The 114448-nt window shown below is 39.3% G+C and overlaps 4 protein-coding genes and 1 long non-coding RNA gene across 14 annotated transcripts; 4 read left to right on the forward strand and 1 right to left on the reverse strand.

Moving 5' to 3' along the window:
* The first annotated feature begins 5457 nt into the window (after nucleotides 1–5457).
* On the forward strand, nucleotides 5458–27922 carry LOC146314514 (sine oculis-binding protein homolog). 2 transcript variants are annotated; one of them, XM_084737917.1, is made up of 7 exons: nucleotides 5458–5797; nucleotides 11460–11589; nucleotides 12618–12812; nucleotides 14982–15133; nucleotides 17270–17365; nucleotides 18065–19999; nucleotides 26487–27922. In XM_084737917.1, exons 1-6 carry the CDS (start codon nucleotides 5705–5707, stop codon nucleotides 19988–19990), a joined length of 2592 nt encoding a protein of 863 aa, XP_084594043.1. In that variant the 5' UTR covers nucleotides 5458–5704; the 3' UTR covers nucleotides 19991–19999; nucleotides 26487–27922. The 2 variants fall into 2 exon arrangements, with proteins under 2 accessions (XP_084594043.1, XP_084594044.1); XM_084737918.1 differs by having other exon boundaries at nucleotides 18086–19999.
* A 4914-nt stretch (nucleotides 27923–32836) lies between these two features.
* LOC146314515 (rho-associated protein kinase 2-like) lies at nucleotides 32837–92575 on the forward strand. 7 transcript variants are annotated; one of them, XR_014771952.1, is made up of 34 exons: nucleotides 32837–33315; nucleotides 44561–44642; nucleotides 45848–45948; nucleotides 48056–48193; nucleotides 50113–50373; nucleotides 53291–53435; nucleotides 53696–53834; nucleotides 57349–57440; nucleotides 63352–63511; nucleotides 65329–65428; nucleotides 65573–65652; nucleotides 66759–66807; nucleotides 66902–67037; nucleotides 68491–68582; nucleotides 68807–69053; nucleotides 71904–72010; nucleotides 72233–72392; nucleotides 72844–73004; nucleotides 74828–75012; nucleotides 75221–75290; nucleotides 76939–77042; nucleotides 78680–78866; nucleotides 80202–80295; nucleotides 81734–81828; nucleotides 82133–82321; nucleotides 84195–84363; nucleotides 84605–84820; nucleotides 86915–86982; nucleotides 87099–87187; nucleotides 87365–87443; nucleotides 87559–87826; nucleotides 88150–88429; nucleotides 90083–90173; nucleotides 91831–92575. XR_014771952.1 is itself a non-coding variant. In XM_084738060.1 (34 exons), the coding sequence occupies exons 1-33, from the start codon at nucleotides 33220–33222 to the stop codon at nucleotides 90447–90449; spliced, it is 4521 nt and encodes a 1506-aa protein (XP_084594186.1). In that variant the 5' UTR covers nucleotides 32837–33219; the 3' UTR covers nucleotides 90450–90475; nucleotides 91831–92575. The 7 variants fall into 7 exon arrangements, 4 of the variants coding, with proteins under 4 accessions (XP_084594186.1, XP_084594188.1, XP_084594187.1 ...); XR_014771953.1 differs by lacking the exon at nucleotides 91831–92575 and adding an exon at nucleotides 90368–90391; XM_084738060.1 differs by lacking the exon at nucleotides 90083–90173 and adding an exon at nucleotides 90368–90475.
* On the reverse strand, nucleotides 78632–84309 carry LOC146314516 (uncharacterized). 3 transcript variants are annotated; one of them, XR_014771957.1, is made up of 4 exons: nucleotides 84173–84309; nucleotides 83666–83937; nucleotides 80180–80276; nucleotides 78632–78770 (listed from the first exon to the last, which is right to left on the reverse strand). It is a non-coding gene; the product is annotated as an uncharacterized LOC146314516 (long non-coding RNA). The 3 variants fall into 3 exon arrangements; XR_014771956.1 differs by having other exon boundaries at nucleotides 84161–84292; XR_014771955.1 differs by having other exon boundaries at nucleotides 83666–84188.
* A 5925-nt stretch (nucleotides 92576–98500) lies between the features above and the next one.
* LOC146314517 (uncharacterized) lies at nucleotides 98501–99904 on the forward strand. Its single transcript, XM_084738102.1, has 2 exons — nucleotides 98501–98619; nucleotides 98767–99904. The coding sequence occupies exon 2, from the start codon at nucleotides 98769–98771 to the stop codon at nucleotides 99765–99767; it is 999 nt and encodes a 332-aa protein (XP_084594228.1). The 5' UTR covers nucleotides 98501–98619; nucleotides 98767–98768; the 3' UTR covers nucleotides 99768–99904.
* Nucleotides 99905–101665: 1761 nt separating this feature from the next.
* Nucleotides 101666–103221, forward strand: LOC146314518 (uncharacterized). Its single transcript, XM_084737513.1, has 2 exons — nucleotides 101666–101796; nucleotides 101888–103221. Exon 2 carries the CDS (start codon nucleotides 101898–101900, stop codon nucleotides 102891–102893), a length of 996 nt encoding a protein of 331 aa, XP_084593639.1. The 5' UTR covers nucleotides 101666–101796; nucleotides 101888–101897; the 3' UTR covers nucleotides 102894–103221.
* Nucleotides 103222–114448: the final 11227 nt, after the last annotated feature.

The following is a 114448-nucleotide window of genomic DNA, read 5'->3' on the forward strand; positions in this document are numbered from 1 at the left end:
CTTGTCCTCTTTTGTTTGTCGGTTCATTGTCACTTTGACTCTCACCCTCTCGTCTCGGTCAGTGTTTCCCAGTGTCTTCGGATTTATGGATTTTTGGTTTTGTTCCTCCCTACCTGTTTTTTGGATTCACCCCCGTCATTCATGTAAGCTTTTGTTTGGTTTTTTGTTCATTAAATATCCTTTTGAACTGCTCTCCTCTGCCTCCTGCATTGCCTGCGTTTGGGTCCAACCCTGCCTTTCCTGAGCCCACCACAACACTATCTGTGGTCAGTGAGAGTTAGTTTGAACCAACTGTCTGACAGGTTTTAAAATATGCATTTTTGTTTGTTTGTGGTATGTTGCCTTTATTTAATTCTTTACCAGGTTAATTTATTCATGGATCATTTTACAACACAGGCCTGTATGATGAGATGTTAGTTGTTCTTCCCTGTTGTTATCATTATTACATACTACTGTTTTTATGCTGCTCATAAAAGCAAAAGCCATACACAGTACACTATATACTGCAAATAGATGATAAAATAATAAATCATATTTTTCCATGGGGGAATGCTGATTTTTGTTTTTGTTTTTTTGTTTTTGGCCTTTTTTTAAATTTAGCTTTATGTCATATTGGTATAGTGCCACTCTGTTGTGTTGTGATTGGTTGGACTACGAGGCATTTATTTTTTTTTTTAACACAGGAATGTAAGAAACTTCAAGATATTATAGTCTTAGTAATTAAAGTAGATAGGAGAAATGGTAAATTAATACTATTCCAATACGTGTGTGATGTTACCCCTGCATAACTTGGGGCTCCACCTGGGCCACCCCAGTCAATAAAGTCTGGATACGCCCCTGTTATGGTTTGCTAATTAAAGGCCATTTACTGGTTTACAGACGAAGTTGTGTTTAAACTAAGATTTCGTTTATGTTAAAACATGACATGTAAATCCTCTTCTTTCAAGTTCAGTTTTTTTTATTGTATACCTAGAGCTAAATTCAGTTTCACTGGGCTATAGTGCACTAAAATGCTTGTGTGTGTACAAGATGTGCTAATTGCACTAATTGCACATCTTGTACAGCTATTAAATATTACTTCATTGCACATTTGTATGTATATAAAGTGTTATCCTTTTGCATTTTTTATATTTGTTGTACTGCATCCTTGTATATTACTCTTGGATATTTTTACATTTTAGTCTAGTTTGTTCTTGTATATAATTCCTTAAATATTGGGGTTTACTCTTCTATCTATTTTCCTCTTTGGTTGTCTGCACGTATATTTACTGTATACTTACTATCCATCTACCTATCTATCCAGCTATCTAAATCCTGAAAGCATATTGCTTCAATGCGTCACACCATGAACTTTCCTTATAAATAAGTTTATAAATAAGTTGATAATCATTAACTTTAGTTGTCATTAATTCGTATCAGTGCTTGAAAAACACTGTCACATTTTGATTTGATTATGTATTATCAGCTGTCAAAGACAATGAAGTCATAGTCAGATGTAAATGCAAACTGCAGTTAAAGACTACAGCTCAAAGAAACACAGATGGCCTCATCATGACTGTATTTGCATGTAATTTGATGCAGGGAAAACACCGAGCTATATTCATTGGCACAACTATTCAAAACCACTGGGTAGACATCGCCCCCTAATGGTGAAAACACATCACTGTAAACCACAGGGGATCACACTGTAAGACCAAACTACAACATTTTCAATCATCTCCTAAACTGACAGTGTGTTCACTGTAATCATGTACAGCCCACATGGACACTAATACAAATAATGACACACAAAGTGGCCAATTTTTATGATTCCGTCCAGATGTTGGGGATTGTAACTTTAGACCTATAAATACTGCCTATCATTTGTGTAAGTGGCTTTCTGAGGGAATAGTGAGACGGTCTTATCCCCACTTTCACCCCCCAGAGGAACCTGAGGGGACAACGCTCCCTGCAGAGGCACCAGATGTGCGCTGTTATGGAGAGCCGGAGAGAGGGGCCTTTTGTGAGGCATCAGATAAGCCCTGTTCCCAAAGCCGGGCCGGATCGGGTGTCATCAGCGGGTGTACGCGGGGGCGAAACCCAAGCCCTGCGCACTGGATCGGGTTTCTGTTTACACGAGCGTGGTCCCTGGATTCCTCCAACCAGAGCAGGCCGAGGACGGCTGGAGACAGACAGGGAGGTTCAGAAACAGCCTGTCTGTCTGCCTGTCTGCCTGTCTGTCTCTCTGCGTGGGGTTTAATGACCAAGTGAAAGTGCTGCAAGAGAAAGATAATTAAGGAGCCATCTAGTCCAGTTTTACTGCCTATTGGGTAATGGCACGACCGATTTTATGACTTAAATTCACCACAAGTGGAATTATTAAACTGGTAATAATAAATGTAAAAATTCAATAAATAAAATAAGAACAAATAAATGAATATTTTGAAAGGAACTGTCTTCAATAAACCTTTGAGTTTTGAGCGTTTTAAGACCTGACCTGACATGGACAACTGTGTCACCTGAATTTTTAATTTAGGTGACACATGGTTATTAAGATGGTGCAAAAAAAAAAGTTTTATTGGAAGAATATCTGTCTAGTTTGTCTGCCTATTTAGAAATTACATTGCCAGTTTATTACCTAAATTCAACACAGTAAGTAGGATTAAGATAGCTGAAGTTCTGAAATAAGCTAAAATAAGTTTTGGCAACTTATAATGTCTTGTTCATATAATTTACGTTTTTCTTTAGAAAAACCTGAATCTTTGAGTTTCAGTAACCCAAAAAGTTCTGTATTTAAAAAATGTCTTTGAACCAGATTTGTCTTTATTTTGGGTGTTTGGAAATTAAATTGTTGCAAATACCTCTACTCAATATTTTTTTTAAATACATTTTTGTTGTTGTTGTTTCTCAGACTCAACGATTCTAATGCATCTAATCTTTATCTAAAGAAGAAAAGCAAATTATGTCAAGAAAAGATTGTAGGTGGGCAAAACTTTTCTATTTATTTGATTTAAAGCTTTGAGTTTGATTTAAAGCTCAAAAGTGTAGTGAAGACAGTTGCTGTGAAATTGAATTTTTCTGGGTTACTTAAACTCATAGATTCAAGTTTAACTAATAAGAAAGGTAAATTATCTCAACAAAAGATTATAAGTGGAGAAAACTTTTTAAAAACTTTTTTTATAGTGCACCAGTTTAATAATCCTACTTATAAAATTGGTCATGTCATTACCCAAAGGGCAGCAAAACTGAATTTAGATGGCTCTGGGCATCTGTGCTTGTCATCTCTTGCAGAACTTTCACTTGGCCACTAGTGGTGACTAGTGTTGTTTTGTTGTTGTTGTTGTTGTTGTTGTCTTTGCTGCTGTTTTGTTTTGTTTTTTTTCTTAAAATTCTGAGTAAAGAATAAAACTTAAATAAAATATAGCAGTAAAAAGTAAAATAGTGGTAAAATAAAGTTGTCCAACTTGTTTGAAGTAACACTGATGTTTGTTTATGTGTCTGGATGCAACTTGATCATCCCCATCTTTCCATCACACGCCTGGAAACATGATATTGTAATAAATCCAGTGGCCTTTACCATCAAGAATAACCATGGGACAAATGTTTATGTTCAAAGCTCTTGTTTGCGCACAGCCACACACACACATACACACACACACACACACACACACACACACACACACACACACACACACACACACACACACACACACACACACCTCCCTCATATCTGGATGTAAATCCTCCCCTCAGGCATGCGGTACTTTTCCTAAGGCAAGGGTAGCTCAAGGGCCAAATGTGGACATTTCAGGTGTTTTTTGAGCAGTACTCACACACACACACACACACACACACACACACACACACACACACACACACACACACACTCTGATCAAACAGATGCCATTTGAAAAAGCCCCATACATTCTGCCATGGTATCATCTAACTCACCGCGCTCTTTTCATCTCTTTATTTTAAGACAAGAGCATTTGTACAGTGTTTGTACTGTGTCCCCGCAGATAAAACACAGTCTTTGCATTCCTTATGAAATGTATCTGTTGAGATTTGGGAGGGGTGGGCGCCAGGTGTTGGGTTACATTAACTCAGAAGAGGGCCCTCCCTTCCCGATCCGGCGAGGACACAGTGAAGCTGCACGGAAAGAGCGCGAGTTAGACCGGAAGCGAGGGGACATTACTTTAATAATAAAAGCGGTAAATGTGACGCGTCAAAAAGGATATTGCGGTAAAACAGCAACAGTTACTTGATTACTTGAGCTGTCTAATATTAGATTAATCGCCAACTATTTTCATAATCTATTAATCATTTTGAGTCTTTTTAAGGGGAAAAAAGTCTAAATTCTTTGATTCCAATTTCTCAAATGTGAATATTTTCTGGAGGATTTGTTTGTTTGTTTGTTTGTTTGTTTGTTTTGTTTTGTTTTGTTTTGTTTTTTCACTTCCTTTGAGATAGTAAACTGAATATCTTTGGGTTATGGACAAAACAAGACAGAGGACGTGATCCTGGGCTTTGTGAAACAGTAATTAACATTTTTCTAAAAACATTTTCTGATATTCTACAAACAAAAAACTGTTCAATCAAGAAAATTATCAACAGGTTAATCCATAATGAAAATAACCCACAATAGTTACAGCCCTAATTATCAAGTATTTCATTTCATTTTGTTTTATCATGTGTTTTATTCTCTGTACCCAAGTCTGAAATATAACATTTGAGACCATAATTCTTTGTGGATTTGTCTCCCGAAGGACTGCTGATGATGATCATTGTCCCTATTAAATAAAAGTAAGGAAATAAATTAATAAACAAATAAATGTACCCCTTTATTTTCAGTAATAATCCTATTTAATTCAAAAACAAAAAGCAAACATACAGCATTTGTTCTCTGGCAAGTTTCAAAACTGAAGATTCAAGATGTTTATATTGTCCCGCTAATTACACAAGCACAGTCTCATGTATATATATATATATATATATAATAAATGGTGCATTTATAAAATAGAGTATACAGCATGTTGTAGCCTAGAACAGCTTTGTAATCTTGCTGAACTTTCAAGCAATTAAAAAAATTTGTAGCCTAAATTCAAGTGTATTTTGATCAGAGAAGAGGTCTACCAGGTTTGTGGCTATAGAGAATGCTGTTGATATTTAATTTGTATTAAATTGAGAGACTCAGATTACAAAAATAATCCCTCTCAGTCATCACTTATGACCCACTAAAAGTTTTGTTGCGGTGTCTGCCTTTGCAGAGACCCTGCTCTCTTCCTGTATTTTCTTATTTTCTCATTATCTCAACTATTAACTATCCTTCTGGTGCGTTTACAAACAGCAACTGACAAATCCTGCATATTCTACCTTTAATCGTGGCTGCCCTTAATCGGCGTCTTTAAAACACGCTGTTAGACTTATACTTTGAAACTCCCAGCCGGAAGTCGTGTCTCTGTTACCTGCGGATGTTTGACGGTGTCGGAGCAGAAGAAGAGAGCGGTGATTGTTCGGCGGCGGAGCCTCCAGCCCGGAGCGCACGCATGTTCAGTGGACTCAGATGGTGTGAAGCCCCAGATGAGGGACTCAGACGTCCGGGAATGACAGCCGCTGTCACCGGGAGTGACAGCTCTCACTGTAAGCTCTAACTCCGCGAAAATAAAACTTCTCCAGCCGACAACTCTGCAACTGATCCGGACCGGATCCAGACAGAACCAGGAATATGCCAGAGATGGAGAAAGGGAGACCACCGGAAAATAAACGCAGCAGGAAACCTGCGCACCCCGTAAAGAGGGAGATCAACCAGGAGATGAAGGTGAGAGTCAGTCAGAGGAGTTTTTATTCTCTGAGACGTTTTATTGACTGTCATAACTTCTGTACGCGCACAACTGTAACTGCGCACGAATCACTGCTGGAAATAATCACACACATACTGTATTTGTTGTTAGTGAATGCTCCCATTGTGTCGTTTTATGTAAATAATCCTTCATAAACACACTTTTCTTGCAGATTTTAAAAATTCACTTAAAGTTTGCACCCCTTAAAAGACAATGATCTAACCATAATATTTTTAAAAAATCACAAATATGAGCACGAAATGTCACATACAGAGACGCAGGACGTTTTAATTATAGATGTTCGCAGTGAAGACGAGTAGGTTGGCCTTCGCCTTCTAGTGACGCCATGTCAGGCCAGCTGTGGCCGGACGCTAATGTCCAGCGGAGATCCAGATGTGCGTCACTTCTTCCCCGCTCTTGCGGTGCGCACACTTGCTGTACCAAAGAAAGAGAGGATATTTATATCCCCTAAATAGCCAACCTCAGCCTTACACTGGGGGAAAAAAACACTATAACAATTTTAAAGGATGCAAATATCAAACTAAAGTTTCTGTGTCCTTTCAGAGTCTCTTCTCTGTTTCTTGGTTTGAAGGCAGTAATAAGTTAAATCACAGTAACAGGCATGATTCCCTCCCACCACTATGAGCCTATTACTGCATGGAAACTAATCCCTGGATTGTCTGCTTTGTTTGGGTTTGGACACTGGCTATCTGAGAGTGTTGACTGTGGTGGTTAAAGGACAAGCAGGAGCTCAGAAATCCAAAAAGACAAGCAGTTTTTTAGGGGGAAGGAGGAGATTTTGGCCTTTTCGTGAGAGAGAGGAAATGTGGTCTTTTTGTGTAAGTGGTTTGGATTGTAGCGCTTGATATCCAGGGGAGGTGTAGAGTTACAACTTAACTAATTTTAATCAAAACATGTGAAACGCTATCCCCCGCTTGATGTGAGCCCTGCCTGGGCTGAATCTCAGGGTCGGCCCCGGTTTGTTGCCTTTGGCTGCAACTCTCTCTGTGGTTTGGGATATGGCTTGTCACTCTCACAAAGCAGATGTTTGTCTGAACTGCCAAAAAGAAACAAAAACAACATTGTGGGAAGTTGAGGGTTGGGTGAAAAAGGAGAAAAAAAAATTGCCCGTCTTTCGTTAACAATAAAGCAGAAAGACTAAACGAGACTAGGAGAGCTGTCCTCCCGCAGACAATGTCCAAGTTTGATATGAAACATATATGAGCAGGGGCGGATTTAGTCATTTTGGGGCCTAAGGCAAACACAGGCATGGGGCCTCCAAATCCTCTGTTCTTCCCCTTTTCAATTCTTATTTATCCAAAGCCCCCTTTACACTGGACAAACAACCCACTAACACCCACTAACATCTGGCTTTTGTCTTCACTCTGCAGTCATTCCCGGGTCAAATGACTCTGCGGGAGTCACGAGAGTATTTATCAGCCCCAGCTCTGATTGGCAGTGATGGAAACATGACACCCAGGTGGACATGCTAATTTTCCATCCCTTTTCAGCGGATACAAACAGTAATTTCCTATAAAGTCTGCCTTTATTTTGTTATTTAAAAGCTTTTATTATGAACATACACACACATTGAAACTCAGCTTTTTGGCACACGTCAGGAAAAGAAAAAGACAGACAGGCAAACTCGTCTACTGAAAACGGGAGCAGACTATTTTCAGCAGGTGCATAAATGTGCTAATTTTAGTGGGAAAACAGTATAAGACAGCCCCACTTATAGCGTTTTCTTTTTACCTGTCTTAAACAGCACTGATGCCCAGACATCTGTAATTGCATACATGAATGAATGAATGAAAATAAGTTGTAAGATTGGTTGAGTGTAGAGGATGAGTTGAGGAGTCTCACAGCCTGTGGAAAGAAGCTGCTCTGAGGTCTGGTGGTACAACAGCAGATACTTCTGTATCTCTTGCCAGACAGTAGCAGTGTGAACAGGCTGTGGCTGTGGTGGATATCGTCTTTTAGTGTCTTCCAGCTTCCTCCTTTTTCCAGTGTTGCCGGGGAAGCTTCACTTCATTTTTTTTTTTTAAATCGTACACCATGCCGAGCTGTTTGTTTACAGTTGGCTTTTGTCTTCCTGAATCATTTCTGCAGTAAGATCATGGAATAGTCCAGTGTTTCCCAAACTGGGGAACGGGCCCCCTGTGCAGTGCAGAGCCAATGCCCATACCAGGAAAACTTTGGGAACCACACTGGAATAGTCCAATATAGTAGAGGCTGGGGGGGGGCATACTGATGCCATTTTAGGGCATGGATTTTTAGAAAGACAGTTTATTAGCAAAAAATAAAAGAAAAACTTTCTTAACCATAAGTTTAGGAGGTGTTTTATGGAGCCCTTAGTAGCTTGAGGCCTAAGACAATTGCTGACCTTTCCCTAATGGTAAATCCGCCTGTGCACATGACATAAAGTTCCCATGAAATCAAAACTGATGAACTGATGATTGATGTGTTTTTATCACATATTGTGCTATATGTCACCTATGAGTCACGAGAGTATTTATCAGCCCCAGCTCTGATTGGCAGTGATGGAAACATGACACCCAGGTGGACATGCTAATTTTCCATCCCTTTTCAGCGGATACAAACAGTAATTTCCTATAAAGTCTGCCTTTATTTTGTTATTTAAAAGCTTTTATTATGAACATACACACACATTGAAACTCAGCTTTTTGGCACACGTCAGGAAAAGAAAAAGACAGACAGGCAAACTCGTCTACTGAAAACGGGAGCAGACTATTTTCAGCAGGTGCATAAATGTGCTAATTTTAGTGGGAAAACAGTATAAGACAGCCCCACTTATAGCGTTTTCTTTTTACCTGTCTTAAACAGCACTGATGCCCAGACATCTGTAATTGCATACATGAATGAATGAATGAAAATAAGTTGTAAGATTGGTTGAGTGTAGAGGATGAGTTGAGGAGTCTCACAGCCTGTGGAAAGAAGCTGCTCTGAGGTCTGGTGGTACAACAGCAGATACTTCTGTATCTCTTGCCAGACAGTAGCAGTGTGAACAGGCTGTGGCTGTGGTGGATATCGTCTTTTAGTGTCTTCCAGCTTCCTCCTTTTTCCAGTGTTGCCGGGGAAGCTTCACTTCATTTTTTTTTTTTAAATCGTACACCATGCCGAGCTGTTTGTTTACAGTTGGCTTTTGTCTTCCTGAATCATTTCTGCAGTAAGATCATGGAATAGTCCAGTATTTCCCAAACTGGGGAACGGGCCCCCTGTGCGGTGCAGAGCCAATGCCCATACCAGGAAAACTTTGGGAACCACACTGGAATAGTCCAATATAGTAGAGGCTGGGGGGGGGCATACTGATGCCATTTTAGGGCATGGATTTTTAGAAAGACAGTTTATTAGCAAAAAATAAAAGAAAAACTTTCTTAACCATAAGTTTAGGAGGTGTTTTATGGAGCCCTTAGTAGCTTGAGGCCTAAGACAATTGCTGACCTTTCCCTAATGGTAAATCCGCCTGTGCACATGACATAAAGTTCCCATGAAATCAAAACTGATGAACTGATGATTGATGTGTTTTTATCACATATTGTGCTATATGTCACCTATGGGCTATTCCAGTATCTGCCCCAACAATGACAAAAAAAAAGAAGACTTTAATGGTGTTTCAGTTTGTCTTTTCCAGGAAAATGATTAAAAACGGTTGATGACTCATCCCACTTTCACACATATGACGCTGCTGGAGCATGGAAGGAGAACATTCACATTCACTGTCGTGTCTGGGGGCCAGGCCTCACTTGGTGAAAATATGTTCTGATTCCCCTTCTGATGTTCTCCAGCTGCTCAGCTTCAACTCTCTGTGATTTCATTTTCCTGATGAACAAATAGCTTTAGCGCTGTTAACTGTTAGCTGTTGTTAGCGGGCAACAGAACTAGTCTCAAAGTGAACACGACTGGTCACAGGGTCAAACACAGCCTCTGAGACCGACAGGGAATACAGTTCTGAGGTCTTTTTTCAGAGGGTTTCCTGATGGACAGATAGCTTTACTTGTTGCTAAAGGGGCTAACTACAACTGTTAGCTGCTGTTAGCAGGTAATAGAGTGGGGCTCAGAAGCTTCCAAGTAAACATAGCCAGTCACCAGTAGGAACACAGCATCTGAATCCAACAGGGAATACAGTACTGAGGTCATTTGCAGAATTTCCTGATGGATAGACAGCTTTACTAGTTGCTAAAGTAGTTAACTGTAACTGCTAGCTAGCAATAGAACTGGGCTCAGCAGCCTCTGAGACCATCAGGGAATACAGTACCAAAGTCATTTGCAAAGTTTCCCTGGTTAAAGTAATTTAGCGAACCGCTAACTGCGTTAGCTAGTCCCTCCATAGCTGTTTTACAGGATACATAATCTTTCCAAATCTTAATCTTAGAGATGTGCACCTTTAAACTGAGTCAAATTATGAAAGGATAAAGGACAGTGAGGGAAAAAAGATAGACAGGAAGGCAAGAAAACTGATTTCTAGCTCAGCTGAGGTCCAGGCGAGTGTTGTCTCTGTAATACATCTGTTTCAACACCACATTCGGACCTACTCCCTCCACGTCAGCCTCGAGCGCAGCACCAGACACCGGATACTTAACTTTAATCATCGTTAGGCATATTTAGCTGGATATGATACCACTGCTTGCACTCACCCACACACTCTCCCAGACACACACACACACACACAGCAGAAAGTGAGCAAGCGAGGGAGAGATCTATTTCTCTGAGGCCCTATAGTGCAGAGCAGAGGTCGGAGTGAGGAAAGCAGGGGAAAGAATGTGCAGTCAGTACTACAGCACTACAACACCACCACAGCAGGCTGGCTGTGCTGGAAAAGGGTGAAACCTGAGAGGCAGAGCTGTGTCGGGTGTCAGGGCTGGAAGGTGCTGGGGTGGAGGGGAGGATGGGGAAGATGGGAGGTGAGGGAGCCGGGGGGGGGGCAGAGAGGAGAGGAAGAGAGACAAGGGGAGGGACAGGGAAAGCTGGGGAAAGAAGAGAGACAGAGAGAGTGGTGGTGGACATTGGAGAGAGGAGCGGGGCATTTCCGAGAACCGTGGGACCTCGCTGTGGTGTAGGGTGTCCCGCTCTGATTTCTGCCCGTTCCGGATCGGGTTTCTCCTCCAATCCGGTTCTCCCAAAAGCCACAGAGAGAGGTGGGTGGATAAAGAGAGAGACCTTTGTGTCTTTTTTTTTCATCTGGTCGTAATAAAAAAAAAAAAAAAGGGACCACACATCCCATCTGTGGAGAACAGTTTTCTTTTCTCCCTCTTTTTTCCAATTAAAAGAGATAAACAAAGCATGATTCATAGATTTCACACTGGTGTTAGGTTTTAAACCTTTCCGTCTCAGATTTAGCAAGAGTAAACAACTTGAATACATCATGGAAAAAGCGTCATACTGTACTCCACTGTGCCCGTATTCATTTCTCCAACTGGGCCGGGGCTGAGAAAGAATCCCTTGCATTGATTCAGAGTAGGAAGGTCTGATTATGTTTAACATAGGATAAAAAGTTCCACTAACAACCCTAAGATGTACGGTCACAATTTCCCATTTGCAGGCAGGGCTATGGCTCAGTTACCCTATCCCTTTACATAGAGGGTTAATCAGTGATTTCTTCTCCTCTTTTTTCTCATGCAGACGTTTGCAGAAAGCACCATGAACGAGCTGCTGGGGTGGTACGGCTACGACAAGGTAGATCTCAGAGACTCGGAGGCCAACGAGATCAGAAACTACAGAGAAAGACGTCAGCATGTGTCTGTGCTAAAAGGTGAGGGCAGGTTCACTGTTAGAAGAGAGTCTTTTTGAATTTACACTAACAGGTTCTGCAGGTTTCAGTGCAGACATTGAGTCACTGTTCAAATTTGCGAGACATATACTCTCCCGTAGTTGCAACTTCTCACATTTCATTCATTCAGATACATCTATTGTTTCGCAACATGTTTGGACCAAAAATCAGTGGAGGGCATTGTTACAGGTGCAAAGGCTGTTACAGTATCATGTAAGCCATACTGTAGTGGACTTATGCTATTGTTAGAGGTTTATACGAACTAAGTACAAATTTTTACTTTTACTCTCTAAATGTGTACATACTTTCTTCTATTTACATTTTGAAAACAGGCTTGTTACTTTAATTTTAATGCATTTTGTGGAATTATTGCTTACTTTTATTTTGCATCGTTGTGCACAGCCTTCCCGAAATAATGGAGGACAGTAACACAGAAGAGACGATTCCTTGGTGTATCCATCAGTGCGTATCATGCATGACAGACGTAACCAGACGAAAAAGATGTAACAAGATGGAAATCAACGTAAAAAGACGTAACAAGACGAAAATGACATAAGACAAAAAAAAGACGCAACAAAACAAAAAATAATGTGACATTAAGATGTAGAAAGACGAAAAAGACGTACATAACGAAATTAGTGGGGGGGAATAAGTGGGAAAGACAACATGAAAGAGGCAGCAAGACATAAGACAAAAAAGCTAACAAAATGAAAAAGATGTAACAACACTAAAAACTATGTAAAAGATGTAACAAGATGAACCAGACAAGTGAAGGAGACTGGACCACAGAGGAAAGATGAGGTTCAGTTAGCTTTGCTCATTAACAGCTGGTGGAAATGTCCTTCAGAGGACAACTTTTTACTTTTATACATTTCAGAGCCTGTACTTTTTCACTTTTACTGCAGCAAACAAGTTCAATTTGTACTTTTTGTAATTTTTGCCTCCTCTGCTTATTGTATTACATGCAAGCTCTGAGTCATTTTGCATCATATTACTTTTATGTCTTTCAGAAAACTCATTGCCAAAACCCAAGAGCCTGGACACCAAAGTCAGTCACTCTGTCCTCACCATGAAGAGTGGAGAGAGGGAGTCCTCCAGTGTCCCCTCCTCTTCGCCCTCCTCTTCCTCAACAAGTTCATCCCTGACCACCCCCAAAGAGCACAAGAGTGCCCCTGTCATTGTGCCCCTTATAAAGCCATCAGCAGGTAGTGGGCTACACATTAAGAGATACCACTTAAGCCATAGCACTTTAGTTGAAGGGTTGTGCATAAGACTGCATAAGACTGTCATTACACACTCATAACCATGTTGTGACACCTGTCATAAACTCTAGTTATGTCACTTTTAATGCAAAGCTGACATTGTTTGAGATGTATTTATTATAACAACATGACATTAATCAAGCCAGTGATGTCTTTGACATTATCAAACTGCACTGTTCAAAACAATTATAATGTAAATATATAGTCTAAGAACTGTGGGCCTTTTTATTAGGAATGCACAATATGGATTTATTTTCATACGGTTAACTGATAACTACCTGCATCTTATAACTGAGATCAATAAGATAAGTGCATTTTAATTAACATTTTTTAAATTAGATAACATTTTTTTAATTTAAAAAAGAAATTCATATAATCTGTAGTTTATGCACACTTGAGGGAAAGAAAGGCTGAGATGTGGTAAGCAAAGATGGATGATTCAATATTCAAAATCCACCTGACATCAATGTTACAACAAAAACAAAGAACAGTTCATTACTGATATTTTTTCTTGTATATTCCATACAAAAACTTGAGAAATATAGTTTGACTTTTATAGAGCATTTTAGAATTCTAATTAAATGCTTTGACATAATCTGTCAGATCAAGAGTCACTATAGCTGATATCTATCTGCTATAATTTTATTATTGGAATAATAAATGATAATATAAATTTCCCATCATTGGCCGATAATCTATCATCCATGATACGTCATAACACTCAAAAGTTGAACTTTTATTCCTAGGAGCTACTGTTAACAGAATTAAAAAGTTCCTTCAGTCTGTTGTTGTCTACATTTCCACTGCAGTCTAAAGACCCATGAAGATTAGGCAAATTAATCCACTGAAGTATAAATAAGTGATGGCTGTATTTCTGCGCACAACTATACAAGAACAATAACACATACACCTTATCACTGCGGGTCATTGTTTCCATTTCCCACTTGATTTCATCATCAACCAGTCCTGTCTTCTAGAGATTAACTTTATATACAACTCATTTGCAACAGCAACAACATTTTTAGGGAAACGTGATGGTGACTAAGTGCATTTTCATGTTGATACTGAATGTATCAGTTAAATGTTCACTGACAATGTTTTTCATTTGTTTTTCACCAAATAGGCAAAGACAGTATCCAGTCATAGTGACTGCAGCACTATTCAAAAGTCATATTTTAATGATCTTTTCCTAACCCTAACTAATGTGGTTTTTAATTTCCTAATCATAGTATTTCCTTACCCTAACCAATGCACTTTTGTGGCAGGGGTCTGGACACAAATCCCAGACTGTGATGTTAAATCCTGTACTGTACTTTGTTTGCCCACCATCCATCCAACCACCTCCAAATCCAGCGTGTTACACAAATGTTTTATTTTAAAGAAACATTAAAACATAACAATATAATCTAGGCAAGAATTACATAGTCAGTTATATACTAATGTAATTTCTAGGTCACAGAGTTACATCAGGATAAATGTTTAGTAAGACCTGGACTTTGAAGTCGGTCCATCTGCTTTCCTCTGTAACTCTGTAACCCCAAAGTTACTGTACTTTTGGAAAGTATTAACCCCTAAGCAGGAATTTTATAAGGGGTAAAATAATGTCCCCATTAACTAACAGGGACACAGGAGTTCTTCCAAAGGTTCCTGGTCCCTGGGGAAAGTTCCTGCGGTGGAAATGTGGCTAATATTGATGTTAATACCTTCAAATGTAAGATAAAACTCAACTCTGGAGTCCAGAGTCAAAAAAAATCCACAGTGTGTCACTTAAAGTCCACAAAGCAGTTGTGCATATAACAAAAAGAAGCAGGATCACTAGGCTCCCTGAAAGAATATTGCACCAAGATTTCTTTATTTAATTCATTGTAGGGTAGAGAGATTAAATAATTATACAGATCGTCCACTGAAAAGCACTTACCTTAAGCTGTTCACAGATACTGAGAAGTAAAGCTCTTGAAACCCTCGATAATCAACACCAATCTCACCATTAAAACATCATCTAACTGACAGCCACACACACCTCTTTTGTGACCAAGTTGTTTTAGTCAGACTGGGTTGTAATACTTGCACTCATTAATTGCCCTCATATTTTTGTCTGGTTTTCTCCTGCAGTGGAAGACGTGCAGAATGTGCAGATCGTGTGTGTTTGGTGCCAGAAGGAAGGAGTCAAACGCTACTCTCTCTGTATGGGTTCAGAGCTGAAGAGCTTCTGCAGCGAGAAGTGTTTTGCCGCCTGCAGACGGGCCTACTTCAAACGCAATAAGGTAAGTGGTAAAGAAAATTATGTCAGCATCACTGTGGCAGAGATGGGAGTAAGTCACACATGTGCAAGTCTCAAGCAAGTCACAAGTCAGTGTGCTGAGAATCAGGGAAGTCAAGTCGAGTCCCCGCTGTAAGTCAAGCTAGGTTAATAGCACTAAATGGTTCTAACATAGTTTTAACTTATAAAGTCTGACCAGACACTGTGCTATGTTAGCTAAGCTCTCTTTATATGTTTTGTATTGAAGGACAAAGCTGGATGTTATGGTGGTCATGTCATTGATTTTTGGGCTGCAGACTGCATACTCACTACTGTCGTCAACAATGTAATCCAAATGCTATGATTTTTGGACTAGCCCCGTCCATGATAGCTGCCTGCACGTCTTAGTAGGTTGCCAGCACATAAAACGTAGCGTCTCAAGATACAGAAAAATTAGTCCCTCCAGGAAGTTGCGATGTTGCAATCACAACAATTGATGCTAATTCAACCAATCTCTGTGAATTTTGCACAAGCTTGCAATTTTGTCTAATCACCGCAACTTCTCAGCAAATTTGACCAATCATAGCAGTCCCCCACACAAACATCATACATCTATGTCTCAGTGAACCAATTCATTTTATTTTATTTGTTATCACGGGTACTGAAAAGAAGAGTTTTACCTCCACAGACATTTTGCTTCTTTGTTGAATGCCCCCCGGTGCACTTCTTCATTTATAAATAAAGCATATTTTGTTAGAATTTTTGTAATCCTGAGTCTTTTTGGTAAAGCCTTAAGACATGAATACCAAGTCAAAGTCAAGTCTTTTATTGGTGTTATTCAATAAGTCTTCAAATTCAAGTCTGAATTGAGTCAAGTCAAGTGACTCGAGTCCTCTAGCTCAGGACTGTGGGGGGTCATAGACATTTAGCTTGTCTCTTTGCTGGTGAGATGTTGGAAATCCTCATATCTACATGGTGATGAATGGTCTGTAGATGTAGATGTGATTGATTTCAGTGTATTGCACATGCATGTAGTATATAGGGTAGTATATATGGGCAGTTTGTGCCAGCTGTGTCACTCTCTGTACACAGAGACCCAAGCATCAAGTGGTTTCTTGCAGGTAAAGAGACCTCTAGAAGCAGATACTCCTGATCCTGTGAGGTCATAACTGATGGATTAATTTAGAGAAATTTAGGAAGGGGGGATCTTTGAGAACCCACTTTCTAGTTGTTATGGAGGAGCCCGTATAGGAATGGTGGGAGAGAGGTCAAAGTTTGTAGAGGACACTTAGTATCAGTTTCGTGTTAATGGAGGAGGGGTCGGCCATTAAGTGCCTTTGGTCTGGAGGACAGGAAAGCTACAACTATGTTGAACCGCTCTGATGCACATTGCCATGATTTTTCACCTTCCATTACGACATGGATATACCCTCTTTAGAGGCGCGGTGTGACAGACGGCTATATCCGCTTTCACCCTGGCTGTTGTTTATACTGTGGAAGGTTTATTCACAAGACAACGGAGACAAAAAGGAGGGCTGAACTGACTGCGCGCAACAAGCCCTCTAGTTTTTCGTAGGCGGGGAGGAAAGCATTGCCGTTGGCTTGTCGCTGCTTGTCTGAGAGGAAAGCCAGGAGGCCTGGGGCGAGGTGTCCACTTTCAGTGCATACCTTACCTTCAGCTGCCTCATGTTTCGTAATTCAACACGACTCAATGGGTCACAGAGATGGGGGAGCACTCAGATCCACAGCAGATCAGCTTACATGAATCAAGAGGAATTTCCTATATTAATACTGGCAAGGCCATTAATAATATGACAATACATCACCTGCATTATCTCTCCACTCGGTTGTAGAGTTGTATCTGTTTCACAACACAGTGATTTCCCTTTGTTGTATTGACCTTTGGGGTTTGGTGCCATGCATAAAGTTCAGGCTGCCTCTAACCTTGATGACAAGGCAATTCATTTGAAGCTATTTTCTGCGCTTGTTATGTGAGAAGCTCAAATTTGGTTTAATGACCACAGAGTGATTCCAGTATAGCGTTTTGATCCAAAGCAAGTGCAGCTACATCATCACAAATTGGAGAATGAATCCATCAAAAGTGGTGTGAACTCAGGTCAGACCAACTGCTTCATGTGTGTCTGTGGGTTTCCCCTGTCAGGCCAGAGATGAAGACCTCCACGGTGAGAGATCCCCTCAGCACCCTCACACAGAGGACTCGCCCAGACTGGTGCTGAAGATTAACAGCAATGTCAGAGTAAGAGGACACTATCAATGTATCTTTTGTTTTCCTTTGTAAAGTATTACTATGAATATGCTATAAAATTACAGGATTAAAACGGCTTTAGACACATGTGGTCTTCTTTCCTTAAAGGGATAGTTTGGATTATTTGAAGTGGGGTATAAGTTACTTATTGATAGTCAGTGTATTACCTACAAAAGATGGTGATCGCCACACCCCCAGTTTGGAGAAGCAGCAGGAGTGCCGTTGTAGGAAGCTAAGCAGTAGGGTCAGCAACAAAACATCATCAAAAATCAGTTTAAGTCTATGCTATATTTAGAATATTTTTCACTACTTTACTGTGCCATCAGACAGCCTTTTCCAATGGGAAACCACTGTTATATAATCCAAATATCACTCTCTCCAAACTAAACCAGCTCCACTGGCAAAATCAGTGATTTTACCGCAGAACACAGGAGTTGCTGATCTACCACTGTGTCAGTTGGTTACTTTGTTTGTATTATTGCATGATTTTGTGTTTTCTTCTTCGTGTCCACCCCCATCTACTGTAGACATTACACTATTTTGATAAGTACCACACACACTTCCACTGCAAGTAATCCGAACTATCCCTTTCACAAGCTGGGAAAGTCAGCCCATCTCCCATTACTGTATATTTGTACAAAGTTCTTAAAGTTTTCAGCTGGGATCCATCACTTCAATAACCCCCCACAGTCTCTGTCCCCTGTGCCGCAGGTATGTGATTGGTGCAAGCATGTCCGTCACACTAAAGAATACCTGGACTTTGGATCTGGCGAGGAGCGACTCCAGTTCTGCAGCACCAAGTGTCTGAATCAGTATAAGATGGATGTGTTCTACCGAGAAGCCCGTGCAGCTCTCACCAGCTCCAGCCCAAGCAGACCCAGCCAGGAGGGGAGGGTGGACAGCATCGTGGCCGGACAGAAGCTCCTCACTCCTGAGTCTTGGAACAGCAGCAGCAGTGCAGGAGAAGCCCGCCACAGAAACCTTTCCCCTAAAGGTCTCACGCCGATCCACGGATCAGCAGAATCCACCTCCATCTCCCCCTCAGAGGCGTCCTCTTCTAATTCCAAGGTCCCTGTCTCTGGGCTGAGGACACTAGAGAGACCCATCCAGCCTCCTCCGCATCCCCCTTCAGTGGAGGTGTCACCCCACCCTGCACCACTGCATCCTCCACCCCCTCCTCGCCCCACTCTGGAACATCCGCCAGTACCTCAAATCCCCATCCCCTTCATCAGACCTCCTCTCCATGCTCAGGGCCTGAAAAGTCCACTTGCCAACCCCCCCAGACACCCAGCCCCCTCTTCCAGCCCTATCCACAGACCTCCTCACTCACCGCACTTGCAGCCCCCGACCTCCTCTTCCATGAATCCCCCTGGACTCATGCACCCCTTCCCAGGAGCCTATTTCCCTGGCTTGCACTCCCCTCCTCTGAATATGATGCCAAGAGGTCCTGTCCCGATGCCCCCCATAATGAACTTTGGAATCCCTTCCTTTAGCCCTCTCCTGCCCCAGCCCACCGTCCTGGTGCCTTACCCGATCATTGTTCCACTTCCTGTCCCCATACCCATCCCTATCCCCATTCCAGTCCCTTCTAAGACAACCCTAAAAACTCCAAGTCACAGCGGTGTTATCCAGCCGGTGCCAGAGGGGGCAGACAGGGGTAGATCCAAGGCTACTAGGCCATCATCTCCAGGGGTCGGTGAAGGGGACAGCAGATTGGTTGCCAACAAACTGACCTTGATCCAAGGTCTCCCCTCACCAAGTGACCCCAGCATGAGGGACACAGATTGGGTTAAATCAGAAAGGTCATTCCCTTCCCCAACAACCACCCCCCACAGTGGAGCGTCCTCCCCCAGAGCACAACACAATGGATCCCCCTGCTCAGCCCCAGAGTCAGACGGGCCTACAGACTATAAGCAGCAGCAGCAACAGTCGGAGCGACAAGTCATCCAACGGGTTCTTCAAAGGACCCAAGTGAAGCTGGGGCCCAGTGCCAACGGAGTGGTGGACCTATCAGGGCTGGGGGAGTCAGGTACCAGATCAGGGCTCCATGACATCATTAGACCTCCTCTACCACAGTCCCCCACACATGACACTGTCTACCACCACCAGGACTCCCACACTCCACCCTCACACACGCCACCCAGCCCTACAGGGAGCAGCCATCTGTACGATGCCACACCCTCCGCCCTGACATCTCAGGATCACAGTCCAAACGGGATGTCCTCCTCATCCACACCCGCCAGTCCGGACTCCTCCCTACCCCAGAGAATACCAGCACCACCACCACCAGCTGACCCTGCACTCAGCGAGCTGGAGGCAATCAAAGAGAATAAGTGCTCCGTGGTTGGCCCAGTGCGAGTCGAGGGCCCGGTTGGTCAGTCAGAAGAGCCCCTAGCAGTAGTCGGGGAGGTAGGAGAGGACCCCCATGTTCCTGATGAGGACCATGCCTACGCCCTGCCCACAGCACCAAAGACAGGCGGGACCACCACCCCACTGCTCTTGCCCAAACTCAGGGACAAGGGCAGCCTGCGGAGTCCTGCTAACCTGCCCAGTGCTGGAGACATGGAGCCAGCTCTGAAGAGGCGGTGCCTACGAATCCGTGATCAGAATAAATAGAGGATGGAGGTGAGAGATTCTATTACAATGCGAGGCAAAGTATAGATAGCATTGCTTTCACTAGCTGTTCTATTTGATATTACTGACCACCACATTGGAAGAGGGGAGAAAACTACTTATCTTATTTAAACATCCAGAAGACATGCCACAATCAGCCAATGGGTGGAATTTACTGCATCAGACATTTAAAAATACCGTATAGCACCTTTCATATAAAAAATGCAGGCCGAATTACATGCACCAAGTTCTTCACATAAAAAAGACATAGAATGAACATAAAACTGGGAAATTATGCCATAATTAATGTAAAACAAGGTGGAAAATAAAACCCACTTGATAATAATGGTAAAAAGTAACATAATAAGATCATAATAATATGAGAATAGAATACATAGAATGCATCTTCATGTGGAAACAGACATATATTATACATATAACAGGAATATAATTACATAATTAATGAAACATAAAGTGGAAAACACAACCTACTTAATAATAATAGTAAAAATAACACAATAATATAATAATAAGATGAGAATAAAATATATAGAATGCATCTCCACATGAAAATAGTATATAAAATATTGTGCTAGTAGCGAGGCCGCTAGCTTTTTTAGTCTAAGAAATAAACAAAATAAACTCACAAAATGTCAAGAAAGGAAATATTCTTACACACACTATTGTCCTTAATAAACTGTACACCTTCTGAATTCAAGTTTATCTCTGTTACTGAACCACAATAAGTTTGCTCGAAAAAGGCACAAAACGTTATCGGTTTGTTTTTCCACCGTTCAGCTATCACCAGCTCTGGTTTGATTGAGAGTAAATCCTTAATCCACCGCATTAGATGTGAAATATATTGTGGCTCCAACCTCTCACCCCTCTCCACTTCACGACTCTCCTGTCCTCGCCTGCTGTCCCCATCGCTCCCAGAGCCAGAGTCCTGGTCGGAGCCATTGTAAATCACCTCCACTAAATACTCCACTGGTGCTCCAAGCATCAGACTCGAGTCACAACAGCGCCTTTAGCTGCACTGCTAACAGCAACTAGCAGGCTAGCTACAGATAAGACAGTGGCAGCAAAAGGCAAATTAAGCAGCACTTAGCAGTATATCTAGCGATGTGCCTATCCCTATGTGTTTGGAGTTACCTTTGACAGAAGGTCATATTTTACACTTTTCTCCTAGAGAAGATATTTGGAGAGCTGGCTTCCCTGATATCTATAGATATTGTGTTCCATAGCTTTGGGGCTTAACAGACGAAGGCTGCATCCCCGATTTTCTTTTGGCTGTTTCTTTGAACCACCACTAAACAAATCAGATTCAGTTTAATTTAAATTTAAGAGTGTACCAAGTTGACTTAAACCGTAATTGCGTAACCTTTCTAAATCACTGAATAACCATTGCATTGTTCTGTGTGGCAAACCCACCCATCTGGTTTTCTGTTGGTTAAATTAAAAATAAAATATAAAAACGAGCAATTATTTTTAAATGCCATTTGCCTGGGGATTGGAAAATGTGCACAAACGCACATTCACACATACACAGGGCGAGTTTAATCACAGGTCTCACAGTATACGCGTGGTCACTAAACAGCATGGCGCCAAAGAGAGAGAATCCCAGTAACCTGGCACTCCTCGGGGCTCTAAGGTTACACCAGGGGAAGGAGGTGGAGGGCACAGGCAGTGAGAGTCACTTTGAAAGGCGATCACTTCACCACAACCTGACAGTCACAATGCTTTGTTTGCATGGCAGCCTGTTTTGTAGGCTCCGTTTTGCCAAGATCCATGACTGCATGTCTGTTTAAGAGAGAGGAAGAGATTTCTACATCTTAACTAAGTAGCTCATACTTTTATCCAGAGCAGTTGCAGTTTAGTAGAAGGTAGCAGAGGTGGCAAAAGTACACACATTTTTTTGACTTAAGTAGAAGTACAGACACTTGCGTTAAAAAAAAAGACTCCACTGATTCAACTTCTTTATTCAAGTAAAAGTCAAAAAGTACAGGCTCTGAAATATATTAAAAGTACAGAAGTAAAAAGTAGCCATCTTTTAAGTTTTTTTTTGTCTTATGTCTTTTCTATCTTGTTACATCTTTTGTTGTTTTTCATCTTTTATAGTTTTTTGTCTCGTTACATTTTTTACATTATTTCTCATCTTGCTATGTCTTTTTCATCTTGTTGTCTTTTACGTTTTCTGTCTTGCTCCATCTTTTACGTAGTTTCTCTTCTTGTTACGTCTTTTGTCTTGTTACGTCTTTAACATCGTTTTTTTTGTGTGTGTTGTTACATTGTTTTTTGTTTCCTTATGTGTTTTGTCTCACTCTGTCTTTTTAGTTTTCATCTTAAGTCTTTTTTTTTTGTCCTATTACACCTTTTTTGTGTCATTATGTATTTTGTCTTTGTCTTTACATCCTTTATTTCTCAATAATTCCACTCAAATGCATTTAAACTAAAGTAATAAGCCTATTTTGAAACATGAGGAGCAGAAAATATAAATATTTGTATTATAATTTAGGGAGTAAAAGTAAAAAGCTGCCAAGAAAAATACTCAAGTAAAGTACAGATACCTGAAAAATCCAAGTGCAATAACAAAGTATTTGTACTTCTCACTCGGACAGATGGTTGCTGCTAAGTCAAAACAGTGACCTTTAGTTTATAGGCTGGTCTGTCCAACCTGATGCCCACGCACAGAGACAGATAAAGCGAGGTTGACTGAGTGACCTCAAAGTCAAACTCTTGCAGCTTCTTGCAGTATGAACAAGGCTGCAGTGCAGACATCTTTCTGAGGTCGCTGCAGAGACAGAGGTGATTGTCAGGCAGACTGCAAGGCGCTGTGAATATGAGATCCAGCCCTCAGCTGTGATAGAGCTCTGGGGCTTCACGAGAAAACACAGGGGCAGAACCCGAGCGCTCCGATTACACATGTCATAATGACACCCTGTTCTGGCTTGGGCTCGTCTGTCTCTCCCATGTATGACTTTAGCACTCTCCTCTCCCCTTTCAATCCTTTTCCTTCTCTTCACTCACCACCACTGTCCGCTGCCAACCAGATGTTGTTGTTAGAGTGCAGCAGAAAATCCCTCCTCACTTTGGACCAATCAAAGGGCCTATTGATTTCATTTTCCTGATTGGTAGTCCAAATGGCTGTAACACCACCCGTCGCCTTCACCCGCTGGTATCTCGCCATAACGAGATCGTGTTACCATTTTACTGTATGCCCTCAGATTAATCCGCTGATATTACAGAGATGGGTTAGATTTCAGCTGGCCTGCTTTGCTCTCCATTTTCCTCTCCAAAGGCCATGGGTCAGCTTTATAATTATATTTAAAAACGATGACTATTGATAAAGTAAGCATAACACAAACCATATAACTCCGTATTCCATAAACCTGCAGATCCTAGTTGTTTAGTTAACTGTTTAGTAACCATAGTAATTAGGGTAAGGACTTAATGTAGGGAAAAGGCCAGTGCAGATGAACAGTTCTCACTTCTTAAGTAAACTCCCCATGACTACCATAATGGTAGTGTTATCAAACAGAAGCTAACTGTATTGGTAGCTAAGTTGTTTAAGATATATGGCTGCTTTTTTGTTGTTTTTACACAATGCGTGACAAATATGGCTGAGACAACAGATGAGGAAGAAATGTATATCAAACAAATTTCAGCAAATCATAAACTCTCCCAACTTTAGGATTATTGTCAAGCTATCCTAAATTTCACTTTTCCACCTAGCTAACTTACTAACTAGCTTAGCTAACAGTACTATTAGCTAGCGGTAGCTAATGGCAGTGTTGGCTAATAGTAGCTAACTGTAGTATTAGTTCAGTGTTATAACTTGTAAAAAAAGCACATCTTTGTATTTCTCTACAAAACCTCTAACTCATTGTAATATAGATTATAGATAGATATTAGGGTAACTTAAGATAGGAAATGTGTATTATACATATAAAGCATCTGAACTTCTCAAAATTTCTTCTAATTTTAGGATTATCATTATAGCCATATATCTTAAACAACTGTCCTAACTGTCAGTTTTCCACCAAGCTAACGTACTAACTAGCCAATGGTGGCTAACGGTAATGTTAGCTAACCATAGCTAATGGTAGTGTTACCTAACAGCAGCTAACAATATTATTAGCTAGCTTGATACATATGGCTGCTTTTTTATTACAAATACACAATGGATGCAGGATATGGTAGAGACTGTTTGCTACCTTAGCCCACTCTCTTTTTTTAATCTCCCAATTTAGCGTTGTTGCAAATTTGACTTTTCCACCTAGCTAACTTGCTTAGCTTAGCTAACAGTAGCTCATGGTAGTGTCAGTTAACCATAACTTACAAAAGTGTTGTTTAATCTGTATGGCTGCTTTTTTTTATTGTTTTTAGACAATGTCTGTTATCATTACCCACCATCTTAATTTTATTTCCCAAGTTAGCATTTTTGTAATTTTCCCAAAAATCTGCCTAACTTTAGCTTTTACACCTAGCTAATTTACTAAATAGCTAATGGTAGTGTTAGCCAACTTGTTTAGTCCGTATGCCTTCTTTTTTATTGCATTTGGCAGAGATGTTGTCTGCTATCTTAGCCCACTCTTTCCTTTATCTCCTGAGTTAGCGTTGTTGTAAATCTGATGTTAACAAATCTGTACCTCTGTCACACCATCTGTCTTAAAGTTAAGTGCCCATTGCTGTTTTTACTCCATTTTTGTTTCAGTTAAATAAGTTCTATAGCTCTGCAAAATGACAGATTGAGTATAGAAAGATATGATTCCTAAAGTTAGTTAGGATTTGCTTCTGTAATACCAAATTTGTAAAAATCCTTTCTTAAGACTTGAGACAGGAAGTTTCTGTAATATGGCCCCAGATGTTTTGTATCTAAGTGAAACAGTTCCCACTTTACTCTTTGTCTTTTGTTGTGGTTTCATGCGTTCCCTTAGTAACCAATACATATGAAATCACAGCATGCTGCTTGTGTCGTGCAGACGGATTTATGGCCCTGCGTTGTGTGTAATGGGAGCTGGCTGCCGTATGTGAGTGACTTTAGCTTGCCACCTCTGTGCTCCGAGCCCAACATTGCTGTCCTCTTCTATTGTCTCCCACTGCTAAAAGTCTTTAAAAAAAAATCTGACAGAATCAGCAGCCAACTGGAGGATTTCACCTCAGGAAACAGTCCGTTTTTTCGTCTCAGTTTTCCTTGCCTTTATTTGGGATATTTTATAGCCCCGTGTAATCCGATCCCACCACATGGGTATTCGCTGAGCGTTTGAAACTAAAACGCAACGGGACAGAGGGAGTACAGAACCCTGGTTTGGCCCTTACATGCGTGTATGTGTGTGTGTGTGTGTGTGTGTGTGTGTGTGTGTGTGTTTATATGTGTGTTTGAATGAAAGCTGTGTTAGTGTGTGAGAGAGAAAGAGGCCAGATGTTCTTGGTTTGATTGTGCCCTCTGCGACAGTTATCTGAGTGTTGACATGACTAAAAGCCTCATTCTTAGTGTTTATGTAGAATGGGCGGATTAGGGAATGAGTGTCCAGAGCAGGAGGGGTTGATATAAGATATGCAGAGGTGGAAGAAACTAAGTACAAATATTTTGATACTGTATTTAAATAGAGTTTTCAGGTATCTGCATTTTACTTTGTATTTATTTTTTGACAACTTTACTCCCAATATAATGCATATCTGTATTTTCTACTACTTACATTTTCAAAACACACTTGTTACTTTAGTTTTAATACATCTGAGGGGAATTATTGACAACTTTTATTTGATCTAAATGGATGAGACAATAACACATAGAAAAGATGATTCCTTGTGTATTCATTAGTGCATATTACAACAGATGTAATAAGATGTAAACAACGTTAAAGACGTTACAAGACAAAAAAAGATGTAGCAGGACAAAATAGATGTCACAAGCCAAAAAAGACTTAAGATAAAAACAATATAAAAGATGTAACAAGACAAAAAAAGTACCAAGACAAACTAACTAAAAGATGTAACAAGACAAACTAAGTAAAAGAACTAAAGAGACAAAAACGATGTAACAAGGCAAAAAAGACATGATTAAAACAACATAACGAACCTAGCAAGACAAAAAAGACATAACAGCACAAACTAAATTAAAGCCATAACAAGACAAAAAAAGATGTAATACGATTAAAAAGATGACAAGACATAAAAGTAAAAGGTGTAACAAGACAAAAAAAAGACAAAGAGGCCCAACTAACTGGTTCAGTTAGCTTTGCAAAGTAACAACTGGAAGAAATGTCCATCAGAAGGACATTTCTTCACTTTTTCTTTTACACTTACCTAATTTCTGAGGCTGCACTTTTTCACTTTTACTTGAGTAAAGAAGTTGAATCAGAACTTCTGCTGAAAGTGCGTACTTTTGCCACCTCTGAAGATATGCTAGAAATGAAAATTAAACTGAATCTGAATCTATAACATCTCCCTTCTCTTTCTATTTTTTCCTCTCCCTCTCTCTCCACTTAATGAACAGACTCCCTGTTTAACACTGTATGGCGGTGCCAGATTCAGTGCCACGCCCTCTTGTGGACAACGCCAGTGCTAACACCCTCCAGCCAGTCCCTCGATCAGCCTGTCAGCCCACCAGAGTGCTGCTCTGCCTGTAGACCAGCAGGGTGCCAACCCAGGAAGCGGTCCAGATGGTCATATTATCACAAGTCAATGCAACACAGTCACACATTTTGTCTTGGACCAAAGAGTATCAATGCTGGCTAGTGTGTTGTGTTGTGTTCGGCGAGTGCTTGATATGGAGCATCTCAGATCTTCTTCCTGTCTGACATTGCCCTAAAGTGTGTCTCTGTGTGTGTATGTGTCGCTGCCCAGATGCGCTCCTCCTCCTCCTCCTCCTCCTCCTCCTCCTCCTCCTCCTCTGCTTGCTGTACACAGCAGACAGGGCTCTGATCAGCCTTGTGTGGTCTTCTCAGATGGAGCCTGAACATGATCTCTTTCCAGGGGAAACGGTTTGTTTTCTCTGCCCGGCTTGCACAAAGAGCCACATTGTTCCTCTCCCCATATCCCACGCTGACTCCCCACTCCAGGTTTTGGGTTACCTGGCCGACGGGGGCTCAGACTTCAGGAGCTTTTTTTATTTTTTTGACCGACAGCCAGGAATATAGTATACCCCTCCTTTCCCCTCCACCTCGTGCCCAATCTAAATACGGTACACAGTAACGTACTAGTTCTGAGGTTCGATTCCTCACAACTGATTGCCTTTGATTCCCCGCTCACTTCCTTCAAGGGAGGAGAGAAATTCTGCTGAGATTGAGACTTCATATCCTCGGGCAGTTTTGTACACTGTGTGGAGAGAGCCTGGCTGAGCTGTTAAGACAGATGACTGAGCTGTAAAACACAATCTCTAAGGAGAAAGGATGCGCCCTCTGCCTCCTCTAAAACTATGTAGAACATATGAGGGGACACCTCCTGGTATACAGTAGCTGATACGGTCTGTGGACACTAAAGTCGTCCTGATGACGCTGGTCCATAAAGGTGTGATTTACAGACCCTCCCTCACCTTTCACCTGATCTGCCAAAGCTTTGACAGCAAGGTAACACTTTCCTGACACCCATGATGCATTATAAACATACTTATAATGCGTTACACTGTGCTAGCCATGTATAATAATAGTTAGAAGCACTCAAAGATATTCATAATGGTTTACAAGAATAATCATTAAAGCATTTTATACAGACTTATAAGTTCAAGTATTATAATACCTCATTATATACATTTGGTTATACATTGTATTGGTAACATTATAACCATTTTATAATGCATAACAATCACTGTTATAATGCATTATAATGTGATTATAGGTAGCCACTGGGTGTTTCAAATGAAGTAATGAAATTCCTGAGGTACAGACAGATTTTATTGCGCCTTGGAAGGTCAAGTGTCATAATACTTAATAACTGCTGGTCACTCATTGACATTATTTTGGCGGAGTTTATAGTGTAGTATAACCATTACATAATGCATTACAATCACTGTTGTAATACATTATACTGTGCTTATAGCAATATATAATTATAGTTATAAGCAGTCAGAAATATTCATGATGCTTTATAACAACAATCATAACACATTATAAAGCATTTTATAATGCCTTATAAAGTCAAGCACCAAAACACTTCATAACTGTTGGTCAGTCACTGACATTTTTTGGCAAGGTTCGGTGTGTAGTATTATAATTCTCATAGTTGGAATACATTATAACCATTTTATAATGCATTACAATCACTGTTATAATGCATTATAATATGATTAATATAAAATGATTATAATGTATTATAACTATGTTTTTAGGGGAAAACAGGGGGAATACTATATTAGTATTACATCAGTGAAATGTAAATATCCAGCATTCAGTTCTTCATCAAAAGGTTCTGTTAATTAATTGTAAATTTTACAACACTGTGTATGTTGTTCTTGCATAGATTTGATATTTTTCACTTTACTTAAAGCAAAAAAATGATCAATTATAGTGACTTATAACCAGCTTGTAATATGTTATATCTGTCTATACCTCAGAAATTCCATTACCTCACTTTAAAACACCTAATGTATCCTTAGGGTAACCTATAATTAAATTATGTTGCATTATAAAATGGTTATAATGTATTAGTTCAATGATGGCCAGCAATTATGAGTTATTATGACACTCAAGTTTTTTTAAAGTGCTTTATAATGTAGTTTGATTAATGTTACAAAGCATTATGAATATTTAATTATGTATAATTGCAATTATACAAGCACAGTATAACGCATTGTAAGTATGTTTATAATGCATTATAGACATGGACATCAGAGAAAGTGTTACCCAAATCAGAATTTGGATCACTTTTAGCAGCATGTTTGTTTTAAACTCATGGCACATGACAGTTAAACTGATCCTGATTCAGATTTTTTTTGTTAATGTCACTGGTTTTGATCAGACGATTCTTAAAATCAGGCTTGTAATATTACCAAATGTGGTATTATACTCAACCGTCAAATGCTGTAGTATGCAGCGATCAGTATTACAGATCCCACTATCGGGGATACCTGATGAGATTTGATCCAGCTCGATCACTTAGGCTACGTTCACACTACAGGAAATAGTGGCCCAAACCAGTTTTTTTTTTAACTTGTATGTTACTTTGAACTTTTTTTCTTTCATGACACGTTTTGTCCACTCTGACATGTGGTCCTAAGTCAGATACAGATCTGTTTTGTTTTGTTTAGTTTGTTTTTGCAGTGCGACCTCAATCTGAACAGTCACATCAGAGTTCACGCGACTTTTACGTCACTCTGGAGGACTTTACAGTGTCAAACAGGTTAGACAGCATGCAGTAACCCACCCCTGTCGCCAGCCAATACAACCTAACTCCTACACACTCTCTCAGGGAGATGGGTCACCTGAACTGAGTAGATAAAAAGAACTCTTGACATCCTGAAATTTTGAATGAAATCTGATTCTGTGAGGCCATTCACGTCACAGTGCCACCACTCCTGGCTCCACCAAAAAGCCAAACAAACAAACAAAACAATAACAGATCTGGTAAATGAATCTGAACTGAGCGCTAAGGCTTGCAGTGTGAACGTCGCCTTTGAGGTCTTGTCAACACTTTTGTCCTATTGTAAGATTTCTTTCTTTTTTTTTCATGTTGAACTCTACACAGATACTATTTGATGTTATATTAACTTATGGATGATGCATCTGTAGATTTTCACAAAAAGTGCTTTATTTCTTCACGTGTTTTTTTCTTTGATGATTATATTTTGTGAGTGCTGAAGCTCTTAAATGCCCCCTGTCTTTATGTTTGTATACTGTATGCCCACTAGAGAGCAGTGTTTGCCTTTGTAACTTTGCACCTGCCCTTTTCTGACAAGAAAGCACCAGGAGGCCCACAGGCTGTCTGATGAAACCTGTACGATTACACAGAACACTGCACTCAGTGCCAGCTGACTGATACCCAACGCCAAGAAGTAGATAGCTTTTTCTTCACATCTTGCTGCCATTATTTTCTCATGACATCTTAATATTGATACGGTCACAGCCGTGTCATAACAAGAAGACCCAGGGTGCCCTTCAGAGCCTCTTCTTAATGAAGAGTTCAACAGGGATAAGTAGTCATCATGACCTACTCCTAGAATAACTCCAAATGTGACCCACCCCTGCCATCATTCCAAATCTACATGCCTGTGTGTGTGTGTGTGTGTGTGTGTGTGTGTGTGTGTGTGTGTGTGTGTGTGTGTGTGTGTGTGTGTGTGTGTGCCCGCCCACAGCAGCGACACATCTATCCCCACTCATTCCAGCCTACATCTTCACCACAGGTCATGCCATCACGTTAGTGTCATCCTCGGCTGGCCAGGGGACTTTGTCAACAGCTTGTGTGACTCAGTGATGACATCACGGCATGCATATAGCTGCGGTGTGTCAACCCGCGGCTCCTCGACTCTGACGCCAGAGGCCAAAAAAGACGTTGTTGAGACTGCCATCGTTGGTTTTATTGCACATTTTAATCATTGCCATTTCTGACCTGATGCAGGACGTGTGTTAATCCAAATGTTTGTTTGGACAAAAAAAAAACAAAAACTTTTGTGTCAGATATTTTGTTGCTGTTGTTGCCTGAAATTCATTGGTACTTTCTGACCTCCCCTGTCAAACATTTAGCCCACCGTCTGAATAGACTACACACAGATTGTTTGTATTTGAATATAGATTCAGTAACCAAGAGCTTTGGTGGAAACCTCTTTGTAAAGTTAAATAAATAAAAGTTATTCTAAGAGCAAAGAAGTGTCTGGTGTGTTTTCACAGATCTTAAATTCCTGTAGTACAACTATAAGGCTGAAGATTAATTTAACCTCAGATTTGTACTTATCAGAGTTTAGCAAAACCAAATTTAAGTTCTGTTGCACAAAGACTAATCTCGGTTTAGTAAATCCAAGTTTAGTGATTTAAACAGATTTAAATAAAGGTTTAATCAATGTGGAGATGTTTGTCTACCCAAATTCAAATTTAACTGAGTGTGGTTGGGACCCAGTAATTCTAAAACTCTCTTTTTTTTATAAACTTTAAATCGTATTAACAAAATTAGAGTCCAATTTTAAAAAGATAGTGATGCAGATGGTCAACAATGTGTTTCACAGCTGGAGTAAAATACACATAAAATAGGACAATTAACAGCAAAACAGGAAAAGCTTTTTACATAAATGAATACAAATACAGTACAAAAATATTTGTTAGTTATAAATATTTACAAAACATATTTTTTACTATCTGCAATTTTAAAAATGTCACTATATGAAAATGATTTTTTCTTGAATCTAAAGTTCTTTTATTTATTCACAAAATTTACAATTTAAATATAGGTATTTATAATTTTTATAAGAATAAACACCTGAATATGTAACAAAACAAAAAAAAACAAACATGTTTAATCGTTTGCTAGTTAGCCAAAACGTAAACAAACAAACAAACAAAAACGTTATATTGTGTGGTAGCTAGTGATAAGATTATTTTAGCCTAGTTAGCCTACTATGTGGGAAAACATCACAAATTATGATCTTGAGAGAAATAAAGGAGACACTTCATAAAACACAACTGGGTTGGGTTCGTCCTTTCTGGGAAACTGATTGTCTGTAGTATGATTTCACAATTTTGTTTTTCTAATTTTTATCCGAGAAATGATATTTCGTTGTGTTTTAGCTTCTAAATCTGAATGTAGGTCTATATTAGTGTATTTAATTAACATTCAGAAAACAATCGTGCAGATTTGGAGCTGTAGATGAGGACTGCTAACTCACTGCTGTCCCTGTAAATTTCTATTTTTAGTGCCAGCGTGTCTGCAAGCAGCGCATCAGCATTCCTAAAATACTGAAAGTTGGTCCAGGCCCTGAGCAGTGACGGTAAAACAGATGAATGAGATAAGAGAGCAGGAATTCCGGCCTGGTGAGGCCTTACTGGGAACAGTGACTGCGGGAATATGAGGGGGCAGGGATTTCTCGACATGGGGCAACTTTCCAGGGAAAAATACACATCAAAACTTTTGGACAGGAGTCTTCAAAACAATTATCACCGCGCAGGAAAAGAGATAAGAGATATGAGATTAATATTGTCAAGTCACCTACAGTTAGGCAGTTTCAAACCGGATACAGGACTATCCCTTCAAAATAAACGCATCGATCAATGCGATTATGGTGTATTATGGTAGCTGTGTTTTGTTATTGTTTTATTGGAGTGACTTTTTAAAGACAACAAATACAAGAGAAATATATTAACATATATGTTTTCATTTTTTCATTTTTTCAAATGAAAGTGATTTTTCAAATGGAAAGTTATTTAAATTTATTTGCAAAAATATTATTGAATAGATCTTTATTATTTATTAATATGTATATGTTATACTTTCTCATATCACATATATTATTTATTGTTTATATTTTTAGTATTTGGAATTTTGACCTGCTGACCAGCAACAGCAACAGCAACTAATTATTTATTTAATCAACAATACAACTAATACTATAGTAGTATAAATAATTAATATTATTATAACATAGCACTTTTCAACACAAAGTTACAGAGTGTTTTACATGTTGGAACTTTTCAAGGGTGGAACAAATAATATTGGGCAATTAAAATAATAAAAAATAAATATAAACTTAAAAAAAAAAATCATAAACTGGCTATAGCCTACATCATTTCTTTTGGACTTTTGTGCTTTTGTGGGTGTCTCTCCAAAAAAAAAAAAGTTCTAGGGTTCTATGAGAGTTTTACTTTGATAAAACTACTAGTTGTAACCGGAAGCTGTGTTGGTTCTCTGTCCTACAGGTTGGACACGTTGTGGTCGGATCAGATTTTGTTGTAGCTACCTGGGAGCAGACGGAGCTCACCTGAGAGTGAAGTGCCGCTCCGCTCGCTCGGGTTTCACTTTTCTGTGAGAGTTTAATGAAAAAGCAGTGAGTCGGGCGGACAGACAGACAGACAGGGAGACAGACAGAGTTTGGCTGCGGGTAAATAATTCACCTGACTGACTGACTGAAGTCGCAGTTTACCGCAGAGTTGACATGAGGAGCTGAGCCAAGCAGCAGCGGCAGTAGCGGAGTCCGTCCACCGCCTGTCTGTGTCCTCTGAGACTGAAAACCCACAGGCCTGCAGGTGTTTTTGTGTGTTTTTTTTATTGTTTCATGTCATTTGAGCTGGATTATACACCGAGCTGTAATCATGCTGGGAGCGGAGAGCAGACTGGAGAGCCGGCTGAAGAAGCTGGAGACCCTGATGAGGAACCCACACTCTGCTCTAAACTTGGAAACACTGCTGGTGAGTTTCATTTGCCTTCAGGGTCCGATTCAGGTGGGTGTTGTACCTTACACTGAGCTTAAAGTAGGCTCGTTATCCTGTCATGATCACACATGTCTGATGTCTCAGAGAACAGCTGAGGTTAACAAATAAAAAAACAAAACAGTCACACAGTCTGGAGTCTGAATACTTTCTGTTGTTGTTGGACAATAGTCTTTATAAGGCTGGAGATAACTAAGATGTTTTATCTGTATTCATTTAGCACAGAAAGGAAAGATATGTATAAACTTTGTAATTTAGCCTTAATGTTTAAGATTTTTAACATAAGACCATTTTTAAGATTTGGGAACACTTGTAACAAAGCTATGTATTGGTTGAGGGTTTTTTACAGTTTAACAATAAATAACATCAATGTGCTGAAACAGTGAACTTTTACCTGTATTTTTGATAATTCTAAATAAAAAAAAACACAAATAGAGCAACATGTACATTAAAATAAATCTCACTTTTAAAAAAAAAATATCAAATAGACAGATATTTGCCTATACAGTTAAAAAATACACAGTTAAAGGCCTTCAACTTGACTTTTTTCTGAGTTTTGAATCAAGCTCAAACTTTTAAGTTTTGCCAACCTGTAATCTTTTGTTGACTCTTTTGTTACTCTTTTTTTTGGCTTTTAACCTGGGAAACTCCACCTAAAGTCAACATGTAGCCCCCTTTTCCTGTGTTAAACACACTTTATTCCTCATTTTTACAGATATAACAGGAAATTTAGATACTTTAAGATCATTCTGACAGTGATTTCTGTTTATTAAGATGGAGTATTTATGTTTATATATGAAGAAGTGATATCAAGTCTGCTGTGATTTCTTCAGGAATTGTGATTTAAAATTCTATTTGACTTATTGTCTGTTGGAAACAACGACAGTTTGTACTTTACTGTAAATTTAATGAGATGAGCTGTTTTTGTTTGCTGTGTTTATGATGCTATTGTTAAGACCTGCAATGATTAGTCAATTAATTGACTATTTGTCAATGAGTAGACTAATCGCCAACTATTTTGTGATCAGTTAATCGCTTAGAGACATTTTTTTAAAGAAAAAATATCCAAATTCTCTCATTTCAGCTTCATAGATGTGAATATTTTCTTGTTTTTTCTGCCTTTCTGACAGTAAACTGAATATGTTCGGGTTGTGGACAAAACGAGACATTTTAGGACAACATCTTGAGCTTTGAGAATCAGTGATTAACATTTTTCGCCACTTTCTGACATTTTATGGACCGAACAACTCATCGATTAATCTAGAAAAATAACAAAACTATTATGTGTGTAAGTTTTGTACGAAAGTAATTGTGGTGGAACACAGGAAGAATGGCCAGTTCTCACGCTGGGGCTACTTGGGATCCTCATGAAGTGAAAACAAAACAAAACTCATTCAAAAGTCATTCACAGACATAAAGAAAAATCGGTGCCCTCTCTAAAAATCTAACTGATGGTTATCTTCTCTTGCCACTCCGTCAGTGTTGAGTCTCTGGTGTGTCCTCTAATTGTTATGTCCTCTCTCTGACCTGTCCTAAGAATGTACTCAGCCCACTTTGATAAAACCACTGCCACTGCTAAGCTCCTCTGCCCCGGCCTCTCACAACAGATACTCATGTCTGAGCTGATATGGAGCAGCTTTTGTCTTGACAGGATCACACTTCACCGGGCCACAGCCTCGCACTCCACGTACTGTGTAGGTTTGCCAATGCACGGACGTTTTTTCAGCACTGTGCTCGTGGAAAATACAATTTAAAGTGTGGCGAATGCCTTTTAGACAAATGTGAGAATGAGGAAATATCAAGACTGGATGAACACGCTTTTCTACATGGCCTCGCCAGGAAAAAAAAAATCTTATAGGGAAACGTTCAGATAAATCCTTTTCCTGCTTGCTTCGTGTTGGTTATATATTGACAGAATCAGCTGTGGTTGTAAGTCAGTCAGGTTATTGCGGTGGCATTGGAGCAAACCCAGGCAATCATACAGGGGGATTATTATTGTGGTAAATACATCAAGCTGATGATAAGTTGAGACATTTAAAGGGACATTTCAACCCCCAAAATCAACCCTGTCACTTTTCCAGCACTTTCAAAATAACAGACGAGACTTTTCTTGATCATCAGAAGCTGCAGTATTTATTAACTGACACGAACTGTACATTTACTGCCAGATAGAGAGTTGACTGCTAAGTTTAAGTTTTTGTTGCTCAGACTCTATCACATGCACACAGCACACACACGATACACGCTGCCCTATTCCTTACAGGAGCTGTACTACTCTTCATTTTTAAGGCAGTTGTGGTAAACCGCCATCCAGTGGGACTATGTTGCTTTGTCACTGCAGAAAGAAAAAATCTGTACGGTCACAGCTCTATATACATATTTTTCGTTTTACCTGTAGCGCTGTTTTTCTTTCTAGATTGTTTCGGTGTGAGTTGCAGAGTTTTGGAGATATCAGTCATAGAGATGTCTGCCTTCTTTTGAATATAATGGGACTAGATGGACCTCAGCTTGTGCGCCCCAAAAAATACATTTGAAAAACTCAGCAGTAATGTCTTGTTCCAGAAATCGTGACACGGTTACTCAAGATAATCCACAGACCTTGTTGTGAGCAGTTTCGTAGAGGAAGTATTTTCTTTTTACCAAACTACACCTGCCAACTATGTCACCATGTAGAAAGAGGTGCACGCTCACCGTGCTAGTTAGCTGAGTGGTGCTAATGTTACACCGTATCTTGAGCAACGAGATCATGATATCTGGACAGGGACATTGCTCACAAGTCATACTTCATTTTTAGGACCAATAATATTGGGGGAAAAAATTCTATGTTGATATATCAGCCAATATTCTTAATTTATATATATATATATATATATATATATATATATATTATTAGTCTGGTTAGTTTGGCGGTGCACTAAAACAACCATTTCTGGTTAAACAAAACTTATCTTACTCTTTAAAAAAAGATCTCTCACTGTATGGATCCTTTCCACCATGTTGCCGGACACTTCGGAGCTGGTCAGTGGCAGAAACAGTCCCAAGAAATCAAGCCGTCGCCACCTGTCCTCTGCGCTCCGCCATGTTCTCTGGCGAAGTGGCCGACAGCGCATCACCTGCACTTCGTTTCTATCTTCTCTGCTTCTTCTCTGCTTACTGTTTGTTTTGTGGTTTGTGGTCATTTTGAGACTCTGTTTCTAACGTTAATTATTGCTCTGTGTACAGTGACGCAGGAGCTGAAATTTGTTTACCAACCGTATTTCACTTTCTCTCACCGCCAACGCATGTTGTCAGGGTTTTTTTTTATAAGTGTGACACATATGAATATATTAATGATTCCCTTTATTTATAACTCTTTATTGAAATGTCATCCCTGTGCATTATTGTAAGCTTCTGTTTAATCCTCTTATTGTGATGCACGACTGCTCGACTGAGGATTCAAATCTTCAACTTTCAGAGGGAAGCCCTAATATAAATGTATTCTGGTATATTTAATAAATTATAAAAACATCTCTACAGCCCTCCAAAATGGCAACTCACACCAAACCTATCTAGATGGATAAACAGCACTACAGGCAAGAGGAAAAAATTGTACTTCTGATTTTGGGGTGAACTGTCCCTTTAAAGGAGAGCTGATGTTGTAACATCTCTATCTGTCTGCAATATTTCCTGCTGGTGTCTATTCTCAGTGCTGGTGAGTCACAGTTAAAGTCCGGTGTAAAGCCACTGCTCTCAGCTTCACCACAGCAAACCCAGCTGATGTCATAGAGTGACATAATGGGACGTCGAAGTGATATGACTCCATTTTTATCCCACATGGACTGTCCATCCAAACCCCCACCAGTCGTTACTCTCAGTTTCATCAGTGTAGTCAGCTGCGTCTCGTTCCACGCAGCTCTGCAGTGGACATAACAATGGTCACTGCGCTCCTGATGCAGGGAGCTACCCACAGGAAGCTGAACTCACGTCCTGGAATTGAAATGGAACTAATCTGCCGTGGCCTCACGTCACTATTTCCTGTTTGTCTGCAATCATGTTTGTTGCCCGTGCACAAAAGATGTTTTTTGAAGCGTTTTTTATCTGTAGAACAAAGGATTTGGGTCTGAGTCTGTGAAGCTTTATAGAAGATAAGCTGCCGTTAATTTATATTTCTGTAATAATTGTATTTATTTTACAGTGAGCATCATTATAATAGGTGTAACTGTTGTTATTCCACCCGGCATTATTTAGCTAAGTAACCTGTATGGGTAATGATTTTCAGTCAGCGCATTAAGACTTGATTTATTTGCTTTGTGGTTGTGTCACACTGAAATGATGATCAGAGAATGAATCACTGATACGTTTGACAGTTGATTCCTTGTTTGTCAAGTACAAGTGCCAAACATTCACAGGTACAAGCTTCTCAAATGTGACAATTTGCTGCACGGTCCGAAAAGATAAACAGATTTAAGGCATCAATTTAGGCTCTTGGGAGGGGAATTATTGTTTTTGACAATTTATAGATTAATTCTTTAGACTTACAATTCTTACAGAAGCCCATTTTCACCAGTGTAATGGTTAACAAGAAGATACTGTAACTTATTATTGTGAGAAACCTGAATATTGAATAAGTATCTGAAAATAATGACTTTATATCTCAAAATAATGACTTGGTATCGTAGAATAGTGACTTAGTGTTGCAGAATAATGAGCTATATCAAAAAATAATGACTCAGTATCACAAAATAGTGACTTAATTCTGCAAAATCATTCTAACCACAGCTTTAAAGCCGTGCTCCAGACTCTATCTACTTGAGCTGGAACATTTATAGATCTATATTTTTTATAGTAAAAGTTCTTGGAGTAGAACTGTAGCCATAATTTATTATTTAGAATTTTTTTTTCTCATTGTTATGAGATGCTCTGCCATTACTCTGAGATAGTGAGTCATTATTTCGACTCAAAATAATGACTCGCTAAATTAATGAGCTATTAGGTCATTAGTTCTGGAAAGTATCTCATTATGATGAGTTACAGGATTTTTTTTCATCACATCGGGAGAAATTGGCGTCCGTAGATTTAAATTACAATAATCAAAAAATAACAAATAGAAATAATTAGCGCGTGGTGTTTTATGGACCACCAGAACAATCAGTTTTATATGATAAATGCTAATGAGCTTGGTTAATTGCCAAGTAATAATTTGAAGCATGAGCATAATTATCTTCAGGAAAATCACTGAACACATGTTGTGATGTATAATAAGGCTGCACAATATGTTAAAAAAAAACAGACTGTGGTTAGTTGAGTCTGCACAAAACATTCATGTTTTCTTATATCTGGAAAACATGATTTGCAGGCCAGAGAATCTCTACAGTTCTTCATTATAATGCTGTTTATAATAATATATAACAAGAGTGAACTTATAGCATGATTACAGGATGTACACACAGCTTAATGATTATTCTTCCTATAAGCATAGTCAGCAATTATACACAACAAATGCAGTGAATGTGACGATCAGCATGTTCTGACTAGCTGTCTACAAAACCCTCAGATGAGATGGAGGTGTTAATCTTTTCCTTTTCTTTGTGTTATTGTTGGTATGAAAACAAATAACAATTAAAAGATGTAGCTAACATATGTGCTGGAGGTACGTGAAATCTCCTTTGCAAACGATGTAAAAATGTGCAGATCAGATGATGTGTACGGGAAATAATAATGCTGAGGAAAATTTTACTTCAGGCCTTTATCAGCAGAGGCATCTTTCTGTCTTCAAAACCTCTTGGATCAGAGGAGACAGGACGCAGTTTACACGTCTATGCACTCGGAGAGCCTCTCCATTGTTGCTGAATGTGTTCAGGCAGTATCAGCTCACAGCCGAGTGGGTGGGAGGTGTTGTCTCAGGCGGCGAGGACGTACAACCAAGCCCCAATCACAGGATCATGTTCGGATTTGTCCGAATTCCAGAGAAAATCAAACGAGTTTTGGTCTAATTGTCTTCAGCTGAAGCTGGTCTGAGGCCCAATCAGAAGGTTTAAATGTTGAACCACTGAAACCGCAAAACAACTTGTGCTGTCTGTGCTTTGTAAACAGTGGGAAATCAGGGAGTGACTCACAAACTATCACAACAACCATGATAGTTGGCCAGAATGATGATCATATGATAAAGAAAAAATGCTGCGCCATCTCTGATGTTACTGGCTTTCGCCTACACTGACAATTCACAGTCCACCGTTGTCTTCCTGGTGTTATGCTGCAGATCATTCTTGTACAAACAAACTCCCTGCAAGACTCCCAAACTCCTCCAGGAAATGATTGCAAGAGAAGCTCCAGTAGTCGTCCACTGACTGATCTGAGTTTCGTCAATAACCTGAGCTGTACAGTGTGTTGCATTTACAAATTCCTGTGTTAATCAGTCAGTGAGGTGGATATTATAGATACTGCAGTTAGAATTAATGTAATTACAGATGAAACTTGGGTACCTGTAGCCCGTGTAGTGTGTGTGTATATGTGAAATCTGATCAGTATAGCTTCATATAGATAGACAGCTGTAGGACTAAAATAGTTTATCATTTGAACTGTCGAACATAGAAAGACTGGATCTGATCGGTCAGCGTGTGCTGGGGTTTTCAGATGGGGTTCAGTTCTGATAGCTGTAATCATCCAGATTTCATCTAAGGAATAACTAACTCCTGATCAAAGAAATCTCTTATAAACAGAGTGAAGTCTTGGATGTACCATATTACTCACAAAACATTGGCAAAGTCAAGTTGTTGTTATGTTTTTTTTTTTTGTTTTTTTTTTAGAAATTTCAAAATGCGTTGTTTGCCTCCATGTTAGGGATGGATGATACCAATATGATTTTTAATTCATTATGACACAGATAACTTTTGTTATAGTTTTAATGGCGCATGTTTTTTATCTACAGGTGAAAAGTAGAACCCGTAGGAGTGTGAGAAAATATCAATACATGAGAGTATTGCAGTTTTTTCTTGTGATTGAGCAATTTTTTTGAAAACACTATCAGGATACATTCATGGAAGAACTTCACTTTTCTTACTGCATAAAAAAGTAAACTTTATGCCTTTTGTTTCGCAACAGTTTCACTGAAATTAGTTTAAAAAAGCAACATATCACCTTGCAGTGCCTTCAGTGTTGCAGTATACCACAGTATATTGAATGCCAGATTCCTGCTAACACACAGGCTGAAGCACCACCCCACGCTACATTTCCTTTCTGCCATCTCTCAGGTTTGCTGCAGAAATGTGCCTGTCCACAGCTGTTTACTGACACAAAACAGGAACTGAAAATATTTAACAGTGATGCAGCCGCGCCATAAAGGAATTGATACCAAATAGTAATTTGTGAGTACAGAAGTATGAATCCTGCAGAACTGATTCACTCATTGTGTCCTTGTGAGTGTTCACTGTAACAGAACAGGGTCCCACTTATAAAGCACTGTTTTATGGTGCTAGTAGTAGAAAATATGGCAGGATACTCTTCACTATCTGGAGTCTTTAGTGTGATATTACTGTATTTATAGTTTTTGATACCTGAAACGAATGAAACCTAAGCAGATTTGACGAGGGAGTTGAAACGATTTGAATTCAATGTGCAGATTTAATACTGGATTTAGATTTGATACTGAGCCACAACCGTAGTCACAGATGTTATTTCTAAGTTTGTACATTTACCAGTTCCTCCAGCAAGTTACGATGCTATGATCGTAACAGTTAACGCAAATTCAATTGTTCTGAATGAATGAATTCTGCACAACCTTGCAATTTTTTCTAATCTCTGCAACTTCTCCGGAAATTTGACCAGTCATCATAGTTTCCCACCACGTCATTTATAATTTTGTGCTGTTTTAACTGAGTTTGCTCTCCAAATTGATTTTGTTTATTTGCGAAACCCCCCCAGGTTCAAATAAATATAGAATCACAACTTTTTTTGCAATCTTCACTTCCTTACGCCATTTCATTGCACAAAAACTGCCTTAAAATATCACAACGTGTCATAATTTTTGTGAAAATCTGCAGCGAAATCGGACGTTTCAGGGCACAACAATCCCCTAAAAAAGCCTGGAGGGACTGATTTACTGAATGTACCACAGTTTCTGTTTCAGGTGATTGCAGTAAAACTGGGCGAAATCAGATACAGGGAGACAGCATACACACAAGCATGCTACACACCCACACCCACTCACACACACACTCCAAATGCTTCATTTGAATCTGCTAAAATTAGATTGTATTTCCATATTATTCAAATGCTAACGTGCTAACATGCTAATATGGCTCACAGAGTTTCCTCTGTGCTGCAGTAACCATGGCCGTTATAACACACACAAACACACACACACAGAGTGTAAAATGATCACAGATCCTCGAGCGCTCAGCCTGAATCCAGACCCATAAGCTGTTTGTCCCACAATAGCTTCTGAGCCTTCAGGTCTATTTCCACCCGTCTGCCTGCGGTGGGGGAGATCTCTCCGCACCGCTGCTATTTAAAGGTGCAGAATTGTTCCACATGCCACTGCCCACCCACTCACATGTCCCCGAACAAACAGTGCGATAGACTCGACTCCCCCAGCCTCTCGTACACACACACACACACACACACACACACACACACACACACTCGCACACTGGTTGACTCCACTTGACCCCTGGTTTTGGGGAACAGAGGGTCACCCTACACCCTCCCTCCCTCCCCCACCCGCCCACCTGCCCCGCCAGCTTCATGTGTTTGGATCACAAGAGACATTTTGGTTTTCCACGTGAAACTCAACACCGCTGATTTAAGCGCCGATGACACTCCTGAGGCCCCGGCTTTTGGTCTGATGCTGCCGGCGGCCCTCTGTAGGGAGGGGTCTGTGTTTGTTTGCTGGTGATAGTGTGTGTGTTTGGGGCAGGGGGGCTCCAACTGCATCATGTAGAGAGTTAGTGTTGTTGTTTGACTTGTTTTGTCTTCGCATCCAGCCTCCATTGTCCCCCCTCTCATTGTTTTGTTGTGCTGCACGTTAACAGTCTCTTTTTCTCTTCCTTTAATGTTGCATTTAGGACACACACAGCTCACAAAAGTGGAATTCTTTCCTTCCTTCCTTTCTTGCGTCCTCCATTCATTCAGTTTTGTTTACTCGTATCAGCCAGCAGAAGGTCAGGGTTGCCCAACTAACAAGACTTGTTCTGACAGATTAACGAGAGAATCATATAAAAATATTCCCTCCTTCTTTCCCAACAAAACAGAACTTGAAATCTGATTTGAAACATGACCATATTTTCATGTTTCTCAATTCGTTAATGAAACTTTAAGCCAAACCAAAGCAATAACAATTCCTATGTTGAATGACATTTGGTTTTCCAATATAGTGGTTAGTTTGAAAGGGAAAATTGTTTTGAAAAAGGTTGTAATACACCAGGGGTAAACCTAGAAACGTTTTGACTGAGAATACATTTAAATTTTTTATTTTTTTATTGTGAAGTAACATTTTCAAAGATAACAAAACATGGTGTTGCCATCCTGCTTTTCCATGTAAACAAATACAGTTAAAAAAAAAAGAAAAAAGAAAGAAAGAAAAGAAAATACACATTTCCTACATATCCCTTATCTACCACATCCTCATCCCCACCCTGGACTGCAATTAAGATTTAGTTCCTTCTGCAAAATGGGAGACTGGACTCCAACAACAAAGATGAATTTCTAATCAGAGTTTAGCAAAACTAGGTTTAAAGTGAGCACATCCACATTCGAAATTAAGCAGAGCTCTGTTGCACAATTCAAAACTAATCTCAGTTTTGTAAATCCATGTTTATTCATGTAAACTAAATACTTTAATCAATATGGAGATGCTTGCTTACCCAAATGTAAAAAGATAAAATTAATAAACAAATTTGATTGCTGCTGTGAAAAAGTACAAGAAAAAAAGTTAGAAGAAATAACAGATGTTGTTTGCTACCTAGCTAAAAAGTTTAAAAACAAAGCTTGATTGTTTACAACCAAACTAAAAGTTTTATAAAGTTATGTTTATCTAGCAAGCTAAAAAAAACAAACAAAAACATTATATTGTTTGCTTGCTAGCTTTTTTAAAAAGTTACATTCTTTGCTAGCTAGCTATAAGTAAAAAAAAAACACTTTATATTGTATATGTACAATATGTATTGTATTTATATCTAAAATAAAATGTTATGTTGATATCTATAGCTGAAAAATGGTTATGTTGTTTGCTAGCTAACTTTAGAAATGTTATATTGTTTACTAGCTAGCTAAAAAGTTAGTTAGCGTCATTAGCCAACTCATGATGGCTCAGCAGAGAATTATTTTGCTCATCTTAAAAAAGCAGACATTTTGAAAGTTAAACCTCCTCAAATGTAAGTTTAAAGTTAATACAGGATCACAGTTTAATTTTAACTTTTACGTTTCAGTGCAACAGAATTCAATTTAATGTTGATTTAGTGTTCAAATTAAGATAATTTAAAGGTTTGGTGCCACATGAATACAATAATAAAACATGATTTTATCTGGGTTTTAACTTCTGTAATTATAAATCAGATTCTCTTGAGGTGAAATGTGTCCATTAGTTTTGTGAGTCATAGTTTCAATGTTGAAACTTTCTTTTTTTTACACAATAATAGGACACATTTTTTGCAGTGATAGGGCCGTATCCCAGGAGGAGTTATCATACCAGTTCTGGACATCAGTCTACTTCAACATTTAGTATCTTTGTCCCAAAATACAAGGTTACTGATTGTTTAACTCTTTTGTCAGAGTGTGGCTGTGAAGTAAATGACCTTCTACATCCACATTTTTCACACGATGGAGAGATATCTGTAAACATTTTGTATAATATTTTCTTGTAATAGTGTCGTCTGTGTATGATTTTGAACTGCATCAGACTGTGACATGTATTTATGGAGCATGTGTGAATACAACTCAGACTCTCATCAGTCATTTTGTATCTGAGAACCCAATTCTTTCTCCCACTACGTTTTTATGATGATTGTACCTGGGCTGTTTATGTCTTCTAATGCATCATATAAATGGGATATTATATGATCTCATTCATCCAACTTACCCGGCCCTGCATTCTCAAACCGGGGAAGATTTATTCTTCCATAATTTCACTCTCAAAGGAAACTGAAACAGGAATTATTGAGTGTATTATAGATCCACTGATTAAAATCAGTATGTTGTTTGTTTTTCAAAAGTGTGATTGATTTTTTTTCTGTCTTTTCTGTCTTTCCAGGATTCCATGAACGCCTTGGCTCATGATTTGAACTATCCTGCCCTGCGGAAAAACAAGAACATAGATGCCTTTCTGAACCGATGTAAGAGCTACAGCTGTTTGGTGAAGGTCAAGATTCTCGTGCTGAGCTCGAAAAACATCTATAAAGTTGTTTAGTTGAAATCAGAGCACTCTGGTCATGAGGAGCCGAGTGTGTTTTTTTGTTTTGCAGCACACACAGAGCATTTGTGCAGTTGAAATCTTATGACTAGATGATGAAAAACGCAAAAGGTCACAGAACAGATAAGAAATACGTGAATAAACACCTCTGTGGTTTTATTATCAGTGACAGTTTGGTGTTCAAATCAACTGTTGTTTGATTCTGCTCCTCATTTATTTAATTATCTTTTTAAAATACGTTGTTAAAAATGGATTTACAAGAACTGAGAAAAAATATGGTATACATTTTCAAAGCCAAGATTTAAAAAAAAAAAAAAAAAAGAGTAAGGAAGTATCTTATTTTCTTGAGATTGATTGATCTATTTCTTTCTTTCAAGAGGTGAGAGAAGAGACATAACTATAAAAACACTCGGAGAGTGAGAAGTGAAGGGGAAAAAATTAAAAACATAAGTATGCTCATAACAGTTTGGCTTCACACAGTTTCATACATATTGCAATTACATATTTGGACATCCTAAAGAAAAAAATAACAGTAAGAAAAGAAATAAAGTCATTAAGATAATAAATGTAAGTCTCAGAGGTTTGATATATTGCACCATTTTGTTGTGTTGTATAAAGATGGACAGGTTAAAGTTTAAAGAGAAAGTCACTGTCACATCTATCTAGCAATTTATGACATGTCATCCCACTTTTCTCCTGTTGCCAACATACATTTTGCTTCTGGGAAGAATAAATAATTAAATAAATATATGCTATAAGAAAATCAAACTTTATTTTTCCAGCAAATTCTATGCATGAGGTTCTCTACTCATCCACTGAAATACGCAGATATCTTCATTCTGCTTGTTGTAATCACTTCTTTGTGGAATATTTTGCACTTTATCTCTGTTTAGACTCATGAAGGTTATAATTAACATCAAGGGTCTTATGTAAGAGAAAATACACAGAGCAGCATGACTCCTAAATATTTATACCACCCACCGTGCTACTAATCTGTCTTTTTCCATCTAAAAGTGTCTTTAATAAATAACATTAGCTCAGTGTAACTGATTCAGCAGTTAGCAGCTGGACGCTTGGAGCTTGACCTGTCTGTTGCCGTGGTAACATGCCTATGTGTCCGTCCTGCAGATGAAAAGGTGGTGAGTCAGCTGCGGGAGCTGCAGGTGAAGCTCGAGGACTTTGAGAAAGTGAAGTTGATTGGCAGAGGCGCCTACGGAGAAGTGCAGCTGGTGAGGTGTTTCTTTTTCTTGAAACTTTTTTTTGTTTGTTTTTTTCAAAACAAGCAATCAAATAAAGCTTTCTTGCTTTTCCCTGAGCCATGAGTTTGTTTAGGATTTCGCCCAGGCACAGCGTGACAAAAGAGCAGTCATCTGTTGCAGAAATGCTGCTGGCTTCTTTGGCAATCTCTTACCAAAATGACTGGATTATAGAGAGCAGCCCCAAAATATATGAAGGCTGTCTGCCCGTGATTTACCACACCGCCTCCACCAGTCATCCTGTACCTGAGAACCTCACTGCCGTCAAAAACATCATATTATGTTCTTCCAGCAGAATTCTTGACAGGATCTTGAGTTGGTAGTCTGTGAGTTTCACCAACAAAGATGAATTTAATCCAAGATTAGTTCTAATCAGTGTTTTATAAACCTAAATTTAATCCAGATTAAGTTTTATCCAGATTTGAAATTAAGCAGAGCTCTGTTGCACAATTCAAAATTAACCTCAATTTAGTAAAACCAAGCTTAGTGATATAAACCAAAATTAAGTAGAGCTTATTTAAAAATGGATGTGATAAGTCTAAGTCTAAGATCCGGTATCTATATAAGAATACAAAAAGGAAAATCATTAAGTTTCTGCTGCTTTGTATGCCTTAACAAAACATTGCATTGTTTACTTGCTAGCTAAAAAGTTTTAAAAAAACATGACATTGTTTGATAGTTCGCTAAAAAGTTTGTTTTCTTTTTTTTCCAGTTAGATTGTTTGCTAAATAGTTAAAAATAAAGTTATACTGTTTGCTACCTAGCTAAAAAGTTAACAAAACATTACATTGTTTGTTAGCTAGCTAGACAGTTGACAAATCATTGCATTGTTTGCTGTCTCGCTAAAAGTTAATAACTAGCTCATGATTTTAAAGTCAAACTTCGTCACGTGTAAGTTGAAAAGTAAATACTTGATCACAGATCAGAGTTTTGGTGCACCAGAATTAACCCAGGTTTAGAGTAAAAGTTAAACTGAGATTTAAAGAGATATATTAAATTTAATATTTCTAAATTTTAAGATAGTTTTAAATTTTCAGAGCAACCGTGGTTTAAGGTAGTGTAAAAATTATTCCTTGTTGGTGTTGTTTGTTGTGCTGGTAACTTATAAATCTGAATGTAGGCCAATAAAAGCCTTTAATTAACACACATAAAACAATTAAGTAGATACTGAGCAGTAGATAAGGAGTGTAAACACACTGCAGTACCTGTAAATTTCTATTTTTATTGTCAGCATGTCTGCAAGCCTGACTTTTCCAAATTCCAAACCCAAACCTCAGATATCTCCCTCTCTCATTTCTCTTTGCTCTGGACAATAAAATCTTCTCTTCTTTTGTAATTTATTATATATATTCAGAATACTAGATGTGTGTTATTTGGTGAGATGTTTCTGTCTGTAAAGAGATGTTAAATAAATGTGAGATTGTTCCCTGGAGACGATGGAGATGTTAAATTATGCAGCAGCAGCAGTGCAGTTTGATATAAAGGGAGATGAAGCAGGAGAGTTTCTCCAGATGTTCCTGAATTTGCATCAAAATACCAGAAACTGGAGCCACTAGGGGGAGCAAAAAATCTACCAAAATATATTTATGTGTCTATATGTAACAGCTGCAGCTTGTTTTTGGTATTTCAAGTATAATTGGCATCCTCCTCCTCATCACGACCAACCTGACTGACTTTAACTTAAAAAAAAGTAATTAGGGCAGGCAGTAATTCTTTTCTCTCCCAGTTTTTCCAGATGTTGTTGCTTGAGGAAGACTGAATCTGGTCTCTGCTGAATGTCTTGTGGTAGAAACAAGTCTGGACAGGCTCAGCGTGTGGGAGAGGAGTGTGAAGTCTGGTGTGGGGGTGTGGAGGAGGGGGGGGGGGCGGGGGTTGCTTAGTGTGTTTGCGCTTAAAATCTTGTGTAAGCATGTCTTTCTATGGGTGTGTGCCTTTAATTATGGGTTCCCCTCTCTGCTTCACTCCGTCTCCGTGTTTCTCATGTTATCTCGGTCATTGTGACATTCTTACCATCTTGTTCTTGTTGTCGCCGCACAGTTATCGATGTTTACACGCTAACGTCTGCCCTCCTCTGCTGTAGGTCCGCCACAAGGCCTCGCAGAAGGTCTACGCCATGAAGCAGCTCAACAAGTTTGAGATGATCAAGCGGTCAGACTCTGCGTTCTTCTGGGAGGAGAGGCACATCATGGCCTTCTCCAACAGTCCCTGGGTGGTGCAGGTGTGCACGCATACAGAAAACACAGGACACGTAACAGAGTGGAGCGAATGAACATTTAAATGCAAAAGAAACAGCATGTTTCCTGATGCTTTCCACTACAGACGCTCAGTAGGTTTTAGTAGATTTCTGGCCCCTTTAAACACACACATCATACAATTTATATCGTATTCATGTACCAGATATTATTATAATCTGTCAAATACTAGGCCTGATCTCCCAATCTGCTTAAATAACGTATAATTAGGTTATTAATTAGGCTGTAAACATCTTACTTACATCACATAAAATAAAAAGGAGAAAAAGCTACTAGAATGTAACCACCATCAGCACATTTTAATAATCAAAATGTTTCATTTAGCTTATCAAATTAACAAATTAACAGATTCATACACTAAGACTTTGGCCATATTGTTTAACTTGACATTTTCAGCACTTTTTTATAAATCATTTATAGGAGTAATTTTATTGTAAAGTGGTACTCTTGTGTAGTTTGACAAATACACCAAAATAAATACACTAAATATTTCTGTTATTCTTTTTTCTCGTCAAATTTATATACAGCACGAAGAGTTAGAGAATAACGTTTAAGCGGTAGTGTTGTTCTGATATCAACACCAGTGTCGTAAATTCCTTCCATACAGCCTAAAATGCTGGATCAGGTATTTTGGGTCTATGCACCGATCAGATATCATGTAATTTATAACCCTGAATCAGGACCCTGCTACTTGCCAGCAGCGTCCCGTACGCCTTTCTGTTTTAACCTGAGCCAGGCCGTATAACAATGATAGCAATCACATCACATCCATACAGGGTCAGTAGCATACAGCTGTTAAAAAAAACATAATTATATCTATATTTTTAGGGTGCACCAGTACCGGCATCTATGCAAAGTGTTCTACATCTCTGTTAAGCTTTAGGCAGTTTAATTGTGGACTTCTATCATGTTGTATGTAATTTTATGTCTCAATAGCAATATATAGTGTGTATGCTGATATATTTAAACAATTAACTCAGTATCAATGCTAAACAATATAATGTGTGTTGGTGTGGATTAAATTCAGCTTCATTGTACAACAAAACGCAGCTTAGTGTTGAATCAGATAATTAAAACAACTCATTTAATGTGCAGAGTGAACATTAAATTAATGAGGTAGTGATATAAACAACATATGTAACTGTGATATACACAAAATAAACAAAAAACAGTGTACAAAATGTAGAGCACAAGTGAATGCAGCCATGATATGTAAGAACCATAAATAACTTATACAGTAGAATTAGTCATCAAGACAACAAATCACAAATTTAATTAATACAGTGCTTTTTAAAACAAAGTGCTTTACATGGTCGGTCCAGGATCAAAACATTTTGAGAAATGAAATAAAAGCCCCTAACAATAACATGAACAGTAATAATAAAACAGAAAAGACATGTTGGCAATAAAATAGCACGTTAGAGTTAATAACAGATTTTTGAAAAAAAAGGTAAGTTGATTAAAAAGAAGTTACTGATTCAGCGAGCCTGCCAAGTTGCATCCTGTATAAACAGTGAGGAGGTGTGTGATTATTTAGTAAGTAATTTAGGAAACACTTTTAGAATAATTAGTGATGTGAGGACGGTCAAATTTCAATTTCAGTCTCACAATTAAAGAGCTGCAAAGACAATATTTACTGTGTATTATGATCACACCAAAGCACAGAGGATAACCCAGATGACTCTTTTGCCTCAGCTCTTCTTTGTGTACACTGAGGTAATAAACTGGTGTTATGATGTTGGCACCAAGTTGAAGATAAAAATCTGTGACTTGATTTTATGGTCTGTTGTTTTATGTTGAACACAGATCATCTTCAGATAAAACACACACACACCTGCCTGTCAAATCTGTCTCTGTCACTGACACTAAGTCTGTTGTCTCGTAGCTGTGCTGCGCTTTCCAAGACGAACGCAACCTCTACATGGTGATGGAGTTCATGGCCGGAGGCGACCTGGTCACGCTCACCATGAACTACGACATACCCGAGAAGTGGGCTCGCTTCTACACGGCCGAGGTGGTGCTGGCGCTGAACGCCATCCACTCCTTGGGCTTCATTCACCGTGACGTCAAACCTGACAACATGCTGCTGGACCAACACGGACACCTCAAGCTGGCAGATTTCGGCACATGTATGAAGATGGACTCGGTAGGTTCGGCTCACAGTCGTGTCTTTGTGGTTTTGAAATGTGTCGGACCTGAACCTCTCGGTGTGAAAGCAGTTTTAGTCCTTTAATTTTGCAGAGAATGAACAGACAGTGAAATGGCCTTTTTTTTCAGTGCCCTAGTGCACCACCAAGTGTTGAGATTGTGAGGTGCAGCACTCCTGCACTCTTGCATCAGGTTGTTTTGAAAGGCCTCACAAGTTATTATGCTAAACAACCAATCCAGACTACAGCAGAGGTCCCGCCTCCGCTGCGGCTCGGGAAGTGTTTTTCCACCTTTTTGTTTTTTACCACAGCATTTTCTAAATAGCTGGTTCACAAGCTGGAGAGCACACATTTAAGCGCTCTGGAAATCTACAACTGTAGACGACAAAATGTGTCACATAAACGTGGTCAAAACAGTCCAGCTGCCTGAACTCTGCCTTCAATTGATTTTCTCACCTTGGATCAATGGTGTTGATCCAGTTTTCTTCAGAATGTCTGGAATATTGTTAAAGTTTCAGAGGTATTTTAGACAAAATAAGGCTGTGCAATATCACCAAAATCTCATATATCTATAAAACAGTACATATAACCATTTATAGCTCATTTAAATACAAGTAAATTCAATGAATGAACAGTTTATAATAAATACCTATTTCTGTTGTAAATTATTTCTTATTAGAGACAGCATATCAATGGACAAATATTATTACAGATGTTTTACCTCTCCCCCTTTTTTCCCCTTTTTTGTTTTTCGACCCACATAATAGGATTCCCACCCATAACCTAATCTGCATGTATATAGTTAGAACAACTAACCATGTTATGATGCATTATGATGCATCAAAGCATCCTGGACGCTTAATTTTCTGGGTCCTGAAAAATAATAGCTCAAAGCCATGTCACGTCTGACTCGGGGCTCGTCAGGGATGCTCTGATGAATTAAAAAGCAACGTTGAGTTTACAGAAGAAGTGATAGAGAATATGACACCAACAGACAACAACTCAGCAACTCGTGTTACAAAATTTTCTCTGACTTTTCATAACATTGGTCCGAGCTGATGGGCTGTTCGCATGAATTCTTACAGTCAAGAAATATTTTTTTTCAATTATTGTGACTCCCACATCAATGCAGGAGTTGCCCCTCTTTTAGTTACGAGCTCCTCATTTATCATTTTGACCACAGCTGCAAAGTATGCATTGCTGCATGCAGTATGCATTCAATTGGGACGTACTACTTCCTCATAACATTGCGCCTTGATCTTTCAACCCTCTTGCTCACACATCCATCACATTGTGGTCTGAGAACAGCCAGAGCATGCTGGCTTGCATACTGCAAAACGTGAGCGGATGCTTTATGATATCCTGGTATTTTTGGCATTCTGCATTAGACATACCATGTATTGGGACATGCTAAATCTTTTTCTGGCATACTAAATAGTATGGATGTGTGGGCATTGGAACGCAGGGAATTTTCTGTGTCACGTTTGCTCTCCACCATGTTTGTTTGTGTTGCCTTCATGCAAATTTCCCGCCTGCATCTGTGCTGTGTGGAGGAACACAAAGCTTTGTCCAAAATGACCACAATATTGTCCTCAGCCCTACGAGAAAATTACAAACACAGGAGGCAACAATGGAAGGACACACCAGCATGTGTTTCATACATTCACTCCTTTACATGGTGCTGTTGGTAGGTGGGGTGAATCCGGTGCAACTGGGAGCACCTGGCCAACCTCACAGGGGTAAAATACAGCCTGGCCTTCCCGTCCCGCGTCCTCCTCCCCATCAGTGTTTGTTTGGTTGTCTTCGGCTACATTAGTTTAGGTTTTCAACCATACAACATTTTCCACACATCACTTAGTCACTCATCCATCTGCTGACACACAGGTAACACTGATTAACACACCTCATCCCTTCATTATTGTCTCCATATTGTCTCCAGTTTTTGTCATGGCTCGTGAGCCGGGTCATGCCTTCCCTGGCGAGCCCCCAACGGGAAGATCAGGCTGTTTTATACCCCTGGGAAACTGGCCAGGTGCTCCCAGTTGTACTGGGTTGGCCTTGCCTACCAGGACCTGCAAAGACACAAATTGGACAGACAAGACATGGGGTTGTGTTTATAGAGACACTCAGTGTAAATGTTCCCTCATTGTTCCTGACTGTCTGCGACAGTTAGTGGCTGATGAAATCATGGAAGTGTTATTTTAATCTGCTTCGCCTTCTGCTTTAGACTCTTCAAACAGTAAAAAAGTTTAATTCAGTCTGTATTTTATTTTCTTCTTCTTAAAACCGACCATCATACATTTGCACACTGCTCTGGTTGCCTCAAAGTTACTGTAGGTGGGGCTGCTAATGCAGAACGGAAGAACAGAAGATCTAAGTTGAATTTGGCATGTATATTTAGTCACAAGACGGCGCTTATTTTAGGAATATTTAAACTTTTACCGGTTTCTCTCGCCACCAAAACGTGCCCTGATAGCTGCAGTGAGCCAGACTGAGGAGGAGGGAGACGAGTCTGAACTCTGCAGAGATTCTATCAGATTAACAGCTGCTGGGTGAAATATAAACTGCCGAAATGAAGAGTGGATTTAACCAATTCAGAAAAGCCAGGAAGACATGCTCGGTGATTTTTGTTCCCTTGATGAAAAGCTTAAGAACCTTAAATTAATTCAGTCTTAAGTGAAGATTTCTTTAGGAACGTACAGGATGCAGCAGTAGAGAGAAATCTGGCCTCTTCTCTGGGCAGGTCCAAAAAAAAAAGCAGGATGACCATCACAATAAAAATTAAATCGCAGCCTTGGTCCTGACGCTGCATTACATATTTGCTTTCTCCCCTATTTCTCCCAACCTTTTACTATCCCTTCTATTCTTCTCTTGTTTTCTCTCTGCGGTAAATCTCGTGTATTTTCCTGTTTGCAGACAGGCATGGTGCACTGTGACACAGCTGTGGGCACACCAGACTACATCTCCCCTGAGGTGCTCCAGTCTCAGGGTGGAGATGGTTACTACGGCCGGGAGTGCGACTGGTGGTCTGTGGGAGTCTTTATCTATGAGTTGCTGGTCGGTAAGTGGCCTGCCGTTTATACAGCCATGTTTTTTATTCATTAACATGTCAACAGGATATGATGCAGCACCTCTATTATGTAAAATCCTGTCCTGGACGTTGGAGTGAGGCTGTAACTGTTGAGTCACTGGTATAATCATCGACAACTTAACCCAAACAGATAGGCCGACATCCTGTTCGTTTTTGTTGTTTTTCAGTTGAAACCCCAAAATGTCCATCTTATAAATGAATCACTGCATGAGATTACTTTTTTTCCGCAGGTGAGACTCCGTTCTATGCCGAGTCCCTCGTCGGAACGTATGGGAAGATCATGAACCACAAGAACTCGCTCGTCTTCCCAGATGATGTAGAGATGTCTCAGGATGCCAAAGACCTCATCTGTGCCTTTCTTACTGACAGGTTCGCACATGGAAATCCAAAAACTAACACTTGTGCTTTTTTGCTTTAATAAGAATTCAGAATATTTCACAATTTCAGGCTGCCTGTCATGTGCAGGCAGCTGCATACAAACTTGGATTTTCCTTTTTTGCTCCGGATCACAGAACAGAACAGAAAGCACCCACGCCGTAAATAAACTTTCAAGTTTCTGACAAAAAAAAAAAGATCTAAAAACGACACGTGTTGAAAGTAGATAAAACATGTTGAATCTTGACTGAACATGATCAATAGACATCCAGTTCTTCACACTGTACTGTAGACTCATCTGAGAAGAGCAGCAGCTTAAACAAACAGTGTGAGAACTGTGTTAAAGATAAGACAAAACAAGGTTGACAAAAATCATCTCAGTCCTTCACTACATGTTTTTGGTGGGTCCACCACAAGGCAAGATCGCAAGAGATGTTTGGTGAATAAAGTGTGGTGCTGTTGGGGTAAATTCACCTCCAGTTCAGCCGATTAAGTTTGTGGTTCTTTAATTCAAGACCCAATTATCAAAAGATAATGCTGACCTTATTCTATATTTGATAGCGTTTTCTTCCTTCCAACAAATCTCACGGAAAAGACCAAAACCAATACGATTATTGGCTCCTACTGAAGATTTAAAGGGGCAGTTCACCCCAAAAACCAAAAAAATACACACTTTTCCTTTTACCTGTAGTGCTATTTGTCCGTCTAGATATTTTTTTGACGTGTGCGTTGCAGAGTTCTGGAGATATCAGCCGTAGAGATTTCTGCCTTCTATCCAAAATAATGGAGCTACATGGCACTCGGCTTGTGGTGCCGTTGTATGTCGGTAGAAAGACAGTCGTTCTGACATGAAGCTGCTCACAACATTTAATATGTAACTTGATGCACTGGGTTACAAAAGTAATGTCATCTAATCTGAATACTTTTTGATAAAATGAAACATTGAAAATATTGCACCATATACTAAAAAAATTCTCAAAATAGTTTCAGTGCAAATAAAATGCTTTTTTTTGCACAGGGTTCTGTTTTTTCTCCTTTCCACCACAACTTGTAACACTGTCTAAGAAGCCCCTCATGAAAGCGGAGCATTGGTTATCAAACCCTTAAGGCAGCTCAGATTTTCATGCATCCTTGATATTTTCACATTTATCTTATTGTGTTACTGTTTGGGGTCAGGGCTCACAGCCAGCTGTCAGGCCTGTTACATCACTGTATAAACAAACACTGGAAAATAACTGACCAAAAACAAATGAAACTATTTGAAAAATAGTTTTGACAGCTTTATCAAGTTTTCTTTTGCCAAATTGATTTAATAGAACAGTCTTGCCCCGGCGACTGAACTTTGTCCATGTGTCACAAAAAGAGGCTCCAATAGAATAATAACAACGAGGGGATCATCAAATGCCAACTGCAGAGTCGCACGGAAGAAAAAAAACACTTTTGGTCAGTCATCCTCTTCAGTTAAAGGCACACATTTTTGGATTGCACTACCAAATGGAAATAAAATCCCAAACTGATCTGAAAATATTTAGAGGAAAGGTGAAACACTGGCTGAAACAAAACCAAACCTGTTGATTGATCACTGATTTCTGTCTGTGCATTTTACTATTTATTATGTACTTCATTTTACTAATGAACCTTTGTGTTTTTATGTATTGATCAACTATTTTGATGATCGATTAATCTCTTTGATTCCAGCTTCTTAAGTGGGAATATTCTCTGTTTTCTCTATTCCTCTATAGCAATAATTTGAATTTGTTTGGCTGGTGGACAAAACAAGATGTTTGAGAACGTCACCTTGGGCCTTAGGAAACAGTGATCAACATTTTTCTCAATTTTCTGACATTTATAGGCAAACAGCTATTATTTGATAAACAATCAACTGATTAATCGACTGTGAAAATAATCGTTAATTGAAGCCTAATGATCTTTTAAGTAGGAAGCCTAACTATTGACAAGGGCTGAATGCAACACGTCTGTTTCTTGTTACTATAACCTGCTACGTCCCTGACAAATAAACTAATATATATATAAAAAGTTTCATAGCTTTAAAATATTAATATTTTAAAGAAGTAATCAGAATGGAATAAAATGTAATGAAGTAGTCTTTGACAATATAACAATATTGTAATTACACATTTTCTATAATGTAATCTGAGCTGATTATAGTAATTTATTTTTTGTAATCTGATTACTAAGCAATCATCTTGACCACACAGACATCAGTTGTTAGTACAATCAAATCATTGTTGGTTTTGGTCTTTTCATGGATTTGTTGAGGAAAAGAAAAACAGAGGATATCACCAGACTTACTCTTTAATAAAACGAATATTCTGTCTTTTATTAGTTTGTTAAAACTGACATCAGTTGACTCCTGCTCATCCCAGCCACCATTCCTGATTCAAATGGTGCACTTTTATCTGCGTAATATCGTATTTATTAGTATTAAAGGTTACGTGACTGTGTGGGTGTGGGTGATGTGCTTGGTTCATGGCCCATCCCCCTGGAAGAAACCACTTCCTGTTTACATTAGTAGCCCCGCCCCCCGACAGGGCTCAAACACAGGCCCTTTTCTGCTTTAATACAGAGCAGCCTTTCATTTTCCCTCCCTCCGTTTATTTACCTTCTCACTCACTATTCTCCCACCACACACAGAATCTCTCATGTGCACGGCTGCCCAGCCACACACCCACACACACACACACACACACACACACACACACACACACACACACACACACACACACACACACACACACATCTTGAACACTGACCAGTACATTCTTTCACCACACATGCTCTGTCACTGTTGTCTTGCTGAATCATTCCTGTAAGCACCACTTCTTTCCCATGTGTTTGCCATCACTCTCCATCTACCTTTTCTTGGTGCCACTTTTCCATTCCTCCATCCTCCCCTTTTTTTCTGCCATAACTTTCTCCTTTGCGCTCCTGCAGTTTTCCGGGCATTGAAAACACGGCTCGGTGTAGAAGCCTGTCTCGGTTGCATGTCAGAGTTTTTTTTTTTTTGTTTTTTTTTTTAATGCGGGGGTTTAAAAACTCTCCCTTCTCTCTTTCTTCCTCCCCGCCCCTGCCCTCTCTTCCTCTTGGCTGGGTCTGGAATGTCCCACACGTGGCAAGCCCAAACTGCCGCACCCCTCCAGCCCTGTACCCAGCGGTGGAGGAGGGAGGAAAGGGGGGGATGAGAAGCGAAGGAGAAAGAGTGTGTGTAGAGTTTTAAAGAGTGGAGTCAGTCAGAGTTGTTGCTGTTACCTCCTGCAGCGTCTCTCCTCCTGGACCTGTATTATCTGTCTGGTTTAGAGGAGGTCCCAGTGTCCACCAGTGGTCATGCGGCTCTCCATGCTGGTCAGTGTGGTCAGTGCCTAGTGGTCACTCAACTGGCCTGCTGTGTGTTTGGGATGTTGATGACGATGGTGGGTGGAGGTGGAGGGTGTGTTTTGTGTTCGGGCTGAGGAGGCTCTGCCGCTCACAGTCTTGCTCCTGTGTGCAGGAAGGTTCGTCTGGGCCGCAGCGGAGTGGATGAGATCAAAAGCCACCCGTTCTTCAAGAACAAGCAGTGGACCTTTGACAACATCCGAGAGAGTAAGTGTCTGCATGTAAATCTTGTCTTTTTCCTTAAATCTCCACAGTGCAGGTGCAGATTTTCCCCCTTCTCCATCTCTGGTAATGTTCTTTTTCTGCCTCTCAGTGCCGTTCCTCTGGTTTGCTTGTACTTCTTATCATCTCCTGCCCATTCCTCTGCAGATCTGTTTCTTTTCAGCCTTGGTTCATAGTTTATTTCCATCTCCTGAGCCAATAAGCCTGCATATGAGTACACATGCTCTCCATATGCTCCCTGCTCATATCTTGCATTATATTGCTGGATGCTGTGCAGAGGAGCCGAGCATATGATGCACTAAACCTGCAGGATAACCAGCTGCATATGCTCCATAAGAATAGAGAGAATTGAGAAAATATGAAACACTGGGTTTTACTACAGATTTTATACTAAATGTAACAACACATTGTTTTGCTAAGCTCGTTTTTAAGAAAACAATGTCCAACTTCTTTGATTTCCGCTTCTCAAATGTGAATATTTTCTGCTTTCCTTAGTCCTTTATGACTGTAAACTGAATATTTTTGGGTTTTTCACAAGACAATTGAGGACACCTTGGCTTTGGGAAGCAGTGATCAACATTTTTCACCATTTTCTGACATTTTATGGACTGAACAACTAATCAAGAAAATGACTGACAGATTAATCGATATGAAAATAATAGCTAGCTGCAGCCCTAAAACATGGCATGCTAGCTCTGTTGCAGTTGCACACATTGATCAAAGTGAAAGGCTGTTTGAATGAAAGTCACCGCCAGTTGGAGCATGTTGTGTCGTTGCAAAAATTACATTCGAATAATATAAAATTTCCATATAACTGAGTCAAAAAATTTAAATATCTTGAATTTTCTTCATGGTTTCATTTATATGCACAGGTTGACACGACACAGAAAAAGAAAGGAACCATCAAATCATCAATGCAAAAACAATGATCATATATATTAAATCATTATCTAATATAGAATAAATAACTTATAAGTGAAAAGAACGACAGAGAAGATAAACATATTAATTGATCTGGATCAAATAAAATCAAAAACAAACCACCTTAAATTGTGAAAATCATTTTTATATATTATTGCAGCTGTTATGTACTCTTCCTAAGACCCGCCCCTTTTTGTTCTGTGCTCCATTAGCAGTTGAGTAAGCTCGGTTCCCAGTGAAACTTTGATCCACTGTTGGAAAAATACAAGCTAACTAGCTAGGTAACAATTAATGTAAATTAGATAGCTAGGTAGCCAGCAATTTGCTAACATTAGCTATCAGCTAGCTACCTGACAACTGATGAAGATAAGCTTACTTTCTAGTTAGCTGGAGTTTTGAAAAAGAGCAAAACTCTAGCTAATGATTTTTGTAGATAGCTAGTGAGCTAGTGTCCCCCAGCGCCATCTTTTAACCAAAATTTGGTTTTCTTTTCAAAATATACACATGCCATGCTAGCGCATAGCATATCTTAGTACAGGAAACAGGAAAGGAGAAAGTTGACTGTGGTTCCAAAAGAGGCGGGGCTTAGAAAGGGGAAATTCTGCTCTATATAAAGAACATACAGAGGATTGAAATGCCTATGTATATATATATATATATATATATATATATATATATATACATAAGTAATAAAATACTAAAAAAGTACTAAGAATTTTAATATTTACAAATTAAGCAAGGGACTCAGGGCTACAATAATAAGGGACATAAAAACAACACTAACAAAAACTATAAAGATAAGGCAAAGAAGAAGAACCGTAATGACAACATGAGCTGCAGTGAATAATTACAGTGCAACCAGAAAAAAAAAAGTGCAAAGAAAGATGAAGAGAGGTGCAAGTAATATTTCATCCACAGAATGAGTCATTAGCAGCAGTTTTTTTAGTGTCAGTACAAAGTGGCTTGTATTGCTTTTACTTTAGTCTTTTAAATTGGTGTTTGATCACTGCACATGGAGTATCTGTAAAAAGTTACAGTTTAGTCTCCCTTTATGAAGTTGTATCAGATTTAGCATCTCTTAGGAAGGAAGTAAAAAGGAAAGGGATATATTTGGACTGAGAGCAGGACCTCTGTGTCTGTATAGAATTACACGCAGCCTCTTTCTTCTTCCCTCTCCGCCTCTCTGCTTCACCTGGCTCTGATTAAGACAACAGACAGAACTTCTGACTGAACTTCAGACTGCTCGGCGGTCTGGAGCACAAAACCACTACTGTGCCATGCTGCTGCGCTGCCCGGCTCTCTTCATGTCCGCGCACACATGTGCTGTCACACACTCGAAACACGCACTCAAACACGACTGTGGCGTCCCGCAGAGCTGCATTTACCTCCCGGCCCCGTGCATCTGTTTGCAGAGGTGTCAAAAGAACAAACAAATTCCTTACTCAAGTCGAGGTGCAGAGAGTGATTCAGCTTCTTTACTCAAGCGAAGGTGAACATGTAGAAATGTTTTCAAAGTGTACAAGTAAAAAGTAGCCTTCTGAAGAACATTTCTACCAGCTGTTTCTGTGAAAAGCTAAATGAACCTCACCTTTTCTCCACAGTCGAGTCTCACTGTCTCTCTCTGTTTCTTCAGGTTATGTCTTTTTCATCTTGTTACATTTTTTACAGCTTTTTTTGCCCTGTTTTGTCTATTTACCTATTATTACATCTTGTTGCGCCCTTGCCATTGTTTTTTGTCTCGTCTTTTACATCTTTTTTCATCTTGTTGCATCTTTTATGTGATTTTTCATGTCTTTTTCATCTTTTTTTGCCTTTTTATGTCATTTTTTCTGTTCTAATGTCTTTGACGTCTCGTTTGCTTTTTGTCTTGTTATGTTTTTCATATCATTATTCACCTTGTTACGTCTGTTTGATCTTGTTTTATCTTTTACGTGACTTTTCATCTTAGGTCTTTTTAGTCTTATGTCTCTTAATCTTGTTAAGTCTCGTTTTTTGTCTTGTTTTTGTTTTGTTACTCTGTCTTGCATGATATGCAGTGATAAATACTCCAAGAAATCATTTATTCTATGTTATTGTTCCATCCATTTAAGCTTAAATCAGTCTTGATGGTGGGAAGGTGGTGCACAATGACACAAAATAACAATTTATAATTCCCCGCAAATGCATTAAAACCGAAGTAACAAGCCTGTTTTGAAAATGTAAGGAGTAGAAAGTGTTCAAATGAAGGAAGTAAAAGTAAAAAGTTGTCAGAAAAACAGTCAAAGTAGAGAGAAGTACAGTAATGAAGTATTTGTACTTAGTGACCTCCCACCTCTGTCTGTTTGAGGATGTCTTTACTCCGTCTTTACTCTGTGTTAATTGTGTGCGGTCATGACTCAGGAGATTTTCTGTTTCGGCTCTCCCGGTTTTCTTCATGTTTATCCAGATTATTAAGCTTCGGGATGGTTGAGGGAAAAGGAAAAGGGCAGCACAGATGGAGAGATGAATGAATGGATGGATGCGACGGGAGGCGGCGCCCCCCCGTAGCGGCGGGCGGGGCAGGCTGTGCGGCCTGCGTGGACTGGCCTAATGAGAGGGGCGCCCCAGTTTGGAGGGCTGCTCCCGCTCTCTCACTCTCACTGTGGCCACGGCTGCCTGTCATTAGCCTCCCGCTATCAGAGAGCATTCTGGGAAGTCGTGCCACAAGGGCCTCCATGGAGCGGCCCGTGTCTCTTTCTGTCTCACCACATTTTGGCTCTTTTTTTTTTTTTCTCCCCTCATTTGTTTCATTCTTGTGCTTGATCTCTCCCTGTATTTTCTCCACCAGCTCAGAGTCACATTTGTCACGCTGAGGGCTGCGTCTTGACCTAACAGTAATGAGCTCTTTGCTCAGAGCCAGAATTGCACTGGTCTGAGGAACTCAATCCATAATGGCTGCTTTTTTTCTCAATTAGGAACTATTTATAGGCTAAAGCACTAGCTTAGTTTTATCTGATTGGCCCTTTGACACATTTTTGTCTGCCTGTTGTGCAGACATTTAAAGCACGGCTGCTGCTGCTGCGAGGAGAGCGAAGTTTAGGCTTCGCTGCTGGTGAAAGGCACTGTGTGTGGGGCACAAAGCGAGCACTGTGCGGAAAAAGGAGTGGTGTCAGCCTCACGCCAACCTGCAGAGAACTTACTTACTCCTGCTGCAGGCAATGCCAAAGTTACCACAGTTTGCTCCTGAAAACATTTAAGAGTTTCTTGAAGATGTAGTTTTAAATTTAAATACCTGAAGCCATGGGTGCTCAGTTATAGTTAAAAGTTGTGGGGTGCAGGATTAGTGTGGCAGGAAAATTTTCATTTAATTAACACCTGAAAGTGCCATTTCCTGCAATATGGAGCCTTCAATCGTGACAAATAAATCTGGTCTTTCACTATAAAGCTCAGTTTATGTGGCACTATTGTATATTAAACTAGAATTACCACCTCACTGGCAAGGCAAGTTTATTTATATAGCACCATTCAGACACAAGGCAATTTGAGGCGCTTTAAAAGAGCATGTGTCAAACGCTTGTGCCAACCAATCAAATTGTAGTTTACATCCATGTCAGTCCAGACTCATATAATATACTGTATGTAGTGAGGACTTTAATGAAAGGAATTTCATAAAAGATTAATTGTGGGAAAATGGATGTTATCACTATACATGTGTGAGTCCAACATGATGATGTCATAATGAAGTTGACCTTTGACCTTTTGGATATAAAATGTCATCATTTCACCATCATCGTTTTATCCTATTAGATTTGTTATTAGATGTGTGGAATTTTTTTCATATTATCATATGAATTCTTGAGTTGTCCGAAAACCTGTTTCTATGAGGTCAGTAACCTTTGACCTTTGACCTACAAAATCTAATCAGTTCATCCTTGAGTCCAGGTGGATGTCAATACATTATTGATGTATCGCCTTCACAAGAAAGGACGGATATGAGCTCGCAGTCATCTTGACCTTTGCCCTCTGAATTCCAAGATCTAATCAGTTCATCCATGAGTCCGAATTGACATTTGTGCCAAGTTTAAAGAAATTCTGTCCAGGCATTCATGAGAATATCATGTTCAGAAGAATGGGAGGGACGGATGTACAGACTTACACACAGACAGACAAACAACCTGAAAACAGAATTTGCTTGTTTGTTCTTTTGTTAAATGTGAGAATTTGCTTGTTTTGGACTAATGGTTGGACAAAAGAAGGAAAACTGTGATAAGCATTTTTTATAATATGTTGACATTTTATAGACTAAGTCTGTGTTGCACCAACAAAGATTAATCTAATCTAAGATTAGTTAGTTCTAATCAGAGTTTAGCAAAACAAGGTTTAAAATGAGTAATGATTTAGTGATTTAAACTGAAATTAAGAGTTTAATCAATTTGGCGATGCGTTTGTATCCAAATTAGAATATATAAATAAATAAATATGTAATAAATGTGAGTGCTGTCGGGACTAGTAAGTAACCTACAAAAGAGCGAAGAAAATCATTACATATTTTGCTAGCTAGCTGAAAAGTAAACAAAAGGTAGTTAGCCTACTCATGATGAAACTAAAACTAATGGCAGCAGTTTTAATATTTAAACCTCCAGGAGTTAAAGTTTAAATTTAATGCTGGATCAGTGCAACAGAGTAAAAACAAAACTGAGGTTTAAAGAGAGGCTTATATGTAACCTTTCTTAATTTTATGGTAGTTTAAAGTTTAAAGTCCTTGTTGGCGCAACCCACACTAAATGATTAATCGTGGAAATTATCTGCAGATTTATTGGTAATGTTGAAAATATCCGTGTTGGCCTTCCTGTAGCACCAGGTTTGAACCTTTTAATGTCCTCAGTTTATGTAAAACATCATCGTCACTCTCTTTCCTCAACCCCATCGTGGTTTGCACCTCCTCCTCCTCCTCCTCCTCCTCCTCCTCCTCTCAAACTTTTTGCTCCATGACTCTCTCTCTGTTTCTGTCCTCCAGCTGTGGCTCCAGTTGTGCCCGAGCTGAACGGTGACATAGACACCAGCAACTTTGACGACATAGAGGATGATAAAGGAGATGCTGAGACCTTTCCTCCACCCAGAGCCTTTGTGGGCAACCAGCTACCGTTTGTCGGCTTCACTTACTTCAAGGAGGACCAGTGAGTGCTTTATTCTGACATTTTCTCTGAGTATTTTACTGTTTTGTCTGGAAAAGTGCTGCTGACCTTATACTTTCGTTAATGTACTTTTTGGCATTTTGAGCAGCTTTTCACTGGAACAAAATGTCGCTCTCGTATGTGGAAGCTTTTATAAGGGCCTCTAGACTCAGGAAGCAGGTTTAAGGGACAGCGCTGTGCCTAAAATGCAAAAGACAGCTTCACACCCATACCTTTAATACAGTCGTACACCAGTCAGACACTGTATGCCTGTTCGAGCTCCACACTGCTGCCTTGTTCTGACAGCCCCTTTAAATGCCCTCTTTGCTCACGCTGAAGTCTGGTTTTTGAAGCCCTGGTCTCGATTAGGTAGGAGAAGTAGTAAGAAAAAAACAACACCTGCGTCAGATTTGTGATCAAATAGCACTTTAATCAGCAATAATGTAACCTCAAGGAATGTTTTTACTTTTTAGGCTCAACTTGTTGTTACCTTTTTACAATAATCTAACAAAGCGATGCCATTTAAGTCAGGAAATTATTATCAATCCAGTGCACAAGTGTTAAAAAAAATGCCTCGAAATGTCATATATATGATTTGGCACTTCTTAAAGGAGAATTCTGTAAAATATTTACTGTAATAAACCATAAAATGACTGTGATATGTCATCAGAGATGAAGGAAACGTGATAAGTTGAAATACTTGCTTCTCTGACAACGGTGCTGCAGCTGCTGTGTCCGAGTTTGAAATTTCATGTGTTTGCCTGTTTCACGTAAATTAGACCTCAAGGTAGTGCTGAATGTTCGCCGAATGAGTAAGTGTTTGTTTATGAGTTGTTAGGAATCATTAAACATCTTTTAAAAGGAGTAGTTGTTTGTAACAGTTAAATTGAGGAATATGTTAACAGAGTCTGGCAGGCGGTCACCGAACTCACAGAGTGTGTGTTTTCAGAGCAGTGAAGCTCTTGTTTCCAGGATAAAGGGCGTAACTTTACATTGACAGACAGTTGACAGTTATAAACAGCTGATCAGCTTACAGTGTAGGACTCATCATCAGTTGTTATCGTCTTACGCTCCTGCGGTGTTCCTGCAGCCTGCCTGAGCTTCCTCAAGTCTGACTTGCAATGGTTACATATTGCATCTTTAAAAGTTTAATTATGAAGTTTAATCTACTCTTATGAAGATTAACTTAAGGTTTGTTTAGCCGAGATGGTCCCATTGAGATACTAGAGCTTTTCTTTCCAGATCAAGTCGACAGCACATGCAGTTTCACATAAAAGACATTTCATGGGCTTGAAAACATACAGTACATCAAAAAAAAAAAAAAAACAACACGAGAAAGAAAAGGTATTGAAATGGTATTGTACAGTATGGATGCATTTTCATTTTTAAAACATATGAACACCATAAGAGAACAGACTCAGAACACTAAAGGGCATAACTGGTCTTAAAATGATCGTAAAATGGCTTCAGATTCCTCGGTCATTATGCAGCCATGTGGCAGAGTCATGTAATGATTCCCAGAGATAGTTTCTTGCCCACCATTCATGGTTCATGGTTGGCAACAGACAGTGTGGGTTGGCGGCATCCTTTGGGTTGCTCCAAAGGTAAACCCATCCAGATGTGAGAAAGATCTTCAGACCTTATTGCTTTTTTCCACAGCGCATTGGTTTCAGGTTTTTGAGATTATGCATCCCAAGTGATGCAGCAAAATATAAAAATTCTGCAACCCTTTGACAGTCTAATAAAAAAGGAAGTGTTACCACAGGTAAACCCAGTTACAGACATTCATGGCTGTCTTCTGTCCCTCCTTTATCTCTCAGGCTGCTGAAGGTAAATAACAAAGGTTGTTTGGAGGTGGATTCAGAGGACAGTAAAGAAAACTCTGAGGATAAGGAGTATTGCTCGGACGGTAATAAAGAGGTAGGTGTTTGTGTGTGTGTGTGTGTGTGTGGTCTTAATATTATGCTAACAGAGGAGAGATGAAAGACATAAAATAGAAGATGAAAATGACCATTAGATAAAAGTGCTCTTATCTTATTTCTGTCTGTTTGTCCGTCTGAGCAGCTGCAGAAAAAGCTTCATCAGCTGAAGGAGAACCTCGACCATGAGATGCAGGCCAAAGAAGAGCTGGAACACAAGTGCAAGTACGACTTGACAAATAACGCACACAACTGGGCAGCATTAGTGACATTTAAATGTTCCTGACATTTAAGATATGTTAATATTTATTTTACAAACTTTGTTCACCTCCCCTTCCTACAACTGTGATCCCAAAAAAGAGAATGCAATGATTTGCAAATCCATAATCAATACCAGGTGATAGTGTCGTGATTTGGTGTTCCTCACAAGCATGGATGGGGCGACGTTCACCACTTTGTATAAAACTGCGTAGGTGAATAGCCCCAACAGTTTATTAACAATATTTGTCAGCACACATTTGCAGCATTTAGAGAATTAACTACCATCCATAATATCCTTAAAAAGTCCTTAAAAGAGACCTAAATCATCAATCATGGTCGCACATGTGACCTGTTTATACTGATCATTACCGCATTCATTTTGACACATTTGCATATTTAGCAAAATAGGCAATCACTTGAAGATTGATTGCTTTACACAACAGGAAGTGGCAACCCATCCTACAAAGCTGAAGTCTCTGATAATCGCAGATGTGACAACCCAGGTTCCAAAAAAGTTGGGACTAAATAAAAACAGAATGCAATGACTTGCAAATACTTTTTTACTTATATTCTATTGAATGCAGCGTAATGACAAGATATTTAATGTTCAAACTGATAAACTTTGTTGTTTTTTGTAAATATACAATGTTGCCCTGCAACATGTTCCAAAAAGTTGGGACAGGGGCATGTTTGCCACTTTTTATTTAACAACACTCAGTAAGCATTTGGGAACTGAGGACACTAATTGTTGAAGTTTTGAAAATGAAATTCTTTGCTATCTTTGCTTGATATTCAACTTCAGGTGCCTGAGGATCTGTTGTTGTATTTTGAGCCTCATGCACCACACGTTTTCAGTCGGCGGCAGGTCTGGACTGTGGGCAAGACAGTTTAGTACCTGAACTCTGAAGTCAGACTGTTGTAACACGAGAAGAATGTGTCTTGGCCTTGTCTTGCTGAAATAAACAGGGACATGTTGTCTTCCAACATGTTCCATCAGGAAAGAGGCAGGCGCCTCTTATTTGAAAGATTTGTGGAAGAAATCTGCAATAAAACTGTCCTTTTTCCCCCAGAAATGCCACCAACCGTTTAGACAAGCTGGTCAAAGAATTAGACAAGGAGGTAAGGATGGATGGATTTCAACCACGTACCTGATACGATAAAGTTGAATGGAAATCATTCCACTCACATTGCTTGTGATTTCCTGTCTGAACAGATGAGCAGCAGGCAGAAAGTCGAGGCCTCACTAAGGCAGCTGGAGAGAGAGCGAGCTTTGCTGCAGCACCAGAGCGCCGAGAACCTGCGCAAGGTGGAGATTGAAGCTGACAGAAAACGAGGCCTGGAGAATGAATGTGAGCACCTGGGAGTTATCCTCTGTAACAATATAACAATATAACACTGGACGTGAAACTCCTGAATAAGATAAAAAAAAAAAAATGCATTTCTAACAGGCTTGAGGAGTAACAGATTTTATGTAACAGAATTATGTAATTAGGATACAAAAAAAGGTAACAGTATTCTATTACAGGTACAGAAAGAAAGAAAAGATGTAATCAGATCCATTTGGTAAAAATTGATAGATTGGGTTGATAGATTATTAGCAGGATTACAATTTTAAAATACATTTTAAATAAAGAATGATACCATGTGCAGTGTTCACACATAACACTGGACAAGTCTCACAACATCACTCTGGTCTCAGAAACCGGATTGGAACAACCGCTAACGTTAGCTACACAGACCAACAACTAATGTTAGCAACACAGATTAACAACTAACATTAGTTACACAGATCAACCGCTAATGTTAACTGCACAAATCAGCCGCTAACATTAGCAACGTTAGACCAACTGCTCATATTAGCTACACAGACCAACATTTACTGTTAGCCACACTGACCAACTGCTGATCGTAGCTACACAGACTAACGGCTAATGCTAGCTACACAGAACACTCATTAATGTTAGCTACAGAGACCAACCACTAATTTCGCTACCCAGAACAAAAGCTAACATTAGCTACATAGATCAGCTGCTAACATTAGCTACACATTAGCCCACTATAATGTTTTAGCTTCAAGTGACAACTGCTAACATTAGTGTCACAGACTGACCGCTAACATTAGCTCCACAGAACAACAGCTAACAGTAGCTAAACTGATGAACAACTAACATTAGCTACACAGACCAACCATTAACGTTAGCTAGATAGACTGACCCCTAATATCAGCATCACCTGTCAGTACTATGAGGCCTAGTGCTACTAATGGGACATATTTTGAGTCTGTCAGTGTTGATACTGGTGACCAGGATGGTGTGTGAATGAAAACAGAAGAGTTAGAATACGTTTGTGTCAGTCTACTTGTTGTTTGAGTGTCAAGTGTTTTTAGCATTCTTAACAAATTACATTTAAATGGACGTAATTACCGTAATTAATCTAAACATGCGTTCATGCACAAAGGAAGGAATAGGACAAACTATTAATAAGCCATAAAGCATTATAGTAGTATTGTGGTAATCCAGAAGTAATGGAAAGTATTCAAGTTACATTACTTTATTATTGTGACACTTAATAATTGTGTGTACCTTCCCAATCCTGATTTCTAACAGACTAACCGTTAAACTCATTAAAACATTGTAATAAATCACAAGGATACCTGGCAGCTCTGCATCCCACTGTTTATATCACAGTATATATCACTGTATGGATGTATATGTTTGTTATCAGTGGGTGGATCACACTTTCGCCAATGTGTTATATAAGATACTGTATTAACTCTTTTATTTGTCCGTATTTACTCATAAGTGAACAACCTGAGGGACCAGCTGGAGGATCTTCGGAAGAGAAACCAGAATTCCCAGATCTCCAATGAGAAGAACATCCAGCTGCAGAAACAAGTAAAGCTTTACATAGCTTTGTCTCTCTTATATTGATAATTTTTTAATCATGCTTCACTGTTTTATAAACGTTTAAACATGTATTGTAAATCAAACATGCAACTTTCTGGCTGTTTCCATCCGTCTTCTTCTTTTCCCTCATTAAATCCCTTTAATTCCGCTGTTGCACTGACCCATTTTAGCCTGCAGGGAAAAGTTTCACGCCGTCCGTTTCTCCTCTGCAGCTCGAAGAGGCCAACGCCGTGCTTCAGGCTGAGCAGGAGGCGGCAGCGCGGCTGAAGAAGAGTCAAGCTGAGGCGCAGAAACAGGCTCAGAGCCTGGAGGTCAGCCTCAGGGAGATGCAGGAAAAGTGCAGCCAGCTGGAAAACGGCAAGATGGAGCTGGAGAAGCAGCTGATGGGGCTGCAGGCGGAGCTGGAGGAGGAGAGACGAGATCGCAACCTCAGGACAGAAACTATTACTGACCTGCAGGGTGAGACGTGGCTGCCTGTTACACTTTGACATTAAGAAGTATTGACATTCACTACACAAGCGGTTCATAGTACTTTGGCACTTTCCATGTGGATGTCCAGTCAGTGATGATGGTAGATGCAGTCATTTTTTTTAATATATATTCATTTTACTTTTATTTAACCAGACAAATCATTGAGAACAAATTCTTATTTACAATGACAGCCTGGCAAAAGGTAAGAGCCTCTTGAGGAAAGGGGGTACTAAAAGTTAAAAAACATAGTAGCATACATATGCAGAAACAAAGCACAAGCACAGCAACTAACAGCAAAAGCAAAAAGGCAACAAAACAAAACAAAACAAACAAGCAATGCTGCAACAGAAAACAAACAGGCAAGCAACAAATAGCAAAACAGACAGGCGGAGCAATAAACAATAGCAGCAAAAATAACAAAGGAGCATGCATTGGGCAACACAGAGTATCTGAGAGACAAACATTTTGAAATGTTACTGGGTCAAGAACCATTAAAGCAATAAATTCCTCAGTGTGTGATATACTGAAAAATCTGAATTCTCCTGCTGCAGAGCTGTGCCAGCAGTGCCTACATGCACCAGGATTCATTACATGCCAGCTTCCGACACCCATGTTGCTGTGAATCCCCACTATAGTCACTTTGTTGGCCAAAATCATGCATGTATTTAGGAGAATTGTATACAGTATTGAAGGCCTCCGTTTATTCCTATGAGAGCTGCTCAGTGAAGCATGAAGCCGAATTTCATGTCAGATCTTCCACATTGTGCAGCACATACAGCAAAGGAAGTAAAGACTCAACCGCTGGCTGAGCTGCTAGCATCCAGGTTAGCCCTCTGCTAACTTGAACGGTAATTAAATTAGTTAACATTTAAACTTTTGACTGCGCCGAGTCAAACCACGCCTCGCTGATTTGCATTTATATTACCAGTTTAAAAGGCGCTGAGCTGTTGCCAAGTCGCGCCATAGTTGGACCATCGCTGGAGTGGGGCCAAAGCGCGCCCGACCCGGCTTCGATGCAGGAAGAACAACAGAATTTACAGCAGCTGTTTTCTCAGTCGTTATAACAGTGCTAAGGAATTTATTCAATTGACTGTATTTACCATCAACACTGATTTAACGTCCACATGAAGAGCACTGAATTCTCTCTCCTCCGTGACGTGAGGCAGTGACTTTTGAAAGATTAAATCTCTCTCTTCGATGGTACATACATGGTAGCTTTTTATGGCAGCTAATGTTTGCAGAAACATTGTCATATAACAGACAATAAAGGAGTCATTACAGCACCTTAGTATTTTAGCCAAGTACTAAACATTATACCATAGCTGTCAGCTGTAGCCGCAGTAGCTGCCGTTCGACAACAGTAACAGTTTTATTTTATGTGTTTCATCATATCGCCTGCACACAGTGGTTGAAAATTAACAAAAAACAGATGAAAATGCCATTAAGATTTGGCTGTTAAATTTTCCAACGATAATCACCAGCCAGCCATTATTTACAAGCCTTTTATATTCAAACTTTAATGTGTGTATTAAAATGTTATAAGGTTAGCAAATCTACCAGAGGAAAAGGTTAATTTAGTGCTGCGACTGCAGGTAATCAAACTATGATCTTCATGCGCTCATTCAAAGCTACTGCAGTAAACATGTCCTCAGTAGCAGGAAAAACGCATTACACAACTCGGAGCGGGAGGCTGGACGGGGTATTAGATGTGAATCGTTGTTTTGGACCAGTCTTTGGGAAATATCAGATCATAGGTGGAAACATCTGTTCAAAAGGCTGCTGAGAGTGAAGCAAGAGGCTGTGGAGGCCAAAGGCGGAGCGGAGCCAGCGCCTCTTGTGAGACGCTGTTTGGAAACTTGAACGTGCTCGGTCCACGCACAGAGGCCATGTAGTCACTGAGGTCAGAGGGGACACATTGAAAACAACGGCGCTGCCTGTTTGCTGTGATGCCTCATGCTTTTTTTTCCTTAGTAAAACTCTCCATGTGGGTGGAGTTTCTAAGAGGGAAAATAAACATTAAGTGAGTTGTTATGTGTCCAGATATGTGCAGGAGCATTATGTCATGTCTCACCTAGGATCATGTATGATTCAGGTGCATTTTTAAATAGTTTTTGCATTTACTGCTTTAAGACTGGGTTGCACCAACAAGGGTTATTTTTATACCTGATTAAATAGTGGCTTAACTTTACATTGTGTTGCACCAAACCTCAAAACTAGCTTAAAATTAAGGAAGATTAAATTTAAATCTCTCTATCAACCTTTTACATTAGATTTAATTCTCTTGCACCAAAACTTAAAAATTTTCATTTAAACTGTGATCCAGTATTAAGTTAAGGAGGTTGAGCAATATAATTCTCTGCTTAGCCCTCACAAGTAGGCTAACTAGGCTAACCAATTTTTAGCTAGCTAGCAACCAATGTAACTTTTTTTCACTTTTAGCCAGATTACAAACACCGTGACGTTTTTATAACTTTGTTGGCGAGCTAGAAAACAATCTAGCTTATTTTACTTTTTAGCTAGCTAGCAAAGAACATAACTTTTCTTACTGCATGCTGAAAGTTAATAGCTTCCCTTTTGTTTTAAACTTTTAAAGGCATAACAGCACTTCAGTTTATTTATTTATTTATTTATTTATTTGTATTGATTAGGCTGATTAATTTTGTTTTAAATCACTAAACTTGATTTTGTGCGAATTCGGCACAGAAATTTTAAACCTGGATTTAATCATCTTTAAACTCGGTTTTGCTCGATGAAACCCAGTCTGAAAGTCATCTTATATTCTTTCTATAATGTCTTTGTTATTATTTTGTTTTCCTTATTCCCATCACTCCACCTTAGGACGTATCTCTGGCCTGGAGGAGGAGGTGAAAGAGGTGAAGTCATCTCTCTCCAAGGCCCAGGCTGAAAAGAAGCAGCTGCAAGAGAAGCTCAACGACCTCGAGAAGGTTGGTTGTCTGTTTCTAATCACTAATTTCCAGTGTGAACTCAGAGTTACAGATTATTCCTCCTGTAAACTTCAGTTTGACATTTCTAAATCATGTGGATATTGTTGTACAGCATTTTGAAAGCTCACCTTTGGCTGTTTCTGTGAAATAAGTTAAATCAATACAAAACATTCTGATGAAATGAAAGCCACTATAAACCTATTATCCCCTTTGATTCTATAGGAGAAAAGCAACCAAGAGATCGACCTGACGTTCAAGCTGAGGTCGCTCCAGCAGAGTCTGGAGCAGGAGGAGGCCGAACACAAGGCCACAAAAGCCAAACTCGCAGACAAAAACAATATCAACCAGTCCATCGAGGAGGCAAAGTCTGAGGCCTTAAAGGGTGAGCGAGTGGGAGGAAACGGGGGTGAAAGACGACCGCAGGATGGATGAAAGCATCAGGGTTTGGTCGGTAGTTTAAACTGTATTTTACACAGCTCATTCAACAGGGATACTGAGATAATAAACAAAGAAGTATTATGATGAAAGGCAGCTGCAGTTATTCAGGCAAGCCGAAGGAGAAATAAAACATCACTTGAGAAAGATGAGGGGCTGCTTGATGGAGTCGACCTTGGTCAAACTGCATTTGCAAATAGATCTGGTGTGTGTCCAGAGATGTGACAGAGAACTATAACAGTCTGGCCTTCAGATACAGTCCTTTGCTCTGATTGTCTTTGTGCACGGCCATTTATCTGCTGCTCCAACCTCCAAGGCAAAAATTATTATGTCAATACCGCTGTTGCAGCTTCGATCACGCTCCTGATGTCTTTCCCGGGTTGTTTTGTTTGGTCCAGAGATGGAGTGCACCCTGCAGGAGGAGCGCAACTTGAAGCTGCAGGTGGAGGGGAAGCTGCTGCAGCTGGAGAAGGACCACTCCATGCTGGACTGTGACTACAAGCAGGCGAAGCACAAACTGGACGAGCTGCAGGCACAAAAGGAGAAACTCTCTGAGGAGGTGATGCTGCTCTTCTGCTTTCACTCAAATTGTCCCCCCCATTACACGTCTAAAGAAGAAATCTGTAATATACTCACTGTAAGAGATCATAAAATGACCATAATATATCATCAGAGATTAAGGAAACATGTTAACTTGAAATACTCACTGCGGCCACAGTGTCCTTTGAAATTTGTATTACGGCCCATAACTTGTGTTTTTGTTTGCCAGTTTCACATAAATTAGAGTTCAAAGTAATGCTGAATGTTTGCCGAATGAGATAAGTGTCCGTTTTTGAGTCGTAAGAAATCATCAATAATCTTTGAGAAGCAGCAGATGTTTATAACGGTTAAACTGAGCAACATATTAACAGAGTCTGACAGGCAGTCACTGAACTCAAACTCCAGAGTGTGTATTATCAGATCAGTGGACTTTTATTTTCAGGATAACAAGCTTAGCTTTACATTTGAAGACAACTGACAGTTATAAACAACTGATCAACTTACAGTGTAGGACTCGTCGTCTCTTGTTATTGTCATATTACAATGTTACGCTCATCTTACGCTCCTGCAGCGTTCCTGCAGCCTGCCTGAGCTTCCTTGAGTCTGGGGCGGAGGGGGAAACAACGTGCTTCGACTATAGACTCTATTAAATAGAATTTCGACCTTTCTGTTATACAGTGTGTGGCTCCAACTTGCTATATGGACTTATATGATTGCTCCTTTAAGTCAAAACTCCATACATACATGTTTTCAAGGCTCTTGCACGCTCTAAGTGGTTGTAGTATTTTATACTCTTTTTGCTATTTATTTTCAGTTGAATTTATTTATTTTATTAAATTCAATTAATCATACATGTTTTATTCTACTTCAGTTTGTTACATTTGTGCTCATATTCTGATATTGCATTTTTTTTTTTTTATCAGCCATTTGTTGTTGTTATTGCACCTGTTTTCTACTTTTCTAGCACTTTGGTCAACTCTGGTTGTTTCAAACACGCTATATAAATAACTATGATTTTATTTGATGTCATGATACTGAAACAATCAGTTGACTCATCAATGAATCAATGGATAGAAAATCAGTAATTCTTATCAAAAAAGATGCCAAACTTTAGTTTTCCTTTCTCCTTTGTGTTTGTTTTTAGTTTTTCCTTATTACATTCCCTCGTCTCGTAAACCGCTGAGTGCAGCAAAGTTTTTTCAGTTAATGTTCAGTCACAGGTTGTGGGACCTTGTGGCGGCCATTTGTTCCTTATTTTTAGACAGATGAGTAACCCAAAATGAAAAGAATCATTACTTGCAGCCCTGACCCTTTGTTCTGCAGCTTGCAATGTCCCCCAGAGCTTTAGTTATGTATTTTTCATGAGGGTTTAATTAATTTTTTTTTTTTCTCTCTCTAATGTTTGTTTTCAATTCAGTTTAGTTTCAGTTAGTTTCCAGAGTGAATTTGTTCATTTCAGTTTAGGTTTTTTGGTTTAAAAAGGTTTAGTTTCAGTATTAGTTTTACATTTTTTTATTACTATGGGGGTATTTGTCATGTGCAAGATTTAAGAAGTTCAGAATAGGTATCACAATACAAGCCACACATCATGTTGGCATCCCAGTATCAATAAACACATGCACCAGTACCTCCACATTCTTGTTGTGCTGACAAATGTAACCAAACTGACAAAAACTAAAGACATGTTTCTATGTTTATTTCATTTTAATTAGTTAAGTTCATTTTGTAAGTGCACAAAATCGTTTCAGTTAGTTTTTGTTAACTGAACTGTTGTTTTTTCACACCTTACTGTAGTTTTAATTACTTCTAATAACCTTGCTGTGCATGTATGTGACTGTGCAGGTAAAGAACCTGAGCCTGCGTCTGGAGCAGGAGGTCCACAAGCGGAGTCTGAGTCAGAGCGATCTGAAGATTCAGAACCAGCAGGTGTCGGTGCTCCGCTCGTCAGAGAAGCAGCTCAAACAGGAGCTCAACCACCTGCTGGACATGAAGCAGGTCCTGGAGAAACAGAACCAGGAGCTACGCAGGTCAACACACACACACACACACACATAATAACATAATGAGCACAATGCATACTGACCAAAAACACACAATGAAGCTGAGTGTGTTGTAATCCTGTTGGCGAGTTGTTGTGGACAGTCTCGTTCATCACATCTGATCTGAGGAGAGTGTTTTGGCTTTGTGGGTATTTGGCCAGCAGCGGCGATTGACAGATTGTTGGTGGTGTTCCAGGGAGAAGCAGGAGGCGGGCGGCCAGCTGAAGGAACTGAAGGACCAACTGGAGGCAGAGCAGTATTTCACGGTAATTTTAACCAAAAAATGTTCCTTGTTTTGTGAACATTGTCTGCAAACAGTAGTGACAGTGAAACACTTGAAACTCGGTGTCGTGTTGTCTGATTCAAAGTCAACCTCTGGGATGTCAAGAGCACGTCTCCAAGATAACTTTGAACTGTTTACTGAAGTGAAAGAAACAGACCAAAACACACATTTAAATAGCATCAAAAACTGTCTGTTCTTTCCTGACTAATAAAGTTCAGGATACTTTTTTTATTTTAACACAATTTTCTTGGATTTTGTTTTAATTTTGTTGTTGTGAAGCACTTTGTAACTATGTTATGAAAAGTGCTTTACAAATAAAATGTATGATTATGACATCATTCATACATCTACAGAAATGTTATGTAAACAAATTATTTACTAAACAAATATGTAATTCCTTAGAGGTAAGTGAGAAAAAGCTAATTCTTTTGATCCATTTTCAAAGTCTGATCTAAATAGTTTTCTCTCATGTATTTCCGACTTAAGCACAGGTGGGAAAAAAAGGAAATTTCTAAGTTCCTTATTTATTTTTTCATTTCTAAAACAGGTGCTTTCTTTGTTTGCTTGTCAGGTTTATTTTCCTAACTTACTTTATTTCTTCTTCATTAATGTTTTCTTCATGGCGAGTTTTAATTTCTTCATGCTCTCTAAACACAAGGCACACATTAATGTATTTCAATCGGCGCTGAATGCTTGTGTTGAGTATTTTCACGGTACGTCATCGATCCACAGGTCGGCCATGTTGAAGGTAGTGAGTGTAAACAAAGCAACAGAACCTGCAGCTATTCCTGATTATTGTTGCTCAGGTTTTCTCAAGTTTGGTCGAAAGCTTGTAAGAATAACAAACCAGTTCTTCATCAATTGAATTCTTTGATTAATAACTTGGCTGAAAAAGTACATTTAATTGCTTATATGGTTTTAGAAGGTCAGCATTTTCATCACAAAAAGTTGTACTATTAGACTCCAAAGTCTAAAAGTCTTATCTTATCTTCACCACCTGTTAACCCTAGTTTATCAAATTATTTTGCCCTTTCCTGCTGACGAAGTCCTTCTCTGAGTTTTAGCAGTTTCCACACATTTTCCTGAACTCTTCCATGGTTTACATCCTAAAATCAGAAAACTGAATATTCAGCGTGTATAATTCATTGTGTTGTTTACATCCCAGTACCTCCAACACGGCCACGCATCCCAGATTGCAGACAGAGCTGTGACATAGGTCCAAACATGTTATTTATAGCATGTGCTAGTGGTGCACTTCAGCCTCTTGTGGCCAAAATGAGTATTACAACAACAAACAATGTGTCACAGATCAACAAAAGTAAACTTTTCTTCACCTAACAAAACTTTTTTCCCCACCTGTTTCAAAGATGAAAAAGTTCCTATGTCATTAATGGAGGAGAGAAAAAACTTAGATCACACCTAGAAACATCCTTCAAACTATTATTTTCATGTTTGTTAAGATATGGCTCTTGCACTCAGCATTTCTAGCATAATACTGTCAGACAAGCAGCAAATCTAATTCAGTCTAAAATGTGGGGCTTGAATGGGGAATATATGAGCAGAGGAGTTTATACTCCATCACAGATCTGTGATATGAAATTAATTGAAAACCTCCATCTGTCCTCCTGCAGACCCTTTACAAGACGCAGATCCGTGAGCTGAAGGACGAGTGCGATGAGAAGAATAAACTGTGCAAAGAGGCGCAGCAGCGGCTGGCAGAATATGAGGAGGAGAGGTAACCGTTTACTGGTTTGCTCCGACTGCTCCATTTTCAGTCAAAACACTATAAAAAGAGACACTGCAGCACAAAAATGACCTGACATTTCTGATTTGATTCAAATCTTTCTTAAAACTACAAACACAGAAAACACAGAAGCTGAGAATGGTCGTGCTTGAAATAACTTTTAATGCTGTAAATCTAGAGAACACGAGCTTTGTTATCTCATGATAAGAGAGCATCGTTATCAGGAGAACACAGAAGGTCGTTTCCTCTAATTACTGACTGTATAAAGTTTATCAGAGATCAGGAGCTCCATGCCAGCATGCATGATGGGATTCTGACAACTGTAGCATCTGATTTAATTGAAAGTGTCACATCAAGGACTTATTCACTCATTCAGATTTCAATCTTATATTTATTTATGTACGTGAATAAAAACAGACAGCAACATGTTTTTCATACATTTACACATGCAACAAGTTCCAAAAAAGTTGGAGTCACATCACCTTTTCTTTTACCAACCCTCAGTAAACGTTTTGGAGGTGAGGACACTGGTTGTTGATGGTTTGAAAGTGAAATTCTTTCTCATCCTTGTTTGATATAACTCACATTTTCAATGAGAAATAAGTCTGGACTGCAGGCGGGTCAGTCTAGTACCCAAACTCTTCAACTACGAAGCCACGCTGTTGTAACACATGCAGAATGTGTCTCGGTATCGTCTTGCTGAAATAAGCAAAAACGTCCCTGAAAAAGACACTGTCTGGATGGCAGCGTATGTTGCTCCAAAACCTGTATTTACCTTAACAGATGTGATAGTTACCCATAATGCCATGGGCACTAACACACCCCCACACCTACATATCTTGATGGTCCTTTTCTTTTGAAGCCCAGAGTACACAATGTCTATGATTTTCAACAAAACTTGCATTTGTCGATTCAGCAACAAACTGTGTTCACTGACAACGGTTTGCTAAAGTGTTCCTGAGCCCATGGAGTATCCTTATAGAATTATGTCTTTGTTGTAAATGAAAGATTTTGAATAAAATATAGGGAAATACTAAAATAAATATATGAACTACTACTACTGAATAACCCTTTTCAGCTTCTGTAAAATACAGAAAAAAGCTAAACAAGAAATCAAAACAACATGAGACAAAACATATTAAATGAAATTAACTACAAAGCATAAAGCATGTAACACAAACCAGGTTTTATGAAGCACGGATCATGATGGAAAATACAAAAACTTGGTTTGTTTTAGAGTTAAATGTCAGTGAGGCAACCACAGCACAACACATCATAGTTAACATTTATCTTTAAGAATGTGACAGACTTTACAGATTAGTGTTATTTACCCTCTGTGAAGCCTCCTCACAGCCAAAAAACAGGACTTGACCTTTAACTGAGGGTGTGAATTTTAACCAGATGAGAAGCGTTTCCAGATGCACTGCAGCCACAGACGTAACTGTGGACAAGTTCATGATTCAGTGCTTTAAAATCCTGCAGTGACAAAAAGGTCATTGAAATATTAATGTATGTCCTCACTATAGGCCGTCTGGCATAATAACAACAGGGATTTATTGTAGATCAAATATTTATCTGGTGTTTTAATAATACATTAATAACAGTTCCTTCCCCTCCTCCCTCCACAGAGACTCCCTGACATCACAGCTGGAAGCCAGTCTGACCAAGGCGGACTCTGAGCAGCTGGCTCGCTCCATCGCCGAGGAGCAGTACTCCGACCTGGAGAAGGAGAAGATCATGAAGGAGCTGGAGATCAAAGACATGATGGCGAGACACAAACAGGAGCTCAGCGACAAGGAGGCCACCATCAGCTCGGTGAGATGCTGGAATTCGTGGGAAGTACATGCTGTTAAAATGCCAACACAGGAAGACTTTAACCATAAATCCTCTAACAAATATGTTACGACTTCATCCAAGAAATCCTCTTCATGAGTTTGGCAATATTTTCTACTCTGCCTGCTATTTAAAGGAGCAGCAAGAGAAAGATGGTTGACTGCTGAGTCTCATTCCCTGGTCGTCAAAGACTTAAGTTTTGGGAATGAGGCTCAACAATCATCTCACCGACCTGTGATTGGCCAAAGTCTCCTGTCACAGGCGAGAGGAGGAGCAGGAGTCTAGTTTTTTCTAAGGTTATTATTAGGGCTACAACTAACAATTACTTTCATTATCGATTAATCTGCTGATTAGTTTATAAATTTATTGTTTACACTATTAAATGTCAAAGAATTATGAAAAAAAAAAAAACCTCTCGCCTCTTTAGTTCAAACCCCAAAGACTTTTCATTTACTGTCATAAATAACAAAGAAAGCTAGAACCAGTAAATGTTTGACATTTTTGCTTGAAAAATGACTGAAATGATTAACTGATTATCAAAATAGTTGGCAACTAAATATCTTTTGATCAACTAATCAGTTTGCTCTAGTTATTATGGAACTTTTGCCCTTTGATGCCATAAATAAACTGCTTATTCCAGGAACCCTGTAGAGTTTTCTTGTAAACGAACAAATTAAAGTTTATTTTCAGCATTACTCACTAAAACGCAGTGTGTTGAACAAAGTGTTGAACGCATCTTTTTCCTCATAAAACATTTGAAAAGCCAACTTCTAAAGAATCTTAAAACCTGCATTGTTTAAACTGGCAGCATGAAAGTATATAGATAAAGAGCTCCACAGCTCTTCCAATGGTCAAAAAGTCTACAGGGCGTCTTTAATTAGATGATCAATAACAAACACAAGTGGATGGTGGAGTTCACACCAACAAATATGTTGGGATCCTTTTCAGAGCGATATGATGAACGATAGAAACACTGAATTCCATCTGAATTTGCAGGACACAGCTGAACAACTTATTGAGCACTTTTATAACATAACACTAGGCTGCAAATTACACATAAAAACTTAATTTTACCCGAGAAATACTGCCAAGCACCCTGTGATGCTGACGGTTTGTTTGGTCCGTACTGAATTGAAAACCATGAATAAAATTTGTCCTCAAACGACGACAGCTCTTACAACAGAGGGTCGAGCATTTTGTGAAAACTTTATCCTTCTCATTTTCAGATTTACTTTTGTTCTCAGATGTATTGTATAAAATAAGTTTACTTGCTTGTACGTATGGATGAGACTCACCTCTGCTCTGACGCCCCCACAGCTGGAAGAGTCCAATCGCACCCTGACGGTGGACGTGGCCAACCTCGCCAGTGAGAAAGAGGAGCTCAACAACCAGCTGAAAGAAATGCAGCAACGTGAGTCATACTAATAACTATCTGATTTTATATTACTTGTTCAAAACCACATAAAAATACAACAACTCATAATCAACAGTACAAAGTCAACAAGACTGTGAATAATTAATAAATCAAGATTAAAATAAAATAGACAAAATAATCAAACTAAACAATACATTGAGAGAAACGTCTCACTTTAAGAGCCGTATGATCAAACACGTCCTCAGTACAGAGAAAACTACTCAGAGACACAATCAATCTGATGCCACAGGAGATTTTCCATGTAATTCAAAAAAGTTTGGGATATCTTGTAAAATATTTCCTCTTAATCCTCAACCAGTAGTTTTTTTTATACAGCTATTAATTTCAGAAAGCCACATTCCAGTTGGAAGGGTGGTGTCTGATTTCCATTCCAACACAATACGTTTTTGTTTAAGGTTACCTAATAAACAAATCTCTGGAAGGGTGTCACATACTCCCCGCCAGAACACCTGAAGTTTAGAGCACCGCCAAGTGGAACATAAGAATGTTCCCTCATCTAAACCACATCCGAAACAAATGGGTGATATACTGCAGGTGTATTTGTGCAGCTTGTGTGGGGGTGTTGCAGAGCTGATGCAGGAGGTTAGTTTCTGCACGACTCACCCCATAGTTCCCCTTCCAGATTTTTTTTTTATTCCAAAGTCTTCAACTTCATCTTATTTTATAAGGAGGTAATTCAAAAGCAACAGTTATTTTAATGTTGTGATACTTAGATTAACAGGTAATTAGTAACTGTATCAGAATACATTTTTAAAATAACCCTCCCAACCTTGACTTTAATTATGTCACGTAGTTGCAGATAACTTAAGAAATGCTCCATAAAGGGATTTTAGAAGAGAGAGGAATCCCTCCTGTTTGAACAGTTCATGCATTTTACACCAAATTCGAACTGAATTAATGATTACAGAGTTATCTGTCGCGGCTTAAATGGACTTTTAATCCCATTTACACAGAAAACGAGTGGATGCTTCTGCATTCACCTCTATCATTTTTATGTTGAGCCACGAACGGGGAACGCCATTATCAAACATCTGTGCCAATAATCTGGATCGGGTAGCATCGTAATACAGTCGAAAGTTAGACAATGACACTCGCAGACGGCTGAGACTTCCTGAGTTAATGAGCACCACGAGAAGAGGACAGATACTTTCTACCGGAATGACATTTCCCTCAGTGCTGGAAAATGTGTTAACAAGCTGTCTTACATTATCCAGATGATGTTAAGGGGAGAAGGCTGTAAAAATGTCATTAAAGGCAGCAATAATCTCTCCATCAGGGAACTTAGTGTCTGTAGAGAGGCAGAATATTGCTCTTCAAACTTGCACTAGAAGTTATGGATTACTTCTGTAAAACTTATGTTAAGTAAAACTCTATACGAGCCCTGAATTAACATTCTTCTCTGCTATTTATACAGAGTTCCAGAAAGCCAAGGAGGAGGAGAAGCAGATGAACTCGCTCAAAGTGAGCTTTGAAAAGCAGCTGCAGACTGAGAGGACACTAAAAATTCAGGTGTGTGTCTGGGCGCCTACACAGGTCTGGAAAGCCTGGAATATTTCCTGCACTGTCATACTTTTACTTCTTTTTATCGCAGACGACTGTTATGTCACATCATTTGTTGTTAAGAATAATGTTCAGCTGCAGGCTTGTGTTGAACTCTGGGCGAAATCACTGAGATCTGAAACTAGTTTAAAAATCTATCTTTCAGCGGCATTGGTATTCCCGCCAGCTTCCCGGAGTGTTTGCTGCATTCAGATTTATCATAAATAGATCTCTGTAAAGCCGCGTTTCGCTGTGGTTTTTTTCCTCCTCCCAGGCTGTGAACAAGCTGGCTGAGGTGATGAACAGGAGGGAGACGGTGCGAGGAGGCCACCGAGGCATCGACACCGAGGTGCACAGGAAGGAGAAGGAGAACAGGAAGCTGCAGCTGGAGCTGAGAGCCGAGAAGGAGAAACTCAACAGCACCATCATCAAATTTCAGAGAGAGATGACGGAGATGCAGGCGGTGAGAGCAACAACACTGCACACATGAACACATACTGCCACATTTACTGAAAAAAAGATTATTACATATTAAAATCCTGATTATAACTGCAAGCTCTAACTGGAGAAAAACTTCAGAAATAAACTTTTTTTTTTTGGCTTTTATAGAGCATTTTCCCTAAGAATTGGCATAATCTGTCAAATCAGATATTATTTAGCCGATATTTATCAGCTGTAATTTCATTATCAGAATAATATACAAAAATAGAAATTTTCCAATATTGAACGCGCATCCTGGATAATCTTTCAAGTACTAAATCTGATCCCCGATCTGTTTAAAGTTGTATGTACAGCACAAAGATTGTGTCCCTGGTTATTGCCAAGACAAGTTAAATATTTTGTGTTTCCAATTAAAATACTGTTCCATTAAATAAAGTAGCTCAAGAAACTTAATTAACATCCTTCATTTTTGGATTTTGTTACTGCAAATTCAGATATTTTGGTATTGGGGTTACTCATAATTAGGGGCATCTTTGCAAAGCGAACTTATAGTTAAAATGAATGTTTTAGACAAGAATGAGACAAACACACTGTAGTGATAAGTCCCAGCAATTTTCATTGAGAAATGTTTCTAACAGCTTGTCAAATTCAAATCGATATGGCAATGAAAAACAAAGAAATCTGTGAAACAGCTGTAAGTACGGTGTGTGGATCTTTGTTCTGATTCCGCCTTAAGCTTGCTTTTTTTTTTTTGGACCTCTTTGTCCTTGGTAAAATTAATATTTTACCCAGGTTTGTTTCACTTTCAGTATTTTCCTATGTTTCTTACAAGATCATTCTTTTATAACAAAGACAAGCTTATTACTTCAGTAACTTGGAATGAGAAACACCCCAGAGTTTAAAACAAAGTGCAACAGAGTGAACAAAAACAGGGCAGGGTTTGATGCCTGCAACATGTTCCCAAAAAAGTTAAGACAGGAACGTGTTTACCACTGTGATACATCACCTTTTCTTTTGACAACATCAGCAAGTGTTTGGGAACTCAGGACACTAATTGCTAAAGTTTTGAAAGTGATTTTTTTCCCATTCTTGCTTGATATAAGATAGTCTCTTATCATATTTTGCACCTCATAATGCACAACAAATTTTCAGCTGGAGACAGGTCTGGACTGCAAGAAGGCCAATCGAGTTTTTTTTTGGAATTTACGTTGCACATATCGGGCATTTATCGCTTGAAAATTATACAATTAATTCCGTAAACCAATCATAACAAATCCACGGTCAGTTGTCCCACTCAAACACACATTTTATGCTTTCTTTCCAGTTGTTTTTTTATGTTTGAAAACTGGTCACCATCCACACCTACATTGTTTGGGAGATTCTGCAGCGTTGTTTTTCTGCCAAGCGTTGTGCGGACTCACGAAATAAACCGGGCAGCTTCAGGTCCCTGTTGGACAAGGCTGTCTGACAACAAAGTAAAGTGGTGAAAATGTTCTAAACATGCCGTACACTTAAAATGATATTGATTTTTTTTTTAGGTGGCTAAAATATGTTTTGCAGCTGACCTTGTCCACAGCACTTCATTGTGGTGCTTCCTGAGGGTGCAGTAAAAACTTGGTCTGACACACCTACACAGTCCTGAGAAACAATGTAAAAAGCTGTTTTTGAACCAGGTTTTCTCATAGTTATGAACATTTATTCTCTCTTATTGTTGTGGAAGCTTAATGAGACACTCAAGTTTTATATCATACATGCATTTTTACTGTTTCAAGCCAAATTTCCAGAGGCTTTAAAGTGTCTGACACATTAACTTGTGCACAGACATTATAACTGCAAACAATAGAAAAAAAAGACGCCGAACTGCGGTTAAAACCGTGTTCATGTGTGTTTCTCAGCTGATAGCAGAAGAGAACCAGGTGCGTCTGGAGCTTCAGATGGCGTTGGACAGTAAAGACAGCGACATCGAGCAGCTGCGTTGCCAGCTCACCTCCCTCAGCGTTCACTCTCTGGACTCCACCAGCATCAGCAGTGGCAACGACCTGGACATGGGTGACGGATACCCAGGTAAACAAAGGACAGTTCGTCTCACACTCACCGTCCTACATGTACATTCAAAGGCTCAAAGCCAGTAAATTCACTCATCTGTGGACTTCCTGCGTTACTCTTTCTGCAGCCTCTCTTCCTTTGTTTTTACTTTGAGTCTCGTTGTCTTCCAGAGCTGTTGTTTTTGACCTTTTCCTCTTTTACTTCTTCCTTTTTTTCCCTCTCATTTCACCTCAACTTCTCCGTCTGGGATCCGGCGCAGTGCGCATTACTCAGTCCCACACCTCAGAATCAATGTCCTTCACCTACCAGCGCACACACAAATCTGTCTGCATCGACACACGACCCAACCTTCACTCGGCTCGCTCTCTCTTTGACTCTGACTCTGAGGATGAAGACGAATATGACGGACAGGTGGAGCAGGGCCGCCGTCCCCTGGCCCTCACCTACGAGCAGCCCTCTGAGGCTGAACCTGCAGGTGACCCTGCATGGCGGTTTGAACCTGAGATGGGGATGAAAATTAAAAATGCAATTGCCCTAACAAAGTATATAATGACTGTGGTGATTTCAGGGCTGATACTGATACTAATAGATCAATAAGAGACATTTGGAGCTGATACAAATTTGCAGTGAAAATGAAAATCTTAGTGTCAAAATTTAAAACAACCATTTTCTTTTCCTTTATACTCCCAGCCTGTTTTGAAGAAGGGCTGCAACTAACAATTATTTTCCTAATCAACTGATTTGTAGATCATTTTCTAGATTAATCTATTAGTTGTTTGGTCCAAAAATGTCAGAAAATGGTGAAAAATGTTGACAAGTGTTTCCCAAAGCGGCGTCCTCAAATGTTTTGTTTTGTCCAAAACCCAAAGATACTCAGTTTACTGTCATAGAAGACTAAACAAACCAGGAATAATCACATTTAAGTAGCTGAAATCAGATAACTTGGCCATCTTTTCTAGACTTTATTAATCAATTATCAAAATAGTTGGCAATTAATTTAATAGTTCACAACTAATCGATTATTTTGGAGGCAGATATTGTAATTTTTACTTCACTAGGGTAACTTTTGTTACTTTTCAGATTCAGATTATTGATATAAAATATAAAATATAAACCAACTATTATGAACAATTATGATACAATATTTTTAGAGCTGCGATGATTGGTCAGTTAGATGCCAAATATTTTTAAAATCGATTAATCATTTTAGCTATTCTTCAAGCAAAAATGTCTGACATTTGCTGGTTCCTACTTCTGAAATGTGAGGATTTTCTGATTTCGTTTGACATTGATGATAGTAAATTATGACAATAAATGAACTCAACATTATATGATTTGGACGGTTGGTTGAACAAAAGAAGCAATTTGAAAAAGTCACTTTGGACTCTGGGAAATTGTGATGAATATTTTCAGGGTTCAGGGTTAATGTTGGTTTTTTTGTTTCGTTTTGTTTTTTGTGTGTCCACTCAAGCAAGCAGGTCAAACAACTGCTTGCTCCCCTACAGTTTCTTCTATTTGTTTGTGGTTATCAAATAACAACGAAGACTAAAGTTAATTGTCATGTTAATCTAGGGCTGCAAGAAAGAAGAAGAAAATAATGAAAAATGTCCATCCCAGTTTCTCAGAGTCCAAGGTGACGTCTTTAAATATCTTGTTTTGTCAGTCCACAAACCAAACATATTCAGTTTAATGTGATAATAAATGGAGAAAAGCAGGGAATCACCATATATGAGAGGCTGAAAACAGCATTTTGTCATTTTTGCATTAAAAATTACTTTAATCATTAATCAACTATCAAAATAGTTCAATAGTTTAATTCTTTTGGACAACTGTCCGCTGCATCAGAGCTAAATAGGTGTATTTTTTAGTTGACAATCAGATTTGAAAATATTTCACACAGTTGTAAAAATGCTTAATATCTGTATCTGTATCTATATAATCGTCCAGGCCCATAATAGATTGACCCCTGGTATATAATATATCATTTATCCATCCATCCAAAATATTTCCAGTGTTTCAAAATTTGAGTTGAATACTTTTTCCTAAAGTAACTGAACCCCCTCCTCAGCCCTGGTTCGACCTTGCAAAGTTTCGGCTAATCCCTCTGCTCTGTTGACCGTCCCTGCTGTGCTTTAATCCTTTTTCATGTCCACTGGACACACGAGTTCTCACAGCTGGATGCTGGCCTGCTTTGTTCACATTTATTCCACTGAATGAGATGTGGAGAGGCATTTTGGCAAGATTGGAGTTTGTGTGAAGTGTTGTCGCTGCACTAAAAATAAAAAGCTTCCTATTTTAGTTTAATTTTTCCTCACTCGACACCTGCTATATTTTGAGCTGGAGATTCTTTATGAGCGGATGTTGTTGAAATCTAGTTGGGAGGTTTTCTGCCACTTGCCCTTTGGTCTGAGGAATAATTTCCGCTCCAAGTGATGAGCGTCTGTTTAAGGAAAATGCCACCAAAGTTCCAAAATGTCAAGGTGTTCTTTTAAGTGGTTCGCATGATTACAGGCTGCTCTTCTCTTTGTGTTAACATCTTCCTGTTTTTTTTTTTTTCTCTGCACACTAGACTCCAGGCTGGAGGGCTGGATTTCACTTCCTACCAAGAACACAAAGCGGTTTGGCTGGGACAAAAAAGTAATGTATCGAGTGTTATTTCTCATATATACAGATTTGTTTTCCTAGTAATCACCATCGCCGTTAAGTCATTTCCCCCTCCAACCTTTTGGCCATTGTTTCCCTTTCCTTTACAGTATATCGTTGTGAGCAGTAAGAAGATCCTGTTCTACAACAGCGAGCTCGACCGAGAGCAGGCTAACCCCTTCATGACCCTGGATATCGAGTGAGTCATTTAATGCAGGGTTTGAACATGTAATACCAACAATTAATAATAATGGGAAAAGCTACAAATATGACAAAAGTAAATTGCCATATTTTTACAAATCTTTGACTTGCCCATTACTGATTCTACTTATTAGCCTGCATCAACACTTAATCCCACCATCCTTTTCTCCTACAGTAAACTGTTTCATGTCCGACCCGTCACTCACACTGATGTGTACCGTGCAGATCCCAAAGAAATTCCAAGAATATTCCAGGTAACGTGCTTCTCCTTCTGTCCCCTCTGCCTCCTTTCACAGACTGTCAAGTAAATTCTGTTCAGCAGTCTTCAACTTAAAAAAAAATTCCATCTCCTTTCTTTTCTTTTCCCAGATTCTGTACGCCAATGAGGGCGAGATTAAACGCGACCAGGAGGTCGTAGTGGAGCCCACGCCGTTTGGGGATCGCGCTTCCTACATCAGCCACAAGGGCCACGAGTTCATCCTCACTCTCTACCACTTCCCCTCCAGCTGCGAGGCCTGCACTCGGCCCCTGTGGCACGTTTTCAAGCCGCCGCCGGCCCTCGAGTGCCGCCGCTGCCACCTCAAGTGCCACAAAGACCACCTGGACAAAAAGGAGGAAGTTATAGCTCCCTGCAAGGGTCAGTATGCTCAGAGTTAATATATCACTTTTATACAAATCGCTTGCTTTACACAAACTTCCTGCAGTTATTCTGTTATTATTCTGTGCTGTTATTGTTAGGCATTTCATATAATGTTAAAAATATCTATAAAGTATGTCTCTTAGTCGCAGTTTGACAGGTAATTAAATGATAGAAAAGGTGTTTTTATTTTTCTAGTCACTCTATACATAATGAAGATGATGGTTTGTTTGATATATTAAAAGGTTATTTTGATTTGATTACTTTGGAAAAAAGGTCTCGTAAGTCAACAAAACCGTTCTTACCGTTTCTTTCTTCATCAGTGAACTACGACATGTCCACGGCCAAAGATCTGCTTCTGCTGACCAACTCTCCGGAGGAGCAGCAGCGCTGGGTCAGCCACCTCCTCAAACGCATCCCCAGGAAGCACCCGCCGATTAGTCCTCCGTCTGCGGCGCAGAACACCCCTCCCGAGGCGACGTCGCGTTCCTCTCCACGGGTCTCGCCGCGACCTTCACCCAGGAGTTCGCCTCACATGTCGGCTCATCGCGGGGCCATCAAGATCCAGTCCACCAAACAGCAGCAGCCATCAGGGAAGCCCAGGTGAGAACAAGAGAAGTTTAGTTTTCTAGATACAGAAAATATTTGAATTTTTCACCCATAATAACATTTGTTTATACAGTATTTTCTACACGACTGCAATGACTGTTTACCCTCGATATCTTCCATCATCTCTTTTTCAAGGTCAAACTCACTATGGCTGATTTTTCAGGATCGTTATTCTCGGTTTTTATGATGCAATGATTTGCAAATCATTTTTGACCTATATTTAATTGAATCCAGGGCAAAGACAACATATTTAATGTTCAAACTGATAAACTTTGTTTTTAATTTTCATCCTTTCACCTTTCATGCAGAGATTTCTCGGAATCTTTTAATGACTGTAGATGGTGAAATCCCTAAATTCCTACAGTTTGTGTTGAGAAATGTTGTTCTTAAACTGTTGGACCGTTAACCTACACAGTGAACTTCACTCCATCCATGCTTATGAATGACTGAGCCTTTAATACACAATCATGATACTAACACCTGTTATCAGTTAACCTGTTTACCTTCTGAATGTTCCTAACAGATGTTCCTAACTATGTTCCTAAATGTTCCTAACAGATGAGCATTCCACAACTTTCCCGGTCTTTCCTTGCCCACATCCCAACTTTTCTGAAACGTGTTGCAGGCATCAAGTTCAGAATGAGTGTATATTTACAAAAAAAAAACAAAGTTTACCAGTTTGAACATTAAATATCTTGTCGTTTTATTATACTCAGTCAATATAAGTTGAAAAGGGTTTGCAAATCATCGCATTGTGTTTTTATTTTTGTTTAATGTAACATCCAAACTGTTTTGGAATTGGAGTCGTGAAGCCACAAAATCGTCCGTTCACATGCTAATATAACATACCCCAAATGATGGAAATATAAAAATAGCATATGTAGGTTGTTTGAATTAATGGCTAGATGTTCGATGTATAAACACATTTAGTATTCAGTCCAGAGCACTGCTATGATAAACAACAGGACCCATGTTGTTTACAGATTTTTTTTTTTTTTTTTTTAGGGCAGCTAAAAATAAGTCAAAGTGAAATATGGAATTTTACCACTGTAGATCTGATTAACAGGATTAAAACCCTGTATTTGGGGACTCTGGTGCTAATCAGCAGCTCATTTGTGTTTCCTCTCAATTTTTGTCTTCATTTCCTATTACCAGAGGGCCTTTTCTGAGCCGGTGTCACAAGAAGACTGGAAACGTTAATTAATGTCCTTTTTGCAGTAGGAAACATAACTTTTGGGTGAAGAGAGGCAAAAAAAACCTGTGAAAATCTTAAAATCTGAGCTAATCTTAGAAGAAAATTCATATATTTTTCTGTAAATTTGGTTTTAAAAACAATCAAAACAACAAGCCTCATTAATTTGTCGTTTCTGTTGATGATTCTCAATCGTGTCACGATATAAAGGGGCATACAGCTGTGGCTGGCGCAGGATGTCTTGCTTTAAACAGCGCTCCTGATTCATCTGCATGTTTCTAACGCTGTACGCAGCATCACTGCAGCCTCAGCAGCCACCTAATTGAGTAGAAAATGGCACCAAACCACTATGGGAGTCACTAACTGTATCTGTCTTGTCTGTGATTGATTTAGACACTCAGTTGTAGTTAAAGTTTGCTCTCTCAGCCACAACCTAACTGGCTCTCGTCCCTCAGCTCTGGCCCCATGCTCCGTATCATCCTCCACTGACCTTTGACCTCTTCACCTCTGACCCCACCTTTCTAACGTCTCTCACGCTGGGAGACTGTAAGTAGCAGAGCTTGTTGCTCCTGTCCGCCCTCATTAATGCTGTCCTGCTGTGTCCATTAACCGTCCCCGCATAGTAACGAGCAGCGCTCGGTTATAGCTACTCACAGCTCTATACTGCCCCCGGGTGACCTTGGCATGTATCGCCCCGGGGCTTTATGAAGCACTAAAGACCCTCATACTTACTGTTTCAGATTGCTTGATTTTGGCCTGAAAGACTGGAGTTGGTCGTTGGATGATGTCGATAATGATGATGATGATGATATGTTCTTCTGAAGGAAGTGAAAGAGGCGGTACAGAGGGTAACTGGACCTCTGCACGCGTGTTTGCAGTCAGTAGGAGGCCTTAATGTGGCCGGAAGCATGTTAGATTTGTGTGATTTTCTAAATTTACACTTGAGTGGAAATTATGAACTCAGTGTTTGAACTTCTTTGTTGTTACAAAAATCGTTTGACGGTTTGGAAAATATGATTGCTGCACATGCTCACTGCGCAAAAAGCAGACAAATTTGGGAGTAATCTTTGTCGGCGTGTTTGCAAGAAGTAAAATATTAAAGCAATAGTTTGTCATTTTGGGAAATGTGCTCATTCAAATTTCTTGCTGAGAGTTATGTGAGGATATAAATACCATTATCCTGCACAGTAAGTAAGAAGCTACCAGTAGATGATTAGCTTAACTTAGCATTAAGACTGGAAGCAGGGGGGAGAACAGGTAGCCTGGCTCCCTCTGAAGATATCATAGTCCACCTACCAGCACCTGCTAAATCAAACACAGCATTAAAAAATATCTTATGTTTACCATACAGTAATTAGAGATGATTCAAGATGCAAATAAGCATATTTCCCAAAAATGTACCTTTAATTAGGAGTGCACAATATTACTGTCACATAATTGGTATCAGCAGAAATAGGCTTTAAAATGAAATCTCAGAATCTGCTTGAAATGCAGATGTTTCTGCCAATATGACACTTTAATTATGTGTCTGCGGTGTGGAGGGTTTTTTTTGATCAATTCCTCAGCGTCGGTCATGTGAGGAGGAGTCGAATCGCATTCCTTTAACACTACAAATTTAATTTACCATCTTAACAGTCATGATCCCAATCAGTATGAGGAATTAGTCAAGAACAAATAGGGAAAACAAAACTGTCAGCAGTAGTTTTCTTATTTTGCCCTGTGAACGTGTACATTTTGAAAAGCATCGCATTTTATTTTGAAAGGCATTTCATTTTGAAAAGCACTGTATTTTATTTTGAAATGCATTGTATTTTATTTTGAAAATCACTGCATCTGGCATTGGGCCATCTTGATGAGTAGGCAGGATAAAACATTCATTACAGAAGATACTTAATAACAAAGATATGTGCATATATCGGTATCGGCGATCAGCCAAAATTAGTTTAAAATACTGGATATCAGCAAAATTACAATATTGTGCATTCCCTCCCTAATATCTTATTTCTTGCAAAAATGCAGACCAAGATTATTCCCAGATCTGTCTGCTTTTTATGTGTTTCACTCATGTATTGTGTGACTAGTGGAAAGCTTCCTTGTGTAATATGTGTGGATTTTGTGTGGGTGTGCCTTTGAAGTGCAGCCATTCTGTTGGTAGCATCCCAGGTTTTCACATCATTTTCTTTCTCTCTCTTTCTCTTCACAGTTAACCCCGGCTGATCAAAGATGTGTATTTTCATCTCTCTGGATTAATGACCACAGTCTGGACTCGGTGCCTACATGTGTTATTTTTCTCTGGGAAAGTAGACTGAAAAAAAAAAAAAAAAAAAAATGCTAATCGTGGACAGAAACATTCACAGAAAAACTGGCTGTCGTCATGAGAACTGGGACTGTCTTTGTCATTTTAACAAGAGGAAAAATGAGCAGTATTCATGTTAGAAATCTAAAAAACCTCAGCTCGACACTCTGTGATTACAGCTGCCTTATTTTATAATCATCATGACAAAAACATGGACATTTTCTTCTGTCAGATGCAGTGACTCACGTGGATTTGTGTCTGTGAGGTGTTAGGCATGTGTGTGAACATTTGTACATAGGTTAAAGGTCTGTCTGTGTATTGTAGCACAGAAGAACAGTAGCTCATAGTGAATGATTGTTTTATTTTTATGGATATAAGTCAGCAGCACATTATTATACAGTATATGCTTGTAAATGAATACAGTTCGACTGCATTATTATGATTTCTTTGACAGTAGGTCCATTACAACACATGACAGACTAATGTGAACTGAAACAATGTGTTTTCTTCTCGTCATTCATGACAGATTCAAATAAATTCTGTTACTCAAAATGAATAATTCAGGATTTGTCTCAGTATTTCGCTGTGAAGGATTTGGGGTGATTTGCTACAAAGCAGGCAATTAAAAAAGCATGACTTACAGCGTCCTTAACTGTGGCCCTAATGACTCATTTTGTGCATTGATGTCTTATTTAAAAGCTTTCAGTCAGGATTTCACGCAAAAATTCCCCCTCCAGTAAAAACGCAGATACTGCATCAAAGGCAGAGGACAAGCTGTGAGTGAAATGTATGCAGACAGAACCATGTCACTCATGTCATTGGAGGAAACTTTGAATTTGGTTTCTACGCCTACATCTTCACCGGATGCACTGCACCCGAATTATTTGTGTGGTATAATAGAGAGCAAATCAATCAATAAATAAATAAATAAACTGTATTAATTTTACACTTGAAATCGGGCTTGCCAATGTGGATAAAATCAAAATAAAAAAAAATAACAATATCTGTCAACAAATATATTAATATTGAGGTTTATTAATATTATGAAATATTGTAGCGATGGTCATATTATTATTGGTGTCTTTTATTACTTACTTTTATTTTTGTAACTTAAGTTACTGTTTTATTTTTAGTTACTGAGCTTCGAACCAAAGTTTCTTGAAGTTACCTTCAATCTTGATTTGACTGATTCTGATTTTATTGGGATCTCTTTTAGCCATTGTCTAATCTTCCAAGAGTCCACATTAAAATTTAAAACAATGCAGTGAATAATAATACTTAAACATACAAAAACAGGAAACAACAGTGATTGCCATATCACGATACTGGGCGATACAGATCACGACTGAAGATGATAATAATAAATAATAAATAATAAATAATAATACATAATATTATATGTTTCCCAGCTCTAGCTTGGAACAGAAATCAGATTTGTTTATTTGTTTTCTTGGTGAGATTTACTTGAGAAGACTGATACCACTCTCATATCTGTCAGGTAAAGATGATGCTTTACTCTATAAGGGCTGGAGGAAAAAGTCAGTACAGCTCAGTATCATGATATTTTGTTTGGCAACACTGAATCAATACATGGACGTATGGAAGTATTGATTATTATATAAATTATTAATATTGGTCCAAGAATAATAAACTCACTTGCTTTTCAGTCCTCTAGAGATTGCTGGTTTTTTGTTTTGGTGAGGTCGGCAGAGGTCACGGCCAGCAGGACTGGTTGGTTTAAATGATGGTGCCGGTCAGTCTGTCGGCTTGGGAATCACATTTTTCTGCAAGAAAAATGATTGAAATGAGATGAACAGACAAAAAAATGGAGTTTCCTCATTTTGCCCATGTGTCCATTTTGAAAAGAAGTGTACTTTATTTTGAAAAGATTGTAAGTGGTAAATGTTCTTTTATACATACAGACCGGAGGATCAGTGGACAACTGGCCTCTAACCTGACAGGTCAGATGGTTTGTTAAACAGAACAATCTAGGACTTCGTCCTTAGAAACTGTTTGGAAAGGGGCAAACACCCTTCAAAAACTCTTAGCAGATGATTGGATGAACTATCTGTCCATTACATCAAAACAAGAACAACTTCAACCAGTCAGATCAAACTCTTGCTGAAGCCAGACAGGAGAAGAGCAAAAACATCTTTTCCACTGAGAAAAGCCTTCAGTGCCGTTCTTTCAATCCAGTTCTGATACTGTCACAGTATCGACGCTAACCTCTCCAGGAGCCGCCATTGTTTGCTTGAGACGAGTCGCTTCCATCAGCATTTCTCGACACATAAAACCACACCTGTAGCTCATCCCTCCTAGGATGCTGATTGGCTAAACAACTTTTGATATGGGCACAAACGAATAACCTGAAGCCCGGCAGGGTCGATTCTCGCGTGATCTTGTGATCTCGCAAATCTAGCTGCTTCGCAATATACCGCTACCTCCTGAGCCAGAGACGTATTTTATTTTGAAAATCACTGTATTCATGTCTGCATCCGCCGGTGAGATAGCATCACAAGAGTGGGCAAAATAATGTGTTGATAATGAAAATATGTGCATACATCTGCATCAGCCAAAACTTGGTGGAAAATATCGACTTATTGGATATCAGCAAAACTCCAGCATCATGCATTACAAGATAAACAAATCCAAAAACAATGGCAGTTAACAGTGAGATTAATATAGAGTCCTTGTTGCATATCAGTGACAGTATAAACACAGACATGTTATGAACACTGATCCTTCAGAGGTGTTACATCTGACGACAGAATATTTTCGGAGACTTTGAACTAAACCAGAATAGGTCCGTCTCTCTATCTTGCAAGTGCATGTGGAGTGAGTGGGCTTGACTGAAATAAATCTTTCAGAACAGCCTAAAGCCAACTGGCACTCATCATACATAATGTAATGGTTCATCACGGTGCCCATCTGCTAAAATCGTATTTCATACTGCAGGTCTGATCCATCCTCGCTATCAGCTGTGTGACTGCATGTTCTGGTTAAATAACCATGAAACCTGCAGTACCTGCCTGCTGTACCGACCTCAGGTGGCACGCAGCCCTCTCTTCCTGTTCCTCCTCATCACCAACAGCGTGAATAAACATTCATTTGTTTATCTGCAGTCTTTTCATTTACATTTCTGAAGAGGATGTGCTTCTGCACTCATGGCAAGTACAATTTCTCAAGTGCACTTTTGAGGTATTTCCATATCGTGCTGCATCATACTTCTACTCCACTGTAGCTCAGGGGGAAATACTGTTTTTACCACATTACATTTATTTTAGAGCTTTACTTACTTCTGGACGACAGATTTTAATTAAGAAACATATGGTAGGAGTTAGAAAATATAAACAAATCAAGGGCAGATACAGAGAAACATTCAGGATCATAAATAAATTAAATTATTGATTCCCAGGAGGAAACTAGGTTACTCTAGAGTTGCTCAAACAAAGAACAGAAATATATGATAAGAAAATAGATAATATAAATATAAATAAAAAGTTTGTAAAAATATGTGCATTTTACTAGAATAAACAATATACAGTAGAGAAAAATAGAATTAAGAACTATGTACAAATATGTATGTTACAAGCTGAACATGGGTCTATAAATAAGTGTTAAAATGCAGGAATTTAAGTGGTGGCAAAAATATACATATATGCCAATTTAATTGCAAACAATCATATACTGTAAATAAATATCTGTCTATTAAAGATCAATAAATTCTTTTTTTTTCCAATTTCATTGAACCTAAGCTCATCATTTAGACTAAAACATGTAAAAGACATCATTAAATAAGTTATTGTTTAAATTAATCTAAATTAATGCATTGGTATAGCATGCATGGTATAGCTTGTTATAAATTAAATTACCCATCAAAATAAATAAAGCTCAACCACCTGCAACAGTGAAATGCTACTTTATATTACATTCATACATCAGTAATAATAATAATATAATTTAACACATAATAGTATAACATTCACATTTCTCCACATTGTCAGTATGTTTACTTTTAGGGCCTCCATCTGCTCATGCAGGTCTTTTACTTGTAATGGACTATTGTTATGTCGCAGTGTTGCTATTTTTAATAAAGCAAATGAGCTGTATGCTACCTCCACCGTCACGGGCGAAAATTCAATCACACCTACATTGTGGGGCTTCATACATTGCAGTGATTGTACTTGATGTTCTAATAGCTGTTTTATCAAGAACATGGTGCACCAATGATTGTTTGACCTTTAGTCTACTTTCTCTGCTCCCCCGAGTGTCCTTTGTGAAGCTCTGATTGGCTGCTGAGGTAAATGTTTGATTTGGTTGATGTTTTTTTTGTTTTTTTTAGCCCCGATAAATTTTAAACACTGACAAATAAAGGAATCACTGCAGCCTTACTTCACATGGACAGAATGTCAGAAGTCTGTCTACTCAAAGGTTTTGTTTTGCTCCACTGTGGAGCTAAAAACAGGACATTTTCTTGAGGACTGTGTGTTTTTGTGGTATAAACACTTCAAGTTTATGTTTATTTTATTTAAGAAAGAACAATGCATATTAATTAACATGACCACTTGAGTCCAAGATGTAAACGTGCCAAATTTCACCATACAGGCAAATTCTTTTCTTCAGTCTCTGGCAAGTTGATGAAATAAAAGAAAACATTAAAAGAAAATATACAAAAGCACAATTAGTAAAACAGACATAACCACAACTCCAGATGATAACAGCATGTCTGATTATACACCACTGTTATAGATGTGGATTTATTTTGCTTGCTTTGTTATAGAGATACTTCTACACCCAGCAGTATAACAGAGTTAAACCAGAAGAGATGAAGCACCTACTGCAATGCCACCACAACTGCCAGATGCAACCAGCAGAGATTTGTCACGTTCCACCAACATTAACACGACCCACACAGACATCGTTTCTGGCTGAAACAAGATTTCAAACTGAAGCAGTTGTTGCAGCCCAGAGCAGCCGGTTAAGAAGAGTGAAGAGTAAAACAGCAGTCAAAATAGATAAAAACAACAACCAGTCGAGTTACAGTTTACATCCATGTCTGTTCAGACTCGTGTTTGTAGTGAAGACTGAGGGAATTAAATATGGAGCTCACCACTATACTGACCTGTAACTTTGAAGGACTTTAATAAAAGGTATTAAGTATATTTCTTTGGGCAAAATGAAAGAAGTCACTGCACTTGTATGATTCCAGTCTTCACTGAGAGACTATTTATACAGAGGAGGACAGAGGACTGATAGAGAGATGAACATTAAGATGTCAGAGTGAAGTTAAAGTTTTTAGATATAAAATGGCATCATCTCATCATTTTATCCTCTTAGATATTTGTAATTTAGTATCCTTTGGCATGACCTAGTCAGCTTTTCTGATGATTAATTTAATTTCCAGCAAAATAAATCAGATCCACTTCATTTTAAATTGATAATTGTGTATTTTTAGCGCTCTCTCTCACATGCTCCCTCTCTTCCTTCCTTCTTCCACCCCACATTAAAAAAAAAAGTACCAAAAAATGTAAATAACATCTAACTTAGTTTTTTACTTTTGACAGTCTTAAACCTCAAATTCATAGACTTCACACTTTAGAACTTTAGTATTTTATTCAATAAACCAACAGACACTGATTTCCCAGGTCTACACTCTTGGAGATAAAGGTGCTAAAACTAAACACAGCTAGAACACACTTTATATTCCCCAGTTTTTTATTATTTCTCATTCATTTATTCATTTATTTCTTTTTGTCCTCTTTGTGTTTGGCTTTGTCTTAATTGCATAATATCTTTTGGCAGTTAATGTGTCCCTGTATTTGTCTCCACTTATTGTGTAATCACTTTATTGCACATTAAAAAAAAAAAGACAGAAGGAAAGAACACTATGAAAGGTTCTTCAACTTGTCCTCATAGAAGAACCATTTTTAGTTCACGACAGAACCTTCCACTTGAAACCCCTTCAAAATAAAAGGTTATACCAAGGATCCTTTTATGAAATATTTCACACAGCACCCCCTACCCAAAGATTCTATGAGACAATGGTTCTACTTAGAACCCTCTCTGGGGGTTCAATCCACAATTTTTCCACCATCTAAGGGTGCTTACAAGAACTCACTCATGGGGTTCTGCAACAAACCCTTATATTCTAGTGGCTGTATCTTGAAACCAACCAGAAGGTTCTACCGAGAACCTTTTTATATTATTAGGGTTTCATCTACAGCCCACCCAGGGGGTTCTACAGAGAACTCTTTAATATTACGGAGCAAAGAACTATTGACAAAAAGCGTTCAAGGACTGCAAGAATCCTCTTTCTTCCAAAAAGGGTTCTTCAGATGAAAATAGTTCTTAATGGAACCCTTGGTCTATCAAAGAATGCTCGCCAAACCCTTTCTTCGAAAAAGGGTTACTCAGAAGCAAATGGTTCTGGGCAGAACCTCGTCTCTTCAGGAGGAACCCTTCTGGAACCCTCATTTCTGAGAGTTTTATTCTCCCTGCAGGTTCGACTCACAGTCTGTTTGAACTGCCTGTCCTTGACGGATGACTGTGTGGTGATGGGTCCTTGTTTACTCAGTAAGTAATGATTAGATTGGGGGGATTCTGCTCCCCAAATGACTCAGTAATTTGCGAGAGAACAGGAGCTGAATGCGATATAAGGAGCAGTCTGGCTCATACTCATCCAACGAGAAAACAACAGTAAGTCTGAGTTTGTTACTCATCGTGTGCATGAACTGGAAAAGATCTCAGTGGGCAGATGTTTTGCTGTGGTGAAATACTTCAGTGGGATATTTAAGTTGCGTGTCCTCGTTTTTAATTCTGTGTCCATCTCTTCTTTTGTCCTAGTCATGAAGTCCTGCTGCGTTCTTGCTTTCCTCTTGTTGGCGTTTTTCCGCCAAGGCGCTCTGTCTTGCCCGGAACTTTGTAAATGCTACCAGAGAAGAGGCGAGGTGCTCTGTCATGAGGTTCCCCTGACGGAGTACCCCTCCGAGGGTCTCCCGAAGAATACCACCATGGTGACCATCCAGTTCACCAACATCACCTCCATCCACGAGCAGCACCTGAACGCCACGCCCCTGCTGCAAGAGCTCCACGTGTACAGCAACCACCTGCAGAGCCTCTCTTCCGACTTCCTCAGAGGCGTTCCTCGCCTGCGCACTATAGATCTCACAGAAAACAGGCTGGATGAGCTGCCTGCGCACGTCTTCAGCCACGCCCCGCTCGTCAACTTGGTGCTGAAGAATAATCAGATTAGCAAAGCCGACGCCGAGTGGCTTCCTGACAACAGCAGCATCACCTGGTTGGACTTATCCGGGAACCATTTGACGAAGGTCCCAGCCGCTCTGCTTCAGAAACTGCCCTGCTTGGAAAATCTGGACCTTTCCAACAACCGTCTGGAGATGATGTCTGCCAATTCTCTTGACCTGCAGACCAGACTCGAAAGGCTAAACCTGCAAAACAACAAGCTCGACACCCTGGATGCATCTCTGCTCCAGAACACCCATAACCTCACCTATCTGTTCCTTTCAAGAAATAAGCTCAACAAACTTCCCACAAACCTTTTCCAGGAGCTCTCCCAGCTCAGAGCCCTGAATCTGGATGACAACCAGCTGAGCCACATCCCCGCAGGTCTGCTGGACCCTCTGACCTCCCTGGACGAGGAGGGGCTGGACCTGAGCAGCAACCCCTGGCTGTGTGATGGCAAGGTGGAGTACCTGTGGAGGTGGCTTCAGAAGAACAGCAAGAAGGTTTTCGTGCCGCAGACCATCACATGTGCCAGGCCAGCGGCTCTGGCGGGGCGTTCGGTGATGTCACTGACAGAAAGTGAACTGAACCTTCAGTCTTAACATTTTACATCCTCTCATACTGGTTTTTATCTGATATGGCACTTCAGCCTGTCACAGCTGTCGTACTTTTCAATCACTGAAACATTCTCTTTGACAGTATAATGTGAACGTATAATTAAATATGAGTAAAGAGATCATTTAAGAATGTCTGTCTTTCTTTGCACTTTAATTATCCCCTCCAGGCCTACGGTCATGTGTTTGGTCGTGTGTGTGTGTGTGTGTGTGCATGAAGATATTGGTATCATATGAAATTAGATGAACCAAGGCAACCACTGCAACCAGCTGGGAAGAAAATAAAGCTAAATAACACTCCAGTAAAGTAAATTTTGCAGACTGAAAAACTGGCATGGCCATTTTAAAAGGGGGCCCTCATGTCTCTCCTCAAAACATCTGAATGAGAATTGGTTCTATGGACACCCACCAGACTCCCCTTTACAGACATTACAGAAATAGGCTGTACACATTATGATATATAACGCAGATATACAACCACAATTCCAAAAAGTTGGGACTTTGTGTAAAACGTAAATAAAAATAGGATGCCATGACTTGCAAATGATTTTCAAGGAGTATTCAATTGAATACAGTACAAAGACAAGATATTTAATATTCAGACTGATCAACTTCATTGTTTTTTGTAAATATACACTCGTTCTGAATTTGATGCCTGCAACACAACGGGACAGGGACAGTTGTGGGATGCTCAAAAAAACACCTGTAACATACATGACTGTGTATTAAAGGGGCATTCACAAAAGGCTCTGTTGTTCCCAAGCACGGATGGGGCGAGGTTCACCACTTTGTGAAAAGCCGTGAGGGCGAAACGTCAAACAGTTTAACAACAATGTTTCTGAACACAAACTGCAAAGAATTTTAGTGATTTCACCTTCTACAATCCATAAAATCATTTAAAGATTTAGAGAATTCAGAAAAAATCCCGGCACATTAGAGGAAAGGCCAAAGCATTCACAGCATCTACAAATGCAAGTTCGGACTCCGCCATGCAAAGAGGAAGCCATACGTCAACAACACTACAGCTGATATGGACTGGCACACAGTGGAAAACTGTGCTCAACTGTGTTAGCGCCCATGGCATCATGGGTAACTGTCACATCTGTGATGGAACCATTAATGCTGAAAGGTTTTGCACAATTTCTACACTGTCCTTCCCGCATGTGGTGCATTATGAAGTCCAAAATACGACAACAGAGACCCTGAACTGTTGAGCATCTGATGTCGTATATCAAGCAAAAATGAGAAAGAATTTCACTTTTCAAAACTTCAACAAATAGTGCCCTCAGTTGAGAAAGTTTTGTTAAAAGAAAAGGTGATGTATCACAGTGGCAAACATGCCCCTGTCCCAACTTTTTTGAAAGACGTTGCAGGCATCAAATTCAGAATGAGAGTATATTTACAAATAACAATGAAGTAAATTAGTTTGAAGCTTTAATATCTTGTCTTTGTACTGTATTTAAATGAATATAGGTCAAAAGATTTTTTGCAAATCAAGAAAAGAAACTCTCTGAGTCAGCCAGTCACCACACCAGCAGTGACCCAGATCCAGAATCATCCACTGCTGGCTTTAGGTTCATATTTAATCAACAGAAATGAGAGCGGTGTCAACCTTTTAATCTTAGTCTCAGCAAGAAAATTAATAAGCACATTTCCCAACATTTTGAACTATTCCTTTTAACTGGAATATGTGATATCGAAAATTGATTAAAGAGTTCAATTTGAGTTAATTTTTGTACCATCAATGATTTAAAAATCACACTTGAAATAACATATTACAACACTGCATGAAAACCTCCTAGCAGGAATGAAAAAAAGCAAAATATTGATCTGTGCTGCGTAACATTTGTACTTTTAGAAAGCACAGAGAAAAGTAACCACTCACCAGTTGATGAGCTGGATTGTTTGCTTGGTTTTGTTTGCCTTCTTGCAACATTTAGTCCTGACTCATCGCTGGGAACAAATATAAAACCAAGTCTGTGATCAAATACAGGAGGAACTCTGCTGTGCCTTTCAGGTAGGATTATACACTCATGATCAGATTCTCACACAGATTATTACATTTTCTTGATATCCTGCATGAATTCATCTCTTTTTCCTTTGTGCAGTGCTTTAAAGATGAACTCGTGGATACTCCTGACTTTCGTCGCACTGGCTGAATGCCAAAAAGGAGGCGCCCATTCGTGCCCAGATCTGTGCTCCTGCTCAGGTGCAGAGGTGGAGTGCAGCCAGAACTCTCTTACACATTTCCCTCTTAATGATTTATCCTCCAACACCACTCGACTGTCTATCCAAAACACTAAACTCAGCAGCGTTACAGCCGCTGATTTGAGCGTTGTGCCCCTTTTAAAGAAGCTCCAGCTGTATCACAACAACCTGACGAGCCTTCCTGCCGACCTACTGAAGGACGTTCCTCACCTGAACACGCTGGATCTGACTGGTAATCGTCTGGTTCGTCTTCCTCAAAATGTCTTCAGCCATCCCTCGCTTCGTTCTCTAGTGCTGAAGAATAATCTGATTGAAAAAGCAGATGCTGAGTGGTTTCCCGACAACAGCAGCCTCACCTGGCTGGATTTGTCTGGAAACCGTCTGTCCGGTGTACCCGCTGCTCTCCTTCACAAATTGCCCAATCTGGAGACTCTAGACTTGAGTGACAACAATCTTCAAGACCTCCAACCGGACTCCCTAAAGAACCTGCACCACCTGAACTCACTGAATCTCGCTGGGAACAAATTAACCTCCCTGACACCGACGGTCCTCACCCACAACCTGAAACTATCCCAACTGTTCCTTCAGCAGAATCAGCTCGGAGAGCTGCCGGCAACGCTCCTCCAGGGTCTCCAACATCTGGAACTTCTGCTGCTCAATCAGAATCAACTGCAGCGCCTCCCCTCAGGGCTGCTGGAGGGCAGACAATCCTCTTTTCAGGTGATCTTATCAGGAAACCCCTGGGTGTGCGACGAGAGGATGGAGTATCTGTGGAAGTGGCTCACTGCCCATCCTGAAAACGCCCTCTTTGTGGACGAGGTGACATGTGCGGCACCTGAAGCTCTTAAACTGAGACAGGTGGTCTCTTTAACCGGCAGTGAGCTCGGACTTCCCACTCAAAATTAGTGATGAGGATGGAGTGAATATTTTGTTTTTACCCTCTATTACAATAAAATCTTATGCGTAATCATAAATTATTCACATATATTGGACTGCATCAAAGGTTGAATTAACCTTTATGAGTCATTCTCTTATCCAGCTCTGCTTCCTTATGATCTCTGCTTGATCTCTCCATTGTTTGGACGTTGTCCAGCCCACTGGGTGGCGTAAGACACTCAATAAATTTTCAAAGCAATGAGCTCAGCAGACAGTGCAGCTTATTTAACCCTCAAACGGGCAAGAACCTTTTCTTTAAACAGAGAAAAAGAAAACAGATTGAAAGGCATTTTGAATTTTAAATGGTGGACACCAGCTTCCTATCATATTCACAACCAAGGTGAGGAGTCCTCAGTATAATCTCTATCTTGTCAGGGGTGTTAGGTTAAGAGAAAAACCAAGAACATCTGTTTTAATGTATCTAAAATGACAAAAAGTCTCTTTTTTAAAAATATGACCTTTATATATTTACACACAATCTCCTAAGATATACAGTTAACATTTCGCCCCTTTTTAAAATTATTTCAGTGCCAACTATTAGCATTGTTATAAACAACTCATTAGCTTACTTGCATGTTTTTCATACAAAATTTTAAAAAGTGAAAAAAAAAAAAAAAAACGCTAACCAATAGTTTATGTTTTGAATGCTGGAAACAGGAGCTGATTTAGTAATTTTGAGGCCTAAGGCAAACACAAGCATGTGTTGCATCGCTTGTTCTTCCTTGAATAATATGTTGTACAAATAAACTCTTCTTCATGGTGGGCTGCTGAGGATGAATTGAAGAGGCTGCCCTGTAGTCTTGGGGTACAGCAGTGGATACTTCTGTATCTCTCGCCAGACGGCAGCAGGGTGAACAGGCCGTGTCTGGGGTGGGTACTGTTTTGTAGTATCCTCCTGCTTCCTCCATTTTTCAGCACTGCTGGACTAGCTTTGCTTCATTTCTTAACAGTCTGTACACAACGCTGAGCTGTTTGTTTTTCATGACTCTGCTACGGTCTTCCTGAATAATTTCCGTAAATGTGCAGTGAGATCATTGAATGGTCCGATGTTGCTGGGAGGCCCCGAGACCCTCATGATTTAAGCACTCTGAGGTCCTTTTAGCTTTAGGGAAAAACTAACAAAACAAACTAAAACCTTTCTTAACCCCAAGTGTATGATGCAATTTATGGGTCGTTTGGAGCCTAAGGCAATTGCCGACCTTTCCCTAATAAGTTTCCACCTGGCTGGAAACAAATCACATATTTGAATAAACAAAAAGTTATTAACATGTACATGCAACATCGTATTCCTGTTCATATCCTACCATCACCCCTGTGCTGCCAATACACTGGCAATATCCTGCCAGCAATGGAAGCACAGAAAACAGGAAACGGCCGCAAGCAGTTTGACCAATGACAATGCAAAAATACACGTACACTGGTGAGTTAATCAATAACACACATTAAAGAGTAAAATCGAAAGTAATCAATATTTCACTCTTTATATTACTGGTTCTTAACCTTTTCGAGCCATTATGCCCCAAAATAAGCAGGTCGGTGTTCACAACCCCCACAAAAAAAAGAAAAAAAAGAAATCAATATTACAGTAAGTCAGGGTGATATTTCCAAAGCTCGGTGGGAGACCTGGGCTCCGCAGGCGCCTGGTGTTTCTCTCAGTTTATGGTGCCGCTCTCAGAATTTCAGGTGACCCACACTGCCTTATATTATTGATTATCTGTAGAATACAGGCCTCAAGACAAAAGTATATCTGTGAGTGATTAGTGTTTTACACTCCTGTCTGGACAATGTGTCTTTCAGCATTCATGTCTGATCAAACTAAAACCCGCCAAAATAAAATAAACATGAAAAATTAATATCATAGCCAGTGTCTTTGTCTATGTTTGCTGCCATTTTGGATTTTGATCAAAATTATTATATATTTATGGCATATTTATGGTTGGCATGATGCCACGTGACCTTAGTACTTGAGAGTATTTAGAGGTTAATTTCGGACACATTACAACATAACTGTATTGTAAAGTAAAGTGTATTATTTCCCACTGTTATACCCTTATTAGATTTTATCAGAGGGTAATCAGGGACACATAACAGCAAAATTGTATGAGAATTTCCAGTGCTTTAGTTTACAGTACAGTTCTGCGGTAATGTGTCCCTAATTACCATCTAAGAAAGTGCAGTAAGGGTTTGATACTGTCTAACAAAGAACATATTATTTCCAGTTTTTGTCTGATTTGATACAAAGTACGGTTTGTTACGTCTTATTAGTGTACCGTGAAATAAAATGTGACTGTTTTCATAAGAAGAGCATGACAAATGTAGTCCAACAATGTGATTAAAAAAAATAAAAATGGACATCAGTGCTGTCACATTATCACAAGAAATGAAAGCACTCTTCCCTCCCACCTTGATGTGTTTTTTAAAAAAAATTCTCACGGTGAATGCTTACTCCAACCGATCTGTCCTCACTTGTTGTTGGTTGCATCACAGATTGCAGCATTGTTTCAGTCGTGCCTTTTTGTTTTTAATGATGTTGAGCATGTGGGAGTGCGTGGGCAGTGCAATGGCTGAGTCTTGCAGATGACCTCTCCTGGAAGTGTTTAAATATCTCTCTTTCTCTCTTTCTTTCTTTCTTTCTTTCTTTAAGTCTCTCTCTCTCGCATGGTGTATGTATTTATAAATGTGTGTGTGACGTATGTATTCTGTATGCCCACGCCCGCTTGTCCTCAGGCTTTGATCATAGAGAGTGCACCCCAAATGTAAGTTATTGCTCTCATAAAATATAAAACATTGCTTCCTCTGGGCGCTGCTACTTATGAAAATTAAAGCTTGTTTGTAAATGCTCCCCAAAGAGCTGAAGGAAAACTTCAGACGGTTGATGTATGCGTTTCATTCTGCCTCTCTGAATTGTATCCTGCAGGTAAAAGGTTGAGGAAGCGGGTTCTCTTGGTCCAAATCCTAATTCCCTGTTATGAGAATTCCCTCTGGATGGAAACATCTGTTTTGGGGAAAGTGAACAAAGACACTCTCCTGTATTTAACAACTGCTGCTGCTCTTTGGGCAACGACATTTAATCTCCATCTGCTCCTGTGAACCCCCCCAGCATCTGATGTTTGTAATGGTCGGCACTGGGCAGGTTGTTCCTTGGATAAATAAAGCTTAGACTTCCCTCAACAGATCAGTACGGAGGAATGCAGCCTGATCTCTGGCTCTCTGCTGTACTATACTGGCTAATGATGACTGACTGACATCTGAAATCTAAAAGGTCACCAGTAAGTTTTCACACACTGCAGCAGCGTCTCTGACTTTCTAATAATGGAGACACGATCGTGTCTGATAGCTGCTCATTAGCACATAATAGAACACTAATTGCTTGACATTTTTGCTGTAATCAACGAACACAGAATGTTTCTGAATGTATATTTCCAGCTATGAAGCTCATTACAGTCTATAGGCTTTCTATTATACTTTGTTATATGCTTCATTTAAGGTGTAGTTTTTTATATTAATATAATTCTGTTACTTTTGTTCCCTTTCTTTCTCACTAAATATAAATATATTCTCATGCACTCCTCTATAAAATGTAAATCATAACTCAAATGTCAATGCAAAATCAACAGGAGTGGAAATTCACAAAGCACATTTACTCTACCAAGTACAATTTTAAGGTACTTTTTTTACTCCACTAGTTTTATTAAACAGCTATACATGTTACAAGCTACTTTGCAGAAAGAAAACGATTCTACATACTAAAAACCTTATAAACCTTGATCCTTCAAGTATATTTTTTTGCAACCACACATTATTATTTCAACATACAAACATGCAGAGTTATGACTGGATTTTTAATTAACTACATCAGTATATTGAACACTTATTTCCCAATACAGTGGAAAATTATTTACTCTGAAAAAAAGGAAAATAAATTGAAAATCTTCAGTCAATGCAAACTCTATTTGTGTACGCAGTTGCCAGATGGTGGGAATTATCAGAGTGGGGCATGTGACATGTCAAAGGTCCTGACTGATCGATGCCTAGTGTTTTTTTTTTTCCCCAACCGCACTCAGGCAACTCTGCCTCTGGTTGGCTACTCATTGCCTGTGTTGGTTAGGCTGGTTATAGGGGCTATTTGAGGGTGCGGTGAGATTTTGGCTTGCCCTTTAGTGTTCCTTGGGCACAAGCCATAGAAAAAACAATTGTTACAAAATTACCTAAGCAACAGTATATACAATAGATATACAATAAATTTTTATTTTAAGTACATTTTGCTGATAATACAGCAATAACTTGAAATTTTGAAAAAAAAAAACACATCCTGTCCTTTTAATAGACCAGCAGTGAGGAGTTTCTGTTACTTTTAGACAGGGCCAGGCTGGTTATTTACCCCTGTTTCCAGTCTTTAGTCTAAAATATGCTAACCAGCTGCCGGCTGTGACCTTATTTAACTGACAAAAAATTTAAGAGAGGCATTAATCTTCTCATTTAACTCTCCACTAGGAAACAAATAAGGTATTTTCTCAAAATGTCAAATGAGTTTTTTTAATGTAAGACTTGTAATACTGTTTTTATATTGTTTTTGTTTATATTTTGTCATCATTTGTGTCACTAAAGGACAGTTAACACAATACACTTTAGTTCAGAGTACGATTGTTGTAATGCGTCCATAATAATTACCCTGCCTAACTGTGGGAAGAAACACATTTTAGTTAAGAGTACAAATCTGTTGTAATGTGTCCCTAATTCTAAGAAAGTCTAATGACATTCATTTTTTAAATGAAGACTTGTAATGCTGTTTTTATATTGTTATATTGCTTCTTTAGCTAAAGACTCTAAATATTTCTTCCACAACTGAAAATAAGTTTTTACTCAGTAGTCTTATCATGTTTTACAAAACATTCCTTAACCGCCTTCATTTTTTAAATTGGGCCACTAAAGGACGGTCGACACAGATTAAAGTCTGACGCACAATCAATCACAAAGGGGAAAAAAAACCCCAAGACGAAGTTTCTCCTCTAAAAAGACACACGTTCATTAATAGACACATCTGTTCATTGCAGCGGTGCATCTTTGTTCTTCAACCTTGATATTTTCTCAGGTCACCTTCTAAGCATATTTGAGCTCAGGTTGAAATGAGAAAACTGGTTGCCTGACTCATTAAAAGCTTACCTGAAGGGGGGTGATGATAAGAGTCACACCGTGGCTGCCTTCAGGAGCTTGAGGCCATTACCATGCAAGCACTTAACAACAGTGAAACACTCCCACTGAGTCCTTTATCAACCTTCCCACGCTTTTTACTCAGGATTGACAGTGTTTCTTTTATGCCTCAGACCTGTGCATGTGCATCGGACCAGCATGCACTGCAGCTTACAGCCCTCATCTAGTGTGTTTTATCAATTTGTGCACAAGTGGTTGAAGGTGGCGAGCGTGGAAAAATAGCATGATCCCGTGCATTAACCTGCATCTTCATTTATCATAATCCATCATGTGCAGTTTATTAATCTTGTTCCCCTGCTCATAAATCATTGCTTGACTTGACAACATAAACACAGGGAAAGAAATGTCCCGTTGCCTTCATGCATTATCTCATTATTGGCAAAGAGAACTGAGGCCGTTTCCCCGACTGTATGATTGGTGGTTGTAAATGGCCTCTCCTGCTCTCCAGGGAAATGGGCTATTAGGAGGCTCTTCCTAGATGGACGCCATGTTTAACACCCCGCCACAAATCGAGGCTGTTTTATTGAGGGAATAAACGTTTTGATGGAGGCTCCCTCAATGTCCCCAGACAAGCAGACAGTGACCACACGAAAAAAACACATTAAGCTTCAAGGAATAATCAAATATTTTTCCATCAAAATCTCTATTCACAGGTGGAAACCAAAAACATCAACGTGTCCGTGACACAAACGTGATGGCAGCAGGATTAATAGAGGATACAAAGCAGCAGTGATGACGCATTTTTAAAAGAGGAGATGAAGCATCACTTTACGGATGCTGCTCTATTTTCTCAGACAGATGCAACCTATTTTTTAGCTTAAAAAACCTGATAAGACTGTTGATGAGACGCTAAAAATTCAGCGGAGTAACCAGAGAAAAAGAGGACAGGCAAGTCTCAAGTTTATGTTTAAAGGGTTAGTTCACACAAACTATAAAATACATATGATATCGCTTACTGTATCTGTAGTGGTATCCAGTCGTTTTGATAGTACAGGCTGGAGGGGGTCATGTAATCGCATCTGTGTGTGCAGGAGGGAGTGAGTGTGTGTGTGCGCGTGACCGCTGGACCAAAGCTTGTCCACAAGTAATCTCAAATACTACTGGGCCGATCAGTGTTTTTTGTGCACATTCATGACTGTATGCTGAAAGACCTCTGTGATCCAGAATTACTGAAAAACCATTCTCGTGACGGTGATACCTCAAGAATGATTTGAGGAAATTTCTTCAAACTTGGCACAAATGTTCACTTGGATTTCATACGCTAATTATGACAAAACTACACACAAATAGCCAATAGGATAAAATGGTGACATTTAAAATCAAAAGGTCAAGTTCGTTGTGACATCACAATGTTCAGCTCTCTATCAGTCGTCTGTCCTCTTTAAAAACAGTCTCTGAGTAAAGACAGAACACATGTTCCTTTTTGCAAAAAAAAAAAAAAAACATTACCTAATAATATTAATTTAGTAAATTCCTTAAAAGTTACAGGTCGATATAGTGGTATGTTCCTTATTAAATTCCTTCAGTCTTCTCTACAAACATTATATTTTTATTTATTTGTTTTATCTACTGCCTAATACCTTTACTGGCTAACTTTACTTTGCAGATTCAGACTATTAATACAAAACATAATCAACAAATAATTGGTTAAGGCGACTACAGGGAACTTTCAGATTGTGTTCATTTTGGAGGCCCCATGTACAAGAGTGGTAGTGTTTCCTCCAATATAACAGTAAAATATACCACCAAAAGTAAAATTATCTAAATAACGTAGTACTCACTGTAACTTTGCCTGGGAAAATGTTAATATAATAGGCTCTTCCAGGCTGCATGCTTTGAATCATTTCATTTGATTTCAAGGAGAAGCCAAGCTGGTGATGGGCATTAAGAATAACTATGTAGAAATAGGCAATCTTCTAGCTGATGGTCTCATTTACTTATGTAGGTCAGTAGATCCATCAGCATTAGATGAAATAGTCTCAAAGTTTCATAACCAGCTATAAACTCCTCGCAGAACATTTAAGATAAGACTATATTAATCCCTGAGGGGGAATTCACAAGCTGTCCAGCAGTGTATGCAGTAATTAAAGTAACCCAAACCTTCACCAGCAGCAACATTAAATTGATGTACATGTTAATGCACCAGTAATTATAATCCAGTAATATAATGTACATTATTCTGAAGTGGGCTGTTCTGCATAGTGAGCACTTTTACTTCTGGTATTTTAACTATATTTTATGGTAATGCTTTTGTACTTTTAGTGAAGTCAAATTTGAATGGAGGAGTTTTAGCAGATTCTTTCACTGTGTTTCACTTTCTACTCTCAGTTCAAGCTACTACAAGGAACTTTCATATTTTCTTTTTGCTGATTTTGGAGGCTCCTGTGGACAAAAGCGGTAGTGTTTCCACGCAACAACCGTTTAACTTTACCTGGGAAAATGTAAACACAGACTCACTTAATCTGATTTCCACGGATTACACAGAAACTATATAGAAATAGACAGTATTCTTGCAGATGGTAAATTATGTAGGTGGAGGTATCACTATTAAATCAAGACAGTTTCATAACCAGTTAAAAACTCCTTGTAGTAGCTTTAAGTGAAAGACCTGAATCCTTATTCCATGTGATGCGGTATGTTTGAAACTACCTAGTCTGTATGATTTATTGTCCGACTGCATCTGAGCGCTAATGTGTTTATAGCCGTTTCGAAATGCCACACTTAAAAGGCTGCATTAAAAGTCTGCCTTCAAACAGTGTTAAGATGTTATAATCATTCTAATGACAATAACAGTACGCATTTTAAAAGGTTATTTTTTTTCGTAGAGATAAACAGGAAACATGGGGAGACAGGTAGGCCTGTGACAAACCACAGTGGAGGGGTTATTACACTGTTGAAACACTTCGTTTGGGACCCTTTTAGTGCCCTTCTGTTGCTCTGAAAAATTTAGAGAGCGCACTTCCATAAACTGGAACTACTTTGCACTGAAGAAATAGTCCGTATGAAAATGGCTGACAGTGTTCAATGTATTATCTCTAAGGGCAGCGGTCACAGTCTTTGGGAAGAGAAATTGCAATAGAGTTTTTTAATGTCAAGATTCAATTCACATAAAATTTGGTTTACTTCTATTGTTTGGATACAGAGGCAGAAATCTCAGACTCAAAGAGTGTGGTCAGGAGAGTGCAGATCCCTGCCGGGCAACAGACGGTGAAGCACCTACTGCAATGCCCCCACAACTACCAGACGCAACCAGTGGGGATTTGTAAATCCCTGCCATAACTTCGACATACGTTGTCCCGAGCTGAAACAAGATTTCAAACTAAAGCAGTTGTTGATGAGGACCTGGTTGATGAGGACCTGAAAGAGGATGCCTCATTGTAAAAAAAAACACAGCAATTCTTATTTTCAGGTGATTATACACCAATGAAAACATATCCTGCTAAGAATTATTAAACACTGGACCTTTAAATGTTGTGTACTTCGCCATATTTACAAGGTGGCCGTTCTCCTTTGACAGACTCACGGTGGGAAGCTCAAATGTCATACTGCTGCATTCCAGGTTGCAAATCATATAAACAAAGAGAATCTAACAAATCGTTATCTTTTTACCACTTTTTGATTGATCAGCAACTGACAATATAATGGACTGTGAAAATATGGAGGGATATCGGGCCATATTTCAAGCTAAAACAGCAGCAGCATCCCTCACTGCTGGATGCTGAACGGTTGAGGAGAATTTTCACACCTTTTTGACACCAGAGGAAGGAGTTTGATATCACTTCCTAGCATGCCATTACCACATTGTTCAACAATGATGGAATCTTTTAATAACACATGCAGGTGAAATGTGCTGTGGGACCTGCATATTTCAAATTGCATATGAGGCACGACTGAGACATTTTTCCACACCAACTACATAATGTCCTGCAGATGTGTTCAGGCCAGGACCCTTATCAAATATGGGAAGTTTCAGACAGATTCAGCAATGAACACTGAAGTTACACCAAAAAAACAAAAACATTCACATCAGAATTATTTAAGTGGTGCAGAAACTTCTGTCTGTCACAGGACTTTGATTTTCCTGTGTCCTTAAAATGCAGGATGACAACAGCTCAAACTGTCCAATGAACATCACGCCATCTGACCTCCTCCAGAAGCCTCCTCCCTCCTCCCTCCTCATCTCCTCCAGGTGCATTTAAGCACTCCTTCACGATGGCGAACGGGAAACGACTTCCGGGGTCGAGGAGGCATAATTCATCCTAATGAAAAGCACGCGCGCACCAAGTAGTCGTATGGGTGCTGATACAGCCGAATCAGCCAGTGCTGCATAAACACCATCAAGGCAGTCAATCATTAAAACCCACAGCACAGATGCACGCCACAGTGCATTATAACAGCTAATGCAGCATCGCCATCATATCCCCATTAAGTCACTCAGCAACCAGATCGCACACGTTCACCACATGGCACAAAAACAAGCTTTCACAGTTAACTTCCACTGAACGGAAGTATAGCCACAATTATTAAGTGCACCGCCTTCAGTTCAGTAAAAAAAACAAACAAACATGGAAGTTAGGCCTATATCTCTATAGGCCTATTATGCCACAACTATTCCAGCCAGAAACTTGTAGTTTAGAGTGAGTTCACTTAATATGCTTAATGTACATTAAGTGCTGCAGACATTGTTAACGTGAGTCATCGGACACTGAAACGCAGCATCATTATGTGCTGCACAAACTCCAGCCACACCAACCAGACACAGCCACAACAATAAACAACGCTGCATAAACTAAAACACCGCGACAACTTCATCTCTCTTAAACAAAATAAAAACTAACACTCACCCATCACTTGTAGGTAGGTATAAATGTCAGCACGTAGTTTAGTTTAATCCCAATCCGTCAAAGGTACAAACTCCGTCGGTGACAAGACCGGGGGCTCGCGCCAACACGTTGCAGGGCCCCTGGGGGCGGTCTGTCACTGCGCATCAAAATTTGATTGGCTGATGAGACGGTCAATCAAATTTGCAATCAAACGCACCTTCGGGCTTCAAGGAAAGACGAGCGACACCAGTGCTGGTCCACGGAGCGGTGATGCGTTTAACGCCTTTGAGATATATAGGAAATCCCAGCTCTATCTCACAAGAAAATAATAAAATAGTAGCTTACTGAAAAGGTAACTGAATTCAGACACACATTAATGTAATTATGAAAAAATATCAAACAAGTTGTTCATCAAGTTTAGGACAGATTGAACCATTTACACTTAAGTTACAGCAACTTCCTGTTTCGTGGCAAAACAGCAAAATTCCACGCCACGACCACGCCGTTCAGCGAAAACGGAATCTTTTAATAAATTTTCATCGCAAAGGTCTCTGGATTGGACACACCAATTTTGATGTTGATCCAATTAATTCTGTAGGAGGAGTTCATTAAACTTTAGTAGGGGGCACACTGGAGTCAATTTTGCCACGCCCATGCACAAGACCCATAAAGTACATAATTTTTCACGATGACTGACGCATGTGCCAAGTTTCATATGCTGTCGAGTATATTTAGGCCCCAAAAATGTGATTAATTTGGACAACGAAATAAAGAAAAACAATAATTCCTTCAGATACAATAATGTCCTTGCACCGGTCTTTGCTAGTGCCCCGAAGATAAAGGGACATATAAACATGATTTGGAATTACATAATTTGTAAAATATTGATTTACTGGCGTATTGAAGTACATGCTTTGCAAAGTGTGTTGATGTACTGGGCTAGTGCTTCACTTACCGCACAATGGGTGATACGTGTGGTTCATTAAAAGCGACAGTGCACACCACTATCTTGCCTCTGTTGTTTTATCTTGAAATATGGCCAGATAACCCTGCAGATTTTTACTATCCATTGTCTTTCAGTTGGTGATCAATCAGGGCCTGGTGAAATTATTGTCTACGTTTATACGACTTCCAACCTGGAGCACAGCAGTACAAAATACACAACATTTAAAGGTCCAGTAATTATTATGGGAATTTATTGGCAGAATATGGCAGAAATTTAATATAATATTCAAAAGTCTGTTTTCATTAGTGTGTAATCATCTGCAGTAACGTCTACTGTGCTGAACATCAGCTACTATAAGTTATTGGTCATATACCAGGCGAAACTAGACTGTAGGAGCAAACTAAAATTAGACTGTAGGAGCAAATTGAGTCTATTGACTTGAATAAAACAGGGTTTTATTGCTTATGAATTGAACTTATCATTTCGTCTTTCAAAAGTCGGAGTCTTATTTTAACACCAGCAATTTGAGATCAGCATACAGAAAA

This window comes from Lutjanus erythropterus, chromosome 15 (assembly GCF_056507025.1).
Source record: "Lutjanus erythropterus isolate fLutEry1 chromosome 15, fLutEry1.hap2, whole genome shotgun sequence".
Taxonomy (NCBI): domain Eukaryota; kingdom Metazoa; phylum Chordata; class Actinopteri; order Lutjaniformes; family Lutjanidae; genus Lutjanus; species Lutjanus erythropterus.

Excerpts from the sequence above, each read along its gene's own strand:
- LOC146314514 (XM_084737917.1), top strand. The coding sequence starts at position 5,705 with ATGCCAGAGATGGAGAAAGGGAGACCACCGGAAAATAAACGCAGCAGG. Across the intron at positions 11,590-12,617 it reads GCATGTGTCTGTGCTAAAAG|AAAACTCATTGCCAAAACCC; the intron begins GTGAGGGCAGGT and ends TATGTCTTTCAG. Across the intron at positions 17,366-18,064 it reads AGATTAACAGCAATGTCAGA|TCTCTGTCCCCTGTGCCGCA; the intron begins GTAAGAGGACAC and ends AACCCCCCACAG.
- LOC146314515 (XM_084738060.1), top strand. The coding sequence starts at position 33,220 with ATGCTGGGAGCGGAGAGCAGACTGGAGAGCCGGCTGAAGAAGCTGGAG. Across the intron at positions 33,316-44,560 it reads TAAACTTGGAAACACTGCTG|GATTCCATGAACGCCTTGGC; the intron begins GTGAGTTTCATT and ends CTGTCTTTCCAG. Across the intron at positions 67,038-68,490 it reads ACGAGGCCTGGAGAATGAAT|TGAACAACCTGAGGGACCAG; the intron begins GTGAGCACCTGG and ends TTTACTCATAAG.
- LOC146314517 (XM_084738102.1), top strand. The coding sequence starts at position 98,769 with ATGAAGTCCTGCTGCGTTCTTGCTTTCCTCTTGTTGGCGTTTTTCCGC.
- LOC146314518 (XM_084737513.1), top strand. The coding sequence starts at position 101,898 with ATGAACTCGTGGATACTCCTGACTTTCGTCGCACTGGCTGAATGCCAA.